This window comes from Lepus europaeus, chromosome 7 (assembly GCF_033115175.1).
Source record: "Lepus europaeus isolate LE1 chromosome 7, mLepTim1.pri, whole genome shotgun sequence".
In the NCBI taxonomy this organism is placed as follows: domain Eukaryota; kingdom Metazoa; phylum Chordata; class Mammalia; order Lagomorpha; family Leporidae; genus Lepus; species Lepus europaeus.
Window position 1 is genome coordinate 117,628,351 of NC_084833.1, and position 144,179 is coordinate 117,772,529.

Below are 144,179 nucleotides of genomic sequence, written 5' to 3' on the forward strand. Positions count from 1 at the left end.
GAATCACTTCATTTTAGTGTATTAATTGCAGGATATTATTATGTCTCATAAGTTATAGTTATGTCTAAGAGCTCAAAAATATGTATCATTCTTGAGTTCTTCTTTAAAGATAATCAAGTTTCTAAAAGAACAGAAGGTTGGGGGAAGGAAGGGAAAAGAGGAAGGGGAAAAAAGGGAAATCACCTTCGAGATGCAGTAACTGAACAGCCCTTGTCTGGACTGTTGAGGAACAGGTTTTTTTGTTTGTTTGTTTGTTTGTTTGTTTGGTGGTGGTGGTGCTGTTTTTGTTTTACTTTCTTTCTTTTTCTTCCTCAAACTAAGCATTGAACTCTTTACCTAGAATAGAGTTAACCCTCTGTGTATAAAGTTAAATGAAAATAGATTTTAGTGAAAAACAGGACAGGGAACAGGAGAGGGGAGAGGAAGAGGGGTGAGAGAGTGGAAGAGCAAGTACAGTGGGAAGAATTACTATGCTCCTAATGTTGTATTTATGAAATGCATGCAATTAAATAAATACATAAATAAAAGCAAAAGCAAAAAAAGAGATTTATTTATTTACTTGAAATGCCAAGTTTCAGAGAGAGACATAGAGACAGAGAAGGAGAGAGATCTTCCATCCATTGGTTCACTCCCTTGATGGCTGCAACAGCAAGGATTTGACCAGGCCAAAGCCAGGAGCTTCATCCAGTTCTCCCACTTGGGTGGCAGGGGCCCAAACACATGGACCATCTTCCACGGCTTTCTCAGGACATTAGCAGGGAACTGGATTGGAAGTGGAGCATCCAGGGTATGATTTAGTGCCCAAAAGGAATACCAGCATTGCAGGCATTGGCTTCATCTGCTGTGATACAACACTGACTCCTAATATAGCTTTTAATCTTATTTCATTGACCAGAACTATTTTACATTTCTGAGTCTATTCATCACAATGCCCTATTCCTGATACTAAATTCTATGATGGTTACTACCCTTTTTGGTACATGTATTGGAAACACCAACTAAAACTGACTTATGTATAAAACAAATTTATCATTTATGCAAGTATAATTCCAAATATAATATTGGCTTTAAATGAAGCTTGATTTAGCACCTAATAAAGACTTGAATTTTTTCTACTTTCAACATTATCAGCTTTACCCTAAGACTGATTTTACTTGATTTTTTAAAATTATTTATTTATTTGAAAGAGAGACAGAGACAAATGTATCTTCCATCGGCTGGTCCACTCCTCAGATGGCCAAAATGGCCAGAGGTAAGCCAGACAGAAGCCAGGAGCCAGGAGCTTCTTCTTGGTCTCTGATGTGGGTTCAGGGGCCCATGGACTTGGGCCAACCTCCACTGCTTTCCCAGGCATAGTAGCAGGGAGCTGGATCAGAAGTGGAGCAGCCATGACTGGAACCAGCACCCATAAGGGGTAGCGATGGTCACAGGCAGAAGCTTCTTCACCAGCTACACCATAATGCCAGCCCCAATTTGTTGGGTTTTACATGGTTTAGTAACTTGTTTACACTGAGACCAGGACTCTGAATGCATAAATATAAACAGTGAGTGTCTTCCTAGCTGTTTTGTTCCATTGGAACCTGATATGGTGACACTTGATGCACTCTACTGAGACTTAATATCTGGAAATGAGAGTACCTCCTACCTTTTTTTTTTCTTTAAATTGCTTTGGCTTGTCACCAATTCTATATGAATTTTAGAATCGGCTGGTCAGTTTTATCAAAGAATTGAGCTAGGATTCTGGGAGGAACTGTGATAAATCTGTAGAGCAGTTTGGGGAGTATTATTATTATTATGCTTTGTCTTCCAGTCTGTGATAATTCATACTTTACTATGCTACATGATGTTTTTCCATTTGTTACAAAAATGTTTGTAAGCTTTAGATTTGCTCTGCTGGGGCCAGTGTTGTGGCACAGCATACTAAGCCCATGCTTATGATGCCAGCATCTCACATCAGAGCACCAGTTTGAGTCCTGGCTGCTCTGCTTCTGATCCATCGTCCTACTGGTGTACTTTGGAAGGCAGTGGATGATGGTCCAAGTACTTGGGAGTAATGTGGGAGATCTGGGTGGAGTATCTGGCTCCTGGCTTCAGCTTGGCCCAGCCCAGACTGTTGTGTCCATTTGAGGAGCAAGTGAGGGTATGGCAGATTCTCTCTCTCTCTCTCTCTCTCTTTCTCTCTCTCTCTCCCTCTTGCTCTCACTATCACTCTTTCAAATAAATATGTAAATCTAAGAAAAAGAGGTCTTGTACTGCTTTTTTAAAATATATTCCTAAATATTTTATCTTGTGATGCTACTGTGAATTGAATTTTTTTTTCATTTTATTTATTTTATTGTTCTTAAAAGTATGGAGAAATAAAATTTATTTTTGTATATTGATCCTGTATCCTGCAAAACTTGTGTAAATTGTTCTTATGTCACTTTTTAGATATAGTGGTTGTTGGTGGATCCTTTAGGTCTTTCTCTGTACAAGGCCACGCAGTCTGTGAATAGAAGTAGCTTTACTTTTTACTCTCAGACTGATTTCCTTTTATGCTTTTGCGTTGCCTAATTTCACAGGTAGAACCTCCAGTTTTATACTAAATTAAAATACTGAGAGCAAACATCCTTGTCTTGTCCCTGACTTTAAAGGTAAATTGTTCAATCTTCCCAAGTTAATATAATGTTATCTTTGGGTTTTCCATAGACATTTTTTAACGGGGTTGGGAAAGTTCCCTCTCTTCTTATTTTTTTAAGATTTATTTATTTATTTGTAAACAAAGTGTCAGAGACAGGGAGAGAAAGAAAGAGAGAGAGATCTATCCAATGGTTAACTCCCCAAGTGGCCATAGCCACCAGGGCTGGGCTGGACTAAAACCATGAGTCCAGAACTCCATCAGGGACTCCCACTGTGGGGCAGTAACCCATCATCTGCTATCTTCTCAGGCACAACAGCAGGAAGTTGGATGAGAAATGGAGTGGCTGGGACTCGATCCAGCACTCCTGTGTAGAATATGGGCATCCCAAGGGGAGCATAACCCTCTGTAGCAAAATATCCACCTCTCTCTTATTAATTTGCTTACAGTTTTTATTATGAAAGAATTTTGGGTTTCTCAAATCTTTTTTGTATCTGTTGAAATGATCATATCAATTATTTTTATATTTAATATGTATTACATTTGTTATCTTCATCTCTCACCCCCAAGATAAAACCCAACTTGGTCATGATATATAATTATTTTTAAAAGATGTTGAATTCTTCCTGTATTTTGTTGAGAATGTTCACATCTATAATCATGAGCTATTGTTTAATTTTCTTGAGATATTTTTGACTGGTTTTGCAGGTGGGAAATAGAGTGAATTGAGAAATGTTATCTCCTCCTCTATTTTTGAAATTATTTATGGAGAATTGGTATTAATTTTTCTTTAATACTTGTTAGAATCCAGTAATGAAACTATCTGGGTTAGGGCTTTACATTGTAGGTGTTTTTTGCTGCTTTGTTTTTAGTACTTCAATATTTTTCTTTGTTTTAGTTTGATTCAGATTGCTTATTTCTCCTTGAGTCAGTTTGAGAGAGAGAGAGATTGTCCATCTGCTGGTTCACTCCACAAATGGCTGCAATGACCACAAGTGAGCCAATTCAAAACCAGGAGCCAAGAGCTTCTTCTAGGTCTCCCACGTGGCTGCAAGGGCCTAGGCACTTGGGCCATCTTCTGCTGCCCTCCCAGGTGCACTAGCAGGGAGCTAGATTGGAAGTGGAGCAACCAGGACTTCAACAAGTGTCCATATGGGATGCTGGAGCTGTAGGCTGTGGCTTTACCAGCTACACAACAGCGTCGTCTCCTGCCAACATGTTTTTAACATAGGAGAAAAGACAATAGGATAGAGAAAGATAGTCTTTGCAACAAATTGTGTTGAACATTCACATACCAAAAAAAAATGAATCTACATACAGACCTCACATCCTTCACAAAAAATAATTCAAAATGGCCCACTGATATAAATATGAAATGCAAATCTACAAAATTCCTAGAAGATAACACGACAGACAATCCAGAAGACCTAGAGTTTGGTGATAAATTGTTAGATATGACACCAAAGGTACAGTCTATGAGAGAAAGAATTGAAACACCAGACTTCATTAAAACTAAAAATTTCTGCTCTTCAAAAGACGCCATCAAGAAAAGACAAGCCATAGCCTGGAAGAAAGTATTTGTAAAAGATACAACTGATGAAAGGTAAAGATTCATTGAAAATACACAAAGAACTGTAATAGCAAGAAAACAACCTGATTTAAAAACATGTCAAAGATACATCATCAGACATCACCAAAGAAGTCACACAAATAGAAAACAAGCATAAGAAACCAGGCCCTGCAGATTATGTTATCCAAGAAATGCAAATTTAAACTTCAGTAAGATACCACTACACACCTATTGGAATAGTCACAATCCAGAGCTCTAATACCAAATGCTGGAGAAGATGCGAAGCAACAAGAACTGTCATTCAAAGCTAGTGGGAATGAAAGGTGGAACAGGCACTTGGCAGGACAGTTTGGAAATTTTATAGAGAACTCATTATATTTTCTCATACACTCTAGAAGATGTACTCCTTGGTATTTACACAATGGAGTTTAAAACTTACGTCCAGACAAAAACGTGCACGTGCAAGTGTTTGTATATAGTGATTCTATTTATGACTGACAGCACTTAGAAGCGATCAAGGTGTATTTCGGTGGGTGAATGGATATATAAACTGTGGCACAGATGGAATATTATTCAGTTTTCAAAAAAAAACGAGCTATCACATAGTGAAAACATAGAGGAAACAACAATTAGTTAAAAAAAAAAACATGAAAGGCTGCATAATGTCCAATTGCAATGATGACATTCAGGAAAGGCAAAAATACAGAAACAGAGAAAATATCAGTAGTTGCCAGTGACTTCTGTGGATAACAAACAGAAGGTAAAATTCTAGGGGTTAAAGGAATGGGATGGATTAACAAATGGAGCACGGAACATTTTTAGAGCAGCAAAACCACCCTGTGTGATATTATAATGACAGATATTTATTTTTAAAAAATTTGCCCAGACCCGTAGCATGTATAACACCAAGAACTATATGTAAACTGTGGACTTTGAGTGACCATGTCATTCATGTAGTTCCATCAGCTGTAAAACATGTCCCATTCTGGTATGGGATGTTGATAATGATAAAGACCGGTGTCTCTGTACCTTCCTCTCAATTTTGCTATGAACCTAAAAAAAAATCTTTAAAAAATATTTAGTAAAAGTGACTTATCTTCTGTGTATCAAAAAATAAGGTTAACAATTCATCCAAGTAAAAAGAATAAAGAAATACTGTTTAAAAGACCTACATCCTATGAGAAATATTTATGTTCCAATGTTCTTTTGATTTTAAGAGTTAATAGTAAAATAATGAAGCACACCAAGTGTGACTTCATGTTAAGGTCCTTTGAAGAGATAAGATGACTCACAAACCATTTTTCATCTTTGTCTCTGTCAGAACAAACTTCCTTCCTAGACGGATGACATATTGTTAAATGCCAGGTTAAATTTGGGACAGATTAATTCAGATGGTGTCAACATAAATAGCTGTTGACTTGTTGTGAAAAACTATACCACCTCACAACAAAACCCAAATATATTATTATAGACAAGTTTAGTTTCAGATCACACTTCCTGGGTTATTCCTGTTTTTTTGTTATTATTACCAATATTTTCATGTAAACAGGATCTCTGTTGCTTAGCAATTCATTATTTCTGTTTTTTTTTCTTCTCTACTGAAGCTGGCCTATTTTTTCAGTAGGAAAGAGAGCTGATTTTTCCCCCATCTAAAAGATTAGACAACTTTAGAGCTGGAACATAAAATTTGTTTGTGGGACAAGTCACCCAAATGTTCAAACAATCACTGCTTTGATTGCTGTGGCTTCCTGCAACACTTACGATCACTCTATAGCACCTTCAGTCAGTGAGTACCTGTGAAAGGACAGTCACTAAAACATTTTAATAACTCAGAAAAATGGAAGACAGCAGATTCTACCAGCAGAAGCAGATTAGGTACAACATTTAATTGTGGGGCTGGCGCCATGGTGTAGCCGGTAAAGCTACTGCCTGCAGTGCCAGCATCCCGTATGGGCGCTGGTTCAGAGTCCTGGCTGCTCCACTTCTGCTCTAGATCTCTGCTATGGCTTGGGAAAGCAGTGGAAGATAGTCCAAGTCCTTGCACCCCTGCACCTGCGTGGGAGTCCTGGAAGAAGCTCCTGGCTCCCGGCTTCAGGTCAGCGCAGCTCAAGCTATTGCAGCCATCTGGGGAGTGAACCAGCAAATGGAGGATCTCTCTCTCTCTCTCTACCTCTGCTTCTCTGTAACTCTGCCTTTCAAATAAATAAATCTTTTTTAAAAAAAATTGATTTGCCTACATAAATATTCAGTGCAACAATTGTAGAGCTGTTAAGAATGGGATACACTTGGCCGGTGCCGTGGCTCACTAGGCTAATCCTCCGCCTTGCGGTGCCAGCACCCCGGGCTCAAGTTCCGGTCGGGGCGCCGCATTCTGTCCCAGTTGCCCCTCTTCCAGGCCAGCTCTCTGCTATGGCCCGGGAGTGCAGTGGAGGATGGCCCAAGTGCTTGGGCCCTGCACCCCATGGGAGACCAGGAGAAGCACCTGGCTCCTGGCTTCGGATCGGCGCGATGTGCCGGCCGCAGTGCGCCGGCCGCAGCGGCCATTGGAGGGTGAACCAACGGCAAAAAGGAAGACCTTTCTCTCTCTCTCTCTCTCTCTCTCTCTCACTGTCCACTCTGCCTGTCAAAAAAAAAAAAAAAAAAAAAGAATGGGATACACTTAACATGTATTGAAATGGAAAACTGGCCAGAATATGTTTAAAGCTTTATATTTGAGGGGAGAGCAAATAGAAATACAGCATATACAGTATGATCTCATTTATAAATAAATCTCATTTATAAAAGTTTTATATATAAAACTGGGTTGTGAAGGGACTAGGAAGGACTAAACAGGACTATACTCTCTTTCCTATTAATTGTATTTTTTTCCTCCTACAATAAACTTATATTGCTTTTGCAATCAATAAGAACAAAAAATATACACTACACAATACAATCAAGGACAGGCTCTTGTTTTATAATATTTCTGATTTTTCAGCAACTGTCATGAAAGTGGAAGGAATATCAAGCTATAACATTACTGAAAGACATTCTTAGCATCCTACGAAGTGGCAGGCATCAAGAGGACCTTTGTCTCCCAACAGCTCTGACAGACACATAAACATTGCATCCGGAAGATCCCTCAGGAAATGAGAACCCAGGGTTAAATTATAACCCTCTGCTTTATGGAATATATTGCCAAAGTGTGATGAACAAAGATTTCAGTGCCAACAATGAGAAACACAGTCACAGGGCTCTTGCGCTGTAACGATCAGACATGGCCCTCCTTATTTCTTTCTTGTTCAAATAAAATAATATTCTCAGAACTCATAGACAATATGTGAAAATCAGCTATTCAACCACCCAAAGGCAGTACCTCACTCCCTAAAATGAATCCAAGTCTCACTAAAATTCACATGCTGAAAGTTACTCCTCAGTGTGGTGATGTTAAGAGATGGTGCTTTCTGGGGGTAATTAGGTAGCACCGCCCTCCTCAGTGGGATTAGTGACCTTGTATCAGAAGAGTCAGGAAGTTGATTCATCCCTTCTGCCACATGAGAACATAGACAGGACCTTGTGTGAGGAACAGGGCTCTCCAGGCTTTGAATCTGCTGAGTCTTGGATCTTGGACTTCCCAGCCTTTGGAGCTAAGTTGGGGTGGGTGTTGGGATGCAGTGAGTCAGCTGCTGCTTGGAATGCCTGCATCCCACATCAGAGTGCTGGTCTGAGTCCATTTCTGACCCAGCTTCCTGATCATGCATGCTAGGAGGCAGAAGATGATGGCTCAAGTGCTTGGGCTCCTACCATCTACATAGGAGACACAGATGAAGAGATTAGTTTTATATCTTCTGGCATCTGCTAAAGAGAGGGAAGATGTTCTAGCACTGGATAAAGACAAAAGAGAATCAGGTTCTTATCCAGATCCTACAATCCTGAATAATCATGAAGTAGACATTATTTTCCTGAGTTGTAATTATAATTTCATTTTTTAAATGCAGAGATGGAGCCAATGGTGTTTTATGTCTCTTATTCTATGGAATCTTATGATGATTTTACATGGTTTTGTTGGCTCACTCAAATGCCCCATAGGTGGTGTCAAGATCAACTGTAGTGTCCTCGGGCAGGGTGTGGTGGAGTTAAGGACATACTCTCCCCAGATAAGGCACGTTGGCATTTCAGAAAACAGCAGAAAAAAATGGAGATCACTCATACTTTCCCATTGTCCTTCTCCCTTGAAGCACATCATGAGGCCAGCATTTGAGTGCTGTCCTCCCTGTATGCTGGGAAAATGAACCTCCTTGTCTCTGAAGACACAGGGACACAGAGAAGAATCTGAACAAAAGGGTGTTGCCAAGTTCCCCACAGTTAATTACCAGTAGGTAATACCCTGGTGTCCTCCAATCACATATCTCCCTGGCACTTCACTCATCAAACTTAGAATAAAAACCCACAGGTTTGCCCAGTAATCTGGTTCTTGATTTCTGAAGGTACAAATGTCACATGAAAGTGTTTAATAAATTTGTTTGGTTTTCTCTTGTTAGTTTGTCTTTTGTTATAAGGGACTCAGTTGTGAACCTAATGATTTGGAAAAAATATATTTCTTTTCTCCTACAATACTGAGCTCTACAGTCCCCCCCTCCACACACACACACACTTTTTCAAGATTTATTTATTTTGTTTGAAAGGCAGAGTTAGAGAGAGAGAGAGAGGAGAGACAGAGAGATAACTCTTCCATCTGCTGGTTCACTTCCCAAATGGCTACAATGGCCAGGACTAGGCCAGTAGGAAGTCAGAAGGCAGGAGCTTCTTCCAGGTCTTCCAAAGGGGTACGGGGGCCCAAGCACTTGGGCCATCTTCCACTGCTTTCCTAAGTATGTTAATAGGGAACTGGATCAGAAGTGGAGCAGCCAGGACTTGAACTGGCACCCATATGGAATGCAGACACTGCAGGCAGTGGCATGACCCGCTACATTACAGCACTAGCCCACATACACCCTTCTTACTGTTTCAACTCTGTCCTCAGTTATGTTCAATAACCTTGCAAGTTAAATCAGCTAAACTAGGTTATGCTAAGGTGCCTACCTGTTTGGGACAGAGTTCTCTCACTAAAAGATTAAATTGAAACTTATAAGATCTCTTTTAATCAAATGAAAGAAAGAGAGAGAGAAAATCTCTGATCCACTGGTTCACTACCCAAATGTTTGAAATAGCTGGAGTTGAGCCAGGGCAAAGCCAAAGCCTGGGTATCCATCTGGGTCATCTATATGGTGGTAGACATCTAGCTACTTGAGATGTTGTCTGCTGCCACCCTGGATCTGCACTTGGAAGAAGCTAGAGCTGGGATCTGGAGCCAGGGATCAAGCCAGGCATTCTGACACGAGAAATGTGCATCTTAAACTGACCTGTTAGGATAAATTCCAAGGAGTGGGATGGCTGGGTTGTATGATAGGACTATATTCAGGTTTCTGAGCAATCTCCAAACTGATTTCCATAGTGGCTTTACCAGTTTGCACTCCCACCAACAGTGGATTAGTGTCCCTTTTTCCCCACATCCTCGCCAGCATCTGTTGTTGGTAGATTTCTGTATGTAAGCCATTCTAACCCAGGGTGAGGTGAAACTTCATTGTGGTTTTGATTTGCATTTCCCTGATGGCTAGTGATTCTGAACATTTTTTCATGTGTCTGTTGGCCATTTGGATTTCCTCTTTTGAAAAATGTCTATTTAGGTCCTTGGCCCATCTCTTAAGTGGGTTGTTGTTTTGTTGTTGTGGAGTTTCTTGATCTCTTTATATATTCTGGTTATTAATCCTTTATTGGTTGCATAATTTGCAAATATTTTTTCCCATTCTGTTGGTTGCCTCTTCACTTCCCTGATTGTTTCTTTTGCAGTACAGAAACTTCTCAATTTGTTGCAATCCCAATTGTTAATTTTGGCTTTGACTGCCTGTGCCTCTGGGGTCTTTTCCAAGAAGTCTTTGCCTGTGCCTATATCTAGCAGGATTTATCCGATGTTCTCTAATAATTTGATGGTGTTGGGTCATAGATTTAGATCTTTAATCCATGTTGAGTGGGCGTTTGAGTACAGTGTAAGGTAGGGGTCTTGCTTAATGCTTCTGCATGTGAAAATCCAGTTTTCCCAGCATCATTTGTTGAATAGACTGTCCTTGCTCCAGGAATTGGTTATAGATCTTTTATCAAATATAAGTTGGCTATAGATGTTTGGATTGATTTCTGGTGTTTCTATTCTGTTCCATTGGTCTATCTATCTGTTTCTGTACCAGTACCATGCTGTTTTGATTATAACTGCCCTGTAATATGTCCTAAAATCCAGTATTGTGATGCCTCCAGCTTTGTTTTTGTTGTACAAGATTGCTTTAGCTATTCAAGGTCTACTGTGCCTCTGTATGAATTAAATTGGCAAATAAAAGAGCAGTCTGCACCTCAATTTTTATTGCAGCTCAATTTACAATAGCTAAGACATGGAATCAACCTAAATGTCCATCAACAGAGTCTGAATAAAGAAATTATGGGATATGTACTATATAGAATACTATACAGCAGTAAAAAAAATGAAGTCCGGTCATTTGCAACAAAATGGAGGAATCTGGAAAATATCATTTGTCCTAAAGGGACAAATATCATATGTTCTCCCTGACTGGTGACAACTGAGCACCTAAAAGGAAATCTGTAGAAGCGAAATGGACACTAGGAGAAACAATGTCTTGATCAGCCCTTGTCCTGACTATTGAGGAATAACTATTTTATTCCTTTTAGTATTTTTTTTGTTCTACTTAATACCATTGATTGAACACTTTAATTAACACACAATTAGTCTTTGTCATTTAAATTTAACTGAAAATCGATCCCTATTAAATATAAGGGTGGGAATAAGAGAGGGAAGAGATGCACGGTTCAGCACATGCTCACTCGGACTTACCCCTAATGATAGAGCTAGAAACTTGCCAGGGGATTCCAATCCATTCCCATCAAGGTGGCCTGTACCAATTCCATCTTATTTGTTCAAGTGATCAGTTTATTCAGAGCCAAGATGGCGGATAGTGAGGGCGCGCACCAATAGTCCAGGAAAAGATAGTTTAATAAAAGTGGAGTTACTGTAGCCTCAGGAAAAGACTCAAGAAAAAAACTGCAGAGGAAACGCTTCTGGATCTAGTGGATGTGACACAGAGGACCTACGGGGAGCCCACTGCATGGAAGCCCAGCCGCGGGAGCCAGCACAGCAACGGGAGGTAAGACAAAAACCTCAGAAACCCAAGACATTGGCGGGGAAAGGCAGAACGAGGCCTGAGGCCCCACTGGGCAAAGTTCACCAGGCTGACTGGAGGAGAGAAAAAAAAAAAAAACGAATAAATAAGGGGAACCGGCACGGACACTAGCCTCTCTCTCCACTCACCTTACAAAGCCGAGCAAGACAAAGAGCAGGTGACATTTTACATATGTAAAGCGGCAACCACGAGTAGCCAAGCAGAAAAACTTGACTCTGGTCGGGGAAAAAAAACAGGAGGTTAGAATCTAGTGAAAGTAGGTGGAGCTAACGATCTGAGACTGTGAAAATCCGAGAGGAGGGTGAGAGAACTCGGGCAACGCAGTGAGAGACTGTGGAGAAATTTGAGAACACATTGAGGGCTGCATACACGCTTTGTGTGGTCCCAGGGGTAGATCAAACGAATACCCACAGAGGCCAGATTTCAACTACCCTCAATTCCACTCAGCTGTGCGGAATTACTTCCCAACTGAGACCAAAAAAAATAAAAGAGAGAGAGAGAGAGTGAACCAGTGAGGGAGAGAACAATCTGGGTGAGTCACCTTTGGCACACCCTTAAACCTGAAGAATCAAACAGAGCTCTCTGGCCACACCCATCACAGCCTCTAAGGATCCATCAAAGCAGACATCCCACTTAATCTAGAGACATAGTATAACGAGAAAAAAACACCACAGCAAAAAAAAAAAAAAACACAAAGATTATCTCCAATATGCCAAACAACAAACGCAGAAACCGAGGTAACAAGAGCAAGGAAGACACTATGATGCCCCCAAAAAACAAAACACCCCAATTCAAGATTATGAAGATGAAGAGATAGAGGAAATGCAAGAAGCAGATCTCAAAAAGTTGATAAGAACAATAAGAAGTTCTCAAAAACAAATTCTTGAACTACAGAAATCCTTAATGGACAAGGTAGAAAATGTCATGAGCGAAAATGAAATATTAAAGTGATCAGTTTAAGTTCATAATTGATCAAAAAGATAGGATTAAGTGCCAAAAGGATTACATAAATAAGACCAATGTCTGCAAATAATAATTGATAGAATTTAAAAGGAGAGAATGATCCTACATGGGAAGCAGGATACACAGCAGACTCGTAGAATGGCAGATGTCCTAAACAGCACTCTGGCCTCAGAATCAGCCACTAAGGCATTTGGATCTGGCTAAAAAGCCCATGAGAGTTTTGCAGGCATGGAAAGACAGGACACTGTGGCAAAAAAAAATGACCTAAATGAAAGATCTCTGTGAGTGAGATCCCAGCGGGAAGAACAGGCCATCAAAGAAGGCAGTACCTTTCTCTGAAGGGAGGAGAGAACTCCCACTTTGAATATGGCCTTGTCTAAACAAGATCGAAGTTAATGAACTCAAGAGGTTTCCATAGCCTTGGCAGTGCATGACAAGAGCCTCAGGTGATTACTGATGTCATAATTAAGAGTGGCAATTGTTAAATCAACAATGGGAGTAGGACCTCTAACATTAATGTGTATTGCTATGTGAATTAACAGTAAAACTACTACCCAAACAGTACTCTATACTTTGTGAGTCTTTGTGGGTGCAGGCTGTTGAAATCTTTACTTAGTATATACTAAGTTGATCTTCCTTATATAAAGATAATTGAAAATGAATCTTGATGAAGAATGGGATGGGAGAGGGAGTGGGAGATGGGATGGTTGTGGGTGGGAGGGAGGTTAAGGAGGGGGAAAGCTGCTATAATTCAAAAGTTGTACTTGGAAATTTATACTTATTAAATAAAAGTTTTAAAAAAAAACTGACCTCTTAACAACTAGACGAAAGACCTACTTACAGACCAGTTTAAAAAGCCTCATTTTCTGAAAAGAAATTGTGCATCAATTGATGACTTTCATGTGTGTCAAAACAAAAGAATGAATACAAACTCGGAGTTTTTGATGGGGCAATGCATAGCTAAGGCGTTGACAACTCTGCATCATGGAGCTTCAACTCAACTTTGGAGCTTAGGAGCATCAAGCAACTTAAGAAACCTTGTAAGAAAATTAACCAGCCGGCGCCGTGGCTCAGTAGGCTAATCCTCCGCCTTGCGGCGCCAGCACACCGGGTTCTAGTCCCGGTCGGGGCACCGATCCTGTCCCGGTTGCCCCTCTTCCAGGCCAGCTCTCTGCTGTGGCCAGGGAGTGCAGTGGAGGATGGCCCAAGCCCTTGGGCCCTGCACCCCATGGGAGACCAGGAGAAGCACCTGGCTCCTGCCATCGGAACAGCGCGGTGCGCCGGCTGCAGCGCGCCTACCGCGGCGGCCATTGGAGGGTGAACCAATGGCAAAAAGGAAGACCTTTCTCTCTATCTCCCTCTACTGTCCACTCTGCCTGTCAAAAATTAAAAAAAAAAAAGAAAAAAAAAAAAAGAAAGTTAACCACCTAGAAGCAATAATCATCAAATAATTGAGAATACTCATGTGAGTCAGTCTGATGATTAATTGTAGCCATGAATAGATCATTCCACACAGCAATGGGGAGATTGTGTGGTGGGCATAGAATTAAATGATAAGAGAGGCCCTCTCTCTGTCTCTAGTTTGCCATTTCTGTCTTTACTGTTCAGCTTTCACAAGTGTATCTTCATCTTACTAAAACCCCAGAAAACAACTACACAGAGTGAGATCAGGTTTCTCCTGCCTTCCACTTCTCTTTTTTCATGTGTTTTTTTATTTTATTTAAGTTGTATCAGTGGCATGTATTTCATATATACAGATTTAGGAACACAGTGTCACTTCCCCCCTCTACCCTCCCTCACATCCATGCCCCAACCCTTCCTGCTTCTCCCTCTTACAGTACCACTTTTAATTTTTACAAAGATCTATTTTAAAGCGGATTAAGGATTATATAGTTAACACTACACTGAAAGACTTCAACAAATAGTTTGAAGAGAAAAAAAGAAAACACTCTTCAACAGAACAGACAAGGGCTATACACAACCATCAAATCTCAAAATATCTATTTCACCACAATACAGTACATTTTCAGTACTCTATTAGTTACCTTGAATCAGGGAAAACATATGTTATCTGTCTTTTTGGGTCTAGCTGATTTCACTAAGTATGATGGTTTTCAGTTGTGTCCATCTTGTTACAAAAGACAGGATTTCATTTTTTTACATCTGAGTAGTATTCTAAAGTGTGTATATACCATAATTTCTTTATCCACTCAACAATTGATGGACATTTTGTTTGATTCCATATTTTAGCTATTGTGAATTATACCGCAATGAACATGAGGGTACAGATAACACTTCCATACATTGATTTCTTTTGGTTTAGTTAAATTCCCGTAAGTTGAATGGCTGGTTCAATATTCAGATTTCTGAGATATCACCACACTGTCTTCTGCAGTGGCTGCACAAGTTTACATTCCCACCAACAGTGGACCAGAGTTCCTTTTTCCCCACATCCTCGCCAGCATTTGTCATTTGTTGACTTCTGTATGAGAACCATTCTAACTGGAGTGAAGGGAAACCTCATTGTGGCTTTGATTTCCATTTTGCTGATGGCTAATGATCCTGAGCATTTTCTCAAGGGTCTGTTGGCCATTTGAATTTCCTTTCTTGAAAAATGCCTGTTCAAGCACTTTGCCCATTTCTTAACTGGATTGTTTGTTTTGTTGTTGTTGAACTTCTTGAGCTCTTTAGAGATTCTGGATGTTAACCTGTTATCAGCTGTGTAGTCTGCAAATATTTTCTTCCATTCTGTCAGTTGTCTCTTCACATTGCTGAGTGTTTCTTTTGCAGTGCAGAAGTTTCTCAGCTTTATGTATGTCAATTTTGCTTTCATAGCCTGTCCTTCTGGGATATTTTCCAGTAACTCTTTGCCTATACCAATGTCTTATAGATTATCCCCATTTTCTCTAATAATTTGAGGGTATTGGGTTGTAGATTTAGGTCTTTGATCTATTTTGACTGGATTTTTGTGTTAAATGTAAATTATGGTTCTTGTTTCATAGTTTTGCATGTGGAGATCTAGTTTCCCAAACATCATTTGTTAAAGAGACTGCCCTGGCTCCAGGGACTCACTTTAGCTCCTTTGTGAAGGATAAGTTAGTTGTAGATATGTGGGTTGATTTTTGGAGTTTACATTCTATTCCATTAGTCTATGACCCTGTTTTTGTACCATTTACAAGCTGTTTTGATTATAAATGCCATGTAGTATGTCTTGAAATTTGGTATTGTGATGTCTTCAGCTTTGGTTTTGTTGTATAAGATTGCTTTAGCTATTTGGGGTCTTTTGTATTTCCATATGAATTTTTTTCGGCATCACTTTTTTCTAGATCTGTGAAGAATGTTTTTGGTGTCATGTTTGGGATCACATTGAATCTCTAAATTGCTTCTAGCAGTATGGGTATTTTGATGATGTTGATTCTTCCAATCCATGAACATGGACGATTTTTCCATTTTTCAATATCTTCTTTGATTTCTCTCTCTAATGTTTTGTGATTTTCATTGTAGAGATTTGACATCTTTGGTTAAATTTATTAGAAGGTATTTAATTTGAGGAGGAGCTATTGTGATGGAACTTATCTTAAAAGTTCTTTCTCAGACATGACATTGTCTGTGTATGCAAAAACTATTGATTTTTTCCGTATTGATTTTCTATCTGCCATTTTACCAAACTCTTCTGTGAGTTCCAATAGTCTCTCAGTGGAGTCTTTTGGATCCCCTATATATATAGAATCTTGTCATCTGCAAATAGGTAGTTTCACTTTCTCTTTCCCAATCTGTATTCCTTTTTTTTTTTTTTTGACAGGCAGAGTTAGACAGTGAGAGAGAGACAGAGAGAGAGGCCTTCCTTCCATTAGTTCACTCCACAAATGGCTGCTACAGCTGGTGCACTGCACCAATCTGAAGCCAAGAGCCAGGTGCTTCCTCCTGGTCTCCCATGTGGGTGCAGGGCCCAAGCACTTGGGCCATCCTCCACTGCTTTCCTGGGCCACAGCAGAGAGCTGGACTGGAAGAAGAGCAACTGGGACAGAATCTGGCGCCCCAACCAGGACTAGAACCCAGGGTGCTGGCACCATAGGGGGAGGATTAGCCAAGTGAGCCACAACGCCGGCCTCCCAATTTGTATTCCTTTGATTTATTTTTCTTGTCTAATAGCTCTTGTTAAAACTCCCAGGATTACATGAAATAGCAATGGTGAGAGTGGGCATCTTTTTCTGGTTCCAGATCATAGGGGGAATGCTTCCAGCTTTTCCCCATTCATTGAGATGCTGGCCTTGGGTTTGTCATAAATTTCCCTGATTGTGTTGAAGAATGTTCCTTTTATACCCAATTTGCTTAATGTTTTCATCATGAAAAGGTGTTGCACCCGTTAGTAAAGAGCAGAGAGTTTGACTCCTCTGTTTTTCCTGAACTACCATGAAAATAAGTGTAAACTGGTGTTTTTAGGTGGCTTACACAATAATTGTTCCACTGTTGTCAGCAGGGATGAGAATAATCATCTAAGACCTAAGATATAAATATACATAATAGTTACAGTTGTAGAACTAAAATAGAGGCATGTATGCATATATCCTTTCATGTATGTTTGGGTGCATTTGACTCTTAGTATGCAAGTGTCTCATTCATCATCTATCAGGCCATGGATTTACATGACTTTTATCATTAACATGAAATATCATAATTACATCTTCATTAGTAATACTATGTAACCCAGATACTCATGTCATGTCCTTGTTTACAAGCTAAAATGGAGGAGATAATCTATCTGACCACAAGAGTTGAATTTCAGCTGAGAATCTTGGCAGAGGAGTTGGAATTATTCCATGACTGACTATATCCCAGTCAGAAGGCATAGCAGTAGACCACTAAATTCTACTTGAGGTTTTATGTTCAACTCACATTACATTTACATTTTGGATGTTGTGATAGATTGAATGCTTTATGGAATGATCAAAATTATCATGAAATCTTTCCAATAAAAATGTTACATTTTCAAAAATACACATTAGTACGTGTTAGTGATTTACATTGAAAAATATTCCTTAAAGGTGAGCTCCCTAAATTTTAAAATTAGAATAAATTCATTATATCCAGACAAGTCTATTGTTTTAAAACGAGCATTTAGACAACTCAAGACCCCAGAAACTGAGAGCCTTGGGACCAAATTTGGAGTGAGATGAGATCAGACTGAAGCAGCCCAAGCCACTGGCAATAAAGCTGTGGGAAGAGCCTGGTATGAGTCCATCTTGAAACCCTGTGGAGAAAGTGTACTGGCCAAGCGAGAGGGAAAAAAGGAAGGGTACATTTGTCTCTACCCAAGCACTCAGCACCACTGTCCATTTTGGATATATGTAACAGCTGATCCATCTTGTGTCTGTGCACCCAAGAACCAGCAAAGAGGAGACAGCTGAATCTGACTTAGAGAACTGACAGGGCTGGGGTTAATGACTGTGTGATGCTTGTGTGCCAAGACTGTGAAAATATGGTGACTGTGTGAAATGGTGAAGAGTGTGGCTAGGACTTTGGGTAATTGGGACTTTGGGCAGCTCCACACACTGGGAGCTCCCTGATTCCCTGGTGGAGGACATTACTATGGGATCCAGTCTCAGACGAAGGACTGCACAGATCCTTTCTGTGGCTTTTGTGGCAACCCAGATGAATATTGTACCAATTTGGTCTAGCAGCCAGCCATTGGTCTCTTTGAGGAGAGGAGGTGAGCATGAGACCGCCAACAGAGCAGAAGAAACCTCCCCTGTGATAAGAGAGAGGGAGGGAGAGAGATATTTACCACATCCAACTTAGGTGTCACCTTAGACATTCCCCACACACTGAGGCAAAAACATTTTACAGATGGAATGTGATGCCAATAAAAAAATACCAAGAACATTTTTCTCAGATATAGAAAAAATGATGCTGAAATTCACATGGAAACACAGGAGATCTCAAATAGCTAAAGCAGTTATATACAGCAAAAACAAATCCAGAGGCATCACAATACCAGATTTCAAGATATACTGCAGGGAATTTATAATCAAAACAGCTTGGTACTGGTAAAAGAACAGATGGGCAGATCAATGGGACAGAATAGAAATGCCAGAAATCAACCCATGCATCTACAACCAACTTATCTTTGACAAAGGAACTATAATCAATCCCTGGAGCCAGGACAGTCTCTTTCACAAATAGTGCTGGAAAATCTGGATTTCCACATGCAGAAGTATGAAGCAAGACCTTTGCCTTACACCTTACACAAAAATCCACTCAAAATGGTTTGAAGACCTAAATCTACAACCTGAACTCATCAAATTATTAGCAAAAATTGAGGAATCAATGCAAGACATTGGCATAGGTAAAGAGTTCTTGGATAAGACTTAAAAGTTACAGTCAATCAAACCCAAAATTGACAAATGGAATTACATCAAATTGAGAAGCTTCTGCACTGCAAAAGAAGCACTCAGCAAAGTGAAGAGGCAAGACAGAACAGAATTTATTTGCAAACTATGCAACTGATAAAGGATTAACAACAATAATATATAAATAGATCAAGAAATTACATAACAACAAAACAAACAACCCAGTTAATAAATGGGCAAAGGACTTAAACAGGCATTTCTCAAAAGAGGAAATCCAAATGGCCAACAGACACATGAAAAAATGTTCAGAATCATTAGCCATCAGGGAAATGCAAGTTAACACCATAATGAGTTTTCACTTCACCCCTATTAGAATGACTTTCATACAGAAATCAATACACAACAAATGTTGTTTAGGATGTAGGGAATAAGGTATCTAATCCACTGTTGGTGGGATTGTAAACTACTACTGTCACTGTGGAACACAATATGGTGATACCTCAGAAATCTGAATATAGATACCTACCATATGACTCAGCCATCCCACTCCTGGGAATTTACTCAAGGGAAATGAAGTCAGCATATGAAAAAGTTATCTGTACCCCCATGTTTTTTGCAGCTCAATTCACAATAGCTGATATGGAATCAACTCAAATTTCTATCAAAAGAAAACTGGATAAAGAAATTAAGGGATATGACACCATGGAATACTACATAGTGGTAAAAAATGAAATGAAATCCTATAGTTTGCGAGAAAATGTATGAAACTGGAAAACATCATAATTAGTGAAATAAGCCAGTCCCCAAATGACAAATACCATATACTTTCAATGATCTGTGATAATAGAGCACCTGAAGGTAATATATACAAATGAAATTAACACTTTGAGATGTGATGACTTTGAACAACTTTTTTCTGGAGGGTTGAGGAACAACATTTGTTTCATACAATTTGTTGAACTCTTTGCTTAGTATAGGATTAATCATATGTGTATAAAGTTCATTGAACATTGATATTAGTAAATAAAAATAAAAATGGGAAGAGGAGAGGGAGGAGTCAGTGGAGTGGTAGTGTGGGTGGGAGGGTGGGTATGGTACGAAGAATCACTAGGTTCCCAAAGTCATACTTAAGAAATGCATGAAATTTGTACTCCTTAAATAAAAGGTTTCTGTGAGGGGAAAGGAATGAGCATTTATTGAAACAAGATTTTTTTTTAAGCAAGATTAAAATGTTGGAGACATATAAAAAAAAAACCTCATTTGCTTCATTCATTTCTCTTTGAGTGAATTAAGACAATGGATATTCTCAGTAAACAAAGTTTAATTTTTTGGAATATTAAGCATTTCCAAATTTTATTAAAAGTATCATTATTTTGTCTTTAATCAGAATTATTTGTAGACACATGATAGGGAAGATGTCAAACAACATCAACAGAATTTCGGTGCATTAGAAAGCAATTAAGGAGTTACAATACAATTAGAAATAAATGACCAATGCAAGGTCATTGAGTTCAGTGGTTTCATGATCTCACTGCGTTTTTCTATCACCTGTGCATAAACTAAGTGATGTTTTGTCTTTGAATACAGGAAAAAAAGTTAATAAGAATAGTTTTGGGGACCGGCGCCATGGCTCATTTGGTTAATCCTCCGCCTGCTGTGCCAGCATCCCAAATGGGCGCCGGGTTCTAGTCCCAGTTGCTCCTCTTCCAGTCCAGCTCTCTGCTGTGGCCCTGGAAGGCAGTGGAGGATGGCCCAATGCTTGGGCCCCTGCACCCACATGGGAGACCAGGAGGAAGCACCTGGCTCCTGGCTTTGGATTAGCGCAGCGCCATCTGTGGCGGCCATCTGGGGAGTGAACCAATGGAAGGAAGACTTTTCTCTCTGTCTCTCTCTCTCTCTCTCACTGTCTATAACTCTACCTGTCAAATAAATTTTAAAAAAGGAATAGTTTTGGCTTTCTTGATAATAATTGCTATACAAACAGAGCCATATTTTGCTGTTCAATGGTGTATCTTCAAGGAAACTGTTACAAATTAAACATAGTGACTTTCCTGTTCTCTTCTTTCTCTAATGAATCCCCTTCAAAAAACTTTAGGGGAAAATAGATGTGTTATCACAGCCTTACATTTTATTTTCAAAAACAAGATCAGTCAAAATATGTTGAAGCTCCATTAAGTGAAATAATCTCAGAATAATTGAAAATAAGGGAGAATACCCAATGTGCCTGTGAAAATCACTTCCTGAGGAATTAAGATTTAAAAGAATACACATCAGGGGACTGGTGCTGTGGCATAGCTGGTAAAGACGCCACCTGCTGTGCCAGCATCCCATTTGGGCTCCGGTTTGAGTCCTGGCTGCTCCACTTCTGATCCAGCTCTCTGCTATGGCCTGGGAAAGCAGCAGTAGATGGCCCAAGTCCTTGGGCCCCTGCAGCCACTTCGGAGACCTGGAAGAAGCTTCTGGCTCCTGGCTTCGGATAGGTGCAGCTCCGGCCATTGCAGCCAATTGAGGAGTGAACCAGCGAATGGAAGATTCTCTCTCTCTCTCTCTCTCTCTGCCTCTCCTTCACTCTCTATGTAACTCTGACTTTCAAATAAATAAATCCATAAAAAATACACATCAGAAACTAAAGGAGTGCAAGATCGTGGATGGCCATGACAGAAACCCAAAACAATAAAATCAAGAAGGTTAAGAGCAAAGTAAAGAAGAAGGGCTATTCAAGCTATACGTGGAATGAGAATCAATGTTATGTTATCAGATGGCAAGGAAAAGGCAAAATTTCATAAATTACATTTTCCCTCTGTTTTATCCTGGGAGATGAGTACTTAAATTAAGAGCACTAAGAATTGCAGTTCTAATTAAACTTTATGGAAATTTTAATAGACACACGATGGAACTCAGATATTACAGATTTTTATTTGGTTCCTTGGACGCTAAAATTGTCCAATTACAAACTTAATTACAAGTTTTCCTGTGTGTGATATTTCCTTGGGAGCGTTGTGCATTAATTAATTTAGTTGTTAAAGTTTATTTTTCACTTTATATGTTGTATATTTTACATTAAATGTTATGCATGGTTTTCATATTTGGTGCAAATATGGTATTTTTCCATTGTGAATTACTTTCATAGTTTTTAAAATTTTAAGCAATTAAATTGATGTATTTCTTTAGAATTTCTTCAACTATTTCCAAAATTAGTTTTCTTTAAACATTTGATAAATTTTGATTTTTTTCTTTTTTTACCTCTAGTATTACTCACGTTTTTAAAAATGCTTATTTATTTTCATCTACTTGAAATACAGAACAACAGAAAGGGAGAGAGACAAAGACAGGGACAGAGAGATTTCCATTCATAGAGTCACTCCCTAAATGACTAAACCAGCTAGGCGGAAGCCTGTAAACAGGAACTCCATCCAGGTCTCCCACACTGGTAGCAGGTGCAAACTTGAACCATCATCTGCTTTCTCCTGGGGTGCATTAGCAGGAAGCTAGAATGGAAGCAGAACAGACACAACTTGAACATCACTCCAATATGGTATACAGAGACCCCAAGTGGCAATTTAGCCTGGTGTACCACAATACTTGCCCTTACATTACTCAATCATAAACAAAAATTGTTTTTTCTCAAAGATTTATTTTTATTTATTTGAAAGAGAGCGTTACAGAGAGAGGTAGAGACACAGAGAGAGGGCTTTCATCCTCTGGTTCACTCCCCACATGGCTGCAATGGCCGGAGCTGCACCGATCCGAAGCCAGGAGCCAGGAGACTCCTTTGGGTCTCCCACATGGGTGCATGGGCCCAAGGACTTGGGCCAGCTTCTACTGCTTTCCCAGGCCACAGCAGAGAGCTGGATCAGAAGAGGAGCAGCTGGGACTAGAACTGGTGCTCATATGGGATGCCGGTGCTTCAGGCCAGGGCTTTAACCCTGCGCCACAGTGCCGGCCTCATAAAACAAAAAAATTCTTATTGCAAATGGTTTGAGTCACGAGTATAGAATAAAATATGAAAACCTTCCCTTGGCCATCCCAGTCCTAGTAGTCTCCCTAGAGGTAAGCAGTGCTAACAATGGTCTCTTTATTTCCAATTACTTAATGCTTTGAAAGTATGCATTCTCTCTCTCTCCCTCTCTCTCTCTCTCCCTCCCTTCTTCCCTCCCTCTCTCCCTCTCTCCTTCTCTCCCACACACACGCTCTCACCACACACACACACACACAGAGATGTACATACACACATAGATGTATGTTAAGAATCTGTATTTACCTAAATGGAATTGCAAACATTTTTTGAAAAACTATCTGTTTTCATTTGATGTCTTCAATCTCTTTCTACCCACACTAGTTATATTAATAGCCACATTGCATACCACAGTTTGAAAGTACTAAAACTTGTCTACATACTCTCAATTTAAGATTGTTTTCTGATTTGGATGTAAAAATTTTATGTAACACTTGATGCATGTATGTAAATATTGCCAAAGGATAAATTCCTTGAAGTGAAAATTTTAATGGAGAGTATCTACATTTAACATTTTTAAACAAAACCAACAAAAAGGATCAGAGTTATGTGATGCTGTCAGTGACCTATTAAACATGTAATGAAAATCCCACAAAAAGATAGAAAGAATGAGGTAAAACAATATCTTGGAAGGACAGATGTTCCAGAACAAATAACAAGTGCTTACAATGATAAATATGTCAGAAAGTACAAACGAATATTTTATCGAGTCATAAAAAGTATTGATTTTAAAATAATAATATTCATGTGTTTTAGCATTTATAACAGGTAAAAATGAAAATATGTGATAACAATTGTATAAAAAGTGGAGACTGATGATTCTTTAGTTTACTATAGATGTCTTATATTGTTCATAAAATGCAAATATGAATTCAAAGTAAACTATAGTGATTAACGATGTATATTATAATTCCTAGGATAAAAAATTAACCAAAGATAAAAGACTTTAAATGAAATAATAATAAATGATTGATCACAAAGAGTACAGGAAAAAAAAAACAGTGGAAATAAAGATAAAAGAAAAGAATGATGCAATATTCAAAGCCAATTCTACTAGTAATTGCATTAAATATAAATGAATTAAACCTTGCAATAACAGGGGTGAGGAACATCTGACCTGCAGACATATAAGCCCCTTGAGGTCATTTGGTCTGGCACTGCCAATGGCAACTGCAGGTGGGACTCAAAGATCAATAAATTTAGAGGAAGCTAATTTTTAAGTTGATAATATTACATAATCTGTGAAAGACATTGTAAATATCCAAATAACCCTTGGCAGAAAAAAAGCTTCCCCATCCCTGAATTAAAATAATTGGCAGACTATAATTTTAACAAAAGGTACCTGAAATCAATTATGCACTTATTCAAGAAATCTACTTAAAACATGTTCCTTTTAAAATTAAAAAAAAAAACATATCATGGAAACACTAAGAAAATCTTAAAAGGAGATTTTAGAATACTCGTAGCCAGTGATGAAGAAAGATTTTCAGGTTTAGTTCAACAGGCATACAATAGAGTTTAAAAGGATTCTGGGGCCAGCATGTGGTGCAGCAGATTGCAACACCGGCATCCATTACCAACAACAGTTCGAGTTCCAACAGCTCCACTTTTGATCCAGCTCCCTGCTAATGTGCCTGCAAAAGCAGAGGAAGACGGCTTCGCCCCCCTTGTCACTCATGTGGAAGACCAGATTGGAATCCCTGCCTTCTGGCTAAAGCTTGGCCTAGCCCTGGCTGTTGAAGTCATTTGGTGAGTGAATCAGTAGATGGAAGATCTCTCTGTGTGTCTTTCCTTCTCTGAGTGTAATTTTGCCTTTCAAACAAATAAAATGCATCTTAAAAGTGAAATAAAATAATTTTTATGAAGTATAAAATGAAAATTGAAATCCACTTGGTACCGCATTTTAAAATACATCCTACCCTACTTAAAAGTTTAAATTTGAATGTCAGAGCTTAAAATTTCCGTAAATATAAATGTCAGATAATACGCTTACAATCATAGTGTTGAAACGATTTTCTTAAGATACCTAATCGACAAGTCTACAAGTCAATCTTAATATGTTTGACTACATCAAAATGAAAACACATAATCAAAGGGGTCATAAGCACGATGAAAAGACAAGACATAAACTGGATGGTTTTGAACATATACCAAGAGATGATTTTGGCAAATAAAAAGCTAAGGGTGTGGCCATATGAGCTATTCATCCTGTCAATTTGAGCACTGTTGATATTTGCACTGTAGACTCACACCCATGGGACCCTTCATTCCTTCATGTAAGTCTGTGGCTCCATTTAGTTTCATTTTCCTTTGGGTTGAACTTTTTTTTTTTTTTTTTTTTTTGACAGGCAGAGTTAGACAGAGAGAAAGAGAGACAGAGAGAAAGGTCTTCCTTCCATTGGTTCACCCCACAAATGGCCTCTACGGCTGGCGAGCTGCGCCAATCCGAAGCCAGGAGCCAGGTGCTTCCTCCTGGTCTCCCATGCGGGTGCAGGTCCCAAGGACTTGGGCCATCCTCCACTGAATTCCTGGGCCATAGCAGAGAGCTGGCCTGGAAGAGGGGCAACCGGGACAGAATCTGGCGCCCCGACCGGGACTAGAACTCGGGGTGTCAGCACCACAGGCGGAGGATTAGCCAAGTGAGCTGCGGCGCCGGCCAATTCCATTAGTCCAATCTTCCTGCTGATAAATTTTGTTACCATTTTTGTTTGAAGACATGCTTATTTTGCCTTTTTTTTTTAGTGGGAGGTAAAACAGCAAGGTTTATTAGGAAGGAACATCTGTAAGGACGGATGGGCACCTCTCCAGACACAGCCTGAGACTGGGGGGGGGGGGGTAGGTTATAGGTTACATGTTGAGTGGAGAGATTACACCTGACCAGGCCAGGCGGGCGGCTCAGCAAAGATGCAGAGAGCTGAGCGCACAGTCCAGTTGAGGCTGGGGGTTTTTAAGGAGATGGGTCTTGCTTCCCCACCTCTGCTCCTCTTGGAACAAAGGGCTTTTTGGATGTAAATAGAAAAACTTCTCTTGAAGGTCTGAAACAAAGGACTTTATGGATGCAAATGTTATCAGACCAGAGGAAGGGAGCAGGGTGTTTGAGATGCAGATACTAGGCTGCACCTGGGAGATTGTGGAAGGCAGAAGGGGGCAGGGCAGGATGCGAGGGCCAGGCTGCCCCTGAAACATTATGGGGATGACTTTGAGATGCAGATGCATATGCTGGACATAGATGTCTTCTCTTTAGGCCTGTTACACACACATAAGCTCATAACTGACTATCTACCTAACATTCCCCCCTCAAGAGGTAATACCCAAAATTCTTTTTGGGATTATGGATGGAGTTCCATCTTCTGTAACTTCTTCAAAGTTGGCATGTGGGCGTCGAGGGAGATTTGGTATTTCCTCTTGCTATCTGTCTTATGGTGTGTGACAGTGGCCTTGGAAAGACTGTGCTGCTCGGTCCAGGGGGCTGCTCAGATCGTCCAATGGAATGGGCTGGAAGCCTTGTCTGACGACCATTTGGAGTTTGACAGCCTTTAGTCTGTTAGAGACAAAAGGAACAAGGGCATTAAAAACATAAGTTCCAAAGAGAAGCAGCAATATTACAGAAGTTATTGGGCCAAGGAGAGGAAATAGGCAGGATGTCCATGACCAGATGTCAGGCCAGAAATCCCAGCCCTGCTTGGCCTGGTCCTGGAGCTGTTTGGAATTGTCCAGGAAAAGTACAAATTTGGGTTTGTACCTGTCCAGTCTGATTGAACCAGAGACAACATTCTTCCTGGAGCATGGCACAGATACCTCTCGGAGCAGCAGTTAGCATGTCCAATATTTCTTTTTTCTTATAACCTTTTGTGACTTGCACACACCCTCTTCAACTTACTTTAAACATTTCACCATTTCCATTCCAGTCTAGAGTAAACTAGCCATCAGGATAAAGTCATTCTTACAAACCATGTCCTTTCCTTATTTAAAAGCTCTTTCCTTTTTAACCCTTCTTACCAACAACACTCTTTCCTTTTGAACCTTTCTTACCAAGCACACATTTCTATACTTGATGTTTTCCATAGAGCCTGGTTGGCTCTTCCTACCTTACCAGAAGACTGAGGTCTCCATGCAGAGTGATGCCTTTTCAACTTTTATTTATTTATTTATTTGAAAGAAAGAGAAGCAGAGACAGGCAGACACAGAGATATTCCATTCTCTGGTTCACTCCCCAAATGCCCACAACTGTGAGGGCCAAGCCAGGCCAATGCCAGGATCCTGGAACTCAGTGCAGGCCTCCCACATGGGTGGCAGGGGCGCAAGTACTTGTATCACCCCTGCCTCGGAGGATGTACACTGCCAGATGCTGGAGCTAGAAGCAGATTCCCCATGCAAACCCAGGTTCTTTAACATGCCAAATCTCCACCTTGCCTTTGCTTGTGAATGATATTTCAGTTGAAGTGGAATTGTTAGATGGCAAGCTTTTTTTGTTCTAGAACATTTTAAAGACATGGACCTCTGTCTCTTGGCTTGCATTGTTTCAGAGGGATCTCAGCACTCATTGTTGTTTCCCTATAGGGTAATGTACCTTTTGTCTCTACTTGTAGGATTTTCTCTTTATTGCTGGCTTGCCCTCCTCTCACGTTCATTCATACCATATTTTCATTTCAAGCCCTGAAGATATGCTCGTTTTGTGTGTGACCAAATTAACATTTTAATATTTTGCTGCCTTGATAATTCATTCATTAATTCAATCATCTTGGAATCGGAATTGGGTGGGAATCAAAATATTTACTTAAAAAGCCACTTTGCCTGAACGCACATGAACGCTTAGTTTTTACCAGTTTGCAATTTGGTATCTGATAGAGTTAGTTCATCTTTTTTAAAAAGTCCTCTTATAATCTCATCGAATTGCTTTAAAGTAAGTGGTATTTAGGCCTGTGCCACGGCTCAATAGGCTAATCCTCTGCCTTGCAGTGCCGGCACACCAGGTTCTAGTCCCGGTCGGGGCGCCAGATTCTGTCCCGGTTGCCCCTCTTCCAGGCCAGCTCTCTGCTGTGGCCCCGGAGTGCAGTGGAGGATGGCTCAAGTCCTTGGGCCCTGCACCCACATGGGAGACCAGGAGAAACACCTGGCTCCTGGCTTCGGATCAGCGCAGTGCGCCAGCCACAGCGGCCATTGGAGGGTGAACCAATGGCAAAAGGAAGACCTTTCGCTCTGTCTCTCTCTCTCACTGTCTACTCTGCCTGTCAAAAAAAATAAATAAAATTTTTTTTAAAAGTAAGTGGTATTTAACTTCAGAAAGCACTTAGATTTGGTATTCTTGAAATATTTCAATTCATTTCCAGAAACAGTGTATTTCTCCACTAATTCAAGGTTTATGCAAACTGGTTGACAATATAATTATGCAAATTCAGCTTTTTTATTGATGTAATAATGTTAGATAACATAATATGTGTATGTATGTGGCTGTTAAATGATTTGTCATGGAGCTCGTTATCTTGTCCTCTTTGATAGTTTTACTACCCTATCAGAAATAAAAATACTTCATATTTATTAGATCACATAAAAGATATGTGTTTGAAAGTGGTAGACCACAAAAAATTCCAAGGAGTAATTAATAGACTAAATGACATACACTTAGGATTCCAAAAGGCTATGATAACCCAGAAAACATGGCCTTGATAGAGACAAGTCATGTATTTTTAATGATACAAATCTTTTAAAGAACATATTCTTAAAGTCTTGTTTCAGGCAAAAGAGATCGCCATGAAATCCCTTAGAGTAAAAGCTTCATAGCCAAGTATACTTTTTTATTTTTTTGTAGAGAAATGCAGAATTTTTAAAAAATAAAATATCAATCAAGGAAAACCAGATCAGTTGACATACTGAGATGTCCAACATGACAAACATTTGGAAACTCATTAAAGAGTATAAATGCTATTTTATGTCAATAAAACTGTATTAACTGCAAAGCCCCATCCCAGTGGGTAGGTGACAAATCAACGTCAGCCATCCTTGGGGCTTCCTCCCGTGTCAGGTTACATTGGGGCTCAGGGGGTAATCTTCAGGGCCACAGTGACGTGAAGACCCCTTGCCCATTTATCCATAGGTTGATTTCTGAGTTCCCATTTTTCTCATTTTGTATATCCCTTTTAGGTCCCTATGTTGTGATGTCAGTGCCAATGTGGAGCATTTGAATGTTTGGAAAGAAGTTTATTTACTTAAGTTGAATGTCTTAAAGGATTTAATTCACCTTCCTAGTTAAAGTCTATTTTTACCAAGTAGAGAATTCTGGGCTGGCAATGGGTTTGTGGTTGTTGTTGTTGCTTTTTTTTCCACACACAAATATGTCATTTTATCATCTTTTTAAAAATATTTATTTATTTATTTATTTGAAAGAATTACAGAAAGAGAGGCATAGACATAGAGAGAGAGAGAGATCTTCCATCCACTGGATCACTTCCCGGATGGCCACAATAGGCAGGGCTGGGCCAGGCCAAAGCCAGGAGCCAGGAGCTTCATCCAGGTGGCCCATGTGGGTGGAAGGGGCCCAAGTACTTGGGTCATCTTCTGCAGCTTTTCCCAGGCCATTAGTAGGGAGCTGGATCATAAAGGGAGCAAATGGGACTCGAACGTGTGCCCATATGGGATGCTGGCATCACAGGCAGCGCCTTAGGCCAGAATGCCAGTCACTATCATTTTCTGATTGCACTGTGCCCTTGGCATAGTAGCCTTGTTATTATTGCTGCTCTTTGGAAGGTAAGGTGCGTGATTGCAATCTCTGCTTTTAAATTTACTTTTGGTCTTTGCTTTACAGAAGTTTTAATACCATGTGTTAAAGATATTATAAATAGGATTTGCTGAGTTGTTTTTTGTTTAATCTATGGTTAGGTTTAGTCAATTTTAGAAATTTCTCTTCAAGTATTTCTTTAAATAATACTTGCTTCTCCTTTTCAGTAGTACAGATATGCCAGTCTTGTTCCAAGGACCCACATAGCTCTTTGCTCCTTTGTTTAGTTCCCTTTGTATCTTCTTCCTGGTGTTCAAACTTCCTGGTGTTCAAACACTTCCAGTCCACAGTCTTCTGATTTGCTGTGTCTAATTTTCTCAAAAACCCATTTATTGAAGCCTTATATCATGTCAGTTGTGCATTCTATTCTTGTTCATAATTTCAAGTTCTTTGTTGAAATGCTCCATTTTAACATCCAGTTCTCTTTAACATAATAGTCAGAGTTATTTTATAATCCCTGTAGGATAATTCTAATACTTGAATCTCTATCAGTTTCTTTCTCTTGCTCTAGATAACATCTTCATCTGAAGAGGATTTTGCTTTGATTTGGTTTGCTTTCTGTTTTTGTTTTGTTTTGTTTTGTTTTGTTTTGTGAGTAGCAGGTAGAGTCTACACAGATCACCTTAGCTTTTTCACAATGCTAGCCAAGTCAGGTTTAAGGTGGTCTGATCAGTGCAGTTAATGGCTGAGCTGATTTCCATTTTAATGGTAAATTTAGTAGACTCAGTCTACTTCTAGCTCACCATCTTCCTACTGTGTAGCCCACCAGGGTTTCCCAGAGAGATCTTGTGTTTTTACCAGGTCTCCTTCCCTGACAGATCTGTGCTAGCAGAGGTGGAAAATCCTCTTCTTTAGAGATTTCTAGCTTAGCTGTTTAGAATCTCACCCACACAACTCCAGAATCATAAATCATATGTACATAAATATACAAATGCAAATATATGCGAGTGTATAGATGTAAATACAGATGAGAGAAAGAATTAAAGCTAGAGACAGAGATAGAGATACATGAATCTCAAATAGTAGACTGGGTTATTAGTGTTTAGACATCTTGAGTTTTCCTTGGCATCCCTCCAGCCAAAGCTCTGAGAAGCACTCTGCCCTCCTACAATACAGTATATCCTTGAGTCAAGCCAAGGGTTGCCAGGAAAAAAAAATACAGTTAAATTTGGAACTTGCAATTAAATTTGAAATTCAGATAAATAATGAAGTTATCCATGCCAGAATCTTCAGCTAGTCCCCAGCACAAAGCAGATGCAGGTGGCAGGCTCACCTCCCTGCACACCTCTCTACAATCTTCTTCCTTCACAGTTTGCCCCATGCTCAGCTCTCCAATGCCTCTAAAGGCTTGTTTAGTTTTTAAATCTGACTTTTCTATTTATAGTTTATTAAAAACATTGCTTTGCCATAAATTACTCCAATTTCCCTAAAAATGAAAATTTACTCTAGCTTTTACCCTATGTACTCAGACATGTCTTTTTTGCAACAAGATTCTGGTTTTTGATACCTATCCTTTTCTGAATGTACCAGAAAAATTCACCTGCTTCATTTATCATGTTATTGTCATGTGGCACTTTGGAATTTGGGGCTTGGGGTCAGAGGTTTTCCCCCTCTGAGGAAACAGCTCTGATGTTAGCCATTCACATGTACTCATCTACTATAATAGGGATACTATGAGAGCGATGAAATTTCCAGACCAGTCAGTGTACCAGTTAAGTGAGCAGCTGCTCCTCTCTTGTTCCAAAGACACTGACTGCCCTATCCTGTCTTATATTTAAGTCATAAACAGCAAATGGAACAACTTCAATTCATTCTACTTTCATGAACTTTGTCCCAGTCCCTGCTGCTAAATCATAAACAAGGCTCTGGCATCCACAATGCTTGGGGCAATTGCAATCCTCAGAACCCCAAATGAACTCTAAAAGTCTTGAGAAGTGTTTCCCTGCTCTACTCCATGCTATCAGCTACAGTAGATCCAAGACTTCAGCTGGTTTTTCTCATTCATTTCCATTTAACGATATCCATTGTTTCCATTCTTTATATTATTTTAATGCTAACTATCATAGCTCATCCAATGTTGAACTTACACTACATTTTGACTGGATAGAATGTTCTTTATTTCTTTTTCCTTTTTCTTTTCTTTTTTTTTTTTTTCGCCATACTAACTTGAGATATAGCCATTTGTAGTCTACTGAAAGTTTGCAAATTAACAGTTAGCAATCAGATCTTGTACTTTTACTAATAAAAATAAGAACAATAAATAATGGCTTCAGAGTACATTAACTTTTTACCTAAGCCCTCACTTCACATCTTCTAAATTATTCCTGTCTATAGTTTTATTTCTGTCCTTTAAACACCAACCATTGTTTTAAAAATCTATACTAGATTATACTCATTAATAATTTTACCAATATGTTTATCACTTTATATGCAGTCCATTTTTTTCTTCTTATTTTCTTCTTGCTGAAGTATGACCATTAGTAGTTCTCTGATTATACCTTTGTGAGTCTTTAGATGTCCAAATATATCGTTTTGCATCATTCCTGAAGGCTAGCTTAGCTAGGTATAGAATTTTGGTCTCACAGTTTAAATACATTATTTCATTTTGTCTGTCACAGAGTTCTTTATGAGAAGGCCTATGCTTTTGTTTGGTAGGTAATATTGATTTTTCTCCATGGTAACTTTTAATACTTTCATTGTTCTTGCTATTTTTATATTTTATTATAATGTGTGCAGTGTGGACTTTTGAAAATTTGTTTCTAAATTTTTGTATACTTTTTTAAATGTAAGTGCTGATGTATATCTGTGTATCTGGAAAATCACCATCAGTATCTTTTCAAAATTGCCTTTTCCTTGACCTCTGAACTGTCTCCTGACAGTTCAAGAGACAGGAATCCCTAGGAAGTTATGCTAGATGTTCTATGCTATTTATTTCTTCTGTTTCCTTTATTAAAAAGGAAAATTGATTTTTCACCTGTATTTTGGATTGTTACCTAAAGTCTATCTTTTAATTCACTACTTCTTTCTCACTATGTGAAAAATCCCCATTTTCTAACTCATTTATTGAGTTTTTATTTTCAAAGACAATATTTTTCAGTTTTATTATCTTTTTTAATTCTTTTCTACACAAGGTACTTCAAATACTTCATGGAAAATTGAATTAAAAGATAAATTTATTTTGGCAGGAAAAAAATTGAAATCCATGCATAGTTTTTCATAACATGCACTTTCTATGAACTTTTTGAAGTAGTCTCATTCCAGTTAATTATATATATATATATATTTTATATATATATATATATATATATATATATATTTGACAGGCAGAGTGGACAGTGAGAGAGAGAGACAGAGAGAAAGGTCTTCCTTTGCCGTTGGTTCACCCTCCAATGGCCGCCGCGGCTGGCGCACTGCGGCCAGCGCACCACGCTGATCCGATGGCAGGAGCCAGGTGCTTCTCCTGGTCTCCCATGGGGTGCAGGGCCCAAGGACTTGGGCCATCCTCCTCTGCACTCCCTGGCCACAGCAGAGAGCTGGCCTGGAAGAGGGGGCAACCGGGACAGAATCCGGCGCCCCGACCGGGACTAGAATCTGGTGTGCCGGCACCGCAAGGCGGAGGATTAGCCTGTTGAGCCACAGTTAATTATATTTTAATAATCTTGTTCTTGTTTGAAGGATTCTATTTCTCCCTCTATTTTTAACCCATATACAGAAATCCTCAAATCTTTTGGTCATTGTAAATTATTCTACTTATTGGGTAAGTGGGCTGTATTTTTAGGTAGACTCAATAATTGTTTGTCAATTAGTATTTATGAATTGGCTGATAAGCATTCATTTGAACGCCAAAATCAAATTGGAGACTTTTTTAAAATCATTTGCACACATGTACATGTACATGTACATGGTAGTGAAAAATGGGGGTCACCTGACATCAGTATTCCTAGCTGACTTTAAAAAGGCCAGAACCTTGCCTTCTTATTTTAGCTCTTATCTTGAAAAAAATATCCTGAGGCTAGTGTCCCACCACAGAGGATTAAGCTACCACCTTTGATGCCACCATCCTCAGGGAACACCAGTTCAAGTTCCAGCTGCTATACTTCCTATCCGGTTTCCTGCTAATGAGCCTGGGAAAGCAACAGAAGGTGGTCCAAATGCTTGGGGTCATGCCACTCATGTGGAGACCCAGATGGAGTTTCAGATTCCTGAGTTCAAGCTGGCCTAGCTCCAGCCATTGCAGCCATTTGTGGACCGAACCAGCAGATGAAAGACCTCTCTAACTCTGCCTATCAAATAAATTAATAAATATTTTTTAAATCCTTTTTTGCAATATGTTTGGTTCTGTGTTGTTCCCATTTGTGTACTTTTCTTAGTGATTTCTCTATTTAAATGCCCCCCAGTATATGCTAACTAATGTTCCCAGATGCAGTAAGCAAGTGAGGTATCTTTTGAAGAAATACATCAGGTGAGCTTCCTTACAATGTTAGTTATAGCGCTATTGGCCATGAGTTCAGTTTGTATTAGACAGGGTGTCTTTAAACAAACTTATACAAAATGGGATTATGTATTGATCCATTGACAAAAATGACGTGATCAGTGACTCACAGGAACAAACCCTGTATTTCCCTAGAGGTAATGATTGAATATTCACTAATTCGGTATTGATGATAATTTCATAAAACATAGAACAATAAGAATTTACTCTATTCTGTTTCTTTGTATGTGTTAAAGATTTTTTTGCTTACATGTTTATCTTCTGTTGGTGCCAAGAACCATATGGAGTCCCAGATTGTAATGAGTCTTTATGGGACACTTTTGTAGCTTCCCCTGCCTGAGTCCTTCATATTTCTGGACCAATATCTAGATGAGTCTCTCAGCTCTGACTTCCCCTAACCTCAATGGTGTTGTGATTTTGTGTCATACATCTTCTCACAGTTTGGAACGCATGATTTATCATGAATTATTCTACTTATATCCATGGCCTAGAATGGGCAGTTTGCTCGTAATCTAAGATTTAGTCCACATCTCAAATGTGCTCCAGTCTCAGTTTATGAATAAACCAGTGTTCTACTTTCTCCTGGTTTTATTCAGAGAGACAAATTCACAATTCTTGCCATGTAGGAGATCTATGACTTCAGCTCTCATTACATCGAGGTGTTTAAACTCGAGCCCTTCCTAGCTTGTCTGTATTATCCCATTGGCTGTACAGCTCCAGCTTCCTCTCATCACTATCATGATGGATCAATTTTTCCTTTCTAACAGAGACTTGCTCACTTACTGTCTTCAGTCTGCTTATATTACATACTTAAAATCTTAACATATATCTGACAATCCTAAGGCTCTGGAACATAGTCAGATAGATTCCTACATCTTCTCAGTATGAAATCTATTTCAAGAATCTGATAAAGCACTTAAAATCAGAGATCAATTATTGGTGTCAAAATGACTACCAAACTACTATACCAAAAATCATGCCATTTCAAGCTGCACAAAGTGCCATTTTTGGTAATTAGTATAAGCCAAATACTGTTCAAAAATTTTATTTTCTTATTAGCTTTATAATAATACCATAAAGCAGACTTTGCTTTTGTGCTCCATTTTATGGATGGTGCAACTGAGTCACAGAAAGTTGAAAACCTTCCCAAGGTTATATGGGAACTACTACTAAGGAGTAATTGTGAAACAGCCCACACTGTCAAACTGCAAGGCTGTCCTGAGAATGTTTTCCACCCTGTTCTCTCTTCCTGGAGGAGCAGGGATCTTTCTCCTTGGCCTTTGTGCATCTCTCCACATCAGTAGTCACATCCAAGTGCAATTTAGGGCAGTTATTCCTCTATTCACTAGGCTCCACAGTTCAATGTGTTAATGATCTCATCGCCTTTTTATTATTTATTCGTTAAGATTGTTACTCCTACCGAGGTCCAGATTCCTCTCAGACAGGGACTTTGTTTTATCACCTTTGATTGGGAGCAACAATAGCAACATATGACATAGACTGAGTATTCTGCAAGTTTTTATTGCTAAAATTACAGACACGTAACTTTCTAAGCCATTTCCTAAGCTTATTTAATTATTTTAAGAGTTCAGATACTATTTTGTGTATGGCTAGCAAGATAATGCTATTATAAAACAATTAGATGTGATGGAAAAATGGAGATTTTTGGAATTTAATTGATCTACATTTATATTCATATTTGCAACCTTTCTAAGAGGTATGGATTTGGTAAATTAAAATCTTTAAAGAATATCAGTTTCCCATCTGCAGCACATTTATACATTACATATAGATCAACTCAGGATGCTCAGATTATCTGTCATCTCAAATTTCATCATTTGCGATGAAAGCATTTTTTTTTTTTTGACAGGCAGAGTGGACAGTGAGAGAGAGACAGAGAGAAAGGTCTTCCTTTGCCGTTGGTTCACCCTCCAATGGCCGCCGCGGTAGGCGCGCTGCGGCCGGTGCACTGCGCTGATCCGATGGCAGGAGCCAGGTGCTTCTCCTGGTCTCCCATGGGGTGCAGGGCCCAAGGACTTGGGACATCCTCCACTGCACTCCCTGGCCACAGCAGAGAGCTGGCCTGGAAGAGGGGCAACCGGGACAGGATCGGTGCCCCGACCGGGACTAGAACCCGGTGTGCCGGCGCCGCAAGGCGGAGGATTAGCCTAGTGAGCCGCGGCGCCGGCGACAGCATTTTTTTATTTGACAGATAGTTAGACAGTGAGAGACAGAGAGAAAGGTCTTTCTTCCATTGGTTCACCCCTCAAATGGCCGCCACGGCCAGAGCTACGCCAATCCGAAGGCAGGAACCAGGTACTTCTTCATGGTCTCCCACACAGGTGCAGGCGCCCAAGCATTTGGGCTATCCTCCACTGCCTTCCCAGGCCACAGCAGAGAGCTGGACTGTAAGAGGAGCAACCAGGACTAGAACCTGGCACCCGTATGGGATGCCAGTGCCGCAGAAGGAGGATTAACCAAGTGAGCCACGGCACCGGCCCCTGTGATGACAGCATTTTAAAAATCCTCTCTTCTAGCTACTTTAAATTAGTCAGTATTGTTGGCTATAGTTATTCTTCTGTGCAATAGAACATCAGAGATTATTCCTCCTGTTAACTAACTTTGCATCCATTACCCAACCAGTCTCTCCTCTTTTCCCTCTCTTTCCTACCTTCCCTGGATTTTGGCAACCACTATTCTGCTCTCTGCTTTTGTAAGCTCAGCCTTTTCAGATTCGATATATAAGTGAGATCGTGGAGTATTTGTCCTTCTATGCCTGGCTTATTTCACTTAACATCATGATCTCCAATTCTATCCATGTTGTCACGAATTACACGACTAATCTCTTTTTATGGCCAAGTATTATCCCATTGCACACACACAGAAACACACACACACCATGATTTATTTATCCAATTGATGAACACCTCTATTGATTCCATGTCTTTGTTTTGGTGGTTGTGCTACAATAAACATGCAAGTGCAGATATCACTTTGACATACTGATTCTATTTATTTTATATATTTTATATATTCTTAGTAGTTACATTGTTCTGGTAGTTCTACTTTTAGTTTTTTTCAAGAATAGTCATATTGTTCTACATAGTGTCTGTACTAATTTATATTCTTACTAACAGAGTGTAAGAGTTCCCCTTTCTCCACATCCTCACTAGCAATTATCACATTTTGTCATCTTGATTGTAGCCACTCTAGCTGGAGAGAAATGATATATATCAGAGGGTGGTTTTGAGTTTCATTTTCCCAAGAATTAGTGATGTTGATCACTAGTTTCAAATACTTGTTCGCCATTTGTATATCCTCTTTTGAGAAATGAATATTTAGATCATGTGCCTTTTTTGATCATACTGCATTTTTTCTTTTGTGTTATTTGTGTTGTTTATATATTTCTACATATCAATCCCTTGAACATAAAGAATTCTCAAATATTTTATCCCATTCTACCAGCTTTCTCTTCACTGTGTTGTTTCATTTGGAAGATTTTTGTAGTGTGACATAATTCCACTTGTCTACTCCTTCTTTTGTTGCCTATGCATTCCCATTATTGTCCACAAAACCCTTGTCAGGACAAACATTGTTGAGTGTTCTCCCTATGTCTCCTGTCAGTAGCTGTATAATTTCAAGTTTTATGTGTAAGTCTGTAATCAACTTTGAGTTGAATTTTGTATATTATCAGAGAGGGGTGTCTAATTTCTTTCTTTCTACTGTAGACATCTAGTTTTCCCAGAACCATTTATTGAAAAACATATCCTTGTCTTCTTTCAATAAATGTGCATGTTTAGAGTCTTTGTCAAACATCACTTGGCTAAAAGCAAGTGGGTTCATTTCTGGTTCTCTATTCTATTCCATTGGTCTATGGTTCCTATCTTCTGAAACTCAAACCCTTTTGTGCTCTTCTTACCTTGAGTGTTGGATGGATCTACTGGCTTGCTTCTAATAAATAGAACTGTTGTTGCCACTTCCAATATTTGGTTGTAAGAAGATTGTGGCTTCTATCTTGGGCTCTCTCTCAATTTCTGTTGCATTCACTTCACTTTGGGGGAAGACAACCTTGAGGAGAAGCTCACATGACATAGAACCAAAGGCAGCCAATAGCCACTTGATCATCTGGAGGTAGATCTTCCCTGAGTAGAGCCTCAAAATGACGGAAACCCCAGCAAACATTCTGACTACAGCCTCTTGACAATCTCCAAGTCATAATCACAGGGCTAAGCCATTTCCAGATTCCTGACCCACAGAAACCCACAGAAAAGAAATGATTGTTCGCAGCATTCACGTTTTGGAGTAATTTGTTATCCAGTGCTCAGTAACTAATATGACATGCCAGTGGCATTATTATTATTGAAAACCCATACACTAAGATCTTGAAATTCTGAAAAAAACATAGGAAGGGGTAGGTTTTGGGAAACTTAACAAAATTAGGGAAGAATGCAAACACAGCTAAGCAGTTTAGAAACATACTTATTATAATTTGTCTGGAGTTTGTGAGTTTGTGAGGTGCCACAGTATCCTATATGGTGGTGGTGGGGTAGTAACACGAAATAGCAGTATTTTCTGTTAAAAAGATTTCCAGGAGAAACTGAGCCAGAAAGGGTACCTAGCCACATAGGATGTGATGCTTATGCATCCATTGAAAGAACTGATTGCCTCAAAGGGTTACCCAGTAGGTCATTTGAGGTCCCTGTTGAATGTCTCTTAATTTTATTTCCACTTTTAAACTTGCATGAATAGTTTTGATGATAATTACCAAATGTTGATATGTATGGAAAATCAGCATTCCACAAATATCCAAGTTGGGCAGCTTTCATACACGTGTGGCTGTTTGAAATTCAGCAAATTTCATTAAAATCACATGTTTGCTTAGAGAAATAGTTGCTGAAATCTGTTCTTGGAACACACACACAAACACATATACACACGCACATAAGCAGATGCAGAAAATAAGCAATCTTAGGTTGAACGTGTGAGAGCTGCACTCTCAAGTAGAACCCCCAGAGGCCTCATATCACTTACACTCCTTGGTTGTGATATTTGGAATCTGCCTCCTAATGTTCTGCCTCAGTACATTACTATGTCTAACGGGATAGTAATACTTTCATCTCCTGTGGCATTTTGCACACCTACAGTTTTTGTTCTTTAATACATTCTATATTAGCAAGCAGTTTTGCTTGATCGCCAAAATATTATTGTATGTCTTATCAAGCATGAGTATCAGGTATCAACTACTTTCTCAAGACCATACACACACATTCCACTTCTGTAAGTTTTCCCCAATCATCCATCAACCACTGGCCTGTAGGATGACATCACAACAAACAGCCCTTGTCAGCAATTTCAGTTCAAGTTGTGTTCTTTGGCTTTTTTTTTTTTTTTTTTTTTTTTTTTTGCCTCAACCAACATCCTGCCCTCATCAGTAATAGCTTCAAGGGTATTCAAAAAGGATGCTCTTTCTGACCTATGTTGAAACCTGAAGTTCTTTACTTTTAATATGCTTTGTCCTTATGCTTTGGCCTTCGTCCATGCTTTCTTCATGCTTAGAATTATCTCTAGGACCTGGCACCTTCAACTTAACACAGCAAAGAGAATACTTGATTTTATGCCAATCCTGCCCTCCCCTTCAAAATCCACTGATCTGTAGTTTTTTTCATCTTCGTAAAAGAGGCCACCAGTGGTTTGAGCCAAAAGCTTAAAAACTATCCATGATGCCTCTCCTCTTTTTTTCACCACTCCTAGATCCTGTGACTTTCTTGTGAACTCTTTTTTAAAATAATGTATTTATTTATTTTCAAGGCAGCATGCTGGGGGGGGGGGGGGGGGGCGGGGCTGAGAGACATCTTCCATCCACTGGTTCATTCCCTAAATAGTCACAGCAACCAGGGCTGAATCAGGCCAAAGTCAGGAACCAGGATCTACATGACTCCCATAAGACTGGCAGGGACCTCGGGCACTGGAGCCACCTTCTGCTGCTTCCTAGGCACATTAGCAGGGATCTGGATAGGAAATGGAGCGGCCAGGTCTAAAACTGAGGTCTTCCTTTTTTTTTTTTTTTTTTTTTTTTTTTTTTTTGACAGGCAGAGTGGACAGTAGAGGGAGACAGAGAGAAAGGTCTTCCTTTTTGCCGTTAGTTCACCCTCCAATGGCCGCTGCGGTAGGCTCGCTGCGGCTGGCGCACCGCGCTGTTCCAATGGCCGGAGCCAGGTGCTTCTCCTGGTCTCCCATAGTGTGCAGGGCCCAAGGGCTTGGGCCATCCTCCACTGCACTCCCTGGCCACAGCAGAGAGCTGGCCTGGAAGAGGGACAACCGGGACAGGATCGGTGCCCTGACCGGGACTAGAACCCGGTGTGCCGGCGCCGCAAGGCAGAGGATTAGCCTAGTGAGCAACGCCGGCTTGAGGTCTTCCTTTTTTCCTCATGGTATGATAACCACAGTCACTTGCAATAACATCACTGTATTCACATCATCCATCACTACTTTATATTTTATTCTCATTCTTTGTTCTCATCTTTCTCCCTGCCTTCTACTGTTCCTAATTGAATATAGCTCCATAAGGACAGAGAATTGCATGTCTTATTAGCAATTATTATTCTCTTAAGATTTATTTTATTTATTTGAAAGACAGAGCTAGAGAGAGAGAGAGAAAGAGAGAGAGAATCTTTCATCTACTGCTTCGCTTTCCAAATGGCCACAAGAGCCAGGGCTGGGCCAGGCTGAAGCTGGGAGTCCAGAACTCCATCTGGATCTCCTTTGTGTGTGGCAGAGACTCAAGCACTTGCACCATCTTCTTCTGCTTTCCCAGGCACATTTGCAGGGGGCAGGATCAGAAGCAGAGTGACTGGGACTTGAACTGGTGTTTTTATGTGGGATGCTGGCATCACAAGTGGTGACTTAACCTGCAGGGCCATAGTGTTGGCCCCATCCATTATTATTATCATGATTAGCCACGAAGTTGGTGAGCAAAATGTGTTTCTAGAACAGTCGTAATCTTGGACCTCCTCTCTTCTAGTCACAATAAAGACACAACCTGGCTTCACAACTGACATTCCTTGCACAGGCACTGCCATTCATGGCGGCTGGCTCTCCATCAACTCTCCCTGATTTCTCCTTTGTGTGATGTACTTCTGGTCCTGGAATGGTCTTGTTGATCCTTCTGTCTCTAAAACTCAGGACTCCTCATGCCCTTAACTTCACTGCTTATCTCTAGCACCTAATTCTATCTCTTACTTTTCTTTTTATACTCATCCACTTTTTTGTTTTAAGATTTATTTAATTATTTGAAAGTCAGAGTTACAGAGCAAGAGAAAGAGAGAGAGAGAGAGAGAGAGAGAGATTGAGAGAGAGTGAGCGATTGCTCTCCCATCTGTTTACTCACTCCCCAAATGCCCATGATGGTGGGGGCTGTGGTGCCAGGCTGAAGCCAGGAGCCCAGAGCCTCTTCAAAATCTCCCATGTGGGTCAGGGCCCCAAGGACTTAGGCCATCCTCTGCTGCTTTCCCAGGCACCTTAGCAGGGAACTCAATCCAAAGTGGAGCAGCAGGGTCTCAAACCAGCACCCATATGGGATGCCAGCATCATAGGCAGCAGTTTAACCTGCTACAGCACAATGCTGACCCCCATACTCACCCACTTCTAAAAGGAGCTCAAGAAGTTCCTAGCACATCACTGATTTTATCAGTGATAAGAGTGCCTTATCTGAAGACACGCTGACTCCTTGCTCATAGTTTATCAACTCTTCTTAACTCCTTACCACGTTTCCACAGGGCCTACACCAGCATGTGTTCACCCTTCGCTGTCCCTTCCTTATTTCTTACTGACAGTTGGAGTCAAGTGTGAGTGCTTCCTTCTTATCTCCATGCTTCTTTGTGACCGCACTCTTCTCGCTTCAGTATCTCAGCGTCTTCATTTGAAGAATAATGCGATCCAACTCAATCCCCCACATAACTGCCCAGGTCCCTCAGAATTCTGTTATATAAATTACTTTCCCTCGTGTGTCATGGATTTCTCCCTTCCCCATACATGAGCCCAGATTGCCATCATTCTAATAACAAATAAAAATCTTGTTTTATCTTACCAACGTATATGTCTTCAGTCTTTGCCTTTATCTTAATAACAAATGAAATGTTTTCAGTCCTTCCTTTTCAAATCGTCCAAGAAGAAGATATGAATGCTTTGGCCTCAGTTGATTCCTGGCTGCCTTGCTTTATTAGATCCCTGGATAGGGTCTCTTCACCCTTCGAGTTCTGGATAAATCAGGCCTGACAACTCTCTCTGCTGTTCTGGATTTTGTCCACTCTCTTCCTCCCACCTTCTTTCTTGGAGATTCCCTTTGGTCTGTCTTTTCATATATCAACACAGTCTTATTTTCATAGAGTTAATAGCAGTGTTCAATTTTTTAATGCCTTCATGTGGCAAAATTGCACAAGGTTTTATTTCTCAATGATCCATTAAATCTAAAAATCAAGTAAACTGTGCTGGAAATCGCCCATCCCCAGGTTTTCTCATTAACCTCACCTTTCCATTCTCACTACCACACCTAGCTCAAGTTTCCCTTATATTTTCTCTTGATAATTCCAGCAGCATCCTCATTGATTCTTTGACTTCCCAGCTTTGCTCTTTTCCTGAACACAGACCATGGTCCAAGGACACACCGCAAGTCATGGCCTCACCACACTGCTCTCCTTCCCAGTGCCCTACCAAGACCACCAACACCACAGGCACCCACATAGCCACTGAGATTCCAGATCAAGCTCCACACAGAATCCAGCATGGTCCCTAGACTTCTCTGTCTCCTTGGCTTGCTTGTCTTCAGTTGTCTTCATAACCTTTATCTCCATCAGGAATCCTCCTAGATTTATGCCTCTGTGTTTGCACTCTGTGTCCCTCCCGAACATATACCAGCCTACAAGTTAACTGAGGGAAGGAATTTAATTTTTGTTCACTACTGATCCCTGAGTCTTACTGTTACCGTATAGGTGCCCTGTAATTGCTGAAAAATACAAATGTGAAAATATAAAGGATTAGATTTCTCTTATTCTTCTCACTTCTCCTTAACTCAGTGGTTCTCAGCAGGCGATGATTGTACCCCCAGAATCAGAGACTGTGAAAATTTTCTTTCCTTTGGCAGTACAGGGACATCAGTGCCAACATGATCTTTGTGACAATCCACCTTAGTAAAAGATATCATTTGATATGGGTCTTATGGAGGGGGTATTCTGGTCTAACCAATATTGCTAGGAAATGGATCAGCTATAAGCAAAAATAAGCAAGAATGGTGAATGTGAATATAGCAAACAGGGCAATAAAAAAGAGGCTGTTACTCTGAAACACCATCAGTCCTTGAGCAAAGGAACGCATAATGAATCAATTGTCAGTTTAGCTGCACTATTTGTGAATGGAATGCTTTCTGTTGAATGAATGAATGCAATTCTGTAATTTACAAAGTCTGACTCAAAATGAGCTGAGAGATATGAACATGAGTTAACTGATCGAAGACTGCACGCGTTTTCCCTCGTCACCCACAGTTGTTTTGATTTTACTGTCACCCAGACGTTAGCAAGCCACAGCCAGGCTGCAGAAATCCAGTCATTTATACTACCAGTAGATAATCTTCCATCTGCTATTTTCCACTCTGATAAGCTTTTCTGATCAAAGAACTAAGGTCTTCAGGTCAAAGAAGACCTTTTCATCCACAGCGTTCTTTCAGTCAGAGAAATTGTACCACACTAGAGGGTGGAATCCTATAATTGAAAAGATCTACAAAAAAAAAAAAGTCATTTAGCTTTCTTCTGGTGTCTTTTTGAGGCTGGAAGGGGTTAAAACTTGCTGAAGCAGACAGCCACAGCCGTTGGTGCCCGTTAGCAACGTTTCTGTCCCGTGGAGTCTTGTAATCAGAAATCCTCGCGCTCTTCTCTTCTCCTTTGTTTTTGCTCTTGACATTGGACACACAAGTCCCTCCTCAAATTTATTCTTCCTCGTCCTGTCCTCTGCAGAGCCGGCCTGAACTTCAGGAAGAGGTACACAGTGCAAAATGCATTCTAACAGTACCTTCTGGTACATGCAGATTCCGCTCAGGAAATATAGTTTGCTTAGCAAAGAAGGTATTCAGAAGCTTTATCATAACCTCATTTTAAAAATTGAGTTTTGTTTAAACAGGAATCCTTCCAGAGATAAGAAAAAAGACCAAGAGAAATTAACCTACTCTTCTTAACACATTTTGGTATTCACAAAATTAGGATGAAACCTGTTCTTACTTTTCATCAAATGACTGCCTACATGTAAAGTCCAATTGAATTCTCCCAAATCATTTGAACCCTTATACATATCTAGTAGTCTGGGGTGGGTGGCATCATGTCTTCTAACATCGTGCCACTAGGGGGAGTGAAACCCAGCAATCTGCAAACTTCGCCTGGCCAGAACCCCAAGGTTGGCTGTTTCACCTTTCTGTTTAAACAAATGATCCCCAGCTCAGTTGCCCCAGAAAAACAGGAGCATCTGGTGTGCTGTGTTTATTCTGAGGTTACGATTTCTAAAAATAGTTTTCTGAAAAATCTCCCTGGCCGCTGGGAAGCAAGCAGGCAAGTGGTGAGCCAGGAAGTAGGAGGCTCTCTTGCCTCGGGGGACCCTGAAGGCTGGAAGAGTGGGACAGGAATGCGCTCCAAGAGCACAAGCGAGAGCGGGGGCTGCAGGGCAGGGCTGCAGGTGTCTGTGAGGCCCAGGCCAAGCCAGACTCGCTGACCCCTCCGGGAAGCAGGGGGTCAGCTGGGAGAAGCCACAGAGGAGGAGGAGGGCGGCTCCTATCCTGAGGCTGCGGTGGCCCACACAGGTGTCATGGGAAGGGGTGGGTGTCACTCAGGATGACAGATCGGCTTCAGCCAGATGGTGGCGGGTCAAAGAGGCCTCACCAACCTCTGCTGGCCTTCCAGACAGCACAAGAGCACACGTGTGTGTGTGTGTGCACATGCGTATACTACAATGGTGGGATGTGGGCAAAGCAAAACTGGCGAGTTCTTCCCATTCTTCCATAGCCAGTTCTCATTTCCATGATTCCAGTTCCTTAGAGAATGTTAGCACCTGTCGAGTCATTTTCATTTTTTAGTCTCCACCCTAAAATTCCCTCAAGATCTAAAGGCGAGAACGTCCCCCGGGGTGATCTCTGTGCCTCTGGAGGATAACTCGGACAACCTGCCTGGAGGTCCCCAACTCGGAGGCTGCCTACGCTGCCGCCACGTCTTCAGCAGCTCTCGCCTTTCGTTCCTCCCTGTCGCCACCTTGCCTCGCGGGGGAGGCAGCAACTGGACGCTCGCTCCGGGGACTGAGGCCTCTAAGAGAAGTCCCGGATTAGGCCACACAGGGAATGGGAGACCCTGGCGCAGAAACCACGCGCCCAGAGAGCTTGGCTGCTCCCCTGTCACACGGGCAGCAGCCCCTCCAAGGAGGACGCATTTGTTCCTTCCTCTGATGGATTTATGGGAGAATGTCGCCTATCAGACGCTGGACAAGTCTGTTATCGGAACATTTAGTGCTGCAGCCGAAATTTACAGTTTCCGAGCCTTTGTGGTCAGGCAGAGGGAAGACCGGGAAGAGTGGGAAGAGAATTTTGGGTTCTGGTGCCTGCTCTGTTGGTCTCGAACGCTGGCTTCAGGCAATTTGCTTTCTTGGTCTGTGAAATTGAGAATGTTAGGTGAGATTTTCTGTTAGATGCTCCCTGGTCCCAAAGGTGCACGCTGTCTGTCTGGTGAACGTGGGGAATCTCCTGTCACATTTAATCGACGACCACCACCTCAGAGTGAAACGTGAAAGGCCTGGGACAGAGCACGTGCCAACCTCAGGGTGCCTCGCCACTCTGTGTAGGAGGAAACGAATGTAAGAAGGGAGCCGACTGCATGCACTCTGCCTGATATGGTTATCTCTCGGGCTTGTGCCCATGCAAGCAAGATGAGGGTGTGGAGGAAGGGGAGGGGGACACACTGTCAAATGTCAAGTGTTGAGCGAAGGCTTTGAACTCTGACAATGGAGATTTCCGGTAACTTTGCCTCCACTTGTGCAAAAGGGGGGGAGGTAGCAGAGAGAAAAAGAAAGAGACAAACAGAGAGAACTGAAAGTGATCCAAACATGAGGCCATCATCATGCAGATTTCATGTGAATATTAGGCAAATAATATCTAAGTTACTTGTAGGTAATCTGGGACTTGGCTATCGTTAAGAAAAATCTCTGGATGTGCCTCTGAACTAACATTGGATTTCTAGCTTTTATGATGCCCTCACCGGGTCAGCACACACGTTTCTATGCTGGCAAAAATACCTGAGGCCAGATCAGGGCACAGGCACCCCTAAAGCTTCTGCCTTCAAGGGTCATTTACTTGTTAGGGGAAAAATAAGGCATAAGTATGAATGAATGAGTCGTGATGCGATGCCAAAATGCAAAGTGGGATACAGGGCAATCAATGTTCACAAAGTTAACATATATATGGAAAACACGTTTGTGAGCTATGGGGCTTTGAAAATCTGGCAAGCAGGAGTCAATGTTGTAGCATAGCAGTTGGGCCCCCGCTAGGCCTTGGTGTGTAATGCTGGAATCCTGTATGGGAACTACTTTGAGTCCCAGCTCTCCAGTTCCTATCCAGCTCCCTGCTAATGCACCTGGGAAAGCAGAAGAAGATGGCGCTAGTGCTCGGGCCCCTTCACCCATGTGGGAGACCCCAAAGAAGCTCCTGGCTCCTAGCTTCGCCTTGGTCCAGCCACAGCTGTAGTGGCCACTTGGGGAGTGAACAAACAGATGGAAGATCTCTCCTCCTCCTCCACCTCCTCTCTCTGTAACTACGCCTTTAAAATCAATTAAAAAAAAAAAAAAGGAAAATAAAAAATCTTGCAAGCAAGGTGGAACTTGAATGCCGAGGTGAGTATAAGTTTGTGTGTAGATAAAGCAGTGTATTTTGAAAAAGAAATCATTTTTAAAAATTGACCTTCAGCAACAACAGGAGTCACTGTGCACTTGCTCCTCATGTGGGATCTCTGTCCTTAATGTGCTGTACATTGTGATTTAATGCTATAACTAGTATTCAATCAGTATGTTTCACTTTGTGTTTCTATGTGGGTACAAACTGTTGAAATCTTTACTTAATATATACTAAATTGATCTTCTGAATATAAAGAGAGTTGAAAATGAATCTTGATGTGAATGGAAGGGGAGAGGCAGCAGGAGACGGAAAGGTTACAGGTGGGAGGGAAGTTGTAGGAGGGGGAAGCCATTGTAATCCATAAGCTGTACTTTGGAAATTTATATTCATTAAATAAAAGTTAAAAAAAATTGACCTTCAGTTGCCAACCATTCATATCTACATTTTTGCAAACCAAAGACATAAAACCCATTCTCCATCCCAAATCTCCACAGAGTAACCAGGAAAAAGCCCAGCAATTTCCTATTTGTTTGAATCATTGAGGATGGGGAATCAGTGAGATGACAAATTGATGATGTGTGACGTCCAGCCTGTGGCCTATGAAGCTTGGGGTATGCCCAGACACTATTGGCAATGGCCAGACAACCATTACAGTTTTTCTCTGGGAAGATGCTTGCTACCTGTTTGTGCTTGTTTGGCAATCTCAAGACCACTCACTCCAGAATTTTTTGAAAATCCTTTAAATATAATGTTGATGAAGTTGTTTTCTTCATCAGGAGCCTAAATTCAATGGACAAAAGAAGACCTGAACAGAGGAGGAACTCCATGGCACAAGGCTTGGGTAAACCTTGGATTCAGCAAAGAATGCCTTTCAGAAACTGAGGGACCAAAGGATTTCTGGAAGGCAGGACCTCACTGGAGACCATCAAGGGGCAGCTGATGGTCATTGCTCATGACGCGTTGGTTCGAGGAATTGACCCTCCCAGACTGCATAATGGATAAAAAAGGCTCTTAGCCATTTCCCCTGGAAATCACCCCTGAATGAAAGCCAGGCTAGTCTAGAATTGCCACTCACTGGCACTTCTCGCCTGTTGGATGGTGGGTGGCGAAGTGCAGCCTGATAGAGACCATGCCTCTTCTACACCTCCACTCCTCTGCCGATGGAGGAATTATCCCGTGTTCTGCCCTGTGAGGTCACAAGAATTCTGATTGCAGGGAGGCCCGACAAAAAGTCCCTCGAGAAACACCGGAAGCAGAGATTTCCAATGTGGGGTGATTTCTGGAACTCCCTGTGCCCTGCCAGCAACATCTCAAACACACCCCGAGTCTTCCTCCCTCCGAGAGGCCAGGGAAGACGTTGAAGAAAATGCCCTGTCCTGTTCTGCCCAGGCTGTGCATGGAATGAAAAACTCTCCAGAAAAGCCTTAGAACTTCAGTTTTCTATTGTCCTCTGTATCTTGCCTCATTTCCTCCCCATCTCCAGCGAGAAACACACACAGAGTTCAGAAGTGTAGGACGAGGGTGTAATGGATGTCACCAGGTTTGCTTGGCGGCAGGAGGGTCCATGTGGGAGGCAGGGAGTGTTTCCCTCAGAGCCAGGAGCTCTGTCCAGTGAGGTGGGAGTGGCCTGAGTACCAGGAAGGCTTAAGGAGGTGGGAGGTGAACCCTCCAGCTGGGGACCCCAGAAGCCAATGCTGGATTCCTGGCCCCAGGGAATTCTGGTCACCTCTACTCCATCCTTCTTTGTCTCCTGCTCCTGTGCCCAGCTCTCCTGCTCCCTGCTCTGTCTTCATCCTAGGGAGCCAGCTGCAGCATGTAGGAGAAACGGGCCCTGTCACGGCTGTCTCTAGTGTGTTATTGTTAGTGTTACATTACAAATCCCGTTTCCATGCCGGGGTCCCTCGGGGGTCATAACCAGGAGAGGCCATGACCCTGTCAATAAACAGAACCCCAATCCTTAATGTAACCAGTTGCATTTGCTTGGCCTGCTCCATGGGTTTATATATCGGATTCCTCTCCTAGGCAGAACCATTTCAGAAGGGTTCCCTTGGACATGTGAGCTTTGGGGACGTGGAAGCTGATCAGATGCTGATCCAGGTTGCAGATGGGAGAGATCACAGTCAAGCCTGTGCACCCCAGAGCTCCCCACTTATCAGACCAAGATGTATTAGGAGTACTACCACCGGTCTGAGCTCTCTCTCGCTGCCTCCTTGCTAAAGATTACTAGAGAGAGAGGTCTTAGCTGATTTGTCCAATGCTGAGCAGGAGTGATTATAAGAGGATTGAGTAGAGTGTGAAATGACCCAGTAGAAATCACTCAGCTGGGAGCCGTGGTTGACTTCAGCCCTCTCACAATATTTTTTAGCAAATAGAGATACCCAATATAGTGTGCTTTTCTTCCCAAAGCATCCTACTGATGAACGGTGAGAGACAAGGGGAAGGGTGTAAGAAAAAGACTAGTCTGCTCATGTATTCAAGAAATGTTTCTTGAGTATCAACCAGGTGCCAGGAACCCAGTTCACCCTGCACATGGATGCCAGGCCAGGAAAACACAGAATAGTCTGAGGTTATGCATTGGGGAGCAGTTTCTTTTCTCCTGTGTAGCATCTAACACCCATAAATGATTATCTTGGGAGCTCTTGATGCCAACACCTTGGAGTCCTTAGCTGTTACTTGCCTCGATCTCCTTAGCTAGGCCTAAAGAAAAGGGAGTTGAGTATCTGTTTGTGAGAACTGAAGTGGTGACATTTACAGACCGAAGTAGCATTAGGCTGTGCCCAACAGACACAGCTGCGAAGCTAACTACCATTTCTTGGTTTGTTTCTAAGACCACAAAGTGCTTGAGTGTTGATGTGTGTGGGTCCGGGGGCGGGGGAGCAGTGATAGAACAGCTGAGTTGAATGGGATATTATTATTTCTACTGAGTTAATTCTACCCAATTACAGAGCTTGAAGAGGACTTGCATATTGATAGTCCAAAGCCTCTTCTTCTTGAAAGATAAATTCATATATTTTTATGTAATTATTTGAGAGGGAGAGAAAGGGAGAGAGACAGAAAGCTCCCATCTGCTGATTCACTCCCCAAATAGCTACAAAAGCTAGGAGCGGGAAAGGCTACAGCCAGGTGCCAAGAACACACTGCAGGTCTTCCATGTGGGTGGCAGGAACTAACTGCTTGAGCCATCACCACTGACTCCTGGGACCTGCATTTTAAAGGAGCTGAAACTGGAAGACAGAGGCAGGAACCAAACTAGGGTGCTCTGATATAGGACACTGATGTGAGCATCTTAAGTGGTGTCTTATTCACTGGGCCAAACTCCTGCCCCCAACTCTCTTCTTTAAGTGAGGAAGACAAAGAGACAAAGCCTGGAAGGAGAAAGGCATTCATCCACAGTCACGAACTCAGGTCCCAGTCCTGGGAAAAGCGACCAGTAACGGGGAGAATGAAACCAAAAAGAGAAGCAGGTGAACCCAGGACAGCTTCAGTTCTCTATCCCCGGCTGCCTGGGGAAGCCAGCAACAGAGAGGAAGAGCAATCCCAACAGTGAGCCCAACTAAGACCTCCCAGATCTGCAGTCACTAGCAAAAAGCACCCGAAGGCCTGACCACATTAGGCGCCCCCTATTTCTTGACTAAACAGAGCTGCTCTGCAGGTCTTTGTGGCTGAAACTCAGAAGGGAAGAGAGAAGGAAAAAAAGGCCTCAAATAGGCCCCGGGCCCTGTTTATCCACAGCAGCTCTGAGCCTGTCTGTTTCACCATTTGGGCTTCTATGCCCAACTTTATTAAGAAGAGAGAGCTATCTAAGAACCCCATTCTGAGAGTCTCCCCACTAGGTGCTACAGAGTTACTCCAAGACTTACCTGATGTCTCGGAGATAATATTGCTTATACAAAACTGGCATGGCTATCCCCTAGATAAATGTAAATCGGGCTGGAATTAATCAAGAGAAATCCCAGCTTTTAAAGAACAGAACCTGCTCTTTGAAAAATCGTTTTGTCATTGTTAATGAACAAACAAGAATAAAAATGCTATCATATATTGTATTATTTTATTGCTATTCAAAAAAGGAGCTCTTGGGGCCGGCGCTGTAGCATAGTGGGTAAAGCCACTGCCTGCAGTGCCAGCATCCTATATGGGTGCCAGTTGGAGACCCACCTGCTCCACTTCTGACCCGGCTCTCTGCTATGGCATGGGAAAGCAGAAGATGGTCCAAGTCCTTGGACCCCTACACCCGTGTGGGAAACCCAAAAGAAGCTCCTGACTCCTGGCTTTGGACTGGTGCAGCTCCAGCCATTGCAGTCATCTGCGGAGGGAACCAGTAAATGGAAGACTTCTCTCTCTCTCTGCCTCTCCTTCTCTCTCTGTGTAAGTCTGACTTTCAAATAAATAAATAAATCCTTAAAGAAAAAAGGGGGCTGGGGCCGCGGCTCAATAGGCTAATCCTCTGCCTGTGGCACCGGCACACCGGGTTCTAGTCCCAGTTGGGGCGCCGCATTCTATCCTGGTTGCTCCTCTTCCAGTCCAGCTCTCTGCTGTGGCCCGGGAGTGCAGTGGAGGATGGCCCAAGTCCTTGGGCCCTGCACCCACATGGGAGACCAGGAGAAGCACCTGGCTCCTGGCTTTGGATCGGTGCGGTGTGCAGGCTGCAGCACGCCGGCCGCAGCGCCCATTGGGGGGGTGAACCAATGGAAAAGGAAGACCTTTCTCTGTCTCTCTCTCTCACTGTCCACTCTGCCTGTCCAAAAAAAAAAAAAGAACTCCCTGCTCACAATGTTTGGAAATTACTGCTGTGACCTGTCCCTTAATGTCACAAATAATTCCAAAAGACTTCTTCCACGGAAGTGGAACTTCCCCAAGTCACTCAACCCTTTGGTAGCAGAACTGGGTGTCCTAGTCAGGTCATCTATGTCCTTCCCGCCACTCCACGAGCTCTCAGGTGGTGTTTCCTAACACCTTGATCTGAACAGATGCCCAACTCAACTCACTATTTCTCTGAAGTAGCAGCGCCAAGGGCACTATATGCCAGAACCTTGCCTTGCATGTGCCTTAGCATCATGGTCTCCACAGGGACCCAATGAAGCAAGTGCTGTTATTATCCCCATTTTATAGTTAAAAAATGAGGCCTAGAGGAGCAACATGTTTTGATTAGTAAGTTGCAGAGAAAGACTCAGATTCTTCAACTCCGAAGGCCAGGTTCTCATGCACTTCGCTTTGCACCCTTAAGGAGTACACATTTCTGAAAATCACTGATGTCCATTGAAACAAAAGTCAAGGGCACTGAAAGACAGCCTTCAGCAGTGACAGCTGTAGACCCACACAGTCGTGGCAAGGAGTCCCAGGCGAGTCTACTACAGAAGCCCCTTCCCAAGTGGAGAGTGTGGACACCCCAAGACCAGGACCACCGACTGCTTCCCAAGAATGCTGCTTCTTAGGCCTCACTGCACAGCTACGCAGAGAGGATCTCTGTGGCGTGGAGCTGGAGAGTCTGCTGTTATTACAAACATGCTGGCTGCCTGGGTGTACCCCCACGTTCAACAACGAGAGACCCAAAAGAGCTCTGGCAGGGTCCGTGCAGAAAGAAAAAGTAGACCAGTGACTTAGGGTTCAACAGCAGGCAAAGCTCCAGCCACGGAGGAGCCGAGCTAAGCCCTAGACGCACGCACCCTAGACTTCACACACAGCCACTCCCGTGGCCCCGCTTTCTGCCGGGAGGCAGGAGGGGTTGCTTTCATGTTACTGGGTGTGCAGAAGGTTTGCGTGTGTTTGTTTAGAACAAAGCCTATAGTTAACTGGCACAAGTGAAACAGATTTTATAAATAGATGTGAGCATGAATGGTTTTTATGATTAGCTTGTTTTCAATCACCATGCTTGACCGGTGTCTGTATTCAACTAAGTAAATATTTCTATGGTGATAGTATACACAATACAATGGCCATTATTTAATGTTAATACAAGTACCATATGGGAGGTCTTATCATGCAAGAGCCCCAAAGCATAATAAAAGCAGATAGGAATAGACAGGCAAGGGTGGGCCTTGTTCTACAGTCGGCTTGCTAAAACATCTGCTCTTGCAAATGCCGGCCTTGCAAGCATTCGTGTAGTGATGCTTCCCAAGGGGGAGCTGTGAGATCAGCTCAGATGGCCATGGGTTCCGTGTTTTCCTTGTCCCCACCTGATGACCTTGGGTAAGTCCCTATAGTAATTATTCGAACATCCACGTCTTACTGTCCCACTCCTTAGGCCTTTGCATGCCTCTCTGGAGAGTAATGAAGGTTAATTAACACCTGGCGGAATCCCCAAGTTCTAAATTCAGAACAAAGAAAGAGGGAAGGGTGGTGCTGAAGTAATGCCTCATTCTTTTAAGTAGCCAACATATAACAGGGAGACAGCCCAAGCCATTTCTCATTTGCCACTTGGAATTTGAGAAAACTTGGTTTCCTGAGCTTAGCAAAGTGGCCTTGTCAAGAACAAAGCCACTTAGGAAATGTACTCGGTTGCCAACATTGCCAGCCTGCTGTTCACTGGGTGGGGACAACCCACATGATAAATGGCATGAAGCTGGAATGATTGTCTCCTGCCACTGAGCAAATAAGGGCGTCAGAGCTCTTCATGTCATGGCAAGGGACACTGTGCCCTTCACAAAAGCACTGATACCCTAATTTGCCTTTTGTGTTTCAACCTAATCAGTCTGGAGTGGGTGCGCAGTCTGTTTATGCATTTATCTGGCACCATCTCCAGAACCAGTTATGAACAGATAAGAAGGTTCTATGCTGGGCCTTCGTCTCTTCCATCCGTACACCCTTGCTGAAAAACATCAACACAGAGAACTGTTCACATTTGCTTTACACTTTCTGCCTACAAAATGCTTTTGCATCCAGGACATTACCTAACCTTCACAAACACCAGAGGCGATTTGTCCACGTGCAGAGTAGAGTGAGAGCAGAGCTGGAACTCAAACTCAAGACTGGTGCCCTCTAACGGAGTGCTTGCGGAGGCTCTTTCCTGCAAGTCAGAACTGAGAACGTGGCCCAGGGGAGAGGAGCACTCGTGGGTGGCCAGACCTGCCCTGAGGAACTCCAGACGAGGCCTGACGTTTGGGCTATGGTGTCTTAGCCTCTGGAAAGGTGGGCCTTCACAGCACTCTGCCCTCCTCCTGACTGCCCTGGCAATCAGCCTGGCTGAGGATGGAGCTCTTGCTGTCCGCTTTTCTATCAAGGAGGAAGTTAGGCATACGTGAGCAGAGACAGTGCCTGGCGACGCTGAAGGCAAGATTAGAATTTCCAACAGTGTCATCTAACATAATGGAATTCCTTCTGATTGGTTTAGTGCAGGTGCCATGAATCTAGGAACAATATGTTCTTTTTTTTTTTTTTTCGTTTTTTTTTTTAACTTTTATTTAATGAATATAAATTTCCAGTATACAGCTTATGGATTACAATGGCTTCCCCTTCCCATAACTTCCCTCCTACCCGCAACCCTCCCCTCTCCCGCTCCCTCTCCCCTTCCATTCACATCAAGATTCATTTTCAATTCTATTTATATACAGAAGATCAATTTAGTATAAAATACTTCAACAGTTTGCACCCACATAGAAACACAAAGTGAAACATACTGTTTGAGTACTAGTTATAGCATTAAATCAAAATGTACAGTACATCAAGGACAGAGATCCCACATAAACATATTTGGAATGGCCACCCAGGAATGGCTGGTTGATGCATTACATAGCATGAAGCTTGAGGAAGGAATTAGGGGCCGGCACCGTGGCACAATAGGTTAATCCTCCACCTGCTGCGCTGGCATCCCATACGGGTGCCGGTTCTAGTCCCGGCTGCTCCTCTTCCAATTCAGCTCTCTGCTGGAGTAGTAGAAGATGGTCCAAGTTCTTGGGCCCCTGCACCCGCATGGAAGACCAGGAAGAAGCACCTGGCTCCTGGCTTCGGATCAGCACAGCTCCAGCTGTTGTGGCCATTTGGGGAGTGAACCAACGGAAGGAAGACCTTTCTCTCTGTCTCTCCCTCTCACTGTCTGTAACTCTACCTCTCAAATAAATGAAATCTTAAAAAGAAAAAAAGGAATTAGATACATGTAGGTGGGAAGATGACTAAATTAGCCAACCATTCTTTCTCGTGCCCTGGATTAAATGCACTTGTGAAAATTGAGGGAGGGACAGTTAGATTCCAATGTTCCAAGCTTGGCCATAGGTCTAGACCCTGCTCTGAAGGCATCTCCCATTCAAGCCTTGTCCAGAGCTTTGAATCAAGAAAATCCCCCAGTCTGACCTAAAGAAACAGCTTACCCTGATCAGGAATGGGGATGCTTTCATTGGACGTGGGAATTTGCATGTGCACATGTGTTCATACGCTGTGGCCTGCTCATGTACTCACAGAGGAAAGGGGGAGGGAATGGCGACCCAGCGTATTGGCAGCACAGGCTGCGTGGTGTGGGCCTGCCTGTTGCTGATTTCTGCTGTGCTCTCCTCTCTGGCCCAATTGCCATGCATGTTTCTTATTACTTGCTTTGCACTGATGGGTGGGAAAAGGCTGGTGAGGCAATAATCGTGTAAGTGAAAGCAATGACTCTCTGGTGTCCTCCACAAATTTCCCACAGTCTTTGCTAATGCCTCGGGGCCTGCCAGGGTTTAGAATTACAGCCTTCAGTAAATATTCTGAGACTCACACTCACACGTGCTGTAGTGAAACAGCACAGAGGGCCGTCATGACAACCCCTCACAAAGCCAGCGCCAGCCCATGTGTCCACGCTGATTGGAGCCAAGACAGAATTGTAGCAACGGCAACTCACATTGACTAAGCAGGAAGCACCCTTCTCATCAATCCCAGGTACTCATGGATTTAACCTTCCAACAATCCCTGAGTTAAGTGCTATTGACATAGGGGCTGGATGAGACAGATAGGATTAGATTGATTATATTCATGAGCTGGAGATCACGCACCCCTTCTCCCGTGTGATCTCACGCCCCCTGCGTGATCCCACCTGTATCCACCCACCTGCCAATTAGATGACATAACCATACCCCCTTTGGAAGTGGATAAGAAGCCGGGGAACGCACTGGGCTGGCCCTGTTCTCCCGTGCGCCTCTTGGCATGCCCGGCCATTTGGGAGAAGCCCCTGCTTGGCCTATGCACTGCGGTATTTCCAGTCATTCCTGCCTGCGCAGTTCTCTCCACACGGCTCCAGCCTATGGACACCCACCCGTGGCCCCTGATCTGCTCTCTGCCTGGGATGGAACTCCCTGTTCGCCTTTCTGAACCCCCTCTTCCTTAAATGAAACCCTCACGCTCCTGTGTATTTCTCTCACTCTCTAAAAAAATGTTAATCCTTACCATGTGTTCTGCTTCATTGAGCTGGTATTTACAGTTCCTGTCTAAATATACAGCAAAGACTCCCAAAATATTAATTTTAGTTTATTAATAATTTTAGAATGCAGTTAGACTATATCACTATCCTTACCCACTTTTGATAAATGAGAAACTTGAGGCACAGGGACGTTAGGAGACTCTCCAACGTCACACAGCTGGAAAACAGACAAACCAAGTGCCAGACCTGGACAGTCAAGCCGCTGTATCTCCACAGGCCCCACTCCCCATTGCAAGAAGCCAAATTGAAAAAGGTCAAGAGTTTAGGAGTTATTATTTCACCCCAAGTTGGACATAACCAATTAAAGAAATGATGCATACATTAAATATGAACAGGACCTCCTCCTTTGCCAATGGGACCATTTTAAAGTCAGGATCCTGCCGTTTCTGCCCCAGTATGGGTGCCAGCCATTGACTATGGTTTGCTCATTAGAATTCTAAGGCTTTGGGTGACAAGACCGACAGGAACAGGAATGTGGTTGCATGGAGAACCCCAAACCCTGCTGTGTTAGCCTTTCAAAAGTACACCAATGACTCACATGGGTTGGGCTTCCAGGCCAAGTAATTTGTCTAATTGTCTGGAACCACCCAAACCCCAATCTTCCTTCCCAGTTGGCTGGTTTGGGAGAGAGAGGCAGGAAATCTGGGTCTATGGAGTACAGCGTCCTACAATCTACTCCTCCAGAACAGATGATCATGGCAAGGCAGCTCTGTGCTCCTTAGCTGTGCTCTCACTGGTCACACCATCACGTTGGCCTTCATGGGAGAAGAGGAAAAGACTCGTTTTGAGATGGGAGCTGGTAGGGTCTCTCAGAAATGCAACATGAGCAACACACCCATGGGAAGCCCCTGGAGAGAGACAGCAGCGGGGGAAAACCAGACAGAAGGGCCACTTAGAAGGTAGAAGTCACTATTTGGGTACTGACTTACATTTCGATGTATTTACCTAGATTCCTTGTGACTTTTTTTCCCCTTGGTATAATTTAGAATGAATATTTTGAGGCCAGCACCGCAGCTCAATAGGCTAATCCTCCGCCTGTGGCGCCGGCACACCGGGTTCTAGTCCCAGTTGGGGTGCCGAATTCTGTCCCGGTTGCCTCTCTTCCAGGCCAGCTCTCTGCTATGGCCCGGGAGTGCAGTGGAGGATGGCCCAAGTGCTTGGGCCCTGCACCCACATGGGAGACCAGGAGAAGCACCTGGCTCCTGGCTTCAGATCAGCGCGGTGCGCCGGCCGCATCAGCCATTGGAGGGTGAACCAACGGTAAAGGAAGACCTTTCTCTCTCTCTCTCTCTCTCTCTCACTGTCCACTCTGCCTGTCAAAAATAAAAAATAAATAAAAATAAATAAAATTTAAAAAGAATGAATATTTTGAGGGATTTTTCCCCAAATAGATAACCATGTTCAAGTAATTGTTGGTGATGTGAAATATATTCTGGCATAATAATATTCTAAACAGATTCTGAAGTTAAACAATTAAATTTGGGGATCGGATCTAGTCAGTGTAGATAGTTCTGATGAGGAAATTATTTCCCAAAGGTGCTTATTTTTAATAACAAAGGTTCTAAATATTAAGATTTGGGTCATGTCATTATTCAGCTTTAATTATATTTCCTCTTAAAAGATCAAAGACCTGTATGTACCCTTCTATCAGGAAAATAAATTTCCATGAACTTCCCAGAAGACAATATTAAGAGATATATTAATAAAAATCATAATTAAGAAATGACAACTCCCAAATCCTTGGAATCAGACTAAATGTCATTAGTACACAATATGTATGACACAGAAAACATAACAAAATAATATATGTCCATGAAAAGAGAAAATATTTAAATAACAGAGAAACATGGCCTGTAACATGACCAATAAAATAGCAAGTTAGAAAACACACATACAATGTCAGACCATTTTCTTAAAAAAAAAAAAGTATGTATGTGTATGGAAGTGTGTTGTGTGTTGTGATATATTGGAGCACTTGTAAAAGTTCATGGAAAATGAAATTAAAAGATTATTTTGGCTCAAAAAAAATTTTGTTACCCATCCATACATACTTAGGGTCTTCAAAAAGTTCATGGACAATACATATTATGGTAAAAACTATGCATGGATTTTAAGATTTTTAAAGCCAAAATAAATTTATCATTAAATGTTTATTTATTTTATTTCCAAGACAGAGAGAGAGAGACAGAGTGAAAATTCTCCCATCCAATGGTTCATTCCCCAAATGCTCACAATAGTAACCAGACTACTTGAGCTATCATTTGCTACCAGACTGTGCACAAACAGGAAACTGCATTTAGGAGCAGAACTGGGACTTGAATTCTGTCATTCTGATTTGGGATTTGGGCATACCAAGTGGCGCCTTAACTTCTAAACCAAAGGCCTGTCCCTGGTCTTTTAATTCCACTTTCCATGAACTTTTTAAAATACCATCATATGTATAAACTCAAACAATTCCTATAATAGAACACTTAAATAGTTATTATATTTATTCCTGTTTTATAAGATTTGTTTTACTTATTTGAAAGACAAAGTAATGGGAAGTGAGGGGAGAGACAGAGATCTTCCATCCACTGGGTCACTCCACAAATAGCTGCAACAACCGGGGCTGGGCCAGGAGCCTGGAACTCCATCCAGGTCTCTCATGTGGGTAGCAGGAGCCCAAGTACTGGGGCTGCCTTCTGTAGCTTTCCCAGGCACATCAGCATGGAGCTGGATCGGGAGCAGAGAAACCAGGACTCCAAGCATGGCAATTAATGGCTTAACCTGCTGCACCATAATGTTGGCCTCTAAAAAAATGGTTATTCTTGGTTGCAAGACTTTGTATAATTTTTGGATTTTATCTCTCTGCTTGTTTGTATCATATACATTTTTGAAAATAAAGTATGAAATAAGTCCTCAAAGATTGATCTTCAGGATCTTATTTTAATGTTTCTACTATAACCCTTGGTGTTAATATAAAACTGTTTCTATCAACCACCATAATTAAATCCAAACAGTCTGTCCCCCACTCATCTCTATTTAACCAGGCTTATCTGACCAGGCCTTTTAATGAAGATTTTTGCTACCTGGCCAAGGAGACCCTTTAGGTTATTTGTTCTGTCTCTGTGCATACTCAGGCTACATAGACCAATGCCTGTCACTGATTATGGCTTTGTTTTATTTTACACTTACAATTACTTTTTACTTTTCCAATGTACACTTTAAGACTTTACTTAGCCCATCTCTTCAGTACATGTTCCCATTTCCTGAGCCAAGTGATGGCAGTTTAGCTACAGTGGTCTTATGACAACACCGCCTGAAAATAATAGATTGATTCACCACAACACTATGAGAGGTCTCAAAAAGTTCATAAAAGTGTATATTATGAAAAAGCTATTATGACTTCAAAAAATTTTGCACCAGAATAATCTTCTAAATCTACTTTTCTACAAACTTGCTGAAGTACCCATGTATTTCTTGACTAATCAGCAAGTATAGAACATGATACTGACAACAGTGGGGATGACAACAATGCAGAAGACTTAGTCCCTAACGCTGAAGAGCTCCAAGTCTACAGAGTGGGAGAAGCACAGTCCTCAAGAACCACGGTGCGGGGTTTGACAAGTACCATTCCAGTGTCTGGATCCACCTTGCACCTCTACCGACTTCTTACAAAATGCTCTTGTGCTTTACTCTTGTTCAAAACGCCACAAGTTGGAAACTACTCAGAAAGGGAAAGCACCGTAGTGAACCTCTTCACAACATATAAATGCTCAGCGAGCAGGTATGCGGTTGTATTTTCCAATGACGGTGATGATTTCTTAACGAAAATCTAACCCACTCATTAGGGAGCCAATTTAGATAATCTCTCTGTGCCATCCAAGTTCACTGGCTTATCAGCAAATGTATACCCTTGAGCACTAGAAATACTGGTTCTTATTTTGCAAGTGAGGAAACTGGAGCACAGCGGGTAGCCACGTCTTGTGCCCATTTTGAACTCCACACTGGGGCATGAGGTTGCTGATTCAGGGGTGTGTTCCAGAACTCTGGACAGAGTTCCTGTCCAGCTGCAGAGCCCCTCCATCAGAGTGTAGGGCTTGAAATTAGACAAGGAATGGATTCTTGAGGCAGCGTGGGCCCCACCTGCTGGGACTTGGTAAGGTGAATGGAAAGCGGGGCTGAGTGTTTGCCACTAATGTCTCTTTCTATCTCTCCCATGGGCGATGATGATCAGTATCTTGTTGCCTTAGAGACTGTCAGCCGTGGCATCTGTGTTTATCTGAAGAACCCTCCGTGGTTTCTGAAAACAGGTGTGGCCTGGTTGAGCATGGTGCAGCCACAATTTTTTTAAGAAGTTGCTTTGACTCTAGCGGCTTTTACCAACTTTCCAAATGTCAGTCCATATCCCTCAGGGGCTATTCATCAAAGCCACTGGTAAACTCACCTCTTAACTGCTTTTCCTTTGAATTTTAACAGACGCATTACTAGACAGACAATAGCTCACTGGGACAAAAACTAGTCCTCAGTGACAATTTGGTGTTAGTTGGGGCATTGACAATGAACTCTGGTCCTCTTGCTGGTGGTGTGGCTTCTGAGGTCAATTACATGAAGAAAACCAGTTCTCATTTGGTAAGCTCCCGTGAGTGATGGGGCTGAGTGAGCTGATACGATCTCTCACCACCAGACGTAGGGCCTCTCTGGCATAGAACTCATCACCAAGATATTATTTAAAGTACATTATTATTGGGTTGGATTACACAGGAAAACTAGACATTATTGGGTTATGAGCATTTCACCAAAAACATACATAGTCATAACATAAGTGACTATCTACAGAAAGTCCTAAAAATCAAATAGAAACTGGGTATAGTGTGCTAAAGAAAAAATATTTGAAGTCAAAAAGTCAAAAGAGCTGACTTCAAATGCTGGAAAAGTAGCTTGTGAATGCATTAAGTAGCCATAATCTTTAAGGGTGTGAAATCGGAACTGGTCAGACAGGCAGACTTAGAGGGGCCAGCGCCGTGGCTCAGTAGGTTAATCCTTCACCTGCTGCACCAGCATCCCATATGGATGCCTAGTCCTGGCTACTCCTCTTCCAATCCAGCTCTCTGCTGTGGCCAGGGAAAGCAGAAGAAAATGACCTAAGTACTTGGGCCCCTGCACCGATGTGGGAGACCAGGAAGAAGCACCTGGCTCCTGGCTTAGGATCGGCACAGCCCCGGCCATTGTGGCCATTTGGGGAGTGAACCAACAGATGGAAGAACTTTCTCTCTGTATCTCCCTCTCACTGTCCATAACTCTACCTCTCAAATAAATAAATAAAATATTTGGAAAAAAGGAAGATTTAGAACTTCAAAGGGGAAGGAATTTTATTCCATTGGAGGCAAGACATTCCAACAACAAGTGTCCCTCTAACAGCAGTGGAATAGCAGCCTAAAGACAATGAAAGCTCCCATCCCAGGAGCCCATGCCAGAGGAAGATTTTTAAACTTGTGGATAGATTCCTGTACCAGGAAGAAGATTAGACAAGACCTCTAAGGTCTTTTCCAATATAAGATGTTATCTGCCTAATGAATTGCCAGTCATACCCCTAGGTATTGTCTTGGGTCTCATCTCTGTGTTGTTGAAATTTGGATTCACTTCTCCCTAACTGTTAGATAATCGAGTGGATTCACATCTTCAGATCAGCAGTTGGTAAAAGCACATGTTGGAGGAAAGATTAAATTCCTGGACTCTCAGTCTGATTAATTAGGGCTCCAGAGCCTTCGTTTGGAAAGATCAGGGTGACCATGAGACCTGCCAGAGTTGAGTTGTTAATAGCATGTGATATCAACCCGGTCCCATCTCTACTGGGGAAAAAAAAATTTCCATTCTGCATGTGGGTGTTCAGATCTGAGGACAGTTTAATTGTTCATGTTTTTTGCTCTGTTTGTTTTTTTCAAACTAAAGTTCTAAAAGACATCATAGCAAACCCCTTAGGTAGCCAAACAACTCTTGTCCCTCTTATAGCTGAGAGAGAAAGTTGGCAATCTGCAGTCACATTTTGCTCTCAAGTAGTCGCCTGCGAGCCACGGGACCTCAGAGCTGTGGCTTCACTTCTGTGGGCCTTCATGTTCTCATGTCTGAAATGTAGTAAGCACTCTTTATGATTTTATAGGACTCCAATGAGAAAAATATGTGTGAAAGTACTTTCTATGCTTTGAAGCGCCTTTGAAAATTTAGCTAGTTTTCTCAATTGTGTTTTGTGGTCAGTGTAAGAGAGAAATTTCATTCTTCAGTGCTTTCATTAGACATTTTTTTCTCAGAAGCAACATTTCTATGCCTTTTGATAGATTCTGCAGAAAGACAAATGATTGATGAGAAACATCATCCTGGGCCCACACTTGTGAGTGAAACAGGACATCAGGTGAGCACCTGCAAAATTACATCTTTCTCAAAGTCTCAACTTGAAGTTTGTCTACGATAACCAAGTAGACAAGTAGCAGGAACTACTGGGTTGCATTTCACTAACAACTAAAGGAATAAAGCTGGAAATTCTCAGGGAAGGGCGATTCTCTCCATCAATTCTCACGTTTCAATTATTTGTTTATTAATTATCATGCCCCGACTTCCTCAAGCATAATTTTTGCTTTAAAGGGGAAATATTCATAGGGATTCTCTCCAACGCAAAGTAGCAAAAGGAAGCAGCTACAGTAGAAGCAAGAAAACATTTTAAACAATGAGACTGAGCAGCGCTTCTCACATGCTTATGAAAAATAAAATGTGTGACCACACTGTAACATTCTCTGCAGATAAGCATTTTGTTGCTTGGCTTTGGCCCTTTCTGTGTAATGTTGAGTCTCGTTGCTTTGTTTTTTTTTAAGCAGAATCACACAAGATAACTAGCCACAAAAGTTCAGTCTATTTTCAAAGGTGCAATCAAATGGTACACTTCTAAATTGTGGCAAGGAGACACACCCTGAAGAGAGAAAGCTTTGCACCTTCTCAACAAACAGAGAAACCGAGCAACCTTGTGATATCTGATACGTACCAAGAAAGATGTGTTCCAACCTTGAAAGCCCGTTTTAGGAGTGAACGTGCCACCTTATTCAGGGCTGAGATGCCGGCTCACTCCCACCTGCTTTGCCCTTTTTGTCCCAAATGGACACAGTCTTTCAGATGCTTCACACAACACAGAGTTCCACACTGGGGCCTCCCACCCCTCCCTGTACTTTCTGGCAGTCCCAAATATTTCCTGCCATCACACACCTTTCTGTGGCCCACTCCGTTGGAGCACAGTGCAAATTGTGACTCCATTTTAGGTATCAACTTTTTATAGAAAAACTGAGTTTCTCGAGAAAGAGTCCTACATAAACAGGAGTGGATTCATTCGCAGACATTTCCTATGTGACCCAGGCTGGAACTCTGGTAACATCGCACCTCACAGAAAGCAGCCCACACTTCCTCCGCCTGGAGGCAGGGCTTGGGAGAAGGTTTCACTCTGCATTTCCACAGCTTCCTGATACTGTGGCATCTACATAGGAGAAAGGGCAATGATTTTGCATTGCTCTTGGCACCTCAAGTCTCCAAGCTGCGCAGTGTAAGCCGAAGGCTGTGATCAGCCATTAGGACAAAAATCGTAAATGTTGTCTTGGCACACAAAGGTTGTCAATTTCCTCCCTCTCTCTCTCTCTGTCCCTTTCCTCTCACACTGTCTCCCTGCTACACACATACTTATTGAGCACTTCCAATATTACTGATGTATGAACATGACAGTTCATAAACAACTCATAACTGGGTTTATGTGTAACACAAAATTCATGCATTTTGACATTTGTTCATTCATTCATTAAATTTTGGTTATTTAAGCACACATTCATTAAGAACTTTTGGACCATCTGCTATAAACTGGGAAGTTGGCTGATTATTAGGGATAGAGGGAGAACAAGACATGATTCTTGCTTCAAGGACCTTAGTCCTTAGACAGACATGAATGAACCATATATTAAGAAGCAGTTGAGGGAGCCAGCAACGTGGTGTAGTGGGCAAAGCCATTGCCTTCAGTGCCACCATCCCAGATGGGCGCCGGTTTGAGTCCCAGCTGCTCTACTTCCTATCCACTCTCTGCTATGGGCTAGGAAAGCAGTAGCAGATGATCCAAGTCCTTGGGCCCCTGCATCCAGGTGGGAGACCCAGAAGAAGTTTCTGGCTCCTGGCTTCATATTGGCCCAGCTCCAGCCGTTGCGGCCATTTGGGGAGTGAACCAATGGATGGAAGACCTCTCTCTCAGCCTCTCCATAACTCTGCCTTTCAAATAAACAAATAAATCGTTTTTAAAAAAAATATGCAGTTGAGAGGAGCTCAGGGTATGATAGGAACTTGGAGCAAGGGTGCCTTTACAGGGTCAGGAGAAAGTTTTGTAAATGATGAAGACACAAAGAGAAACAGACTGAGAAAACAGACCTAGTATTTGTATTCTTGGCAATAGCCAAGCATAAAGGCTTTAGAGAAATCAGAGTAGTTGAGGGAGTCTGTATGAAATTTTCATCATGATCAGACACAGCAAGCAGTAGGACAGGATGAACTGAAAGAAATGAATTTGGGTAGAAAAGCATGGGGAAGATTATGTAGTACCTTGCATGCTTTTGGCATCGTTTGTAGCAAAAGAAATGCCTGGCTGGATGAAGCTTCTTTGAGGGTATCATTTGCATGACTCAGATCATAGAATTTAAATGTTGGAAGGAGTTTAGAGGTAACTTGATATCTCAACACCCATCCCTGTGCATAAGTCCTCTGCATAACATCTAGACAGTCACCCCAGCAGCCTCTCCGATGAGGGGAAAATTGCCTCTAGTGAGGAAGAATCCACCATTTGACAAAGCAGTACTCTCCCTCCGAGTCTAAGAGCCTGGATGTACTAAGGGTTTTTTTTTTCTCCAAAGAAGATCATCTGACGGTTCCTGCCCTCAAGCTGTTGACATTGTAATGCAGTATGTGAATGATTCATTAATTGCTCTATAAAATAATCTGGAAGTAATCACAGATAATAACCTAGTAGACTAAGGAGAATTGACAGGTATTTCATAGTAGGGAATTCCTTTTGTCTTATTTTTGTGACTTGGTCTACAACAAGAGACTAAGGTCAGTCCCTGCTATCAAAGAGTTCATGATACAAAGGCAAAAACACCCAAGCACACAGGCCAGGATGAGATAGAATGTTCAGATGTCTTCAGTAGTGCCTGTCAGGGGGGCTTGGAGGGATGCTGAGAAGACAGAAAGGAGATCAAGCTACAGAATGAGTGAATGAGAGCTATGTAGAAACAGGGTCAGTTAAGCAAGCCTGGTTACCCCTGGAGTCTGGTTGCTGTACCCTCAAATTAGGATCAGGGGGTTCCCTTGTGTCTCATATGGAATTGCTCCTGCTAGGTAGCTCAGATATTGAATATGGTACAAATCAAATAACGTTTTGAAGATCTAGAGACAAGAATCACGTAATGCCTTTTACAGAGAAAACCATTCTCTATTATTTAGTGGATGCCTGTATACCTTGAGTCTGTTTAAACAGAACGAATTGTTCCATAGTTGGAATGTTCCACACAAATGATTCCAAAGCTGTGGGAACTAGGGACACTAATTTAAGATTCATTTTATTTATTTGAAAGGCAGACTTACAGAGGGAGGGGGAGAGACAGAGGGAGATCTTCCATCTGTTGGTTCACTTCCCAAATGGCCACAATGACTAGCATTGGGCCATGGTGTATCGTTGTCTGGGTTTCCAACATGAGTGTAGGGGGCCCAAGCGCTTGGGCCATCTTCAGCAGCTTTCCCAGGCACATTAGCAGGGAGTTGGATTGGAAGTGGAGTCATTGGGCTCAGATTGGTGCTCATATGGGATGCTGCCAAGCTTAAAAAAAGACTTTAAGAGCACATCCCATCTCATCCTACGGAAAGTTATTAATTGATGTCATTCTGTACCCACATTTGTTCTTATGTTAAGTATAATTTATACACCCATCTTCTCCTCCAAATCACAAATTGTAAAGCAACATACACTTTGGATTTTGAAGACCAGGTCTATGTGGTTAAAATTAACATGGAGTTATAAGGTCTTTCCTATCTGTCGTTTAGAAAAAATCAGCTTCTCAATTTGTATCTCACAAAGTAGGGCTCCTACCTCTTTTCAAATAATCTAATTCTTCTCTCCTTCGTTGAACTATTGCTGTTTATACTTTTGTGTGGTATATGTGTATTGCATACCCTAAGATTATTACAGAATTTTCTATCTTCATTGGACCCTAGTACCTTGGATTTATTTCCTGTTGTTGTTGTAATAAATTACAGATTAAACAAAACACAATTAATATCTGATAACTCTGGAGGCAGGAGGCCTAAAATCAATGTGCAGACTGGAGGCTCTACACTCTGTTTCCCTTCCCTTTCCATTAGGAAGCTGCCTGCAATCCTTGGCTTGTGGACTCTTCCTCAATCTTCAAAACCAACTATGTAGCGTCTCTCTCTCCCTCTCCTTCCTTTTCTCTATTGTAAAAAAAAAAAAAAAAAAAAAAAAAAAAGTCTACTCTGTACTCTCCAGTCAAAATGTAATTATTCCAGGGTGTAAGAGATGACATCTGAACCTCCTATATTTATGATTTGGCTTAGTTACAGTCTGTTCTTCAACTTGAGCTTTTCTGATCTAGTTGATACATATTCTAGAACTCTTCAGGAAGGCCCTTGAATGCTTTTCTATGGCACAATGTTCCTGAAGGTTGGTCACACTATGGATTCTATGGATTGTCATTTCTGCTCCAGTCAGTTGATTAGTCCATTTGATAATCGATATGTGTTCAATTCCTATTTTTGTTCCAGATACTCTGCTGTAGTTGCCCAGGAATCATAGTTAAGAATGGAGAGACTTAGACCCTGGATTCAGAAAGTTTTCATTGTCATGAGGCAGACATGTTATACATAAATGACAGGAAAGGTGTTGTTCAGATATCAGCGTAAGTGAGGAGCAGAAACAAAGGTGCAGAAGTGAAAACCTTTAAAAGAGTAAGGGAGCAGCAATGGAGAGAGATGGGCTGGGAGCAAAGGAAGAGTTGAACTTTCAACAAAGGATTTTCAATGCTGGTGAAGAATTGCTGTTGGTAGAGCAAAACCATTCTGAAAAGCACAATCATCTGGGTGTTGACAAACCTACATGAGAGTTGCTAAAGAGATGTCAGGTGAGGCCATAGAATTTAAGCTCCTGGGCCGGCGCCACAGCTCACTTGGCTAATCCTCCGCCTGCGGCGCCGGCACACCGGGTTCTAGTCCCGGTCGGGGTGCCGGATTCTGTCCCGGTTGCCCCTCTTCCAGGCCAGCTCTCTGCTGTGGCCCAGGAGTGCAGTGGATGATGGCCCAAGTGCTTGGGCCCTGCACCCTCATGGGAGACCAGCATAAGCACCTGGCTCCTGCCATTAGATCAGCGCGGTGCGCCGGCCGCGGTGCGCCAGCCGCGGCGGCCATTGGAGGGTGAACCAACGGCAAAGGAAGACCTTTCTCTCTGTCTCTCTCTCTCTCTCACTGTCCACTCTGCCTGTCAAAAATAAAAATAAATTAAATTAAAGAATTTTTAAAAAGGAAGGAAGGAAGGAAAGAAGGAAGGAAGGAAGGAGACGTGGGTGGAGGGATCAGTCATCAAGGAATTGTGATGTTAGACCACAGACCACACTAGGTAGCTCTGGCTGAGCTCTCTGGAATGCATTATTGAACACCCAAAGCAAGCTGTTGTCACTTGGGTTAGGCTACCTGGCAAGCCAAAGAAACAAAGACCCAGAGGCAGAGGTCTTAGGGCATAGACTTTGCTGGTGCTACAGATCTGAGCAAGAATGGAAGCTTGGGACTCTTTCTGCCACACACCTCCTGTGACAGTTCCTATGCATTTGTCTTACAAAGCCAACAGAAGTAAGAATGAACAAAGAAACTGGGCAGTATTTCTTGGGATGCCCTTGTGCTCCCAAAACCCACCTTTACTCTTTCAAGCAGTTTTCTCTCCACTCTCTTTAGGTCATAACCCCGACCTTTCCTGCCCCCACCCCACCAAGAGCTGCTGGGTAGACCAAGCCATTAGCCATTCGGCAAAAAGCCTACAGACAGGGGAACTGACAGAGTGAAGAGCGTTAGACTAAATATTGGTTTCGAATGAAGTCCCAGAGCAATCAGTTGCCACACTCTTGATGTAAACACTTTTCTCCTTCCTTTGCTTTGCCTCAACAGGTCTTTCAATATCTTATGGTGTGCAGAGTGCCTGCAAAAATTGCCACCAGCTTTTCCCAGTCTTGTCTCTTCTAACATGCGATTTCTGCTAGCCGATATCACAATCCACCAAGGCCCTTAAGGTAGACTTTTGTACATAGAATAAATCATGTGGCACTGTACCTACAAAGAACAATCTTCTGTCTCACGAGCTGGGAACTTGAAATGGGAAGAAAGGCAGAGAGGTCCTCGATCAGTCCTCTCTTCCCATCTCAGCTGACCCCTGGCACTTACTCCTCAGTACATCCTGCCAACTTGTTTCCAAGTCTTCACTCCTTCCTGGTTCTTGCCTACCCAGGGTAATTAGCCAACAATGAACAGAGAAAGAAACTGCAGATAAATGAAGAGTGAGACAAGAGGGGACAGAGAGTATCAGGAAGGGGGTGAACATGAGCGGAGTTGGAGCCTCCCACTTCCCCATCCCAAGTGGCCACAACCCTTTCCTTCCTCCACCTGCAAGGCTGGGACAATAGAGGCTGTTTTGAGGGGAGCCCTGGGCTTGGATGTACATCACATGCTTTCCTGAGCATCAGCTTGGGCTGCTGGGCCCCTCGCTGGCAAGGAACAAGTGCAGAGGAATCTTCCCACCACGAGCAGTGATGGCGAATCAAAGCTGGGAAACGCACAGGGCAAGTCTGTGAAGGAAAGTGGGCCAAGGAGGCAGAGAAGAGGAGAGCACGGATGGGCACTCTGTGAGAAAGGCCAGCACACTGACAAACACCGGCTTAATCTCCCTATCTCCACAGTGATGGATGGACGCTGTAACTGAACAGCTCTGTTTAATGAATGTTTAAAAAAAGGAGGTGGCAGCCCAGGAGAAAATGGCCCCAGCACTCTTTGGACTCCGAGCTAGCACTTGGCTCTGGCCTTGGAACAGCTGCAGTGGCTTTTGTGTCTTGGGCAGACTGAGGTGGGAAGTTCAACCCCTGCTGTCTGCTGAGGTCAGAAACACCTCCCCTTGCTTTGATCTCATTGGTCTGCAGACACCCTCATGATAGTGTTATTCAAAAGGACCCAGTACTTGGCTCTGTCCTGGCTTGTCTTCTGTTCGGTGATTTTCCTACAATTTTTTTAAGCTTTTTAAAATCAAAACACAGTGATTTTGAATGGTTTATTTAAAGTCCCCCCAGAAGAAAGCAGAGGGGCAAATGGGATCCATGGCAGTGGACTGTAGTTCATTTTCAGCAATTCTCTCTCTGCCTACAGCTCTTTTTCAATTAATTGTCCTGGTTGGTTAAACCCAGTGTTTTCCTTCTCATCACTTCATCTCCAGACAGGACTTTCTGAGTGATGCTTTCTTTTCGTATACTGAATTTTCAAATAAAATAGATAGCCTGGAATCATTTCACTTAAAAGATGGTCTGCAGTTACTGCATGCATTAGCTTATGAAAACTATCCAGCAGAAGAAAAGAGAGGAGTGTAGACTCTCAGTGATGAATTCTGTGTGCGGGGGTGTTTGTCTTTGTACACTGAGGAGGGTCTGGGAGGGCTCAGGGACATGCCTCAAACACATCTGCTCTCAGCATGTGATAATCTGCATGGTGTGTGACATTCAGGACCGGGTGTCCCCCAAGGGAGCTGATGAGCAAGAAAATGCAGTGAGCTCTCATCCCACAGCACTCAGGCCAGAGATGACCTGGGAAGCAGAACTTTAAGGGCACCCTACAACTATTTCTGTGGCCACAGTTGCATGGGGCATCTATTCAACAGTTTTAAATTCAAAAGGTACCCTCACTTATGAGCCTCGGGCATGTACTCACCTTGTATTTACTGAAGGAAAGTGGAAAACCCTAACCTAGAAATAGGGGGCGAGCAGCAAGCAACTAAACTTTTGCAGCACTCTGCCAAGGTTTGAATCCCAGACCTACGTCCTATATGCCCATGATTTAAGAAACCCGTCTGATAGTTCTATGTCTTAGTCTGCTTCTTTATAAATGATGATGATAACAGCAGCTGTACGGGAAGTTTATTGTGAAGTCACATGTGACAACATATTTAGAGAAGTTCACCACAGTTAGAATTCAATAGAGTTTTTAAAATATTTATTTGAAAGTCAAACTTACACAGAGAGAGAGAGAGAGAGAGGCAGAAAGAGAGAGAGAGAGGTTTTCTATCCGCTGGTTCACTCCCCAGATGGCCACAATGGCTGGAGCTGTGCCAATCCAAAGGCAGGAGCCAGGAGCTTCCCCCAGGTCTCCCACACCAGTACAGGGGCCCAAGGACTTGAGCCATCTTCCACTGCTTTCCCAGGCCATAGCAGAGCTGGATCAGAAGTGGAGAAGCCAGGACTCGAACCGGCGCCCATATGGGATGCCGGCACTGCAGGCGGTGGCATTACGTGCTATACCACAGCACCAGCCCAATTCAATAGATTACTATCAATCTATCCCAACAAGATTTATTGTGTAAGAAATATTCCATAAAGAAATAACAGGGAATTAAGCCACATCACTTTTTTTTTTTTTTTTTTTTGACAGGCAGCGTGGACAGTGAGAAAGAGAGACAGAGAGAAAGGTCTTCCTTTGCCGTTGGTTCACCCTCCAATGGCTGCCGTGGCCGGTGCACCGTGCTGATCCAAAGCCAGGAGCCAGGTGCTTCTCCTGGTCTCCCATGCATGTGCAGGGCCCAAGCACTTGGGCCATCCTCCACTGCCTTCCCGGGCCACAGCAGAGAGCTGGCCTGGAAGAGGAGCAACCGGGACAGAATCCGTCACCCTGACAGGGACTAGAACCCGAGGTACTGGCTCCGCAGGCGGAGGATTAGCCTATTGAGCTGTGGCACTGGCCATAACTTTCTGTTTTCAATCAAGAGGAAAGTTTCAAGAGAACTCTTAATGTAAAAGTCTCTTAAATCTTTATTGTCTATCCAATCTACTGGTCTCTAAAGAAATATTAGATTATTTCTTACTACACCTTTTAGAATTGACTTTGTGGTACTGTTGAGGTGACCTATACAAACAATGTTGAAACTACATTGATCAGCTACAACTTTCAGAAAACCTGAACCAGCAAGGGATCTTGCATCTTGATCGAAGAAGGCATAAAGAAATAATCTGCAATGGCAATATCAGAGGCAGACATTTGGTGCAGCAGTTAAACTTCCAGCTGGGACACTGTGCCCAGTATCAGAGTGTCAGGGTTCAAATCCCAGGTCTGCTCCCAATTCCAGCTTCCTGCTAAGGTCCACATAAAGATGTAGCAGATAACGGCTCAAGTAGTTGGGCCCCTGCCACCCACATAGGAGTCTCATATAGAGTTCTGGCTCCAAGCTCAGTCTCAGCTCAGCCCAAGGAGTTGTAGGCATTTGGGGACTGAACCACCAACTCTCTCTATTTTTGTCTCTTTTTCTGTCTCTCTGTATTTCAAATAAACTAAATAAACAAGTAAAAATTCAAAAGCATAAAAGTAGAAACCAGTTGAAGAAGACCTCTTAAAAATCAACACTCACTTTAAAAAAAAAAAAAAAATGTAGGAAGCCATCAAAAGCAGAATCCAACCCAGCAAAGTTAATCCATATAGAAAGCTATGGCATAGATTTCAAACTACCTAATAGAATATGGTTCTGAGCAGACAGAAATCCTTTTCCCACTCTTTGAACTCTGTGCAACTGTGTTTCATTAACATTTTCATTACAAATAGCACTGTCCCACAGAGTCATCACATAGCTTCCTCTTTTCTGAGGGCTCGGGCCTTGAAACTTCCCTGATTAGCCTCACCCGAGAGTCCCAGGGCCTAGAAATTCATGGATTCTCTCGTCACAACGAATTGGTTGTCTGAGCTCAAGGGATGTGTATGCTGACCTTGAACTGAGGGCTGCCCTGGTATCCTGTCTGTCAGCTCTGGTCAGCCATTGGTTCCCCATACTGCAACCAGAAGGAGCATTACAAAGCAAAAATCGGGGCAAGTTATCTTCCATAACAATCTTAAATACCAAAAAGAAACAACCCACCTTAAATGACTGCCCACTTTTTTAAAGATAAAACTCAAATTTCTAAAAACAGCCTAAAAGTCCTTGTAGATTCCAGTCTGGATTTCCATTTCATTTTGGGGGAGCTGTCCCCTCATACTCATCAGAGAAGATATGTGGGAATACTTTTAAAAGTTCATGAAAGGGGGGCCGGCGCCGTGGCTCACTTGGTTAATCCTCCGCCTGCGGCTCCAGCATCCCATATGGATGCCGGGTTCCAGTCCTGGCTGCCCCTCTTCCAGTCCAGCTCTCTGCTGTGGCCCAGGAGGCAGTGGAGGATGCACCTCAGAGGTGCTTGGGCCCCTGCACCCACATTGGAGACCAGGAGGAAGCGCCTGGTTCCTGTCTTCGGATCGGTGCAGCACCGGCCATAGAGGCCATTTGGGGAGTGAACCAATGGAAGGAAGACCTTTCTCTCTGTCTCTCTCTCTCTCACTGTCTATAACTCTGTCAAATAAATACATAAATAAATTAATTAAAAGTTCATGGAAGGGTCTGGTGCTGTGGTGTAGTGGGTAAGGCCACTGCTGCCTGCAATACCAGCACCCGATGTGGCCACCGGTTCGAGTCCCAGCTGCTCCACTTCTGATCTGGTTCTCTGCTGTGGCCTGGGAAAGCAGTGGAGGATGGCCCAAGTCCTTGGGCCCCTGCACTGGTGTGGGAGACCTGGAAGAGGCTCCTGGCTGCTGGCTTTGGATCGAAGCAGCTCCAGCCATTGCAGCCATCTGGGGAGTGAACAAATGGATGGAAGACCTCTCTCTCTCTATCTCTCTATCTCTCTTTTTGCCTCTGTAATGCTGCCCTTCAAATACATAAATAAATCTTTAAAAAAAGATTTTTTTTAAAAAAAAGTTCATGGAAAGGACCAGTACTGTGGCATAATAGGCTAGGCCTCTGCTTATGGAGCCAGCATCCCCTATGGGCGCTAGCTTGTGTCCCGGATGCTCCTCTTCCAATCCAGCTCTCTGCTTATGGCCTTGAGAGCAGTAGAAGATGGTCCAAATGCTTGTGCCCCTGCACTCACGTGGGAGGCCCAGAAGAAGCTTCTACCTGTTGAGGCCATCTGGGGAGTGAACCAGCAAATGGAAGACCTTTCTCTCTGTCTTTCCCTTCCTCTCGCCATAACTCTACCTCTCAAATACAGAGACAAGTTTGTCTTGGTGCAAAATAAGGTTGAAATCTATGCATAGCTTTTTTTTAAAAGAAGTATTTATTTGAAAAGCAGAATTACAGAGAGAAAGGGAGAGACAGAGAGAGAGAAAGCGAGCGAGCTTCTGTCCACTGGCTCACTTCCCAAATGCCCTCAACAGCTTGGCCTGGGCCAGGCGAAAGCCAAGAGCCTGAAACTCCATCTGGGTCTCTCACACGGGTGGCAGGAGCCAAAGCACATGAGACACCCTTTACCACCTTCCCAGCAGCATGAGCAAGGAGCTGGATCCTAAGAAGAGCAAGCAGGACTCGAATCAGCTCTCACATGGATGCCCACATCCACATCACAGGCTGCAACTTACCCTGCTGCACTACAACACCAGCCCCTATGCAAAGCTTTTTTTTTTTTTTTTTTTTTTTTTTTTTTTTTTTTTTTTTGGACAGGCAGAGTGAACAGTGAGAGAGAGAGACAGAGAGAAAGGTCTTCCTTTTTGTCCATTGATTCACCCCCCAATGGCCATTGCAGCCGGCATGTTGCGGCCGGCACACCCTGCTGATCCAAAGACAGGAGCCAGGTGCATCCTCCTGGTCTTCCATGGGGTGCAGGGCCCAAGCACTTAGGCCATCCTCCACTGCCTTCCAGGGCCACAGCTGAGAGCTGGACTGGAAGAGGAGCAACCGGGACAGAATCCAGCGCCCCGACCGTGACTAGAACCCAGGGTGCCGGTGCCGTAGGCAGAGGATTAGTCTATGGAGCTCCGCTGCCGGCCACAAAGCTTCTAACCTCTTTTGATTCCAGGCATGAAACCAAGGGATTTTGGTAGAACATAGAGTGGACTGGGGACCCTAACCTCAGGTGATGGGAGAGAGATGATGCACCTGTCCCTTGCCTGGCATATGATTATTATTCTGACTTTCTCAAGTGCATTCACAAATGAGACTGAAATGGTCTTGTCTTCAGGTCTATGTTCCTTTTGATATGTTTCATAGTTTCTTCCTCCTGAAAGCACACAGGTAGGTCCTTTAGCAGTAATGTCTCCAGTGTACACCTTGGACTCAAAATCATATTTCCTGGTGGGCAGCTCATCTCAAAAGAAGAGTTCAGTCAAAGAAAGACTCGGGTCAAATTCTTCAGTAAGCACTAGCTTTGGTGTATATTTTTTGCACTGGTCAGTGGGATTTTAAGGTGAAAATAAGTTGAACCTATCTTTGAGGAGTTCATAGATTAGTGAAGAAGATGACACAGAAGCTGTTGATTTCAACAGCATGTGGTGAATTTCTGATAAAGAGAAACACAGAATGCAATAGGTGCACCACAGAAAGGAACCAGACTGAACTGGTTAACGTGTCTGTCTTGTGTGGCTGGGGTGGGGGTGGGGTAGTAGGAGAGATAGGGAGGAATCAATGATATACCACCAATTAAGGATCAATGCTAAGGATTTCAAAATAGTTAGGCCTTCTTGGTTTATAACTATCTGATGACAACTTGAAAATGATCACTCCCCCCTTATCACTTCCCCACTATAACTGTCCAACTCAGCTTGTGCTAATAAGGAACACGGAGACCAAGGAGGTGAGATAGTTAAGATAGCTGTGACGAAGATTTTCTGCATTTCTGTTCTCTCGGAGAAGCTGGCTGCCATTAAAAATGAAAGGCAGCTCTCTTCCTTAACTCTGATGGCGTGGTTTCAGTCAGGTAGCTCTACCAGTCTGTTTGAGCCTTTCCTAAGCATGCCTCAGAACACTAGAAAAAATCTAAGAGGTTTCTTCAGCAAGTCTTAATTCTACCCGCAGGATTCCCCAGGGGCCCATATTTGGAGAGGATGGAAGACCTTTCATTTAGGTGAAAGAAGAGACCAGCCCTCCTAAATGTGTAACAGAATGTCCAGCTCTCGTCATATGCATATCTTGTATTGAAAGCTTGTGACAATTCCTCCAACAGAGAAGCCGATTCTGACTCCAGCTACCGACCTGAGAGATAAGATCGGGAATTACAGCTCTTCTCCAGTCACAAGCAAATCAATTAGTGTTCAAGAAAAACGTGCTCAGTGTACTCTAAACGTGATGATTTTCATCAAACAAGATTATCAGAAAACAACAGGCCTACCCTTTTCCCCAAAGCAAACATGATTTTTACCTAAGGTAAATTTTCAGGTTACGTCCTTGGCTTGTACACAGCATTTCGTACAGTAAAAACAAGCAAGCAAACAAGTAAATAAACATTATTCTACATTTACAATTAACCCGAACTTTCCTCAATTTATTTGACTATGAGATTCTGCCCTTACATATTACCTATTATCCCAGAGCACAAGTTGAGAGCGGTGAGGTCATTGACTAATTGATTTCTTTCCCTGTGCTAGAAGTTCTCTGGGTTTTTTTGTTGTTGTTGTTGTTTGTTTTTCAACTCTAATTCTTTACTGTTGATGAACATAGTATGAGGCACAGATAAGAGACAAATATCATTTCTTTTCCCTGATCGGCGACAACTAACTGAGCACCAAAGGGGAAACCTGCTGAAATGAAATGGACACTATAAAAAACAATGACCTGATCAGCTTAGGTCCTGACTCTAGATATAGAATGTAATACTTTATCCTTATACTTTGCGTTTCTGTGTGGGCACAAACTGATGAGCTCTTTACTAATGATATACTGAAGTGATCTTCTGTATATAAAGAGAATTGGAAATGAAAAAAAAAATAACAACCTGGTATTGAAGGGGAAATGGCATAGAAAGTTAATTAATTTGAAAAAAAAATCATGTGGGTTCTCTGTCTTTAATGTGCTGTACATTGCTATTTGATGCTATAATTAGTAATCCAATGGTAGTTTTTTTCACTTTGTAGTGCTATATGGGCAAAATGTTGAAAACTTTACCTAATATATACTAAGCTGATCTTCTGTATACAAAGAGAATTGAAAATGAATCCTTACATGAATGGAAGGGGAGAGGGAGCGGGAGAGGGGAGGGTTGCGGGCGGGAGGGAAGTTACGGGAGGGGGGAAGCCATTGTAACCCATAAGCTGTACTTTGGAAATTTATATTCATTAAATAAAAGTTAAAAAAAAAATAAAGAAAGAAAGAAAGAAAGTTGGGGGGGGGAGTGTCTGTGTTTCCGTGTATGTTTGTACAAACGCACATAGACTGGGACACAGATAGGTACAAGTTCTGCGGTTTCTCTTTTTTCCCATCTCTCTAGCTATCCTTTATTTGTGCACGGTGGCGTGTGTGTATTTATTATCAAGAAGGTCACTGTTTCAAACTGGCTGCAGAGCGGCCGACCGTCAGTGAGATCCTGGCAGGACCTCTGTACAAAGAAGAACCTTCTAGGGAAAACCCAAGGCCCTTCAGGAAGTGGTGTGTGACGCTGCGCCGTGGCAGCTGCCGAGTTTCCTTCTGAGTCAGGGCTGCCACAAGGGGGTCCCCAGGAATTGACACCTCTCAGGAAAGATGTGAAGATATTCGTGCTGAGGTCACGGCTGCCTCTCTCTTTGTTGAGTGACTTCTGGGGCTTTTCCCAAGTCACTGAGATTAATAGAATCCAAACCAGATTTCAGCTCAGGTCCGCCCCTCTCTCTGAATTCCCCCCTTGCTTCCTTGTTTTAACACTTCCTTGGAGTATCTGGGGTTTCTACTTTTGGTTTCACATCCTTTCACCTTAAAAGGCACATCCTTGTGCTGCATCCAAACCAGCATCATAAAGATGTCCCCATGGGTCCATTTTCCATTTGCTCCTAAATATTTCTCATGGGAAGACTGAGTTGAAAGGGTGCTTGAAGAATACCATATGCCTGGGTTAGCAGGCATAACACTATTTCACATGGTTAAACTCTGTTAACCCTTCTTCTCCATGATTATCTTCAGAGGCTCCGTCTTTAAGCTTATGTTGGGCTGGTTCCTCTATAAAAATGCTCCTAGGATGCATTCTAAGAACCTAATGAATTCTCAAACTCTTGCCATTTCTTCAAAGCCATGCTTCTTAATTTATACAAAATGAATTTGCAAGTTGCATTGCTCCCATGTATATTCACGTGTGTAACTGTGTGTTCTCTTCACCAGAGAGCAGACATTCTGTTCACCGACCCTTGCTTCCTCCTTACCAAGTAGAGTCCAGGCCCATGCTGAGTTGTTAACAAGTGTGTGTTGAATAAAAGGAAGAAATAAAGCTAGCTCTAGTTATATGGGGAACTACAGCAGACTTATCCACTTGGGAAAGCCAAAAAACATGGCATTAAAGAGATTTAGTCACCTACCATCACTTTGGGAAGTACCTTCACCCCACTAGTGGCACCCAAATCCGTTTCTTCTGACTCAGGCTCTCCACTCCGTAACAATGGGAGGCAGATGTCACCTCTTAGAATGGACTCTGTGTTGTGGCCGTCCCATTAAACAAGAAACACAGACCACCTCCAGTTTGTAGTTCTTACCAAGCTCTTCTCGGTTGCTGTGATTACCAAAAAACAGGCCTTGTCAGCAGTGGTCTGGGAAGTTCTTACCCGAACTTGAACCTCTTAAACCCCCCAAACAGTTCTCAAGCCACTGATACCATCCATCATTCCTCTTGAAAAATTGCAGACCAGACCTAGTAAAAGGCAGTAAATCATTGCAGGCTGCCGATGAACTTGCTCCAGATTTGGCATAAAGACTCTTAGACTAAGGTTGGCTTTCTCTCCAACATCCAGCTCTGTTTACCGGACCAAGATTGTCCGTTTAAAAAAGTCAATGTTTCTAAAACCATGACCCCAAAACCAGAACCTCCTGGAGTGCTTATTATAAAATGATATTTAATAGAAAAATGGGGAAATTTGAGCAAAGTCTGTAGCTTACTGAACAGGAATGGACTATGGTTATGGAAGACATTAGCATTAGTTTTTGCTGTACTTAAAGAAATTGAAAGCAAGAACTGAAATACACATTTGCACACCCATTTACCCATTCTCATAGTGTCATTGTTCACAGTAGCCAGGAGGTGTAAACAATCCAGGGGTTCATGGACACATGAATGAATAAACAGAATGTAGTGTAGCTATAAGGGCATGTTAGTCAGTCTTGAATCATGTTCTGATTGGTGCATACTTCCATATGAATGAACCCTGAAGATATGACACTAAGTGAAACAAGCCAGACATCAAAGGACAAATATTGCCTGATTCCACTCACATGAACTGTCTGGAACCATCCAATCCATAGAGGCAGAAAGTGGAATGGTGGCTGCCAGGGTTGCAAGGAGGAGTTCCCATCAATGGGAACAGAGGATCAGTTTAGGTGGGATGAAAAAGTTCTGCAGAAAGGTGGTGCTGATGGTGGCACAGCGATGGGAGTAGGCTTGATACCATTGAAGTGAATATTTTAAAAAGTGTTGAGATGGTAAATTTTATATTATGTGTATGTCACTACATTGAAAAATGGTTGAAAAAATATATGCCATGTATATTTTACCATAATTTTTTTTAAAAATAGGAGAAATGGGATGAAGGTGAAGGGTATACCAATTACTTGATGCTATCTTGGCAACTTTTTTTTTTTTTTTGCAGGACTAACATTATTCTCTGAAGAAATGTATTAAAAAAAAAAAAAAACAATAGCAACACTAATGGAGATTGAGCTGAACACAGCCAAAGGCTAAAAGGAAAACATGTTTTTGGCCTCCACACTAAACTGCATCAGAATCTCTGGAGTCGGGATAGTTAGCATATTCAAAAATTTAAGAATCATTATTTCTTCAAGGCATTCCTAATGACTGGTTTTCAAATTATATCTTTTCTTCCTGCCTCTTTAAGTTAGTGCTGGAATAAAATCCATGTGAGAGTTCCCCGGGCTGCCGGTCCCTCCCAGGATGTTGCTTTACCACTGTTCTCTGAGCTTTGGGGTTCACCATGGGCCACTGGGATTGCAGTAACCCCAGAACTGATGCTGTTGCCAGGTGCCCAGCCCTTTCCCATGTCCCCTCTCCATGGCCCCGCTCTCCCTCTGCTTGTACTTCTCTTCCTTGTGAAAGAGGCTCCATTCCTGAGAAATCCAGTAACCATGGACTGATTGGGTTATGACCAGGTTTATTTCTCTCTCCCTTTCCCGGGGTCACTTTCAGTGACCCCATTCAGCAAGGGTCAGAGCTGGATTTGTAACCGAATACAAGAACAACAAGCAGGAAAAGTGACAAGAGCATCAAGCTCTAAAGTCTTCTTGTCCCAATGCCACACTCAATAAAAAGAAAGAGGTTGCTCTAACGGTCATGGGCACATTGGGCTGGAGCTCCCCAGCCGGTGAGCCAGTCCAATTTCCTCCACGAAAGCCAAAGCACTGCGCTCATCAGTGCTTCGTTTAACACTCGTGCAATAGTAGTCTTGGGAGAGAAAGACTCCAAGGGGATCCCCCAGCTTTGAGTTCCTGTGCTTGAATAAAATGAGACCACTCTAATTTTAACCGGTCACTCTCCTGAGGAGTGAAGCTTGCACTATTAGCAGCTCAACATCTTTGAACAAAGATCTGGCAATATCTGAAGAAAGAGTTTACGTTATTTAGTCAAGTTTTCCGACTCCTCTCAAGGGAAGGAACATCGAGGGGAAAGAGGCACTGGCGGCTTCTTGGTGTGTGTGTGAGGATGACCGGGGGCTCCCCTCCCACTGCCCATTACTTACTGAAGAAAAGGCATCTGTGGCGAGAACAAGCTCGGTCAGAGAAGATGGAAGAGGGCTTGGCCTTGCTCTGGGGAATCTCCTCTCACTTTTCCTTTGATCAATCATTTCTCATCCTTTGTTCAAACAAAAACTCTTCCCCAAGAACTAGCCAAAGAAGACCTGACCCAGGGAAGCCACAGGACACACACTGCAGCAAGGAGAGTGTTGTACACAACACAGGATGAGGGCTTCCTTTGCTAGAGTTTCCTTCGTAGGACAAGCCCAACGATATCCAGGAATGGCTACTTCCGTTAGTGTCTGCAAATCCCCCTCCCCAGGATCCGAGGTCCAGAAACCTTATATGCAATATCCTAACTTGCCAGAATTCTGCCATTCCTCCCACTGCCTCGGTTTCCTTAAGAAGTGGAAGCTCCTTCTGTCTGGCTTGTAGATCCCTGTTTTTATTGTTGTTGCCACTAAGGCTGTTGCAACAGTTCTTGGGTTTCTTGGGAACTGGGAGGAGGGTTAGGGTGGGTTTTCAGTGGCTGACAGGGTAATCTCAGTATTATTATCTGATTTTCCTTGACTTGGGAAATCAAAGCACATTTATTAAGTTGATAGCAGCCAAGCATCTGAGGGGAAAGAGACGTGGGCGATGGATGCAAGGCCTCAGCACAACTCCTGACAGGCAAGGGCTGCTGCTTCTCGGCTCAAGTAGGCTCCTAACAAAGAATGCTCAACTCACAGGCTGGACGCAGGGACAGCCAGTCCCTGAAACGGGCTGTGACTGCCCATGGCACGGAGCCTCATCTACTTGTTTTGCATTTCAGACCTGGGGAGGCAGTGTGGATGACTCACGCATGGCAGCGTTTCCATGGCAACCCCTTACCAGTGATCTTGGGCAACTTACTAACACTGTCAGAGAGTTACATTTTCCACCTGTGAATCAAAATTAAAAATACCTCAGTAAAATTGCAGGAAACTTGGAGTGGGTGTTTGGCCGAGCAGTGGAGACACCACATTCTATGTGAGAGCTCCTGGATTTAAGACCCAGCTCCAATCTCTGACTCCAAGGCCATTGTGGGCATTTGGAAAGTAAATTAGCCTCTCCCTTTCTCTCTCTCTCCCTCTCTTTGCCTCCTTTTCAAATAAAATAATTTTTCAAAATATAATAATTGATTGAATAAATGAAACTTAGTGAACTTGGAACATTTCATATATTCAATAGTGACATTTTTTAACCTCCCTCGAGTTGCTCCTTAATAATTTTTGTTTTTAGCACCTTTGTGTAAAGAATTAAAATGAATAGCTTATTCTCATGCAAAGCTGTCTTCTACAGAGTTAGGGGAAGAAAAAACCCTTACCATGGCACTTTTCTTTTGTCATTATCAAAGTCAAGGACTCCCTGTGTGTGTATCCCTGATCCTGTCAATTTTCTTCTCCTTGCCTGAACGTCCTCATCTATAAAACTAATAATAAAAATAAACCCTCAGCTCAACTAAACACATCCTCCTGAACACCTACCTCTCACAAGACCTCACAGCCAAATGGCCTGCACCTGCCCCTGGGGTCAGGGGTTCTCAGAGTCCTGACACCTGGGGTGGAGCTACCAGGCCACAGCAGTTGGAGTTTACTGAGTATGATTTTTGTAAGGAAGATTAGACCTACAAAACTCCTTTCCACACACAGGTACTCGCTAACCCTGTCCCAGTCCGTGCTGTGCTTACTTTTCTTATGACATGGAAAATAAATTTAGAGAAGCCAATCAGAAATACCACCACACGCACCACCCCTACCTGGGCAGCAGGGTCTGCAACCTGACATCTCCATCCTGAAGCAGAGACAGGATCGTCCTCAGCACCTTGGCATAGAACCTGGCTCTGGGTATGCTAACCCCATAGAAGCTTTTCTTACTATGGTCCTCCGCAGAGGAGTGCTAACCAACCAAGGGTACAGGGATGACCCCCTTGGAAACTGACTTGTGCCTCTTGCTACTGGAGCGGCCCCCTGGAATCAGGGTGCTGGGCCAGCGAGGGCAGCACAAGCCAGCCCCCTGGGGACTGGAGTGTGGCAGCAAAGGCCTCAGCTCGCCTCACCTCTGCTGTGCACACCCAACATGTCAGACCACTGCAGCCTCACTGTTTGATCTTATCAGGCCCTGCCGGGGAGGTGAAGTGCATGCATCAAGGAGTTCGTGCCTGCTCATCGTTGTGGTTGCCCCGAAGTGGAACAGGCAAGGTAACACGTGAAGCCATTTTTGCAGAGAATTGCACAAACGGCAGCGGCTAGTAGAGGCGCAGTGGTTCCACTGCAGATCGAGAAAACACCCACGGAATGGTAAAGCCTGCGACAGAGACACCACAAAGCACAAACACATACACACACACACACACACACATAAACACACCAAAAGAATTTAACCCAAAAGCCCCAGGGCGGGGGGAGAGTGAGGAGGTGGGCGCCTACAGGAAGTGTTCCTGCACCGACCGACACAGAAGCCAAAGTGGAGATGAATTATTTGTGGGATGGCAGGAGGGGTGGGCACGGAGGCTGTGCTGCAGATGGCTGCGCCCTATCTGGTTTTCTTTGGGGAGGGCCGTTCTGAGAGACAGAAAAAACACCTAAGAGTTCTCAGGGCTTGAAACCGAGAACTTCTATTTCAGAGAATTGAACCGAGTTTCCCTGTGCAGAAGTAGCGAGCGAGGTCCCAACAAGGACCCAACTTGGTGGCAATAAACGTTTGTCAGTCTGCTGAACAGAGGAGCAGAGAGCAACTCAGGATCATGGTCATTGTTAACAGTTCTTCTAGGGCGAGGAAGATGTGTCTCAGAGTAGAAAGGCAAGTCTACACTCAGCATCAGGAAGGCTCTGACCCACCTGAATCGATGCTGCTGTTACCAGGGAACACACAGCAAATTGGCCAGCACAGTGTAAGAGGGAATGAGACAAATTTTGCATTGTTCTCATCTAGTTTATTCACTGGTAAGGGGAAACATACATTTAAGAACGTAGACACTGAATACCTAATTTTAAATTATGATGAGTGTTTTGAGGAAACAGGGTACAATATCATGAGAGTGAATATCTATTTTTATCTAGGAGTTTGAGCCTATTCAATTGGCATTTTCAAAGTAGTTCTTGCATATAAAATTGTAGGAATGTATACAAATGACTGAAGTAGGATAGTTACTGTTTAGGAGCATAGAATCTTTTAAGAGACTCAAGCACGTTGATACAGAAATAATGACGTGGCAGGGAAGGACAGATTTTTTCATTAATGTATTGTGAAAGCTACTGTTTAATTTCTCATCTAAAAAAGGCTATACAAAGGCTTTGAGCCACATATTTTCTTCTTTTTTTTTAAGATTTTTTTTTTGAAAGACAGAGTTACAGAGAGAGAAGGAGAGACACAGAGAAAGAAATTTTCCACTCACTGATTCACCCCCCAAATGGCCACAATGACCGGGGCTGGGCCAGGCCCAAGTCAGGATCCAGGAGCTTCCTCCCAGTCTCCCATGTGCGTGCAGGAGCCCAAGGACTTGGTCCATCGTCTGCTGTTTTCCCAGATGCATTAGCAGGGAGCTGGATTGGAAATGGAGCAGCCAGGACTCAAACCTGCACCCACATGGGATGCCAGCACTACAGACCATGGCTTAACCTGCTACACCATAGCACTAACTTCATACTTGCTTCTTTCGATTACCCAGTTCAGCAAGATTCTCTTAAAAACACGTTTTTTATTATTGATTTTATTTGTTGGCATCACAGAGGGTTAGAAAGAGAGACTGACAGACCAGCAGAGAGATCTCCCATCTGCTGGTTCACTCCCCAAATGCCTGAAGAGCCAGGGGCTAGGAACTCAATCCAGGCTAGGAGTCTGGAACTCAATCCAGGTCTCCCATATATGGGTGACAGAGATCCAACTACTTAAGCTGTACCTGCTACCTCCCAACAAGTCCAGGAAGCTGGAATCAGGAGAGGAGCCATGACTTGAACCCAGGCCTTCCAATATGAGATATGGGCATCCCAGATGGCCTCTTAACTGCTGTGCCAAATGCCAACACCTATGAGATCCCTTATAGTTAAGCTTAATGTACACAAAAGACATTGCCATTGACCTGGTGTAAGCCATTCACTTACAGACACAGGGCTTTAGAGTGGTGCTTCACATGCATTCAGATCACATGAGGATTGTGCTAAAATAGTTTCTGATTCAGTGGGTCTGAAATGGGACCTGTGGATTTTTTAATACTTTACTGTGATAATGTGCAGATGATGTACATGCTGGGGGTGAGCAGAGTACAGTTGGAGTAACAGGGTCTTAAGAAAGGAATAATTCTACAAATCATAATTCTATGATGTCAAATTACTATTCCATTCAGAAATTTATTAAATACCAATTATCAAGTTGGCATATAGGGTTGGCACTGTGGAATAGTAGGTAAAGCTGTGCCTGCAGTGTCAGCATCCCATTTGGGCACCCATTCGAGACCCGGCTGTTCCACTTCTGATCCAGCTCTCTGCTATGGCCTGGGAAAGCAGTAGAAGATGGCCCAAGTCCTTGAGCCCCTGCCCCCATGTGGGAGACTCAGAAGAAGCTCCTGGCTCCTGGATTCAGATCGGTGCAGCTCCAGCCATTGAGGCCATTTAGGGAGTAAACCAGCAGATGTAAGACTTCTCTCTCTCTCTCTGTCTCTGCCTCTCTCTAACTCTGTCTTTCAGGTAAATAAATACAGCTTTTTTAAAAAAACAACTTGGCATATAGTAAACCTTACCCATTCCTAACCTAAAAAGAAAAAAATATATACTAATACACAGTTGTTTGGAATCAGTGTAACCATTTTATATCTAGTATGAATACTCAAATATGCAATCAACCAAGGTAGGAACAATAACATCAAGAGTTCTGAACCCCAAGTCCTCTGAGCCCCATGTTGTCTTCCCTTAATGGTTTCATTGTGGGGATGACATGAATTAGTATTGAAAAAAATGCAGGCCGGTGCCATGGCTCACTTGGCTAATTCTCTGCCTGCAGCGCCGGCACCCCGGGTTCTAGTCCCGGTCAGGGCGCCGGTTCTGTCCCGGTTGCTCCTCTTCCAGTCCAGCTCTCTGCTGTGGCCCGGGAGTGCAGTGGAGGATGGCCCAAGTGCTTGGGCCCTGCACCCGCATGGGAGACCAGGAGGAAGCACCTGGCTCCTGGCCATAGCTGCCATTTGGTGGTGAACCATCGGAAAAATCAAGACCTTTCTCTTTGTCTCTCTCTCTCTCTCTCTCACTGTCTAACTATGACTGTCAAAAAAACTAAAGAAAGAAAGAAAAGAAAATTTTAAAAAAAAAGAAAAAGAAAAAATGTAGACGGCAGAGGTTGTTCTGGAACTCAATAGAGAATGCAGACATCATTGGTCAAGCAGAGGCCAGGCCTAGAGAACAGGATACAGTTTTCCTTCCTCTCCAACTCACAGCCTGCTCCCTTCAGTTTCCTTCTATGAGTTGCCTGCAGGGCTGTGGGCATGCTACTGTCCCTTCCCACAGTGACATTCATCACCAAAATGAAACCTGACACCAGAATTGTCATGTGAGTGAGAAGATGATAAAACCCATTTAACCTTTCCACTCCATAGCCTGATAATTCCCTCTGCTCCTAATGAACGAAACTGGGGTCTGCAGGAAGAGGAGACTTGAGCTACACAGGGCATGTTAATGCCAAGGTGCTTCTTTCCTTTTCATATTAGGAGTCCGTTTCTAAGCAATCATTTTCAAACTTCACACAAATGGAATTTCCAAAGCCAGGTTTGAAGAAAGCACCTTGAGGTCCTCCACGTTCACAGGTGAAGAGCATCAAAGGCCTAGCTTCACGCTGAGAAGAGGTAATATCTAGACACAGACAAAGACCTTTCAGCTTGTCAGGGAAGTAATTGATGTGTCTCCCAGAGCAGCAGGAGCCTCACTCTGCCAGCGCCTTTTTGTCCTGTTGGGAATTAACCCTGTCAGTTGGCCTAATTCTCTACTGGTAAGAAGCATCACTGCCAGACACCATCATTGGAGGTGTGATTACTTGGAATTGATAGCAATTGTAATATTTAATATTCCCTAAATGAAGACAATTCTGAGAATATAGGAAAGGCTGGTGCATTTTTTAAACAGGCAATTGTTCTTCATTCTGTAACTCCAACTGATTGGCACTCTACGCTAGCTGAACCAACTGATTCAAATCCAAGTCTTTATAACAGGGAGAATTGGCCAAAGACTTGAGAAACCATTTGAGTGAAAATGTTTCAGGGTATGTAGTTGTTGTTCACTTATGATGCAAATATCTTATGAACATTTGTCATGAGAAGACACTATTACAGACCCTTTCTGGGTTTTAGGAATAAGCATTCTTTTTATTCTTTTAAGATTTATTTATTTATTTGAGAGGCAGAGTCACAGATAGATAAAGGGAGAAATATAGAGGTCTTCCATCTGCTGGTTCATTTCCCAAATGGCCACAATGGCCAGAGCTGGGCCAATCTGAAGCCAGGAGCTTCTTCTGGGTCTCCCACGTAGGTGCAGGGGCCCAAGGACTTGGGCCATCCTCTACTGCTTTCCCAAGCCATAGCAGAAAGCTGTATCAGAAGAGGAGCAGCCAGGACACAAACCGGAACCCATATGAGATGCTGCCACTGCAGGCAGAGGCTTAACCCACTACGCCGTAGTACCAGCCCCAGAAATATTCTTAAAAGAGGGAGGATCAGCTAAGAGAAACTGTAGGAGATAAAAAATGCAGAAAGAGTGCATAGTACAGTAGAAAAGTCTTGGATGAGGAGAGTTGGACTCTAACCCTAATCCTACCCTCCAAGTGCTATGACAATTTATGTTAGACTGAACTAGCTCCTATTTCCCTTTTTGTATTAAGGAGACATGGATCCTTGGTAAAACTAGTGATTTAGACCTCACGTTATCAAAACCTTCCTGTATTCTAAGAACCGGGCCTTTCCCAATCCTTTATCTTTCAAGAGATTGCAGGGCTGATACCAAACCACTCAACATGAGAGACCTGGGGAATGTGATGAAAACTTCACCACCACTTCCCTCGCAATATGATCTGTCACTGCTTCACAAACCAAGAGCTCGTCTTCAGGGACCTAAAGGGCAGGTCTAGGCATCTCTGTAAGTTGTCTACAGAGGGCATACTCTGCTTTAAGAAAATGGAAACTTACAAGATGACCAAGGTGGGAATAAAAAAATCCTACCATTCATTTGACTCTGAATCAATGTGGCTACTTGGGGCAAAGCTGCTAAAGAAAAGCACTCCAATTTTACCCCATGATGTTTTTACTTTTTGAGTTTAATTGGTAATTGTGGAAACAATACAGACATCACATAAAACTGGGTTCAAATTGTGTCCACCCTATCTCATTTAACTCTCATAAAAACTTTGTAATGCAATTCATTTCCTCCAATTTATAGATAAAGAAATCGAGCTTGGGAAGGTAAATTACTTGCCAAATACCATGCTGTTTGCATGCAGTGGAGAAAGAATTTGAATCAGGCCTAATTGTTGCTGTTCAACTTTAGACACCTTCCTCAGTTTCCTTATTTGCACAAATGCATCAGTCGTACCTAAATCTCACGTTGCGAGAAAGAGTTCAATGGCATGATGTACGTAAAATGTTAAATTCAGAACTTTCGGCATAGCAGGCACTCAACCTTTGTGGCCTTCCCAAATACAAGGAGTCTCAGGTCTGCAGCATGGCACTGGGAGGTAAATATTCAGACTACAAAAGATTGATGAAGCAGTTGCATGAACTCTTGCAAGACCTTTGTCCAACTGAGTTATCATTCCCAGGTTCCTGTTGTTGCTTTCTGAAGGACTTTGTGCTTACCAAGCAGTTACGGCCGGAGGACAGCTGCCGCAGGTCGGCCCCGGCGTCACGCAGTGGACTTCTCATGTTGGGTCAGCATGCGAGTGGCCACACTTCCGCGGAGGGAGCGCGCCTTTGTGCAATCTTGACCGGAAAAGCACTCCCCAGCGCCAGCACCACTGATCTCGGGAGGAATCATGGGTGATGAAGATGTTTCCTGTCGTTCTATATGGGACAGAGAGCCGCTTCACCCTGGCTTCATTATCAGTGTCAGAGCCGGCTGTTCAACTCCTCAGAGCGAACGAGCAGCCGGGACTAGCCCTTTGGCATCACTTTCTCTTGGTTGCAAGCAAGCAAAGCTGTCACCTTCCTGTTTTATCTCCACACAATGTTTGTTTCCTTTGACGTGGATTCTTACACTCAGGGCGGGAGGCATTTCTCGAAAACGTTTGTTGTGTGCCACTGTGTCCCTGCGCCTCGCCCCTATGTCGTTGCTTCCAAGGCTCCAGGAATTGCTCAATGGCAGATCGTGAACGCTTAGTTGGCTCTGGCTAAAAATACCAGAGGGTGTGCTTATCTACATTGGTGTTTCCTCCCCAGGGGCTTCACAGACGTTATCTCATTTATCCTTAAAAATACCCCCACGAGGTAGGATGTGGGCAAAGAATGCTATGCCAGAGGGGCAAGGAAGGCTCTAAGAGGAAAGGTCGCAGGTCAGGATTCTATTCTGAGGCTCAGCAGACAAGCGCAGGTCCTTACCGTCTGCACTGAAAATTTCAATCACGCCGCATTTCCCCTTTGGAACGGTGGGAGTTCATATAAAGCTAATAAAAACCCAAGCCTCCTGACACAGGAGGAAATAGCAGGTCCAAGAAGGTTGAGAAGCCCCTACACTACTTCTGAGTGCCTTTGCTTCCATAGCCTCTGTATGAGCTGGAAACCTCCAGCCCTCAAGCATCTCCTCAAATCTGTCTACACAACGTCCCTTCTGACCTCATCTCCCACCATGCTTTAACTCTCACCAGTGTATACCGAGACTAGCTCTCAGTGTTCCGCACCCCACTCCGTAGATGAGCATACAATACTTACCTCCTAACAGTTGTACGTGAATTTGTCATCTAGACTTGCAAAAAGTGCTCCAAACAAGATGCATTACATTGCACATCCTCCTCCATTCCCTATCTCAGGACCTAGAATTAGTAATCCACCCCCAAATTAGGAACTTGAGGTAGGCTACATCTCCCTCTTATTTAAAATTTATATTTACAGGCCGGCGCCGTGGCTCAACAGGCTAATCCTCCGCCTAGCGGCACCGGCACACAGGGTTCTAGTCCCAGTCGGGGCGCCGGATTCTGTCCCGGTTGCCCCTCTTCCAGGCCAGCTCTCTGCTGTGGCCCGGGAGTGCAGTGAAGGATAGCCCAGGTGCTTGGGCCCTGCACCCCATGGGAGACCAGGAGAAGCACCTGGCTCCTGCCTTCGGATCAGCGCGGTGCACTGGCCGCAGCATGCCGGCCACGGCGGCCATTGGAGGGTGAACCAACGGCAAAGGAAGACCTTTCTCTCTGTCTCTCTCTCTCTCACTATCCACTCTACCTGTAAAAAAAAAAAAAGAAAAAGTTTATATTTACATATTTATTTATTAATTTATTATTTAAAAGGCAAAGCAGCAGAAACAGAAAGAGAGATAATCTTTCATTTGCTGGATCACACCCCGATTGGCCACAATAGCCAGGTCTGGGCCAGGTCAAAACAAGGAGCCAGGAACTCTATCCTGGTTTCCCACATGCGTGGCAGGAACCCAACATTTGGGTCAGGGTCTCCTGAAAAGAGTTGGAGGGATTTGAACCAGCTCTCCAATATGGGATGCCACTGTCACAAGCGGCAGCCTGGTCAGCTGTGCGACAATGCCAGCTTCCATCCCCCTTTTTACCACATGCAAGCAGCTATTGAATTAGATATCACCCATGTGCCCCTTCAGATATAATTTATCTCCTACCCACTTGCATGCCCAAGGGGATTGGCTTCCACAGCATAAATGAGAGGACTCCCTTGTCCTCTTGTTGCCAACTGAGTTTGGCCTCTGGTGGTCCCTGGCAGGAGATTGGGAAGAGGCAAGAGAGTGCAGGTGCTGCATTTATTCCACCATTCCTTTCTCCTTGTGGGGCTGCCATAGACTGGCTGTGTTTTGGATGCAAAGTCAGGTCTCATTGGGAGCCCTTTTCCATCCAGCCCTTCATCTGGGTTCCAACAACCATCCCCTCCCGCCAGCCATCAGGCTGGAGGTGGGAAAGGCACTGCCCCCAGGGCACTGCTCAGTCCCCATTTCATTTCTTAAGCCCCACTGACACACTCTGCAAATAGTCCCCATATTAATGTTACTCCAACCCCCAGCCAGAATGGGGCCGCACCTCTACCTAATGATATGTTAAAACAGTCACTGATTTTGTCTTTTCCATCCAATTCAGATGATGTGGTTTAAGCTCACAAGACCTCTTACCTGGATTGCTTTTTTATATCCAAATGACTCTCCCTGTAGTCTCCTAGCCATTGATCATGTGGTCAGAGTGACTTTCCAAAATGTCTATGTAATTACAACCAGGTCTACACAAGTCCTTCCAAGCATCCAGTGATCTTCAGCACGTTTCCTTATTTGTCTGTCTTTCTACAGAATATGTTTTATCTCTACTTCCAGGATATCCTCAATAAATATTTATTGAGTGGATGAGTATTGAATGGGAGTTCAGGTCCTAATGTTAATACAGCAATTTCCTTTCACAATATTATTTTTTATCAAAAAGTAAGTTGTTGTCCTACTAAGAGTCCTCCTTACATGGCCAAAGGAATGAAAAGCCCAACGTATACTGGAATCCAGTCTGATTGCACAAAACTGTTATCAGTGATGCAAAAGCAAAGGCTCTGATCTAGATTTCAGGAATTCACATCCTGATTTCTCCAGTAGTCCTGGGACCTTGGGCAACTTATCTAAGATTCCATGCTTTGGTTTGCTAATATATAAAATAAGGATAGTAATATCATCGCACTCATGGGTTTGCTGTAAGGGTTAAAAAACGTAACATAAGTAAAAGATTGTGCCTGGCATAGGGTGCACACACAGTACAGTTAGCTCATGCTGTCCAGTGCATATGATGTGTACACAACACAGTAGGCTCTTACTGCCTAGGGTGTATACACAATAGACTAAGCTTTTGCTGCCTCGGGTATGTACACTGTAGAGTCAGCTCTCACTTCCTAATGCAGCCTTAGTTCTCTGTCATCATCCTCATGGTATCTGCCTGCAGTTTGTTTAGCTCATCCTTTTGTGGAAACAAACTTCTAACTGAAAATCTCCTAAAATCAAAAGCGAGGACAATGCCTGGCATTTGTGACCAGGAGAACTTTACCACCAGTTGCTATTCGGACTTGCAGGGGCCCCTGCTAAGACTATGCTGCACGAGCACCCTCTAAACTCTCTTCTTTTCCCTTCAAGGACTTGTCAGAAGCCAGGGAAAAAATTACCAGAACTCTGTCTTTTTATATAGTGTTTGTGACTCCTTGTAATAGCTTCCAAAACTGAAGGAATAGTAAAGATAGTAAAGACTGAATTCTCACTCTCTCTCTCTCTCTCTCTCATTTTCTTCTCTTTGGAGACTCACTTTTATGTCTTCATTCTTTCTAAAGGTTGGTAGTCAGGCCTACATGTAAGCTTCTAAAACTAAACTTACCACAGTAAATTTTAAATACCTTCTTTTTCACTGAATATAAAATATGGATGTAGGATTATTACCAGAATTTTAGAGAGAGCAGAAAACATATAAAGAAACACTACCATTCAACATCCTGAAACTATCACCCACTAGTATTTTCCGACAGTTTCTTCAGTCTTTTCTAGAAGCATGTCTTTTTCATAGTTGAGAATATATTTTTATATAATTACATATTTTGCATTTTTCCATTTGTCAAATGGTAGTCACTAATCAAAATTATACACAAAAGGGATTTTACTGATGCCCAGATTTAATCAATGTAATCTGCTCTGTCATACTATTCTATTGTTTGTACCAGTCATTTAATTAAACATTCCTTATTATTAGAAAAGCTGTATCCTATTTTTAAAATTATGTCTATAAAACTATGATAAACATGTTATAAATTTTTGTTTGCATTTGCATAAATGATTCCCAATGTAAAGTGGTTGATGAAAGAACATGAGTATTGTAATGTTTTTTATATACCACATACAATACAAAATTGCTCATTAGAAACTACATTCCTGCTCACATTTTTACCAGCAGTATGTCAAGATTAAGTTAGGGGCCAGGGCCCAGAGCTGTAGTGTAGTGAGTAAAGCTGCTGCCTGCAGTGCCAGCATCCCATATAGGCACAAGTTTGAGAGGTTTTTGGTTTTTTTTTTCCCTTTCCTTTCAGGTGGTTGGCTGGGCTTGATGTAGATTTTACTCTATGTACAGAATTCAATGTTGAATATATTAAAATAAATCTGGCATGGTTTGGGGAGGTTAGATTTACTGGAAATGTATTCATACTGTGAACTGTGTTCTGATGGTTAAAGACAAGATTGTCAAGCATTCCCTATTAACAGTGGATGTAGAAAATTTTTTCAGATGGATAAAATGTATATGGTACAGATGTAAAGTTTTCTATGTAAAAATTCTGTACAACTTTCTGTACAATACTGATTCTCATCTGGCATATTCTAATCAGGTTATAGGTCAATAAAGTTTTTGAATTATTAACAAAAAAATCCACTTCCGATCCAGCTCTCTGCTATGGCCTGGGAAAGCAGCAGAGGTTGGTGCAAGTCCTTGGACCCCTGCACCTATATGGGAGACCTGGAAGAAGCTCCAGGCTCCTGGTTTCAGATCAGCTCAGCTCCAGCCAGTGCAGCCATTTGAAGAGTGAACTAACAGATGGAAAACCTGTCTCTTTCTGCCTCTGCAACTCTGCTTTTTAAATAAGTAAATAAATATTGAAAAAAAAATCAAGTTAAGGAGCCAGCACTGTGGTGTAGTAGGCTAAGTGTCTACTGGCACTGGCAAACCACACGGGCAGCAGTTCCTGTCCCGGCGGCTCCTCTTCTGAACAAGCTTTCTGCTATGGCCTGGAAAAGCAGTAGATGACCCACGTGCTTGAGTCCCTGCACCCACATGGGAGACCCAGAAGAAGCTCCAGGCTCCTGTCTTCGGATCAGCCCAGCTCCACCTTTGCAGCTATTTGGGGAGCAAAACAGCGGATGGAAGACCTCTTTCTCTCTCTCTCCCTCTCTGTGTCTGTAATTCTGCCTCTCAAATAAATAAATCTTTAAAAAAGATTAAGTTAGAGTTAGGGTACTCTACAGAGATCTAAATTTATATTCTGGTTAATCTTCTGGTTAAATCAAAGCTTAGGTCTTTAAACACATGTTTAAAAAACAGATATTAAAATAGATATAAATTGGCTAAATTTCTATTTGAATTTCATGCATATTTTATTTCACTTAAAGGGACTCTGAGTTAGATGATTTAATTGACAGTATGTGCCATGTAATGCCTGAGGAAGGCTCATCTACTCAGAGACACACCTGGCCCAGCAAGCTCTCCCTTGGAGGGTACCCAGAAGACACATCCCTGGGAAACCCACCCCCAGACCGCAGGGACCCTGCTTAGGCCCCTGAAATGCCCATGTTTCCTTGGCACGGCTCCCAGCTTACTCCTCGCAGAGCCTAAACACAGAAGAGGAGTGCATGGAGCACTCCCAGCTTCCCCAGCTCATCCCCACAGTGTTTGTTATAGGCAACCTACATGGCAGGGACAAGCTAAGCAGAGGAAAATGCACGAGCAGGAGAGCCACAGGGCACAACTTCATCAAACTCATGTTTCAGAGAAAGGGGTAACCACTAAATCATGGATTAGCCAATCAAACAGTTAATCCTGTGTATGATGAAGCATTCTAAAACAGCACAATTGCTAATACCCAGAGCATTCAATCTAGTGAGTTCGCCGATTTCTGGATCTCTGTACATGGACATCACCCTACTAATTATAAACACCTGGTAAGACTGAAAATGACAGGTGGTGATAACTTCTCTCCTTTATCTTCTTTGGATTTTCATGAAATCACAGGTGCTCCAAAAACAAGTGGGATATGCACTTGCTCTCCTAACCATCTGAATGTCCAAGTGAAAGGCAAACCACCAATGCCCCACAGATAAAGAGTAGGCAAAGATGGAAAAGAAAAAATGGTTTATCTAAAATCTTATTGTGGGGCCAGCATTGTAGCACAAGTTAAACCTCCTCTTGCTACTCATCCCATATGAGTGCCAGCTCAAGTCCTGGCTGCCCCACTTCTGATAAGCTCCTTGCTAATGTGCTTGAGAAAGCATCAGAAGATGTTGCAAGTACTTGGACTCCTGCTACCCACAGAACAGACCCAGATGGAGCTCCTGGTTTCACCAGCCTCAGCTATTGCAGACATTTGGGGAGTGAATCAGTGGATGGAAAATCTCTCTGTCTCTCTCTCTTTCTGTCTTTCCCTCTGTGTTTCTGCCTTTCAAACAAACAAATAAATCTTTAAAGCCATAAAAATAAAATCTTATTGTTCAGATCTCATAGGCACTCAATGAGAAACCCCATCCTGTGAGGGAAAATGAAACCTAAGGCACTTAAGTGGTCTACTCCATTCACAGCTTATCATGGAAAGAACTAGAAAAAGAACAATCCAGGTTTTTAGGCAGCTTTCCATGCACCTGCTTCACCAGAATGGACTAATTCACGCTTTGACAAGCAACAAAAAATACTTAGGTTTATCACCTTTCTCCTGCCTCTTCAAATGTTTGACCTCCTTTGGAGACACAACTCCTGACAAGGCACATGAAGAATGACATCCTCAGCTACCCACCCCCACCCACACACCAAGCACACCCAGTGAGAGTAAATCAGCTCTGGGAGCGTTGCCTGGAGCCCTGCAGATCCTCTGTCCCCTCCACACCAGGCTCTCCGAAGCTTCCTGTGGCGCCTTCTTACATACAAGGCAGCCCAGTGGTGCACTGGCATCCCTGGTGAGGAGCACTGTCCTCTAAACCGCCAGCTGGCTTCCCGTGAGTAGAGCAAAACAGAGATCTTTGACACGTAAAGGCCAGGGAGAGGTTCTCCAAGGAACAATGGGACATACTGTGGGCTATTTACAGACCCCCGTTGCCCTCTATTGTGGCTATTGAGTCACCGGGCAATTTGTATTGTTTGGTTCACAACCCTCCCGCCTCCCTCTGCAACGTCTGTACAGTCATTGTCACTGACAGAATCCTCCGGGCCTTCCCTACCCCACACCCACAGCCTCCATCATCATGTCCCCTATTGTTTGCCGGTCCTGGCCCTGACCCCCGGGTATTTATAAAGGCCACTTCCCGCTGCATCATTGTGTGCTGCGTGGCCCTCAGCTCCCCACGTTTCCTGACAATGGGGTGGCGGGGCTCGCTAACAACCTGAGTCCAGCTCCCAATTTCCTCCATGTCCTGTTTACAGCACTCTGCAAGCATCTCCCGGCCGCTCCTCCCGCAGAGCCCAGCAGCTCTGATGGAGTCCAACATGGGCTGCAGAGGCAGGGGGTGCGGCCGGAAGTCCTTGTCCAGTTGGGCAGTTTGCCTCCAGTGAGGCAACCCAAAGCGCTCAGGGCTTCCTTGGGATGGGCTGGAACGTCCAGCGGTTTTTCAGCCTCAAAACTAAGCTGTGGGTGTCCTGAGTCAAAACCAAAGGTGGTGTGGAGAGGCACATACAACCCATTTCCCTGTGTTTCTCAGGGTGTGGGCTGCTGGCAGCTGCGGCGTCATGCTTAGCACTTGCATTCTCTGGAGGCTGGAGCTCCAGACACTGCCAGGACTCTCGTGAGTTCAGACAAAACCCACGCCCTTGTGGGAAAACAGCAGGGAAGGCAGACGTGTCCTTTACAGCAACGTTGCATTTTTTATCGTCTTAGGATCTCTCTTTTTCCCCTTCTCCTCTGTTTGGCTCTCATGGAAGGAGTGGGCCCTCTTTGCAGGTTGGTGCATGAAATCACACAGTGAGGGGAATGGAAGGAGGAGCGGATTGGTTCATCTGTGACTAGGCTCTTCCAGCTTTTAACTGAATTTGGTGGAGAACTCCTTCCATTTTCCACACACAATGGGCCCATCTTCCATCTGCTGGTTCACTCCCTAGATGGCAGAAACAGCCAGAAGTGCACGGATTCGAAGCCAGGTGCCAGGTGCCAGGTGCCAGGAGCCAGGAGCCAGGAGCCAGGAACTTCCTCCAGGTGTCCCACATGGGTGCAGGGGCCCAAATACTTGTGTGTGGAAGAAGTAAGACTCAGTCATCGTGAGTAGGAAACTTACTCAAGGTCGTGAGCTGGCTGTGAAGCCTGATCTCTACCTACAAGCATTGAGGTTTATAGCATCGGTCATTGTCTCTGTCATGAGCTTGCCTGAGCCCTCTGGTCCCTTCTCTCCCCATCTCCTCCTTTCACCAACTCATTCAACTCTCCCAGAGCATGAGAGAGCTGAGATCACCTCCACCCAAAGCGTGGACCCCGCCTCGAAGGAGCCATTGTTAGAGACTCACAGCTGTCAGAAAGCAGCCTTCCACGTGCCATCCACAGGAATGTGCTCCTTACTAAAGCAGGTGCTCTCCCGGCCTGGCTGATGGTGATGTTTGATCTCTCCCACTGTCGAGCCTGTCAGGAACTGTGATTTCGCCCAGCCTGTGCTGTTTATTATTGCAGCCAGACTCTGCCTTGCAAGAGAAACTTGAGTAAAAGACAACTGGAGCCACCAACATATCAGCCAAGGCTGTCTCCATGCCTCAATTGTTAAGCTTGGCAAAGTCATGATCTTTCCGTAAAGTACAGGTACCAACAGCCAGGCACTCTTCCCCCAGGGCCCATTTGGCAGTGCTGTCTGTCCTTAACCATGATGTCTTTGCTCTTCCTTGGATGCACAAGCTGAGAAAGTGTGTGATCAGCCTGAGCACTGCCATCATCTCGGGCCGACAGCCTCCACCCCTGCACACTCAGCCAGCAATCATCCTATTTCATTTCTGGCCCAGGGGCCACTCCAGACCGTGGAGCTCCCAGCAGGCAGCGGGCCAGCCTCGGGGCCGGTGACAGGCTGAGTAATGCACAGGCCAGCCAGCAGGTCAGAGGGCAGCTGTTCCTGGGATTGCATCTCCTTAGATGAGAAGGTCCGGTAACTGCGATCACCCGGTGGAATTAGTTCCCAGAGCTGATGGGCAAGATAAAGCACATTAGCAAAATGTGCCCTCTTTGATTTTATGCCGCGGGGGGCAAGGGCTTGCCTGGAGGACCTGAACTCGTGACTGACCTTTGCTTCAGTCCACCGTCACTACACGGACATCCTTATCAGCACCACAGTCGTGTAACTGTAGAATGCCAGAGCCAGAAGAGGCCAGACAAGCTGCCCTTTAAAAGGAGGAGACAGAGACCCAGAGCACTCAAGGGGCTTGTTGGAACCTGCACCTGATGTTCCTATCCTATCACTCCATTATGCCACAATGGCCGGGAGAGACTTTCCTGCAGTAGGAGTAGGAGGAAGAGGCCGAAAACATGAGCTACAGAGACCAGGATAACCTAAGTTCTCAGGTTACCATTCCGGCATGCTAGGAATGAGTTCCCCACACCATACCCCAGTACAAGCAACTTTTCTTGTAGGCAGTGGGGAGAGGGTGGTATACCACAATGGGCAGCAGAAGACAGATCTGGAGAGCTGAACTCAACTCTCCAGTCCATTCTATATAAAGCTAACTTCACAGAGCCACAGAGAAAAAAACGCATACAAAAAAAGCCAGCCTCATCACCCAACAGCCGTCATTGTGCAGGCTTGTATAGTCTAGCAAACAGCACTCAATGCAAACTGTTTAGGTCCACTTCCTAACATATGAGTATCCATTCATCCACTCATCCACTCATCTCTTCACTCAATAGAGCTCATAACATCCTTTGTGCCAGACACTATACCAGGTGGCAAAATAATTGAAGAATAATTACATCAGAACCGTCCAAAGTACACTGGAATTTGTAGTGGGAAAAGACACAATACAGACAGCCCAGCCTGATGCAAGGATATGTCAAAACACACACACACACACACACACGACATTAAATAAAGATGTGCACAAAGAGACTAGCATTGCTAGGGTTGGATAAGGCAAACATCGGGACGGTCTTTGTGGAAGAAATACTGTCCAAGCAGACTGTGTAGTGATGACGAGCTCTGGGGTTAAGCTAAGAATTGGGAAGGTTTAGCAGTCCTCTAGACGCATCGGCCAAGGCAAAGGGGCAGAGGGAGGAGGGGTCTTAGGCTGCACAGCCAGCCACGTGAAGTGCAGTGTAGCTATAGCAGACAGTGAGCCCAGATCCCAACAGGCCTGGAGAGCACCGTTTTTATCCTGAAGGCACTGGAGCATCATCAAAGACTTGACTTGGTCCAATGGCAGGATTGTTCTTGCCTGGAAGAAACACTTGGCTCTCAGGTGCAAAGTGAGTCAAAGGCAGAGGGGACAACAGGAAGGAGGATGTGGACTGGTCCACAGAAGTTCTTCCCTTCTGGGAGGGTCTGCACAGGATTCACAGTATAAACTCCGCATCAGCGTTTCTGACAACAAATACTAAGGAGCCGCTATTAGTTTCCAGGCACTGCTCCAGGCACAATAGCCGTGGCAGCCACAAGACTAGCAGAAACCCTGCCCATAAGCACATACACTCTGATGGGGACAACAGATAATAAATACACGAGATAATTTCAAGTGCTGGTGGATGCTGTACACGGTTTCACTGTGATACTTTCTCAAGATCATACAGAAGGAAGGGAAAGAGACCAGAACTGAACCCTCAGCCCATGATCTAGCCACACACTGTGTGATAGAACAGAGGTCGAATTCACACGTGTCCATAAAGGGAGTTGAGGATCTGAATAGAGTGGTTTCCAGAGGATCCTAATGATATAACTACAAAATGTGCTGTTGAATCATCTATGAGTGACTGCAAGTAGTCAGTTGGGTGAGTAGAAAAATGGAAGGATTTGCTATAAGCTTTAGAATTGAGCCACCAGTTGCTCATTCATTCATTTCTTCATTCTGGACACATTTAATGGGCATTTACTCTGTCTAGGCATTGAGTTAGGTCTTCAAGCATCGAGATAAATATATGTAATATATAGCTCCTACCATTAATTTGATCATAGAAAAGTCAGAATAAACAGAAAATGAGAGGAAAGCAGGCTTGGGGTCCTTAAAGTCGTTAATAATTACAGAGTACTTACTAGATGCCAACTGCACATATTACCTGTAACACGGCATTGAATATCAAAAGGAACCTCTGTTTGCCAGACAAAGGTTGATGACAGTCAGCCCAGGAAAGCTGTGAAGCATGTAGGAATACAGGACTGAGACAGCAGACTATGTATGGGAAACTTCACCAAGACATTCAGACTCTCCGCAAACAGGCTGAGTATTCCCTCATCCAAAATGCATAAGACCAGAAATGTTTCAGATTTCAGAACTGTTCAGATTCTAGCACTTTTGTATATACATAATGAGCTCTCTAAGGATGGGACTCAAATTCATTTGTTCTTCAGGTGTACCTTATACACACAGCCTGAAGATAATTTCCCTAAGCTATTTTTAGTACACTTGCAGTTTGACTGGAATCCATTACATGAGATCAGATGTGGAATCTTGCACTCATGGCATCGTGCGAACTCTCAGAAAGTTTCAGATTTTGGAACATTTCAGATTTCGGGTTTTGGGATTAGGCACGTTCAACCAGTGCCTCACATATCAGATGCTATTTCCAGGAAGATAAAATACAGTTTATTTCTTATATAGGGTTTTTTTTTTTTAAGGCAGTCAAGCAAGACGGATCCTTTCTTTAAATTTTATTTATTTATTTATTTATTTAATTTATTTGAAGGACAGAGTTACAGAGAAATGTAGAGACAGAGAGAGAGGTCTTCTATCCACTGGTTCACTCCCCAGATGGCCATAATGTCCGGAGCTGAGCCCATCCGAAGCCAGGAGCCAGGAGCTTCTTCTGGGTCTCCCACGCAGGCGCAGGAGCCCAAGGACTTGGGCCATCTTCTACTGCTTTCCCAGGCCACAGCTGAGAGCTGGATCGGAAGTGGAGCAGCCAGGACTCGAACCAGCGCCCATGTGGGATGCCGGCGCTGCAGGCAAGGGCTTTAACTTGCTGCACCACAGAGCCGGCCCTGAAGAGGGATCCTTTAAAAGAGGCATTCTGCATTTGGTTTGGTGGGGTTCCTATCACATCAAGGTCTAATCATTTAGAATGACCCTCAAAGCCTGAAGCATACTGTCCCAAATATCCTCACTTAGCGATTCAATTTTATTCTTTCAAGTGTGACTTTCACTTCTGGATACAGTCTAAATTCCAGTGACAGCCCAATATCAAGAATGCTAAAAACAATTGGCTAGAGAAAACAATTTTTGGTCAACACAAAAGTGATAGCTATAATAACAGTAAGTGTTTTCCACGTGCCAAACATTGTATAAAATGACGTTTCTCCTCTTTAAAAAATCATATGATGTAAATATAATTATTTTTATTTCTGCTGTATTTACAGGAAGAACAAGCTCTAAGACATAAAGAATTTGTCCCAATCATCTGATTCTGATGCGAAGCCTGCGGCTGAATTCCTCACCTGAGTTTTCAATCATATGCCATTCTGTTCCTCTGCAATTCAGGATTCAAAAATAATGGCTCTGTAATTAGATTGACATCAGGGCCATTTCACAAGTTCCCTAGAACTTAAGCATCCTAACTTTTGGAGGTCCTACATCATAACACACTACACATATGATATCTGACATAAATATGGCCAATAAGTAATCTCTACACATAGACAACAATTGAATCCATGAAAAGGTACTCAACTTCACCAATCCATAAGGAAATATAAAGTAAAACCACAATGGAATACAACCTCACACCTGTGGGAATGTCTATCACCCCAAAGACAAGAGACAACAAGTGTTAGAGGAAGGGACTATCATTATATTCTTAGAATTGTATCCATGAACTATATTGAATCTGCTAAAAACTAATTAAAAATTGAAATTAAAAAACATTTTAAAAGAGATAATAAGTGTTGGTGAAGATGCAAAGAAAGAAATTACACACTGTTGGTGGGAGTATAAACAGGTACAATGAATATGGAAAACAATGTGGACGTTTCTCAAAAATTAAATACTCAATTACCATCAAATATTCAAAGAACAGGCATCTCTCACTTCCTGGATGTATGTCTGAAGGAGACAAAATCAGTATCTCAAAGAGATGGATGCACCCTCATGTTCATTGCAGCATTATTCACAAAAGCCACAATGTGGAAACAACCCAAGTGTCCTTCATCAGATGAATGGATCAAATAATGCATATATTGTGCAACCATAAAAAGAAGGAAATCTTGCCATTTGCAACAACGTAGATGAAAGCTTAGGTCATGCTAAGTGAAATAGACAGACAAAGACTAATATTGCACGATCTCATTTTTGTGTGGAATCCAGAAAACTGAATTCATAGAAAGAGTAGAATTAGAATGTTGGTAGACCGCCGGCGCTGCGGCTCACTAGGCTAATCCTCCGTCTTGCGGCACCGGCACACCGGGTTCTAGTCCCGGTCGGGGCACTGATCCTGTCCCTGTTGCCCCTCTTCCAGGCCAGCTCTCTGCTGTGGCCAGGGAGTGCAGTGGAGGATGGCCCAAGTCCTTGGGCCCTGCACCCCATGGGAGACCAGGAGAAGCACCTGGCTCCTGCCATCGGATCAGCGCGGTGCGCCGGCCGCAGCGCGCCTACCGCGGCGGCCATTGGAGGGTGAACCAATGGCAAAAGGAAGACCTTTCTCTCTGTCTCTCTCTCACTGTCCACTCTGCCTGTCAAAAATTTAAAAAAAAAAAAAAGAATGTTGGTAGACAGGCACTGGAAGAAGGGAAAATGGGGAGAGGTTGGTCAAAATGTACAAACTTTCAGTAGTAAGTTGAGTAACTTCTGGGGATCTGATGTACAGCATGGTGACTATAACAATATTGCATTGTGCAATTAAGATCTGCTCTCTTAAATGCTCTCACCATACACACACACAAGTGCACACATACAAAAATAACCATGTAAGGTAATGAGTAGGTTAATGTTGTAGTAATCCGTTCACTAACTATAAATATATACATATACATATATTTAAGATTTATTTTGTTATTTGAAAGACAAAGTTACAGCAAAGCAGAGGTAGAGAGAGAGAGGTCTTCCATCTGCTGGTTCACTCCCCAGATGGCTGCAAAGGCCGGAGCTGCACCAATCCAAAACCAGGAGCCAGAAGCTTTTCCAGGGTCTCCCATGCAGATGCTGGGGTCCAAGGACTTCAGCCATCTTCTACTACTTTCCCAGGCCATAGCAGGGAGCTGCATCCGAAGTGGAACAGCTAGGACTCGAACTGGCGCCCTTCTGGGATGCTGGTACTGCAGACGGCCACTTTCCCATTATTCCACAGTGCAGGCCCCAATATATATATATTTCAATGCATCACATTGTTCATATAAATTTTTATTTGCCACATAGCTCAATATAACTGGGGGAAAAAAAAAGAAAGATAATCTCTGTGTTCAATTGTATGGGCAGTTTGGCAAAATGATTAATAAATTAAACATTTATTAATTTTTATTTATAGATTCATTTTTAAATGAGTGACAGTGATTTTTTTTTCTAGTCTCAAATATTATCTTTGGACCTTGAGAAACATGTAGAGCATATGGGCACCATGGCTATCATAATTTGCTTGTAGGGGCTGGTGCTGTGGCACAGTGGTTTAATGCCCTGGCCTGAAGTGCCGGCATCCTATATGGGTGCCAGTTCTAGTTCCGGCTTCTCCTCTTCCAATCTAGTTCTCTGCTATGGCCTGGGAAAGCAGTAGAAGATGCCCCAAGTTTTTGGGCCCCTGCACCCACATGGGAGACCCAGAAGAAGCTCCTGGCTCCTGGCTTCGGATGGGCTCAGCTCCGGACATCGTGGTCATCTGGGGAGTGAACCAGTGGATAGAAGACCTCTCTCTGTCTCTACATTTCTCTGTAACTCTGTCTTTCAAATAAATAAAATAAATCTTAAAAAAAAAATAATTTGCTTGCAGCTTTGTCCAAGGAGGAGCTCCAGAACAACTGAGAAACTCAACAACTGGATTAAGTACATAGTTTCCAAAAATGAATATGGCACTTTGAAAAACAACCTCTAGTTTCATTATTTGAAAACTTCACAGTTCAGATATATGATGTCTCACATTCAGAGGAAACGCAGGGGCAAGTTCCCAGTAATTACCTTGGTTGCATTTCCTAGCTCTTGGCTTTGTGCCTGAAACCCTATCTGATGTCTTCCTTTAGTTCATCTAAAAGCCATTCAGAAAGCGAATAGAATCTGCCAATCGCTCTGAATTACTATCTTCAAAATCCATCACCCAAATCATACTTCGGTTTTAAGGTTTCTGCATTGTGCCCCCATTTGCACTTTTAGGAACAAGGCAGCCTGGATCGCAGCCTCCTCTATTTTGCATTTGCAAGTGGAAAGGGATTTCCCTAAGCAATGGAGAGAATGTGAGATAGGAAAGCCAACACCAGAAGAGAAGCAAAACTTGAGACAGAAGTGTGAGGGAAGGAAGTAGAAACAAGAGACCAGAGGAATTCTGTGCTCCCACTTTCAACCTGAGACTGCTTCCCTGAGCCCTGGAGTCCCGGAGGCTCCCAGGTCCTGCAGGGGGGATCAATGTGCACATCTCCATATCAAAGAAAGACACTGGCTCCAGAAACCCCCCCCCTCCCGGGAGAGAAGATCTAAGCTGAGAAGCAAGTGGAGTCAAGTGCTTTGGAGCACAGTTTAAAATACCTTTATGCCTGGACAGCTGACACATCATTTTTCTCATCTGTAATTACAAGTCATGTATGGAGCTACCCATCCACCACCGCCCCCCCATACTTTCATCCATCCCCTTTTAAAAAAATCACTTCAGTGCATTAGGCTTAGCGCATGAACATAGCTAAATTCAAACAGCTCAGAAAGCTCAGAGAAATTCAACTCTTCAGGTCCCAAAAGGAGAGCCAGTGCTTCCAGGGCCACCAGGTGCAGAACACCTGCCCTCTGCAGTGCACACACATGGGAAGAGGATCTATTTCCTGAACACAGGAACCATCTGAAAGCTTTCTTCACCTCGAACCCGAGCTGCACCCATTCACCCCAGGAATGACGAATGCTGACAGAGAAGCAGGAAACAGGGTAGATGGAGAGCACCATCCAGGCAGCTTCCCCTCTACAATGAGGCTGTGCTAAGGGCTCAGGTGCAAGGTGAGTGGGCCATGCTTAGTTTATGAGGACAACCTGGTCCACCCAGCAGCCTTCCCCTCTGGGAGCCACAACAATGCACTTTAAAATAACTTCTGTAATCAAGCTGGTTGGGTGGAGTATTCCCCCAGCCACCTCCAGGAAGTTCCCCATGCAAAGCTATTCATTAGGCTGGAACTGTGCAAATAATTAGTTCCCCACTTGCTCCATAACCCACCTAGGCTGAGAGCCCAGGCAGTGAGTCCAAGTGGGACCTTCAGGCCTTGCACTCTGGCAGTTCAGAGATTACCATAGAGACAAGACCCTTTATTTATTTTACTCCAAAGAACAAAACAACAGACAGCTGTCCTTTAGACAATGGGACCACGTCATCTGAGCCCTCTGCACCCCAGGTGAAAAGCCTAGTTCTTTCCTAGGCCCCCCTCTGTGTGCATTCTGGAGGCGGTGGGCCCAGCAGGCTGCTCAGAGGCCAAGCCGGCTGATGCAGAGACAAAGTCACCCCTGCAGATGTTTCCTGGGCTGAGTCTGAGCACAGCAGAAGGCCAGGAGGCAGCCCTGACCTCAGCCTGCATCACCCTCTCTAAATCACATTTAGACCAGGCAGGCACAGGGAAGAGAAGACAGTCCTGTAGCAGCCTGAAAACGTGTAGTTGTCCTAGTTAACAAAAGGACTTAGAGGTTGAAAATAAGCATCATTTCATTATTTAAAAAAAGATTTATTTATTTATTAATTCATTTATTTGAAAGGCAGAGTTACAGAGAGAGAGGGAGAGACAGAGTGTGTGTGTGTGTGTGTGTGTGTGTGAGAGAGAGAGAGAGAGAGAGAGACCTTCCATCTGTTGGTTCACTCCCCAAATGGCCACAACAGCTTGGACTGAGCCAGGCCAGAGCCAGGAGCTTCATCCAGGCCTTCTATGTGGGAGCAGGGGCCCAAACATTTTGGCCATCCTCTATGGCTTTCCCAGGCCCATTAGCAGGGAGCTGGATCAAAAGTTGAGTGGCCAGGATTCGAACCGTCACCCATGTAGGATGCCAATGTCACAGGCAACAGCTCAACCCATTACATCACAACGCTGGCCACTGCACCATCTCCCTTTTAAAATATTTATTGGGGACAGCTCACTTGGTTAATCTTCCACCTGCGGTGCCAGCATCCCATATGGATACAGCGTCCCGGTTGCTTCTCTTCCAGTCCAGCTCTCTGCTGGCCCAGGAGGGCAGTGGAGGATGGCCCAAGTGCTTGGGCTCCTGCACCCACGTGGGAGACCAGGAAGAAGCACCTGGCTCCTGGCTTCTGATTGCCACAGGTCCGGCCGTGGCAGCCATTTGCGGGGGTGAACCAATGGAAGGAAGACCTTTCTCTCTGTCTCTCTCTCACTGTGTATAACTCTACCTGCCAAATAATTTTTTTTAAAAAAAATTATTTCATTTATTTCAAAGGCAGAGTGACAGAGAGGGAGAGGGAGACAGAGACAAAGAGATCTTCCATCCTCTGGTTCACTCCCCAAATGGCCTCAATAGCTGGAGCTGGGCCAGAGCAAAACAAGAAGCCGGTGAATGCAGTCTGGGTCTCCCATGAGGGTGGCAGGGAACTAAGCACTTGGGCCATCATCCACTGCTTTCCCAGATACATTAGCAGGGAGCTGCTTCGAAAGCAGAACAGCCAAGACTCATCCTGCCACTTTGCTATGGGATGCCATCGTCACAAGTGGTGGCTAACTCTGCTATGGTCCAGTGAGTACCATCTTTATAGTTGACAGTGGACAGCATCATTCTGATGATGGCCTCTGAGGAGATATGATGAAAGAGACAATAATTGTGGATGTTCTCTCTCACCCACTGTTCATGGCCCAAGCTTCTGCCCTCTCTTCTTAGGAAGCTTCTTTTGGTTCCTCCAGTTTGCCCAAAACCCTACTTGCACATCAGGAGTGACCATTCACACTCATAGTGCCAGTCGCGTTACTCAGTATTTTACAAGAGTTACTAGAATCGTATCACACAACCACCCTGTAGACAGGGTCCTGCCCTACCTTCACTTTATGGATCACCATATCAGGCACAGGACGTTCGCATTGTGCTTCTAAAAGCACAGTTACTAGGAGGCAGGCCTGGATTTTAACTCAGACACTCTGACTTCAGAGTCACCTGGTATCTGCTTATACTTTTCTTATCATCTGCCACGAATCAATTAATTTTATTAATTAATTTTGATGATTTTTATTTTAATTAACTAAATTTTAATTAATGTTCATTGATTAACTAATTATTTTTTAAATTCACCAAATATTCTGGACGTTACTTGGATAGACAATGCATGAGACAGACACACAACCATCTAAATAGGTCCTCAAGAGCCTTATAAGCAAACATTGCATACCGTACACCCCCAAAGACTACAGGGAGGACGAATGAGATTCATATAATAAGTAAGGGTTGCCCAAGTAGGTCTATCATAGGCTTTCCTAAAGAACCCATCACTTAAACTGGAACTGGAGGGAAAGATACCTAAGAGAGAAAGCATCACTGACAGGTGCATTCCCGCATAGCTCAGCAGAATGCATGTTTGCAGAGAGAAATTTTCAATATGGGTCATGGTGAGACTGGTAGGTGATAACCAGAAAATGAAAATTATTTAGTTGAGAGTTTATTTGGTAGGTAAAGGGAAGTCAATGAGGGTATCTGAGGAAGAAAATAACACAGAAAGATTGATCTGCAGCACACACCCTGACTGTATGGAAGGGAGAGGAGAACTAGAAGACCCACAGTGTGACAGCCACAGAATAGTCAAGAGGCAACAGTGCTGGATCAGAACAGCATGACAACGGCTGTGTAATAGCACTGGGTGGGAACACTTAGGAGACATAGAATCAAAGCGCTCACAGAGGGAAATGGTACCAAGTAGGAGGTTGCCCATAAAAGAGACAAAATGATGATGAGGAGCTGGTTGGGGGAAGAGAGAGAAAGGTTTATGTGGATAGTTTCAGGGAGTCTGAGTTCAAGTACATGTAAGTATGTCAAACAGAGACTTGAACATCTTTGAAGAAAGCCTAGGAAAGATTGCAAAGGTTCTGAAAGACATTCATGCATCATCTACATAATAGTGACAATTACAACAGTGGGTGGAGACAGAATTGACATGCAATAGAATTTGTAGCCATTTTTCTTACTATAAGAAAAGAAAATAGTGCAGGCTTTAAGGTTCCTAGAATGTGTCACATTTCTCTCGTTTATATATGAGCTGGTACAGAATAGACACAGAGTAAATATTTGTGGAAAGAATGAAGCCTTGTGGACTCGGGGCAAATTAAACAAAAAAAAAAAAATGCCTGCTTTGACAGTAGCAAAGAAATTCTCCCTTGTACAACACATTTGTGGATAAACTATGTGAATATGTTCTTTTCAGCAAGAGTATTGGTAGCATTCAAAACTCAATGAGAATCTCCCCCTTATGATAACAGTTTCAGCACTCAGAGTTGCAGGAACGCCAAGGTCACATGATGAAAGAACTGAATATCAATGAACTTCACGACTGGTTTTGTCCTCTAAGCCTTTGTCAATTTTCAGCTCTAAAACATCAAGCCTTCCAAAATGGTAGATAAGTTCTGTTCCCATCTCCACATCCCTGCTGTAAAATGGTGTCAGAATTCTCACTTCAGACTTGCAAAGAAACATCTTTTTGAATCTTAGAAGAATTTCAGATGCTGTTCTGAACTGCAAAGTTTTTATTAGATGACATATTTTATTTGTGTATATGTTCAGATGCGAGTTCTGCACCCTCTTCCTCTTCCCTCCCAACCCCACCATATGAATTGCAGAGCATTTCTGTTGAATCTGAGACTGTCTTTTCTTTGGCTTTCTGTATAGTAAACATGTGAATCTTCAAAAAAATTTTAATAAACAACACCCTGTTATCTTAGGAATTATTTCCAGGAATGGCTCCATCTGGCTGGCAGATTAAAACGAGAGGATTCTGAATTAGGGCTCTGGTGAACTTTCTCCAAGGCAAGTGTGATTCGGCAGGAATTTTCTGGGTACATTTGGGTTGAGTCAATACTAAATAGAGCCCCAGCACACACACAGAACAGTGGAATAATTTCCATTTTAATTTTCAGGTCAACCCTCTAACATAGATTTGGGGCAACCTGATGACGGTGCAGTGGTTTTTCTCTGATGGTTCTGTGTAGCTGGAAGGATGGTTGAGGAGATAAATACAGAGGCAAACAGAGTGTTACCACAGATACCTGCATTTGTTTCTGCTCATCAAAAGATACTTACCACACACTGGTTCTTTTTATCTCTTGCTGTCCCTGACAAAAACATTGACTCACACCCTCACCTAATTCTCACATCAAGAGCCTGAACATTTAAAATTTTTTAAAAAAAGAATTTAATTCACCATTTCATTTTGTCTTTTCATCACTTTGTGTTATTGTCTTTATAGTTCTCATTTCCTTGGGTTGTATATGATGAAATGGCCTCACTCTAGATTTATCTGCTAGGAGAAATGTTGAAATTTGTTGTGCTTTGAGACCTTACACTAAGCTACAGACTGGTTTCTTTGCAGTTGTGTTTTGGACCCAAAGTGAGATCAAAACCCAAAATTACAACCACTCAGCAGCTGAGGAGCTAAGGTGGGAAATTAAATCCATAGCTACTCCATCCTAGGAGCACAGAACACGAGCAAACAAAACCCATCACTTCATTGTCCTCAGCTTCAGTAAGTCACTGAATGAAATGGTTATTGTTAATAGGAGGTTAAAAGGTGAAAGTAGAATGGGATTGCTGTGTTTTTAACAAAATGCAGAAATGATAGAGAAATAGTATCCCTCAAATCCAACCCCACACTGTGCGTTAGCTAAAACACCAGGCAGTGAGTCCATCGCCACATACTTTCCTGCTCGCTACTCAATGTGAGGGACACCACAAACCAGAAGGTTGAAGTCAGCTGAGATGCCTTGTCGCTCATCTCTAACCATATTTTTCCAACAATGGACCCAAGGTTCAGTTTTAAGTCTGCTCTAAAACACAAACATGCACACACACACATCTATCATGTAAAAACTAACTATATCAAAGAATTTCAAACCTGAGAATGGCTTGTTATCTATGCAACGTGATGCTACAACTACATGACCAAGGAGAACTACTCCTACATTTTCAGTTTAAGACATGTTTCCATTAAAGATACTCATGCATGGGGCTGAAGCTACGGCACAGCAAGCTAAGCCCCTGCCTGCGGCTCTGGCATTGCATAAGGTCATAAAGTCCCAGCTGCTCCTCCTCTGATCCAGCTCTCTGCTATGGCCTGGGAAAGCAGTGGAAGAGGGCCCAAGTGCTTGGGCCCCTGCATCCGTGTGGGAGCCCCAGAGGAAGTTCCTGGCTCCTGGCTTCAGATCAACTCAGCTCCAGCCAATGTGGCCATTTGGGAAGTGAACCAGCAGCTGGAAGACCTTTCTCTCTGTCTCTCCCGCTCTCTGTCTGTAACTCTACCTCTGAAATAAGTAAATAAATCTTTTAAAATATAATTTAAAAAAGAAATCCATGCCTCTGAGTAAAAGAAACAATCTGTTTTTCAACAAGGATGTTTGACATTCTTTAAACTTGCAGTCTATATGGCAGATCAAGGTTCAAGCCACACTCTGGGCTAAAGATCCCTATAACCAAGTCTCAAAATCCTATTTGAGTTAACAACCTCTGACCCTACCCATGGTAAACAGAAACTTGAATTTTCCTGTTGTCCTTAGGGTTGGGGGAAGTAGGGAACAAACACAGCATGTCTTATGTTTCCTCGGGAGTAAAATGCCCCAGAGCTAGGCCAAAGCCCAGTATGGGATTGTCTCCAACTTAGGATAAGGAGCCACCAGGAACATGAAAGAATAATGCCTGACTGATTCATTTGCTACCTGCATCACAGTACAAATGACCACACATCCATACCCACAAGCACTCTCACAAGCAGCCAACCAGGGAGCTATAACTTTGCAGTCAACCTGCCAACAAGAACAATGCCTCTTAGAAATTCAGCAGCTTTTATTAACACAGAAGTTCCAAAGGTTTCTACGGGGCAACCTTTATGACATTTATGACAGAATCCAATATGACTCATGTGCCTAAACCTCTAGCCATGCCTGGAAACACTGAACTCCACGGAACAAACTTACCTCAACACGGGAATATCTTTGTTCAACTGAACAGACTGGGGACATGGGATGTGTGGGTAGAGTCCAAGAGGCTAAACAAACCCACCTGTCTCTTTGGAATTTTCAGAACATGACTGTAAATACATACATGACTTATTTGGAAGAAAAACATGTGAAAGTTAATGAGTGTATAATTTGTAAACCTAAAGCAAACCATATGAACAAGATGTCATTCACATGTCAGCCAACAAAGACAAAACACATTTTTCTAGAATATGCACAACCTTAAGGCTGAAGGAAGCTCCAGCAAGCCTAGAAGCATCTTTTCTGGTGTAGCACAAACAGCTCTGGTCTTAAAATTAAAAGACAAATTGTGGGACTCCAACCTTGCCACTAACTACAAGCCATTTCTTCCTTCTATGCTCACTCTTCTCATAGATAGATAGCAAGCATTGAATAAATTGACTTTCTTTTTTTAAAAGAAGTTTATCAATACATTAGGTTCTTGTGGTCACAGCAAATGCATGATGGTTACTACAGTACAATTCTCATAAATTCTCATGTTAATATGATATAATATAAAGAGAACAGATTCAATGTAGTTCATAACAATTCTTATAATACTTTGCTTCCACTCTTCCCTCTCCATCACTGTCTTCCTCTCCCTTTCATCCTTTCTTCCTTCTTTCTTTTTTTCTCTTGCCTTATTTATTTATTTGTTTATTTTTGAGATAGCATATTTTTAATTTACATTATAGTCAAAGGTTCAATGCTCCACTAAATAAATAGTTTAGTGAGTAAAAAATAAAAGACTACAGGTCAGTAAAAATATATGTAAAGGCCATAAGTGATAATCAAATGAAAAATGATCTTCAAGATTCTAGTGTGGAAGTTTTTTAGGTCTACCCAACAAAGTAAAGTCTAGCTACTCAGTGTCCAGTACTTTAGTTAAGTCAACTCCATTGCTTACTTCTCCATCCTCAGGAGAAACTGAGTGTAATCTAAGACTCATTTCCATTTCCTTTTTATTCACATTCACTCATTCATCATTTTGAAAAGCACAGGCCACTGTTACAAATGGATATAGCTATAATGGATCACTCGCAACCAATTCTCTTCTTTTTTTAAAGATTTATTTATTTTGAAAGTCAGCATTACAGAGAGAGAAAAAGAAAGACAGAGAGATTAGGAGAGATCTTCCATCTACTGGTTTACTCCTCAGATGGCCACAACAGCCAGGGTTGGGCCAGGAAGAAGCCAGGAGATTCATCCAGATCTCTCACATGGGTATCAGAGGCCAAAACACTTGGACCATCCTCCACTGCTTTTCCCAGGCCATTAGCAGGGAGCTGGATGGGAAGTGGAGCAGCCGGGACAGGAAACTGTACCCAGATGAGATGCCAGCATCACTGGCTGCAGGGTTACCTGCTAGGCCACAATGCGGGCCCCATCAACCAATAGTCCTCCTTAGTCCTCCAGATCTGTTATTCTTTTTCGAGTTTCACACAATCTAGGAATTCCTTATCCCCACTGCAATAATGAGGACAACCAGGAAAATAAATGATTCAACAATGCCTGTGTCCAGACAAGAGAACAGACAGGGCTGGTAAACATGTCTTTTGACTCATGAGCCAATCTTTGATCCACTATTCCACACTACCTCACCAAAACTATATTCAACATTTCTATCGAAAATTATTCTTTATGGAATTCTCTCTGAAGAAATATATTTATGTTGTTCTGAAAAAAAATAAAGGCAAAGTTCTTGAGAATCACATCCAGTCAATACAGCCAGACAAGAAGCAAAGGTTTAGGACTATGTTCTGGTTAACTCAAATACTCTCAGCCACAAAGTTAGCTGAATTCTCACAGGCCAAATAAAGGGAAGATCATTCACCATTTAGTTCCTGCTATATATCAGTCAACCACTATGATATTTTCTTAACATGTATCCTTTGAAAATATCCACAATAACACTTTTTAGTTGGTATTATCATCTGACAGATTTAAAAAATTGCCACCCAGTTAGGTAATATGCACAAGTTCACATAGCTAATACGTGACCAGACTCTCCAACATAGGCCTGTCTGATGTAAGGCACAGACTCTTCTGACAATGCATAGAGGATTCCATAATTCAGTTGATAACCTTAGCCTTGGCTCCAGGTCACACCAAGCAATTCAGCTGATGCCTATCCTTCCACTGGGAGTGATTCTGAAGAATCAGATCGCTTAGTTACCTGTGGAAGTGAAGTCTGAGGGTATGAAATTTAGGGAAGAAGCACATTTAGAAATCAAGCATCAACAAAATGGATGATAATGTTGCCAGGATCAGCAACGCCCTATCACCATCCAAAAGAGAGATAGGATGCCCAGCTCACAAACAGTGACCGATGTCCTTTCTTAAATGCATCACGGTACATCACAATCTGGCAAACTCTTCTTCAGCAAACCACACAGCTAATGACATTTTCCAGAGTTCAACACTGGAGGCTGGAACTTTTCCAGCTGTGATACTCAGGATAGTTGGTTATGCTGTAGGAAGAATTGCTTCTCAAAATCTCATCACAATCACTAAGCTTTTTAGTCACTTACGCCATGTCTGTGCGGATCTAGATGCTCTTCAGAACAATTGTCTTCTATGAAATAGATCAGGCTCCAAACTACCTCACCAATATTCTTCTACAGTATTTGGCCTCCAGCTACCACAGCAAGGACAGAGAAAGCCACAGGCCAACACCTGCCCCTTCGGTGCCACTAACAAGCAGCCCATTAGTCTGAACTATTCATAGGATCTTGTCTGACACAAGGGAGCTGGGGCACACGTATATGCTCGAGAAACTGTAAATGTCTCTGGCACATTCCCCTTGAAGGATGGTGAATCCCATCCCTAGCGCATCAAGACAATGGGTATTGTTTGTTTCCTCGCCAGGGGCACACGCTGCCCCCTCCAGTCTACTCTGGGCCCTGGAATCTGAACCAGAGGCCCTACATCAAGTGTACACAGGTCCTTTGACTTCCTCTTGTGTTCCTCATCTATAGAAAACACCTATCACACAGGAGAGAAGAGTAAAGATAGTAATTCCCTTTTATTCCTGGGCATCACCAGGAATGGGGCCGAAGGTTTGCCATTTTCTGTTTAGCTGCCTTCTGGGTTCCAGAAACCTCTCCCATCCTTTATCCCTTCAGGGATCCCAACAACCTACTCTGATGCCGTTGAGGGTATTACACCATGTCTTGTGTTTCCCCACACCCTGCCCATATTTTTTAATTAGTCTATCGGCCTTTCTCAGATTACCTAGTTTAAATGCTCCTTCTATTTTCTGCTGAGATCCTGGCTGATGCGGGGCAGCTCCCAAAGATGGCCGCATATTTTAACTGTTGAGAAGAGCCTTTATTTCACTCTCCCACTTAAGTTAGAAATTTGTTAATCTCTAGTAGGATCTACTTAGAATAACTTCATGAATTGATAGTCTCCTCTTTCTCTCTATTCTCATCCATTCTCACCATCATCAAAAAAGTCATGTCCTTTTAATTATTTATTTATTTATGTGAAAGGCAGAGAGACAGAGACAGATATCTCCCACCCACTGCTTCATTCCCCAAATACCTACAACATCCAGGGCTGAGCCAAGTCAAAGTCATGAGTCCAGAAGCCAATCCAGGTCTCCCACATGGAGGGCTGGGAGTACTTGAACCTTCCCCTGCTGCCTCCATATGTTGTGCCCTAGCAGGAAGATGAAATTGGAAGTGGAGCTGGGTTTTGAACCCAGGCAGTCCAATATGGATACAGACATCCCAAGTGGCATTTTAACTGCTGTGTCAAAATTCTGCCTATAGGTTTTGTCTTTAGGATCACCTAATGGTGCATCATTACCATAGAAAAATATCCAATATCTTTGTTTCAGATTTCAGTATTCTCCCTTTAATCAGCCACTCCAGGTACATTGCTCTCAATTCTCCAGATTGCAAACAACAGCCCATGAGCCAAATTTGGCACTTTTGTAAATAAAGTTTTGCTGAAACTCAGCCAGACTCATTCATCTACATATTGTCAATGACTGCTTTCACACCATAACAGCAGAGTTGAATAGTTAGGATAGGGAGTATATCACCTGCAGGTCTAAACATATTTACAGCCTGGCCTTCTCAGGAAAAATTTACTATCCCTGTCTCCATACCCAATATCATCAAAAACATGTGCATATCACATTGTTCCTGGACTGGCTCTGGCTCCAAATCCACCTATAAAAATAGCACACTCCAGTATTGTCTCTTCCATAAAACATTCCTAAGATTTCTAGGTAGACTTTTGAACAGCTTGTTTGCAACTCTACCTACTGTTTCCTTTGTTAGCCCTTATAATAGATTTAATTGTCTTTATGTCTGTTTCTTCCTACAGAATTGGAAAGAAATTGAAAATAAGAATTACCTCCTTTCATATCTTCATATATGCCTGTTAAACTTTAAGCATTGAGTAAGTTTATTTTTGAGTGAAAAGAATACTTTCAGGAAGCCTCAGAAGGTAACCATGGGTCTTAGAGACCTATGAAGAAACTTATATCATTGCATCATCCAGAAATCCAAGGAAGGAGAGAAAAGATAGAAATTTGACCACTCATTGAGACTCCAAAGGGAGTTGCTTATGTGAGGATTGATGCTCCTTCATCCCAACCTACAATAAGGAGTAGACAACAGAAACCTGTATTTATACAGAAGTAGAAATAATCTGTGTTAACACTGAGAAATAATACCAATTCACAGAGGAGTTATGTGGCCTGGAATTCGTTAGAATGTGGGATGTCTCAGTATAATGCAGTTTATATAACATTCTTTTCATTATTGGTCCCATCGATCAAACTAAAGATATTTGTGTTCAATTAACATACTTCATATACTTTATGATACACTTTCAGATCAACTTCCTCCTTTAAATTTTGGAACAATCTCATAGTTTAAGTAGAGCTGTGTTTTAATATTTGCAAATTAATAGAAAAAAAAACATGAAAATAAGCAGTGAGCTATGTGCTTTCAAAAAAGAAAGTGAGAAAGAAAAAGGAAGGGAATAGGGATGAAAGGAAAAGAAAGGGAAAGAGGGTGGGAAGGATAAATTAGGAGGGAGGAAAAGATGGAGGGAGGGAGGGAGATGGAGAGAAAGGAAGGAAGGAGGGGGAGGGAGGGAGGGAGGGAGGGAGGGAGGGAGGAAGGAAGGAAGGAAGGAAGAGGGAGGGAGGGAGGGAGGGAGGAAGGGAGGGAGGAAGGAAGGAAGGAAGGAAGGCAGGCGGGCGAGTGGAGGAGAGAAAGAGGAGAGAAAAAAAGAAAAAAGTTGGCATAAGAAGTGGTGGGCATAATTAGGACTCTGGTCTTTTCCATTTTTAAATTATTTATGGCAGTGAAAGATATTCATCTTATGAATTTCTAGTCCAACAATGCTGAAAAATTATACTTATTTCTTTGTCTTTCCTTAAGCTAATTTAGTTTAAAACAAGAGAATAAATGCTGCTAAAACAAAACCAATGCACATAATAGGGATGACATAGCTTACTAACAAAGCTGCTTGCCTGGTTCTGACTTATGTGCATTTTCACTCTTCATACTTTTCCCACTGAAAATCCACTCGTAAAGACTGTTGTTCTCTCTCCTCCTCAGTGACTAAGTCCAGGATGAAAGGAATAAAGAGAAGACAGAAAGAAGCTGTGGATTGTATAACTCAATAAAACTTAGAATTATTAACTAAGGTTGTTTCCCACTTCTCTCTCATACTTATTACCCTTCTTCAATTCCTTGCCTTTAATATTGCCCTACCAATAGTCATACATTTCTCTATATTCTACCCTGTTGAGAGGTATTGATCCAGCTAAAATCATGAGTCAATTTATGACACTGAATGTGAAAATTTGCCTTTAAATCCTATGTAACACAAAAGTCTTGAAAGTCTAGACTTTGAAACATATAAACCAAGGTTTTATAACACAGGGAGAACAAATGGAAAAGAATGTATTGTGATCAAAACACCATTTTTTCTACCCAAAAGAAAATACAGAGGTAGATAGACAGGAAAAAGAAAATCACAGGAAGATGTATAGAATCTCAATACTTGGCAGTCTGCAAAAAAGATCCTACACTTGTCAACAACACTCAGAAAGAGACGAAGGGACCAGAGCATCCCTAGGAAAAACTCTAAAGCCATCTGCCAGGAGCAGTGGAGGGAGGAGATCAGAGCTGAGGAGTGATTGCCTGGCTTCCAAGTGGTACAGCCCTGGGGAGCTACAAGGCTCAAAGTGTGGCTCATTATTGGTAGCTGAGCTGTAATGCAGCCAACTCTGAGTGTTGGACCATTGGCCAGAGGACAGCCTTCCACACTCCAGTGCACTGCAGTGACGTGAAGAGAGCATGCAATCATGTTCATTCAGAACGGAAGAGGCACAAGAGTCACCAGTGGCTCTGGGGAAACCTCATTACAAGGCAAACCGATGCAGAATCATCAGGAATATGGAAGCTGAGAGGGGAGTGAAGTGTGGGATCCAGGGAGGCCTCTGTGGAGACAAGAGCCAGCAACAACTCAATGGGGTTTGCACATCTGTCCAGAAATCAGCTTGCAATATCCCCAGAGAGACACCTATCCCCAAGGTCAAAACAACTTGCACCCCCACAGAGAAGTAATGAAGAAAAGAGCCTGAACAGAGCTTAAACCCTACGTGGGGGGGGGGGATAGATTTTTGGCAGAGCAGGTTAAGCCACAGTTTGTGAAGCCAGCATCCCATATGAGTGCTAGTTTGAATCCTAGCTGCTCTGTTTCCCGTTCAGGTCCCTGTTAATGTGCTTGGGAAGGCCGCAGATGATGGCCCAAGTACCTGGGCCCATGCCACCCATGTGGGAGAGCCAAATGGATTTCTTGGCTCCTGGCTTTAGCCTGGCCCAGACCTGGCCATAGTGACCATTTGGAGGTAAACCATCAGATGGAAGATGTCTCTTCTTCCAATCTCTCTCTCTCTCTCTCTCTCTCTCTCTCTCTCTCTCTCATTCTCCTTCCGTCTCTCTTCCCTCCCTCCCTTGATCTCTTTCTCTGTCACTCTGTCTTTCAAATAAATAGATAAATCCTTTTTAAAAATCCCAATATGATTGAGTTTCAGTGGGATGTGATTAGATCCCACTGTGGAAGTTAAAGAGCTAAATTCAGTTCAAAATTGTATTTTCTTTGTTTCTGGGCACCTGAATTAAACCCCCAACCATGGCTCTGAGAACTACATCTGTAGTTGTTTAAAGGATCCCAGTAGATACAGAAAGAGACAGGAAGCACCTGATACAGAAGACAGCTCCAGAGGGGGGGAAAAAATGATACTGGATAGCATTTACATGGTTCAAAGTGCTTTCCAAGTATTAACTCATTTAATCCTCACAATAACTCAAGGGATAGGGAGTAGTCTTCTCACTTTCACAAGTGAGGGTATAGGGCTTTGAATAATTGCCCTGCGTCAGGGTTAGAGGTAGGACTGGGACCCAGACCAAGGGCTCCAGAGGTTGCTGACCCCATTCTGCTCACAGCATCTCAGCTGAGAGCAGTGGTGACAACTCCTGGATGTCCATCAGTTCTCTACACCCCAGACACAGGAATCTCTGCTTCTGTCTCCAGGCATGGCCACCGCAGTTTATGATCAGAACCCTCATAGCGGGCACCATGGCTCACTTGGCTAATCCTCCGCCTGCGGCGCTGGCATCCCATATGGGCGCCGGGTTCTAGTCCCGGCTGTTCCTCTTCCAGCCCAGCTCTCTGCTGTGGCCCGGGAAGGCAGTGGAGGATGGCCCAAGTGCTTGGGTGCCTGCACCCCATGGGAGACCAGGAGGAAGCACCTGACTCCTGGTTTTGGATTGGCGCAGTGCTGGCCGTAGTGGCCATTTTGGGGGTGAACCAATGGAAGGAAGACCTTTCTCTCTGTCTCTCTCTCACTGTCTAATTCTACCTGTCAAATAAATAAATATATATATATGCATATATATATATATATATATGCATATATATATATATATATGAATGATCGGAACCCTCTAGTGACAACTCTGGTTTTCCAATGTCTAAGCCTTTTATCTTTCTGCAGAAGTCCCAATCCTTCCATGCCTGAGTTTCACAATCTCCCTGGTGGGAATCTTTACCTCCGTTCACTGCACAAGGTGCTCCAGACCCAGTTCTCTGACCCTCACTGGAAAGCACTGGTGCCTCTGTCTATTGCTCCCAACCTATCCAGCTGGCTTTTTGTTCTCAAAGATGACACAGGCTTCTCCAGCCAGCTTGAGTGACTAAAACCCAGGAGGGACAGTGGAAAGATTGGGCCTTATAGAAAATGAACAACTGGGTTTTATTTGAGAAAGACCTGAATACCTAACTGCTGTGACACCACCAGCTTGAAGTGGGTGCTTCCTATGACTTCAGAGTCCAAGTGCATCTAGAAAGAAGACTAAAAAAGGAAATATATGGGCCCCAGGGAAGAAAACACTCTTAAAGCTGGAAAAGGCAATAAAGTAGTCATTGCTTTGAGGAGTTTGAGCTCCATATCTGGAAGGTATTGGCCACAGCTTAAATGCCCCCACCCCAAGGGAAGGAACAAAGGACCTCTACAGTCCTTAATGAGCTATTTTGTAGACAAAATGTTCCTCCACAAAAGACTGAATATGTCAGACCTTGTGAATCCTTTATGGTCAACAATTCATCTCTGCCATTATAGTTGGAAATCACTATAAACCATAAACAAGTGGGTGTGGCTGTACTCCAAAAAATATTAACATAAGAAAGGCTGGATTTGACTCACAGCTATAGTTTGTTCTAGACCATTCCAAGTCCCCTGGAGGATAAAGTTCTCCTAGACAGTGTGGCATCACCATCAAGGAATTATGAGGATCACTGATGTGAGTCTCATGAGGAGGAGAAGGGCAGCCCCAGATGTGGTGGAAGCTATAAGTTCAAAGGCTCTCAATCTTGACCTCTCTGTCTCTGGCCCAACTTCCCTGGAGAGGGGCTCCCTGCAGTGTGGGCAGTCAGCACTTGGTGGCATGGTGCCAAGCAGCCGCCAGACAGCCAGTGCCTGGGAATCAAAACCAGTAAATGTCAGCGTTAAAAAATAATAAAATTATTCTCCAATGCAATGTCTCATTTGGCAGATGAAGAAGTGGCAGCCAATGGAGGAAGGTGACTTGCCCACGGTCACATAGCTATTGAGTGAGAAACCAAAAACCTGAAAATTATGTCTCCATTGGGCATTATTAATCCCCTTCTTCAAGATTGAGAAGTAGTCCTGACAGGTGTCAGGGCTATGGGGTTAAGAAGGTGTCACACAGCTCAGCCTGAAGGTACATAGATCACAGTAACTCTAAGCTCCTAAATCCTAATAGAGAGAGGAGCACAGCTAAAAGTTCTGGGACCCTGAAAAGCATTGATTAGTTACTAATCAACAACAGCTCTTGTTGGTATAAAACATATTTCGAATGTTACCTACACTTATAGAATATTAAAAATAAAGTGGCTAGCAAAGACTTTTTCTCATCTCTGGCTTGGAACTTACTCTACATACTTTCTGAGCTACTTAATATCTCACCTTAATTTAGCATAAACTTACGATGTTGAGCGAAGAAAGTTATTACAAATTTGAGAGTGCTTCATAAAACCTTTCAAGTTCCATCTAGAACTCTTGCTTTTACAGACAGCTGCCATGACAGACACTAGGGAGAGGAGCAAAACCATGCATTCTTGACCCCAAGGTTGGTACTCTGGGGCTATAAACCACCGATTCTCAATAGGCACACTCAGAGGCTGAGAGATGAGTGCCGTCTCCCCACTGCAGGAAAAAATGGAGTGCATTGTCTGGATAAATTAAAAAACAATACAAAAACTGATGAGGATTTATCTTTTATTATCACCATTCACAGCCAATTCTAAACAATGTCAGTGATAAAATACCCTTTTCAGGTGGGGTGAACAACTCCCATCACTCCACCTCCTCCTCTCAATCTCCAGGTACACTTCTGGACCACAGTTTGGGGGATACATTTAACATTAGAGAAATCAGTGGACAAATCCATTTTGAAGTTTAAGGCAGGAATTCTACTGCTCCCTCCTTCACTAAACTATCAACAATGTCTGGGAAAGAAAGGATAAGGGGTTCAATGCCCAAAATCTCATCCTGACACAAATCATAGAAGTACCTAGTAAAAAACCTTCTTACTCTACAAGAAACTGAGATTGAGAGATGTGAAATAACAAGAAAAACCATCCAGTTGTTTGGGAAGGAGTTGATGGCACTTGAACCCTTGCAACCTGACTCCTGGTCCACTTCCCTTTCTGCTCTGCCCCTGCATCTACTGTCATGAGAAGATTATCCTAAGAGTCTCAATATTTAAATGTTGAAGGGAAAGGAGGTTCTCTGTTACAACTATCCTTTTGAACCACAGCTCCAGGACAGACAATCCCACAGTCACTCTCTAGCCACAATAATTCTAGTTAGTTCACACTCACACAGCATCAAATTGGCTCAGATTTCATTTCCTGTTCACTTCCCTGAGCCAATGTCCATTCTATGGTTGTCTTCATTGATCTTCTACTTTTCAAGGATTTCTCAGTCCATAACACTTCCTATTTCATCCAGTCTCTCCTCCGGCCCCAAGGAACTATTCAAAACACAGCCTGAGAAAGAGAAGTCCAAGGAGGAGTTCCTGTGACCCCCAAGTTGACCAGAGTGAGACAAAGTGGCAGGGAGGGATCAGCCAGGTCTGGGGCTTTCTCTTCCTGCCTTGGATCATGCTAAACCTTACAGTCACTAATAAATCCAAAGCTATTTCATTTCCCATTTCCTTTCTACATGTCCTTAAACAAACCCTCACACCCTCTCATAACTTTAGGTTATTCATTTATCTAAATGTATCTTCATTTATCCAAACGTATATTAAGTTAGACTGCCTCACACTTCATAAGCTCTCTTTATTGATTCCCTAGTATATTTCCTTCTGTGTTCCTCTTCAACTTCATTTCAAACCCAGCCCCATTCCCTGAGGCCGGGGAGCAGAGACCCAAGAACCACCTCTTGGACAAGAGTAGGACAGCTCCAGAGATGTGGCCTAAATCTAAGCCTAAATACAGCCAACAGAAGTAATGATCATCTACAGAGCTAATGAAGTCCCCATCAATGATTCTGCCTATCTGTTTCCTTGCCCAACAAGCAGAGTTCTTTGGCAGTTGACTAGTTCAAAGGCCTCTCTCCTCGTGGACACATTTTATCAGAGAACCCAAGAAGTAGCAGCTATCATGAGCAGCAGGAATCCCAAAACATCTGGGTTGCATCCCAAGCTGTCAATCTTGTGAACTTATTAATAACACAGAAAGATGACCAAAAAACTGGATAAAAGGTTATCAGCTCCTCTTCTTTCCTCCCTCGCATCTTTCCGATGGCCTTGATTGATGCCAGATTGCCTGGCAAGGAAGAGAAGTGCTATTTTTAGTTGGCTCTGAATCTGAGGGACTTTTATTCCTGCTTGTGAACCTTTATAAATATTTAAGCGAAAGGAAAAGCATGAATGGAGGAACATGTGGTCTCATGGATATCCATCAAAGCTGTCTGTAGAAATTATAGATACGTGTGTGTGTAGCTCGAGAGCTGTCTGGAGTCAGAGCTGCGTGTGTATGAATAAAAGAAGACTCTCAAAGCCTTGGAGAGAACTTCAAAGCTAAGAGGAAATCAAGGCTAACAAGGTGCACCCCAGGCTCTTTGTTCAACTCCTTCACCACCGTCAGCCTGTATTTTCCAGTCGTAGACCCTCCTGCAAAGGGGGAATGCTGAGTGCGAGAGGAGCTCGGAGAGCTGGGTTCAAGTCTCGGGTCTTCAACTGTCCATCCCATGACCTTGACCCTCTGAGGCAGTTCACCCACTTGGTCTCAGGATCCCCATACATAAAGCGAAGGCAGGACGAGCTTCTAAATTGTATTTATAAAGGATCTTCTTGGTTTTCCTAATCATTGCCCAAATCTCTTCCTTCATTTCGAAAAAACCTGAACTGCCTTAGCTTTCATTTTCTTGGTTGGCACAATTCTGCAAGCATTTCCTGAGCGCATCCTCCGTGAAATACCCAGCGTGGGCCAGGGGGAGAAAGGAAGCTCTGGGGAGGCTCGGGTTTGCTGGTAAAAGAGTGGGCAAGATTCTCTTTGGGTCCCTTGGGCACAACTTCAAAAAGCAGCAGCTCCCTTCCAGAGAGGAGCCTGTGTCAGTGTCCTTCCCTCAGGGGAAGGTTCCCGTGGATCCCAGTTTTAATCAAGATTTCACCCGTATCACCCATGCCAACAAAATGACAATTTTTGCACTGCAGTGCCAGGAAGGGGATGGGAACCAATGACACATCCATTCAATAATATATTCACTCCTGTTTACTAAGCACCTACTAATCTAAGCTAAGTACTGAGATTACAGCCTCTAAGGCATGGCAGCCACGGTGTCTGCTGTTGTGGGATTTACAATCTGGTTAGGAATGACAGGCATTAAAAACATGGTAATAAACTTGATAGGCATGCACAGAATGCCAGGGCCTGGGAGCCCAGAAGGGAGGGCTGCAGCCACCCAGTACACAGCGTTCCCTTCTGCTGATCTCAGCATGACCCTCTAGAAGGCCACAGGGAATTCTTCAAAAGGCATCGCAAGTATCTGAAACCAACCCCGGAAATTCCTCCTGACTTCCTCTCCCGTCTCTAGGCCTACCAACCTCGCACAGGTCCCGTTGGCTTTGCAGTTTGTCTTGGGTCCCTTTCGCATCCATACGCTGCTCATGGTTTCACGCCCTTAGGAGGACAGTTCAAGCAGCCATCTCTCTACAGCACAGGTGAGTGCTATCCCTTCCCCTGCCCCTTGGTCAGACCCAGCCCTTGCAACAACTCCAGTCTCTTTCACTCAGCCTCCCAGCCCTAAGACCTCCCTGGAAGAAGGTAGCATTGTAACAAAGTGTGAAAAACACCAGAAACTCAGCCGCTGGGGTGGCGTGGGAGATGGCTTCAGTGCTCAGAGGAGACCACAGTCCACATCGACCACCTTGACTGCTCCATGGGCAGAACATGCATCGTTCTCTGTGAGTGTCAGTGCTGGGGCACAGACAGACGACTTGAATGATCTGACATTCAGGGACTCCTCCACGGTACAGAAACATGAAAGCAATGAGAGTTTGCCAGCCGGGAATCTTGCCAGCGGCCTTTTCCAACCTTGCTCACAGGTGAAACCTCAGTAAAGCAGAACTTCCCAAGGGACCCTCAGCCCAGGGCCACACTGCTGGGTTCTTCACACACCTCCCATTCTCTTTCCACCTAGAAAATTCCAACATTGCTGTCGAACTGCTTTCATGGCACCGTCCTGGGGATTTCTTCCCTGACTACCTCCTACCACAAATACACATGGTTTCCTAGCAATCTTCCTCTTGTAGAGCCTTGCACTTTTATTCACATGAATGCCTTCCCAGTAAATATTTGTTGAGCACCTGCCACGTTGCAGGTTCTGAAATGGGTCTTGGCAGACCTGTCCCTTCCACTGGTCTGGGCAGCTGTAGAACCAGAACCATGTTATTCATTTCGGATGTACACATAGGTCCTCTGCCTTGCACATTTTAGATGCTCAAGAGATGACTTGTCAGTTGAGGATATTCTATGAATTACTTTCTGTAAAAGCTTGTGGATATGGTGCTAGTAAGAAGACCTGCGTCGATATCTAGAGTTCAATTCTGCAAACAAGATGGAGCCAAATTTGATTAAATGGACCTCTTGCAACATCATAATTCCATTGCAGAGTAGAAGGCTCCACTTCAGGACAGCCTAGCTCTGGTTTCTGAGTTTCCCTAAGGGATCTCAGGCAGGGATATAATCTCTTCCACAGGCCCTGTCCTCTTCCCCCTTTTGGCCTCTGATTCTTAGCATTGCAGAAATATTACTCCCAGAAATAAACTGACCTTTTGAAAAATAACCCAAATCATGCATTCCAGCTGAGGACAATGACCTTGATGTTTTAAAAAGTATATGTCTCTGTGCCAATATAATGAACTTGTTGGCTGCTACTATGCTCTCTCGATTTTTGTATAAATATAAGTGTGATTCCCAAACATTTGTTTTAATAAAAAGATATTGTGTGTGTGTAGTCAAATGTTATGCAAGGTCCAGTGAGGAGGTTAAGTCTACCTTATATCCCACATAAAGAATTGTCATGATTTTGGAACTGTGACCTTCCTCCAACGACTTGTGCCATTCAAGATATATTTATGAAAGCAAGTGCACATGATAAAAATTTAATTCCATGAAGATAAATGTAGAAGTGAAAACACAGAGCTTTTTGCTTTGAGTTAGATTGATCCATTCATCACTGTTAATGACAACAATGGATATTGGCTCATTACCTGACAGTTTATCAAAATGTCCTTATTGTTGTCTTATACAATCCTTGCTACAAAGCTGTCATGGTTTATGTCTTTATGGATGTGGAAACTAAAGTTTGGAAACTACATAATTCACCAAGGGAAAAATGTGAATCAATTTTTAAAAATTTGCAGAAAATATACTGACTCCAAACAGAATCTGCTTAGAGTCTTGGTTTCATGTACTTACTGACTTTGTGCCCTTTGGCCATAAGAGCCATCACAACAAAATTGCCGGTGTTCACCATGTGCTCATCACAGAACGCCTTATATTATTTAATCTTCCTAAGAGCCTGTGAAGTTAGTTCTGTCATTATCCCCACTGACAGCTGGGGAAATTGAGGCACAAAACAATGTTCAATCCAAATAATCTGATGTGAATTTCCAAGCTCTCAAACATAATTTTGCTACCACATTAGCCTCAATATTCCCACATGTAAGAGAGAGGCCATGGTACTTACCTTGAAGGATTGTTGGGAAAATCAGAAACAATGTCCAACAAGGTATAAACAGAATCCTCCTCGGATTGTCAGACTTCTCTAACCCATAGGATGTTTTCCATGGTACATCAGGCCAGGATTTCTTACCCTGAACAAAAATAGGAATCCATCAATGAGCTTTATAGAAAAAGCAATCTCCACGCAATAGCACCCAAAGTGCAATCCCTGTCCCAGTCTCTCTCTCTCTGTGTGTGTGAATATGCATGCATTCTTTTTGCTGGGGAAAATGTCTAGATCTGTCATCTGACTCTCAAAAATGTCCATGCCCTTCCCCCCAAAAAACCACATTAGCAGCACTGAGGCATAATCTTGAAGCAAGCTGCACACTCTCTGTTTTTTCCATGTGGAAGATTCTCTCAATGCTTTTTCCAGTTAACATCCTGAGCAAAAACTTGCTGTTGATCAACTTTTAGTACAGGTTATAAGACCATTTTTTTCTTTAGAGGATATAATAGAGTACAATATCTTTAGCAGAGGAGTGCTCCCTACATTTCTGCCTTCCTCACTCTCAGTGGGCTGTTTGGCACTGGAGAGAAATTTTCTGTAGCACATGGGAGTGCATGTGTGTACGTGGGCCCTGGGGTGAGTGATTTCTGGGAGGCAGGCTAAAAGCCTATCTTAAATTGGCTGCCTTCCACTTAGTGGACAGCAGTGTGCGTGTTTGTCCTGTTCCCTAATTAATCTCATCCTAACAAACAGCAGACTCCCACAAGCAGCTTGTCCTCGGGACACTGGCTAACTGTGTCGGAAGCTGCTGCAGAGTCCTCGTGACACTGGCCTTTTTTGCTGCCAGGGCAGGTGCCAGCCCAGCCCACCAGAAACTGGTCCCTGTCCGGCTGATGAGGAAGAGTCTGTGTCAGACAGCTCTGGCCCCACAGCTAAAGAAAACGTTGGGAATGAAGAGCCCCAGGAAGTCCCAAGTCTCACACCATCAAGGACAACAGATGCTTCTACACCAATTTGTATGAGGTTTCCAAGAAGTTCAGCCCGGCCTGCTCCTATTTTTAGTGATTAGGTCGGCAGTGTGATTACAGAGGGCCTTATTTAATAAGTCACCTCCTGCAAAAATTCAACAGCAAACACATGATACAAGCAGTGTGAAACAGCATCTCCCCTTCTCTTTCACACTTTCCTCCTCGCCTTTTCCCCTCTTCTATTTCTGCTTCTCCATCACCACTTCTGCCACCTCGTCCAGCTGGTTCTTTGAGAGAAACAGCTGAGCTCAGTGCCTTCGGTGCCTAGAACAAAGGCCTCCTGTACAGAAGCCTGCTGTGACACCTGCTGAGCAAGTAGTCTGCGGTCCTGCTCGGATGCTGGGGAAGTAGGCGTGAGCTTTCTTCCAAGCCTCTTGCTGATGGACATTTCACGAGTGCGTTGTTGTTTCCATGCTTTCTACACTTTCCCGTTAAAATGGTGATTGTTCCAATGTATATCTCTCCATCCACTTCAATCTCTTGCACTATTTCAGCATCTGTAAGTTACTCAATGGAAGATGGAGAGTGGTGATGGTATTCTCAATGGTCTAAGCTTTAAAGGTTTCAGACCACTCTCTGCTTTTAAACCTATGACCTAATGTGTCATATTTTTTTTTGACAGGCAGAGTGGATAGTGAGAGAGAGACAGAGAGAAAGGTCTTCCTTTTTGCCGTTGGTTCACCCTCCAATGGCTGCTGCGGCTGGCGCATCACGCCGATCCGAAGCCAGGAGCCAGGTGGTTCTCCTGGTCTCCCATGCGGGTGCAGGGCCCAAGCACTTGGGCCATCCTCCACTGCCTTCCCGGGCCATAGCAGAGAGCTGGCCTGGAAGAGGGGCAACCGGAATAGAATCCAGCGCCCCAACCGGGACTAGAACCCGGTGTGCCAGCACCGCAAGGCAGAGGATTAGCCTGTTAAGCCACGGTGCCTAATGTGTCATATTTTTACCATATAACACCTCAAACTTGCAATAGCAGTGTAAAGTCCAAAATTAGAATAATCAGTTAATAAACAAAGCGTGGTTTATTACAAAACTATGGAGAATGCCTGGTGTGTGTGTGTGTGTGTGTGTTGGGGGGAGGTGCGAATACAGCTTCAAATGTATGCTCTCCCCCATCATGAAGAAGCATTTCCAGGTAGCTTCCCACGCAAACCACCATGCTGCCTCTCACTTCCCCCACACAGCCTATTTCTTGCTGTCCTCCCACACACTGCCCAAGCTTTCAGAATTCAAGTCCTGCTCTCACCACCTTTGGATACTGCTTCTTCAAAGTGACCCAACCATGTGGCCATCCAGTGCAGTGGTTAAGTCGCCACTTGGAGTCCCCACTTCCCAGATTGGAGTGCCTGGGTTGGGCTTCAAGCTTCTGATCTGAACTTCCTGCACCCTGAAAAGCAGTAGGTAATGGCTCAGCTGGGTCCCTGCAACCCAGATGGGAGACCTGATGCGATCTCCCTGTTCCTGGGTTTGGCCTGGCCCAGCCCCAGCTGTTGCAGGCATTTGAGAAGTAAACCAGAAGATGGGAGACCTCCCTCTTTCTGTCTCTCTCCACTTCAAATAAATGAAAATAAGTAAGTATTGTAAGAGGAACCTGATAACCTCCAAGTGCCACTCTCCAAGGCTTCTTCCTGCTCACCTCTACCAGTCCTTGCAGAGAGATACAGAGAGATGCCCGCTCCTACCTCCTCCAGCTATCCCCACCTTCCTGTGGCTCTGCTACTCATTTGGACTTTCTACCTTGTTTTATGGAACCTCCACCTTGATCTTTCCATCACACACTGTCATTATGCAGTTTCTCTTCTTTCATTTATCTAATAGTGTTATGATTTTCATTAATGTATTTTTAAATGCTGAGTTACTATGTAACACGTGCACATTTTTATGGGATACAGTACAACGTTGCAGCACATGGACACAACGTGAAATAGTCACACCAGGCACGCAGCCTTTCTAGTTCCTCGTCTTTTCTCTGTGTTTGGCGCCCACCACCTCCACTCCTCCCACTCTTTGCACAGTAGATACCTCATTATTGTGAATGTAACACCAGAACCTGTTACCCTCATGGGACTGTGTTTTTGTTCCCATTCTCCTCTTGCCTCCCATCTCCCCTCCTCTCATCTTTCCATTTCTCTAATAATCACAATTTTAAGTACAGATCGACAACTTCTTTAGCTTCCACATATGAGAGAGAAGCTGTCAGATGTGTCTTTCTGTGTCTGGTTTAGATCACTTATAATGATCTCCAGTGCCATCCATTTGGCTGCAAGTGTCAGGGTTGCATTCTTTTCCATGGCTGAGTAATACTCAATTGTGTATAGAAACCACATTTTCTTTATCCACTCATCCATCAATAAGCACCTAGTTTGATTATTATTAAGTGCCCATTAATGCCAAGGCTGCTTCCACAGCATGACAAACATTATCTGAAAACCTTCCAGCTACAAAATCCCTAGAAACAGTGTATAGACATATAAGAACTAGTTCAAAACAAAAGGGAGAAACACCAAGAGATATGAAAACAAAAGGGAAACCAAAACCAGCATGCCAGTTATAAGACGAATGAGTCTGTCTTCTCAGGCAAAATTCAAACCTACATTTTTCACCACCTCTGTTTAGTTCCCTAGGGCTATAGTAGCTCCTCGGAGAGTACATTCCAAGACCCAATGGATGCCTGAAAATGCAGATAATACCAAACCCTACATATGCTGTTCTTTCCCATACATACATTCATGTGTTAAAGCTCAATTATAGGCCGTGGCTCACTAGGCTAATCCTCCGCCTGCGGCACCGGTAACCCGGGTTGTAGTCCGGTTGGGGCGCCGGATTCTGTCCCTGTTGCTCCTCTTTCAGTCCAGCTCTCTGCTGTGGCCCAGGAAGGCAGTGGAGGATGGCACAGGTGCTTGGGCCCTGCACCCACATGGGAGACCAGGAGGAAGCACCTGGCTCCTGACTTCGGATCGGCCCAGCGCCGGCCGTAGCGGCCATTTGGGGGGTGAACAAATGGAAAAGGAAGACCTTTCTTTCTCTCTCTCTCTCTCTCTCTCTCTCTCTCTAACTCTGCCTGTCAAAAAAAAAAAATCTCAATTACAAATTTGGCACAATTAACAGTAGCTAAAATTAAATGAGACACTTACCAACAATATACTGTGATAAAAGTTATGTGAATGTGGTCTCTCAAAATACCATAATTCCTTACAGTGTCATAATACTGTTGGTGGACCATGGTGCTCTATGGGTAGCTAAAGCTGCAGAAAGCAAAACTATGCATCAGGGTCAATTACTCTGTACTACAAAAACCTTAAACTTAATATGCTGAGAAAAGACCTGGTATCTTTCTTTTTTTTTATTTATTTTTTTTTTAATTTTTTTTTTTTTTTTTAATTTTTGACAGGCAGAGTGGACAGTGAGAGACAGAGACAGAGAGAAAGGTCTTCCTTTTGCTGTTGGTTCACCCTCCAATGGCCGCCGCGGTAGCGCGCTGCGGCCGGCGCACCGCGCTGATCCGATGGCAGGAGCCAGGTATTTATCCTGGTCTCCCATGGGGTGCAGGGCCCTAGGACCTGGACCATCCTCCACTGCACTCCCGGGCCACAGCAGAGAGCTGGCCTGGAAGAGGGGCAACCGGGACAGGATCGGTGCCCCGACCGGGACTAGAACCCGGTGTGCCGGCGCCGCTAGGCGGAGGATTAGCCTATTGAGCCGCGGCGCCGGCCAAGACCTGGTATCTTTCTTCTCAACACTCCCTCTCATTTGTTCTCGGCCTAAGTGAATAGAATCACGGATCTTAGAGTCAGTCATTCCCAGAATTTCCACATCATCCTCTTTCTGCCTTTTACCCAGCCCTGCTGTTACCTGGAACCCAGTTACTTGGAAAAGGTTCATCAGATTGATTCTTGTAATTCTATTTCCTAAGCCCAAAGAGCTAGACTTCTGTCTTGGTTTTCTTGTGCACTTATTCTACTGAAAGCAAAGTCCTACTCTGATAAGCAGAGCAGTATCATTGTCTAGTTCTTACCACACCTTTCTTTGGCATTCTTTGCACCATGGCCTCATTTTCCCAATAATGCCACCACATTGTTTGGGGACAGCACTTTTGACTAATGACATCTAGCATCACAGGAAACCTACAACTTCAGATCCCAAGCTCATGGCTCTAATCCCAGATAGTGATACCACCAAATTTAGCAACTTGAAAGATTGCTGTTCATAAACACTTCTCTCTGTCTTGAAGAGAACACTTCTTACACACAGGGAGACACCTGGAACTCAAATTTATTTTCTATCAGCTGCTGGCTTCATGGTATTTCTGGACATATAACAGGTACATTGAGCTGTCTCTGCAAAGGTTTTTATTATGTTTTGATGAGCAGCTTGGGAGAAAATGCGTATCAAGAAAAGAAATGGTTACTTGGAGAATACTGGCCAAGAAATAAATTTTTGGTGATTGAAAAGAAAAAGCCACTCTGAGTTTAAGGTAATAAGTTTCTGCAATATGCTTCCAAGAACCCCATGGAATCCTGCATGTGAGCTCCATAGAAGTGTGTGTCAGTTATAGGGCTTCAAGTAAGAAGAAATAGTAAAAGAGACTGAACTGATGGCTGTTGAGGTGTACGTTCAAAAGTAAAATGGCAGGGGCAGGAACTGGCTCTGTGGGTTCAAGTCATGCCCTGTGGCACCAGCACCCCATATGGGCTCTGGTTTGAATCTTGGCTGCTAATGCGCCTGGGAAAGCAGCAGAGGATGACCCAAGTGCTTGGGTCCCTGCACCAACATGGGAGATCCGGAAGAAGCTCTGGGCTCCCTGGCTTCAGCCTGGCCCAGCCCTGGTTGTTGCAGCCATCTGGGGAGTAAACCAGCAGGTGGAAGATCTCTCTTTCTCTCTCTCTGTAACTCTACTTTTCAAACAAACAAATAAATAAATAAATATTTTTTGGAGATTAAAAAAAATAAACACAAAAGTAAAAAAGGCAGGTCAGCCAGGGGTTCAATGAAAATGTTGATTGAGAAAGAAACCACTCATTTTTATATCAAAGCATTGCATCAGAGTCTAGGGAATGGAAACTGGGACAGAAAAGGAAAGATCAGAGTGACACAAGATGAAGAGTATCCAGGTATAAGCAACAGGCAAAAGAGCAGAGTTCCAGCACACACACTTGGTACAGGTCCTCGGCTTCAGAGAGGTTGCATCTCCTCCCTTTCTGCCCAGTCGGCCTGCACCTCCCTAGGATGCACCAGCACCACATTCTCACTGTAACCCGCCCTTACCCCCAGCAGACAGATTATAAACAAAATGCTGTGGCCACCAGTGCTAAAGGATAATGCTATTCTGTGACAAACCAGTGTAACTCACACATGCATGGCCATCAGCAACCCTTTCCAAAGCAGCCTGGTCCACCAGCATAGGATTGCTTAATTACAGTTAGCTCCCCTACCCACCTGTATGTCTTCCTCTTCCCCTTTCCTTTGTCTTTATTTTCATACCAGGGCCAAATGCGTATTTCTAAATATGTTTCTCTCCCTTCAGCAAGAAGAGGAATAGGAGGTGAACATCCTTGTATCACCTGAAATGACTCTAGAAAAATCAGGTATGACCCTTGGGAAATCAACATTAAAACTATGCCATGAAAACTATCATGAGATTCTGCTCTAAACAATGAATGGGTGAAATGACTGGCCTACAACCAGCAACAAGTTAGAGACAAATCAGAGAAGATTCTAAATATGCAGTTTTCCTCTTAGGCAAAAGGAAACTGATCTCATATTGAATTATATGCACTTGATACTGACAGAATAACTTACTATGTATTCAACATAGAGAAATGTGGGATGAATATCAATTGGAGTCATATTATGACTTCTGGTCATAACTCCAGAGAGTGAATGGACCCCTGTGTTTCTAAGCACCCTGGACAGTTCCCCTGCTGTCCTCTGAACCACCCCTGGAATCTTCCTGGTGGGATATGTGGGTCATATAATGACTGCACAGGTTTTAAAATCACGTGTCAGAAAATTTCTTGACAATCATCCAGAGCAAACCCCTTTCTGAAGGTGAAGAAACAGACCCAACCCAGGGAAGGAATCCCTTTGTCTTGGGTTAAAACATTCAGACCTCCTAAAATGATTCTGAGAATCTTCTTAAAATGTACTGAAGTTCTCTAATTTTTGATTAACGCATCATTTTTAAGAATAAGAGAAGCTGAGAAGCGTGTGCGACTCCGATTTGCTCCTGTAACTTCATCATCTGGAAGTGTGCCCCTGAAGGAAGCTGTGCCATTGTTTCCACGCACTCATGCCCACAGGAGGTTAAAATTCATTCTCTATCTTATTTACACTCTCATGGACTTTTCCTCCTGCCTCTGTAAACAGTTGGGCTATGAAGACCTCAGAAAACCATTGTCTCCAAGGAGCTGCCCCACATGCAGGAAATGAGAGGAGATTACATTTCCTTTAGGACATTATCTTATGCATCCACAAATGTAGTCAATCCAAAATACTCTTAGCATAATAATAAATCTTTGAATGGTAATTGTGCCTCGATTCTTAATATCTGCATTTTTAAATCAGTGTGGTCATTTGCTATTATTGCTGATCAAACCTGATGTCAGAGGTTTTACACACATAGGAACCACTTAAAAATTTTTATATGCTACTCTTTCACCAATCCACTCTTTTCTTTCTACATTACTATTGTATTGATATTTTTCCTTTTCAATCAATTATTCTCCATCAATGTGAATCAAAATAGCACATTTTAGGTTCTGCTAAGGTGGAATGCTCATTTCGTTTCTTCCTCATTTTCCTAACTCAGCAAAGGCTTGCTTCCTGCTCCTTATGTCCTGGAATCTGACACTTTCTTTTTCCTAATTTGCTTCTAAAATACAAGGTTTACCAAGGTGACTATTCTGGAAGTCCTCAAAAAGTTCATGGAAATATGCATATTATGATTATACTAAGCAAAAATCCTAAATTTTTGTCCCAAAATAAACTTATCTTTTGATTCCATTTTCCATGAAAGTTTTAAAATGCCCTCACGTATCTCCTTGCTAGCCTCACTTTCCATCCTTTCTGCCCAACTAAAGCAAAACACTTCCCAACACCCACACTTTCTCATCATCTGTAGGACCAGGACTGTTGCAATCATTCTTGAATTTAATAATACGTGTTTTACTAGAGTCATACATTTCATTTTCATAGCACTCCAACCTCTGGTAAAACCCAGCCTCAATCACATTTCTTTAAAATAGTCTTGTTAGCTTTAAAAAAATAAAAATAAAAAAAAGGGCCATCACTGTGGTGCAGCAGGTTAAAGCCCTGGCCTGGAGCGCCATGCATCCCCTATGGGCACCACTTCCAGTCCCAGCTGCTCCTCTTCTGATCCAGCTCTCTGCTATGGCCTGGGAAAGCAGTAGAGGATGGCCCAAGTGCTTGGGACCCTGCACCCATGTGGGAGACCTGGAAGAAACTCCTGGCTCCTGGCTTTGGGTCAGCACAGCTCCGGCCACTGTGGCCAACTGGGGAGTGAACCAGCGGATGGACGACCTCTCTCTCTCTCTGCCTCTCCTTCTCTCTTTGTGTAACTCTGACTTCCAAATAAATAAAGAAAGAAATCTTTTAAAAAAAAAAAAAAAAAAACTTGGCTGGCGCCACAGCTCAATAGGCTAATCCTCCACCTGCAGCACCGGCACCCCCAGTTCTAGTCCCAGTCAGGGTGCCGGATTCTGTCCCGGTTGCTCCTCTTCCAGGCCAGCTCTCTGCTGTGGCCCAGGAAGGCAGTGGAGGATGGCCCAAGTGCTTGGGCCCTGCACCCGCATGGGAGACCAGGAGAAGCACCTGGCTCTTGGCTTCGGATCAGCGCGGTGCGCTGGCCACAGCGGCCATTGGGGAGTGAACCAAGGGAAAAAAGGAAGACCTTTCTCTCCGTCTCTCTCTCTCTCACTGTTCACTCTGCCTGTCAAAAAATAAAAAAATTCAAAAAAAGCTTATCTCCCAATGCAGTCACATTGGGCTTCAAAACAAGAATTTTAAAAATAAATAAATAAATAAAAGTAAAGGAGGAAGGATATTATTCACAAATATTTCTTGATTTAAAAATTGGTTTTAAGGAGGCCGGCATTGCGACATAGCAGGTAAAGCAGCCACCTGTGACACTGGCACGCCATATGAGCACGGTTTGTGTCCCAGTCACTCTACTACTGAACCAAATCCCTGCTAATGGCCTGGGAAAAACAACACAAGGTGGCCCAAGTGTTCGGGCCCCTGCTACCGATGTGGGAGATCTGGATAAGACTCTTGGCTCTTGACTTTGGCCTGGCCCAGTCCCGGTCATTGCAGCCATCTGGGGAGTGAATCAGTGGATGGGAGATCTCTCTCTATCTCTCCTTCTTTCTCTAATTCTGACTTTCAAATAAATAAATAAATAAATCCTTTTTTTAAAAAAATTGTCTTTAAGGACAGACATTTGGCAGTTAATGACACTGTTGAGGCACCTGACTCACACATGTCAGTGTCTGGGTTCAAGTCCCAGCTTCCAGCTAATGTACACTCCGGCAGGCAGCAAGTGGTAGCCCAAGTTGTAGGGTCCCTGCCACCTACATAGGAGACCTGAAATGTGCTCTTGGCTCCACCCTGGATATTGCAGGCATTGGGGAAGTGAATCAGCAGTTGGGAGCCCTCTCTCTTTCTCTGTTGTTTGATCTCTCTCCTCTCTCACTCTCTTAAGTAAAATAAAATATTTTACCTCTTAAGTAAAATAAAATTGGTAGAAACTGGTTTTATAATATTGACACATATATAAAATAGTTCTATTCAAAAAGACTGCCAAGGAATTTCTCTAAATTACAAAAATATCACGCAGTTGTGTCTTTAAGCCAAAAATCTAAAAAAAAAATTATATAAATTTTCTGAAGATTAAAAAGCATAAGCAGAGTAATTTCACTTGGCATACATTCTTATACTTTGATCAGTGCTTTAGTTATAGCTGCTTATAAAATTATGTCATGGGTATTTTTAAGAATATATATTATCTTCTTAAATGTCAAATCGTCATTAAATAAATGTGAAATTGCTGGCTTAGTCAATCGATTGTTCTTTTAGACTGTATTATGTCTTATTGAGAATACACTCTTCACTGGTACTCAGGAAAAGAGCAGACTCTGCTAATTGGTGGATAGTCTTACCTCTAACTCCTTCTAAGGAAATGTGCAAATATTTCAGTTCAGATTTCTTCAAAGTTTCTGACTTTTGGTTTTGTTTCAAACTACTTCTTTTAAAAAAAAAAGATTTATTTATTTATTTGAAAGTCAGAATTACACAGAGAGAGAACAAGAGGCAGAAAGAGGCCTTCCCTCTGCTGTTTCACACCCCAATTGGTCACAACAGCTGGAGCTGCGCCAATCCGAAGCCAAGAGCCAGGGGCTTCTTCCGGGTCTCCCACATGGGTACAGGGGCCCAAGGTCTTGGCCATCTTCTACTGCTTCCCCAGGCCATAGCAGAGAGCTGGATTGGAAGTGGAGCAGCTGGGACCCAAACAGGCACCCATATGGGACGCCGGCATTGTAGGTGGCAGTTCTACTCACTACATCACTGTGTCAGTCCCTCAAATTACTTTCTTGGACACACATTTTTATACAACAAACTTCAAATATTCCTCTTTATGATTACTTAGTATTGTTTTTTCAGACACAAGTTCACACATGCTTATAGAATATCATGTGATGTTTCAACACACGTATACACTGAGTGATGTCCTATCAGGGTAAACTTAGCAATCTCCTCAAATGTTTATCTTTTTTATGATGGTAACATTCAAAAGATTTTTTCCAGCTTTTTTTAAAAGAAACTATATATTATCTATAGTCATCTCTCCATCCCGAATCTCCCCAGTCTCTAATAACCACCATTATACTCTCAACTTCTATGAGATTAACTCTGAAATTCCACATATGAGTGAGATCATGTAACAATTAACATATGACCTCTAGCTCCATCCTTGTTGTTGCAAATGACAAGAAGTCACCCTTTAATGACTAATATTTCATTTTGTTTATGTACCACAGTTTCTTTATCCATTCACCAGTTGATGGGCACTCAGGTTGTTTCTTTTTCTTTTTTCTTTTTTTTATTTTTTATTTGACAGGTAGAGTTACAGACACACACACACACACACAGAAAGATCTTCCTTCCATTGGTTCACCCCCCAAATGGCACTACGATTGGCACTGCGCCAATCTGAAGCCAGGAGCCAGGCGCTTCCTCCTGGTCTCCCATGTGGGTGCAGGGCCCAAGCACTTGGGCCATCCTCCACTGCCTTCCCAGGCCACAGCAGAGAGCTGGGCTGGAAGAGGAGCAACCGGGAATAGAACCCGGTGCCCATATGGGATGCCAGCACCGCAAGCGGAGGATTAACCAAGTGAGCCATGGTGCCGGGCCCGCAGGTTGTTTCTGTTTCTTGGCTATTGTGAATAGTGCTGGATTAAACATGGGAGTGCACGTGTCTCCTCAATGGATAGAGTTCATTTTCCTTGACTTTACCAGTACTGAGATTGCTGGACCATATGGTAGTTCCACTTTTAGTTTTCTTGAGGAAATGCTATACCATTTTCCACAACTAATTTACATTCCCAACAACAATATACAAGGGTTCCTCACCAGCACTTGTTAGCTTCTGTCTTTTTGATACTTACCGACCTAACTAGAGTGAGGTGCTATCTTATTGTTTTTTCAATTTGCATTTTCCTGCTGATTAAGGATGTTGAGCATTTTTTTTCATTATACTTGTTTGTCATTTGTATGTCTTGCATTGAGAAATGTCTGTTTATGTCTACTGCCCATTTAAGATTGACTTAATCTGAGGTTTTGTTATTGAGTTGTTTTAATCCCTCACATGCTCTGGTTACTAACCCCCACCAAATGTATAACTAGCAAATGTTTTCAACTGTTCTGTAAGCTGTCTTCCAATCTGTGATCATTTGCTGTACTGAAGCTCTTTAGTTTGACGATATCTTATTTGGCCATTTTTCTTTTGTTTCTTATGCTTTGTGGGCCTCATCCATAAAATCCATGCACATTGCAATGTCTTTTTTTTTTTTTTTGGACAGGCAGAGTGGACAGTGAGAGAGAGAGACAGAGAGAAAGGTCTTCCTTTGCCGTTGGTTCACCCTCCAGCTGCGGCCGGCACACCACGCTGATCCGAAGCCAGGAGCCAAGTGCTTCTCCTGGTCTCCCATGTGGGTGCAGGGCCCAAGCACTTGGGCCATCCTCCACTGCCTTCCCAGGCCACAGCAGAGAGCTGGCCTGGAAAAGGGGCAACCGGGACAGAACCTGGCGCCCCGACCGGGGCTAGAACCCTGTGTACTGACGCCGCAGGTGGAGGATTAGCCTATTGAGCAGGGGCGCCAGCCTGCAATGTCTTGAAACATTTTCCTAGTTTTCTTCTAGTAAATTCATAGTTTTGAGTATCACATTTAGATCTTTAATTCTGAGTTAATTTTTGTACATAGTAAGAAATAAAGATCTAGTTTCATTCTGCACTATATGGATATCTAATTTCACCTGCATCACTTTTTTTTTTTTTTTTTTTTGACAGGCAGAGTTAGAGAGAGAGACAGAGAGAAAGGTCTTCCTTTCCGTTGGTTCACTCCCCAAATGGCCGCTACGGCTGGCGTGCTGTGCTGATCCGTAGCCAGGAGCCAGGTGATTCCTCCTGGTCTCCCTCTGAATCACTTATTGAAAAGACTGTACTTTCCCCAATAGTATCTTTGTCAAAGATCAATTGACTGTAGAGGCATAGATTTACTACTAGTTTCTATATTCTCTTTTTAAAGATTTATTTATTTATTTATTTATTTGAAAGTCGTAGATACAGAGAGAGGTGGAGAGAGAGGCAGAGAGAGATCTTCTATCCACTGGTCTACTCCCAAGATGTCTACAATAGCCATGGCTGGGCCAGTTTGAAACCAGGAGCTAGGAGCTTCATCTGGGTCTCATACATGAGAGGCAGAGGCTCAAACACTTGGGCCATCTTTCAGTGCTTTTCCCAGGCCACCAGCAGGGAGTTGGATTGGAAGTGGAGCAGCCAGGACATGAACTGGAGCCCATATGGAATGCTGGAGATGCAAGTGGTAGCTTTACTCACTCACACCACTACACCAGCCCCTACATTCTATATTCTGTTCCACTGGCCCATGTGTCTGTTTTTATGCCCACACAATGCTATTTTAATTACTGTAGTTTTGTAATGTATGTTAAATTCTGGCAGTATAATGCCTCCTGCCTTGACATTTTGCTGAGGATTGCTTTGGTTTTTCAGAGTGTTTTGTGATTTTATTAGTTTTTTCCTAGTTCCATTAGCAATGTAATTGCTATTTTGACAGTGATTACATTAAATCCATAAATCACTTACTTGGGTAATATGGACATGTGTATCAGCTGACGACTGGACAAAAAAAAATGTGGTATATATACATGATGGAATACTAGTCAGCCATTAAAAGAATGAAATCCTTTCTTTTGAAACAAAATGCATGGTGCTTGAAACCATTATGCTTAGTAAAATAAGCCAGACCCAAAAAGACAAATATCAGGTTTTCTTTGATTTGCTGTAGCTAACGAGTAGAGTACAAAAAAGCAATGAATATAAGTGAAAGTGATGCAATGAGAGCTGATTATTGTTTATAGTCCTTGCCTGGACTCATGCAGAACAGTGGTCTTTCCTTCATTTTACCTGGTGAATTCTTTATTTAGGGGAGGATTAAGCCTGTGATTTTAAAGTAAATTGGAAGTATAGCATTGCAAAAGTTAGAAGAAAAAGAGAAAGGAAGGATGGAAGGGGAAGAAGGGACAGTGTGAAGTATCACTATGGGCTTAAAATTGTATCTATGAGATACATAAAATCAGCTCTCTTTAAATAAATAAAAAAGGAAAAATAAAAAAAACTTATTCTCCCAGTCCATGAATGTAAGATACCTTTCCATTTCTTTCTGACCTCTTCAGTTTCTTCCATTGATGCTATATAGTTTTCATTGTAGAGATTTTTCACTAATTTGGTTACATTTATTCCTATTTTAATTTTTTATACTTATTGGAAGAGAGATTGCTTTACTGAATTCTTTTTGAAAATTTGCTATTGATGTGTAACAATGTTGCTGACTTTTGCGCACCAACTTTGTATAATACAACTTTGCTGAATTCATTTGTTCTAATGGTTTCTTGATGGAGTCCTTGATTTTTCTACATACAAATCTTGTTTTTCATGTATAAAATCATGTCATCTGCAGTGACAATTTGACATCTTCCTTTCCAATTTAGGTACGTTTTATTTCTTTCACTTATCTAATTGTTCTGATTAGGATTTCCAGTACTTTGTTGAATGAAAATGGCAAACCTGAGCATTCCTATCTTATTCCAGATTTTAGAGGAAAGATTCTGGCTTTTTCTCATTCATATGAGGCTAGCTATTGGATTGTTATATATGGCCTTTATTGTTTAGGTACATTCCCTATGTACTTCATTTGTATGGCATTTTTATCATGAAGAAATGCTGGTTCAATTTTATCAAATGCCTTTTTAATGTTTTATGAAATACAAGTGCTACAAAATTGTAATTGCATCAATTTCATCTTATTCTGTAGAAAATATAAATGATCTCATTAAAAATTAAAATTCCATTAGAAAAATGATCTCAGTAGTCAGTATATTTCAAGTTAGTGAATTGCAGAATTAAAGCTTTGGTTTGGGCTCTCCATCTCATTTGATCAGGTGTGTCCCTACCTTTGTATTTAAGGTCAGTTCTTTAATATTTATGTTTATTTCAATATTAAAAACCAATTTGTAACAAAAAATTTAAGTTGAATTATTTTAACTAAATTTATAAAAATCATGGTAAATCCTGTCATCAGTAGCTCTTCTTTACTTTTAAGGGCTTATTTATTATTTGAAAGGCAAAGCAAGAGAGAGATATCCACTGGCTCACTTTGCAAATGGCTACAGCAGCCAGGTCTGGGCCAGCTCCAAGCCAAGAGCTCCATCTTGGCCTCCCCCATGGATGGTAAGGGCTCATGTGCTTGGGCCATCATCTGCCGCCTTCCCAGGAGCACAAGCAGGAAGCTGGATCAGAAGTAGAATAGCCAGGACTCACTCCAACATGGGATGCCAGTGCCATAAGTGGTAGCTTACCCTGCCGCATTACAATGCTGGCCCCAATAGCTTTTATTTTCACTGTAGAATAGAACCTTGCATCTTATTTGGATTGGCACAATTTAAACAATGTGTTCCTCACTAATCTCATACACATTCTATTCCATCAGTGCCTTCACTGAGCAAAAACATTGATCAGACTAGGATGGCTGCTCCTATAAACTTTGAATACATATTTTACATACAATTTTAACTCCAGGTTGAACTTTTTAACTTAAGTTACACTATTATTCAAACTCAGGTTATAAATTTTACTTTGAAAGTATGAATTTCCAAAGTTGTGCTTGACTTTAGGAATGGGGAAAACACTAAATAATTTTTAGTATAGTCTTTATATGGATACTTCAATCTGAAACATTTGAATCAGCCTTTTTTTCTACCAGGTTGCTTACAAGAATTAAGTTCTTTTTTTAAGATTTTATTTATTTACTTTGGGAGGTAGAGTTATAGACAAAGAGGGGGAGAGAGAGAGAGAGAGAGAGAGGTCTTCCATCCATTGGTTCACTCCCCAGATGGCTACAATGGCCAGAGTTGGGCCAATATGAAGCCAGGGGCCAGGAGCTTCTTCCAGGTCTCCCACACAGGTGCAGTGGCCCAAGTGCCACCTTCTTCTGCTTTCCCAGGCCATAGCAAAGAGCTGAGTTGGAAGAGGAGGAGCAACCAAGACTAGAACTGGTTTCCATATGGGATGCCTGCACCACAGGCAGAGGATTAACCCACTGCACCATAGCACCAACCCCACAAGAATTAAGTTCTAATACACTAAGGCATCCATTGTACTTGTATATAACAAATAAACTTCCCTTATGCTTCTCAAGAATGGTATCAGTTATAAATCATTGTCATATTACAGGAGCCCAAGTCTAAGAGAGCTTACACATAAAAGGCATTCATTCCAAAGAAACCACTTGAGAATCCCATCGGGGAGACATGAACTTGACTTACAAGAGAGAAAGATGCTGGCAGATCAGTCAGTAAGCCACACAACAGGCCAGAACTTACAAGGTTAAATGGTACAAGAGTAAACAGGCCAAAGATATTGGGCTTACAATGGTCTCTGCACCAGGCTCTGCTGACGGTGGGAGGGGAGGAGGTAGGCCTCTCCTGGGACCACCCCCAGGGCAAAGAATGCTCTGTCTGCTGAGGGAAGGGCAGAGGTCCCAGCCTTTCCTACCACCATCTTGGGCAGAGCTGAGAAAATAGCATCTCAAATCACTTTCCTTGTCTTCTGTCGTACAGATGAGAAACCTGACTGAACGCACTAATACAAAAGTGGCAACACTGAACTGCTGCTCCATACATCCTTCTATAAATGGAGCCAGCACAATAAATAGCTATTACCTCTATTTTCTTATTTTCAGGGTTGTTTTAAAGGTTGATTTTTATTGACTTGCAAGACAAATTAGAGAGAGAGAGAGAGAGAGAGAGACAGAGACAGAGAGACAGAGACAGAGACATAGAGACAGAGACAGAAAGAGCCCTCCATTGGTTTACTCCCCAAATGGCTGCAAAGGCCAGGCTGGACCAGGCTGAAGCTAGGAGCTAGGAAGTTCTTCCAGGTCTCCCATGTGAGTGCAGGAGCTCAAGCCCTTGGGCCATCTTTCACTGCTTTCCCAGACACATTAGCAGGGAGCTGGGTGGGAAGTGGAACACCTAGGTCTCAAACTGGTGCTTACATGGCATTGCAGGTGGAGGCTTGACCTGTTAGGCCAAAATGCTGACCCTTGTTTTAATTTTTACTATGTCCCCAAGAAAACTTGGGATAAAAAAATAAAAGAAATTAATTCAGAGGAACAATCATTTTAAAATGAACATGAAAAGCCAAGTTTCACAGCAATAAATGTAAACATACCTTCTAGACCCACAGATACTAAATCATCATCTCCAGACAGTATCTTCCTAAAATAGTTGCTATTTTTCCACTGAATGCAAATGCTTTTTCAGCAGATGTGGGCTTTGTGTTTTCATGTGGTCAGCGATAGCAACCAAGCTCCAGAGTAGATGGTAAATGTAAACAAATATTTCGGGCAAGTTACACATTTGTCATCAACTTTTCTTGAGAACAAAAATGTCATGCTTAAAGTTTCATTAAACATATATTTGGATTCCTTTTTATTTCCATCAAAAAGTTTGTTTTCTTTCAAAGTCACAAAACATTAAAATAGTGGCTGTAGGGGCTGGCGCTGTGGCGCAGTAGGTTAATCCTCCACCTGCAGCACCGGCATCCCATATGGGCACCGGTTCTAGTCCCGGCTACTCCTCTTCCAATCCAGCTCTCTGCTGTGGCCTGGGAAAGCAGTAGCAGATGGCTCAAGTGGTTGGGCCCTTGCACTCGCATGGGAGACTGGGAAGAAACACCCAGCTCCTGACTTCAGGTTGGTGCAGCTCCAGCCATTGTGGTTATTTGGGGCGTGAACCAACGGAAGAAAGACCTTTCTCTCTGTCTCTCGCTCTCACTGTCTATAACTCTACCTCCATGTAAGATAGATAAAATCTTTTAAAAAAAAGTAGTGGGTGTAGATCTCTTTCACAGAGAAACAACATCACCATGCAGAAGTAACCAAGCTGCTCAGTCCCTCAGAGCTAGTACAAGACCACTCAGCATTTATTTCATGCACTCCCACCGATCTCCTGCTTTCACCCTTGGTCCTGCTGACTGGAGGCCTACCAGTCTTGCATATCTCTTGGGCCCTGGCAAGAGCCCATGGCAAAGGCCAAGTCACTGAATAACCAAGTTGCCAATAGGACAACCACTTCAAATGCCTCCCACAGCACCACTCAAGACAGCATGAGCTACCTCACGTTACTGGTATCTGAGCAATTTTCATGACATCATTGAGCACTTCCATGAAAAGGGAGCAGTAGTTGGTTATTTCTGGGGAGTGACTTAACTACATGTTAAACTGACTTCCATTAGCCACACAGTCTTCTCAAGAGGATTGGAGGAGATCATAGCACAAGTCCTAGATACAAAAGAGAGGTTCACCACGCCAACCTAACCCAGTGGTACTATTACTTTGATGCAACCATTAATAGTAGTTTGTTAGGAAAAAATTCATAGCGCATGTCAAATTGGACTGTATGCTGGGCAATGGACAAAATCTGGAGTGTACTGGGGGCAAACTGAGACATATGGTACTACTACTATAAAGCAAGCAAAGGAAAGCATTTAAGCAAAATATTTTCTTAAAAATATTGAAATGTGTACAGTGTTTGATAAAGAGCATAGTTTTACTACATGGTATCTCTATGAAATAAAAATCTCTTACTGAGACCTATTGCAAGACTGTTTTATGATATATTAAGTTGATCCGAATGAAATTGTCCTACCTGTAGTTTAAAAAAAAGTTGAGTAGGAGCAAGTTTGGACTGATAATCCTAACACTTTGAGGCAGTCCCTAGTTCCAAAAA